The sequence below is a fragment of the Genypterus blacodes genome, unplaced genomic scaffold (assembly GCF_046128005.1).
Source record: "Genypterus blacodes isolate CSIRO-AG114 ecotype Tasmania unplaced genomic scaffold, CSIRO-AGI_Gbla_v1 ptg000064l_1, whole genome shotgun sequence".
NCBI lineage: Eukaryota > Metazoa > Chordata > Actinopteri > Ophidiiformes > Ophidiidae > Genypterus > Genypterus blacodes.
Window position 1 is genome coordinate 1,457,214 of NW_027466876.1, and position 144,179 is coordinate 1,601,392.

Consider the following 144,179-nt stretch of genomic DNA (forward strand, 5'->3'; position numbering starts at 1 on the left):
ATTATAGAAACATCAATGAGGTGTTAATAATTTACCTTTGCTGCAGGTGATCTGCTGGATAGTCCTTTTATTTATTTATGCCCAATCATCTCTAACTGAGAAGCCTCTGATAAAAACAAAATACTGTTTTGTTTTGAGATTTTACGGGGAAATTTACACCTCAAACAAGTCTGGGATTGTATTTGAGACTCTATAATGTGTGTAACAACATATTTCCATAGTTTCTCAGCTTCATCAGCGTTAGTTTAGGTTAGATGAGGTGATTTGTGTACGTCCACATAATTCCACATGAAACTCTCAAACAATCCAACAGATGCAGATTGATAAATGAGACACCGGCTCCATTAAACAAGTCGCTGCTTTCCTTCATGCTGAAGTGTTTATTTGTGTGTTTGTGTGTATTTGTGACTCTGATTGAGGCCTGTAAATATCATTTCCGCGTTGTGTTCCTGAAGCTCTGTTTCTCCACGCGGTTGTCTGCAAAGTTAATCACTTCCTTTTTTCATTTCCTCAGGACAGAGACAAAATAGAGTAGTATTTTTGCAGGACTGCGACAGAATCTAGCGGCTGATAAATCCTCACACTGATACATTGATGCCAACATGTAACAGGTTATTCCTTCGCCTGTGCACATCAAGCTTCTCTTCTCTCGGGAACTTCATACAAACCATTTTCCCTGCAACATTCAGTCCCTCATTTCCACATGTTAACACCTCTCATTAATTTTGTATTAAGAAAACAGTTCTCTGCATTAATCATCGTGACATCACAATTGTACATTTGTGTGAGTGTTATGATGAATTTAATGGAGCGGTCACAGAGGAGTAATAATGCAAATGAAAATTCCACAAACCTTTCTGAGACTAATGGCCTCTAATGGACTTCAAGTGCATTACAAACATGCCCGTGCACACACACACACACACACATACACACACACACACACACACACACACACACACACACACACAGAGTTCATACCATGATCGCATCTGTGTTCATATTAACGTCAACATCTGTTATTGCAACCCTTTCCTCAAGAACCATTCCATTCTCAATGACCTCAAGAACCTTCTCAAGTACCTGAAAAGCTGTCAAGGACCCTAAAACCTCAAGAACCCATAAGGTCTCCACAATGGCTTCTAGGACCCAGAGCAGAACCTTCAAATACCCTCAACACCTCAAACTACCTCAATGACCATGATAGACACTTCAACCTCCACAAGAACCTCACCAAAGACCCCTAAGACCTTCAAAGGCCCCTTAGGTCCTTCTTCTGCTTCTCCCTAAATAATCTAATCAATCAGCCCTAGACCACTAAGAACCTTGGAGTGTTCAAAGTAATACCTAGAACCTCTTCCATGACCTGTATACTGTCTGCATGTAGCCACAGAACCTTGTCAGAGACCCTAGGGACCTTCTAAGTGATGAAATTGAACCTCTCTGTCATTATCTGATTCACACATCATGCCAATCATTTTTGTTTTGATCATTTTTTGGAAACCTTGATTAAAATCCGTGCAATATCTGGTGAGAAGACATCTGCCATGGTGAGCAGTGCAGAAAACTGAACCCTCTGCTGTGTTTTAAATCCAGTTTTGCTGTGATTTGTTCCTTCCCCCTGCAGATATGAGTTTCATCAGATCCTCTGGTGGCTGTAATCTCATTCCACCCGTGCTTTTATCAAAATCTGAAGTCGACCCAACGGTCACTCATCCCCTCCCCGCCGCCGCCCGCACAGCCGTGTTTCATCAGGGAAACCGAGCCTGATTTGATTCTGCAGTTCAATTACTCAACTCGCTGTTATTAGACATCTTGGTAACATTGCCACCCCAGGAGCCATCACGACAACCAAAAGCATTCAAAAGCATCAGCTTAATCAGATCTTCCACCCAGATGTCCCAAATGAGACCTATATTTCTCACCCAATAAGAACAATAAGTGTTCATTTCATTTCACAATAAACCCGATGGTTTTTAATAACAGGGTACGAGGATGCAGGCAGACCTGAGAATGTAAATATGTCTGACAGTCTGTCTGTCTGTCCATTCATTCATCTTTTATTTACCTGGTTGCCATTAATCACCTCATAGGAATCAACTGAAAGGGGAATGTAAGGCTTTGTTTACATGTATTTCATAACACCAGGTTTATGCAAAAAAAGCTTAATCAGGGTTGCACTGAAAAATAAAAATAAAAATAAAAAAATCCTGTTAAAACAAGGGCTTCAAAGCAGGAGATGATTGATAAACTCTGTCAACATAATCCATCATTCCAAATATTAAAACTATTATCATTATATACATACTGATGCAGACACATTTCAATTTGACCTATTATTCACATATGCACCATCACTATTTACACAAATTCTACATCATCTTCTTCTTCATGTAGATGTAAAGTAGCCTGCTATACCACCGGAGCAGCAATGACAAATGCTACTGCTGCTAATTTGGACAGATCGGCCTCTGTTGCCTCCTGCTGGTCAAGTTTGATACGGCTCTCTTGCGTCTGGGGCGTATGAGTGCTGAAGTGCTCAACTGCGCCTCCCTCTGGCAGTTCTGGTGAATCGTTACGCTGCACATGGAACGATTTTTCATTTCTCCGCAATACGCGTTGGTAAAACATGTAAACGTGACGTGGACAAGAAGCGATTTAACGTGAAATTCTGTACTGCCGAGGTGGAAAAACAAGGAAAAACAAGTCACGAAGGAAAAAGGAATCCTCCTTCGAGCCGGATTTGAACCAGCGACCTAAGGATGTCTATTTCACTCTACAGTCCTCCGCTCTACCAACTGAGCTATCGAAGGGGCCGGGAACGTTGGGTGTATTACGCAGGATGATTGACGTGATAGGGCACATGGGTATTTGGCGCAAACACTTGATTACCGAGTGGCTGCCACGGGCTTAATTTAGAACTCTTATTAAAACTTATGACTAAAAGTCACTTTGAGTTAACTGCTCCCACTTTGAATTGTGGCAAGCATCACCTCTTTCGCAGAACAAACACTCTCATTTATGGTGCCACCAGCTATTACAATGTAACTTAATCTGAATGTAAATAACATTAAATACTAATTATAACAATTTAAGAGAACGTACTTGTGAATAACGGTATTAAATAATTTAAAAAACAATCACAGTAACGGTAAAACAGTAAACACACCCCACCAAACACAGCCCCAAGTGATTATGGGAAGACCCCAACCACCCATAATCCCCAAACACCCTACATTATCTACACATTCTACTTTTAAAAATCAAAATAAATGCTCCAGACTTGAAATAGCCATAATTCAGATCTTTGGGAAAAATATTTATGTAAAAAAAACAAAAAACATCAAAATATATATTCGCCTTCTGGAAAATGATGGAGTCTCAGTACCGTTTGAAGTTTGCATAATCATGAAGTAATTAGACTTTACACTTCACTTTAGATTGACTTTACTTAAGCTAATATTAGACCGCTTTAGATTTAAAAGAAAAACACATTTGGATAAATAGAAATTGTTTGTTTCACAGTATTGGATTTTTAAAACTATTTAATCATATTATAGATTGTATTCAAAGGAAATAAATGGAGAGCCTGAGCAAAACACCTTTAGAAACATTTTATTATACATAAACCTGGGCGGCTGTGGCAATAAACCCCAATGAAACACTGATCTGCTGTCTGATGTACTTTTAATATAAAACAACGGCGCTGCAGCTCTGCGTCTCCTCCTCCGGGTCCTCCCTTAATGTAAAGGCCGACCGGCTCGTCTCCATTTTGAACCGGTCCGGATGTAGACGGTGTGTCTGTGCTGAGCTGTCCCTGTCATCGGCTCGTTTGCCTTCTCCGAGCGTCCCGGGAGAGCTGAGTATCCGTCTGTCCTTTGTAATGTCCTCGCACTGATCCAGCGAGCAGGGAAGCAGCAGGGACGCAGCAGGGAAGCAGCAGGGGGAAGAAGCATGGCAGCGACAGGCCCGGAGCGATGGACGAGGATCTCTGTCCGCTTCCTGAGCTCCTCCCCCCTCACACACACACCAGCTCACATGAAGTCGTCCGAGTCGTAGCCTCCCTGACAAACACAGAGATCACGTGAAGAAGAACAGCTGCGGCCAATAACCAATCAACTGCTTAACAAACCAGACTAAAGTGACTAGAAACACTCTGACACATCTTTGTTTCAGCACTGATCCCTAAGTTTACTTGCTGAGAATTCTTATCTACAAACGTTGTCCAACTTGTGGTTCCGGTGTAGATTTAAGGCCGGACTGAACCCTGCATGACATCACCTCACCTCATTAGTGGTCATATTTTCATCCTGCAGCAGTGAAGAATAATTCCTGGAGGGGAAAACAAACCAAGTTTTTCAGAAAACACAAATCACTGACCTTCTGATCTCATTGACCCTTGACCCTCTTACTTGAGCTCATCCATCTCCCTTTTCCTCTTCTGCTCCTCCTTCTCCTGCCTCTTCTGTTCCTGGAGCAGAGCCTTTTTCTCGTTCCTCTCCTCTCGGTCTCTCGACTCTTTCTCCGCCGCCAGGTCAGGGTGACGTTCCTCTTTCGTCTTATCCAGGCGGTTTACGATCTCGTTGATCTTCTTCTCCACCGCCACGATCTTGACCTCTTTCTGCCGAAAGAAGCCGATCTGTCCTATGTCCATGTCTCCGGTCTTCTTCAGGTTGGCCCACGGCGTGTAAACCACATTGAGGTTGTTCATCTTACAGCCTTGATGGTATAAAGAATAGACAGATGGAACAAACAGGAAAGACACCACCGTCACAACGAGAAAAGTGTTACGACATGCAAACAAACGCTTCTAACATCAATACAGCCTCTGCGTCTGGATGAGTGAGGATTTGTTTCCACCCAATCTTTCCAGGTTGCCCTCATCGACTAGAATTCTACCTTGGATGCTGTTGTTTTTCACCAGCTGGACGCAGTCTGTCAGCACCTCCTTGGGAATGTCGTCAATGGTCCTACCCTGAAAATAAACAAAAAACATCCAAAGTCTGATGGTTTGTACGACTGGGAGTTGTCAGATATTATCTAAACCAGGTTTGTGACCAGAAGAGATGGAAAATAAACCCAAATTCATGCTACATTTGAACCCCAGCGTCATGTTTGTCTCCTTCTGTGTTCAGACTGAATGGTGCCGGTTCCTCACCTTTGGCATTCTCAGGTAAACGTGAGCCGACGACAGTTTGTCCACGTGAAACCTGGATTGAAAAAGCCGAAACAAAAGCATCAGAAACACCGACATGTGGATTAATATTGGGTTTTTTCTTTAACTATTGCTGCAAATATAGATTCTAGCCTACTGCAGATCATGACAAAACATCTCATCAGCCTTTGGAAGATCTTATCTGTGCATGGTAGACAGTAAATATGAAATGGTTTGGGTGTTACAGAAGAAGATCCTTCCTCTTTGGACTTTAAATGAAGTGATTGCCACCACCAGAATTCCTTCATTCACTTACGACAAATTAATTACGACTGAGAATCTCTCTGGGCATCCTTACTCACTGACTCTTACTTAATACTAACAAACTGAGATGTCCATTTATCTATCAACCATCTATGAAAAAGTAAGAAAAAAACACAACAATCTCACCAGACGTCTTCAGGCCAGCCAAACTTGATCAAATCTTCATCTGTTGGCAAAAACAATTGGGACCAACAACAATTAAAGTATGACGACATGTATTTATACAAATGATACCCCCGACAGAGCCATAATTGATCATGTTTACATTAAAACAAGACAATAAAGCACTGAACTCACTTTCATACTTGTCCTTTCCCATATAAATAGTGTAGTGAGGGTCCACCACTAAGAGAAAAACAAGAATTAAAGAGTGAAACAATCTAATTAGACACATTAAGATTAGAGATAGACGAAGACAACAAACGTCTCTCTCTGGTTTAAGCTACATCTAGCTAACGCTGCTACAACTCTGCGGCTTTACTCACCGGCACTCGTGAAATAAAACACCATGTTGGTTATGTTAAACTCCCGTTTTTAAAAGAAGAACTGGCTTTTGATTGTATTTGGGGCACGTTTTAATGCTCTAAACTAGATAGAATCTGGCGCAGCCCTGGTGTCCGCGATGCCGCTGTCACTTTTCTCATGTGCACTTGAACCGGAAGTTGTTCGCAGACACAAATGAGAAGAAGGAAATGTATCCTCCAAAATAAAAGCAGGCACCGGAATCCTGTCACATAATAAAGTGTGTACTATTGTTGACGAGGGTAGAAGACTAATTTTTGAGTGACATGATAAGTTAAGTGTTCTGGATAGGTTACGAAGTACATTTTCGTCCGGTATAATTGTAGTTATTTTTTGTTAATTGTTACAACAAAAACGAATGTAGCAATGTTTTGCTACTGCTGAAATCACTGACAAGGACATGTCGAAAACTTTTGAATACACAATATGTAATTTATTCCTTGGTTGCACATTGTTTTATATCTGTGTTTTTATATTGCATATATGTGATGCTAATAACTTAACGGTGCTGCTAAACGTCATCGGATTACTTGTGAATTTATAATAAACATGGTCGTACATAAAGAGAGTGTATTATTTTGAAGTCTCAGACCAGAAGTCCTACCACGTTTTTTGTGACTAGCTATAACTATGGCTCACTGATTTGTTTCCGCTTCCGGTTAAGTTGAGGAACATTTTTTTCCGCCAAGCGCGCGCCATTCAAAACACTGCAGAAGCGCGTACAGAGAAGTGCCGCTTTAAAACAGCTTAAAACATCTATACGAGAATTGAACTCCACACAGACTCATCTGGTAAAGTAACTTACACTTATTTTCACATTTTGGGGGAGTTAAAGTCGGCTGATTTGGTGTCTTTTGGTATTCAATCGCTGTTCTCTATTAACCGATGTCCACATTATCTTATCATTTGTAATATTTCACGTACCAACAATTTAATCTAGTTAAGCTATACTGTGGTGCAAGTCAGATGGCTAAATATTAATTGTTAGTATCACAGAAATAGGCCATATTATATTGAATTTGCCGTATTAAGCGTTCGATGAAAATTGACAATAATTTGCGGGAAAATCTCAAGTTTTCTGTTGTCGACATATGGCTCACTTACTGAGTGATGCGTTCAGGTTATGGTCCCAGTTAACAGAAACACATCAAACTGAAGCATCATCGAAGTCAGCTATACATGTTAACAATGCTGTCGTTATAAAACACGGGGCAACGTCGTGGTTCAGGGTGTTTGGTTTTCTTTAAACATTTAAACGATATGAACAAGCTCGTTAATAAACAAAGACAAACTTTTCTCTTTTGTAACCTTGTTATCCCGCCAATTATCAACGCATCTTGGCGTGTGTTAGCTAACGTGTTGACGTAGCTAAACTAGCCTCTGCGCCGAAACACGATTTGTCTCGAGAGAAATTGTTATTCAAGCAGTATTAAAGTACGAAAGTCCGTATAAAACGAGAAAACAGATACACTGAAAATTAACGTTATAAATCTCCCTACTGCAGTTTCCACTGTGGTTTGGTGTTTGTTTGTTTGTGACATTTTATGACAACTACATTTGTAATTGCATCACATTATAAATCAAGTATTGACTGAATCTCTGTATCTAATTCCTGAATACATTTCTCTCTTTTTGCAGGTGAGTTGTACTTAAGTGATGCCCACACCAAGGAAGAGGATGTTCTCCTCTTTAGACTCTGACAGGTGAGCTCATTGCATTACTATTAACTACAAACTGGCTTATTTACAGTTCTATCAATTTGTCTGTCACTGCACTGGGAATACATTCTAATTGAATATTTCTATTTCAGGAAACCTAGAAATTAGAATAAAATGTGCCTCTTCCAGTATTTGACCCTGATTTTTATTCATCTTTAATATTAGTGATCAGTCCCGAACACAAGTGAGGGAGGAGATGTCCCCCGCCAAGAGGAGATCCCCCAGGAAGCACCTACAGTCTTCAGTCAGGAAGAAGCTCGCTGGATGTCTGGAAAAGGAGAACTGCCCCTCGCCTCAGAAATCCCCTCGTAGGCCAGCAGGTAATGTTTTGAAATGAAGTCTGAAAGATATTCTGGACTGAAGTCAGTTATTCACTGGAGTAAACGGCTGTTCCTGGCAGGTGCGAGTTGTTTCTTTAAGGAATTTGAACAGGAATACATAATTTCTTCTGTCTCACCTCGGCCTGTTTCACTTTTGTCTTCCAGGTTCTCCCTGTAAGTCACCGACCAAACCCGCCATGGTTACAAGCTCCTTCTATGGCAAGCAGAAGACCACCTACCTCACTCCATTAGAGCGGAAGAAGATAAAGGAAGCTTTGCCACATCCTTCCGCTCTACCTTCACCCCCGGCCAAACAAGTGAAGAAACCAACTAGGAAGACTGTAAAGGGCGGTAAAAAGCTGAAGAAGGTGCCAGCAAAACACGCGGCAAAGCTGAGTTTCAAAGGCAGTCTGACGTCTTCAACCACCATCAAACTGCCAAAACTTGGTGCCAGGTTTGTCCATTGTGATTCTCAAGCTTTACTTTATCTGGTGATTTGTCAATATCAGGTTTTCTAATTGAGCGAATGAAACCTTTCACAGTGGCTCCGCTAAACAAACTGTGGCTGCGAGTAGCAAGCCCATGGAGCCAAAGAAGGGAATCCCCATCATTTTCAGCTGCCTCAAACCCAAACCCAAGCTTTTTGTGGGAGCCGCTTTCTTCAGCACGGGAAAGAAGCCGACGTCCATGTACAAGAAGTCCACGCTGAAGTCCACAGCCAGGCCGGCTCAAGGGAAAAGCAAAGCTGCCGTACCTCAGGACAAGAAGGACAAACCACAGCAGCCGTCTGCTCCTGGGACGGAAGAACCTCAGGAGGTGAGGAGTGATGAATGTGTCTATCAGCCTCCCACAGAGGAGAACCAACCCTCCAAGCAGAGAACACGGTTTGACCCTTCAGACTGGATGGACATGGGATCAGAGCCAGAAACTCCACAACCATTAAGGTGCTTTGATAAGACTTTGATCAAATCGTTTCTTTCTTTCAGTCATACTCTGTATACTGAAACTTAAATTTTTTCTCTCAGTTCTCCTGAAGTGTTGGGAAAGAAGTACGGGATTACCAAGGAGCTGAGAGTTGTGTTGACAAGGAGCCCGGCAGCGTCCACAATCTTACCCTTTAATACTCTGGTACAGTATGACATCATCCGTTGTTTTGTCTCGGTATGAAATGTTAATATTGCTTGTTATGATTGTCGTCCAAAGTTCCACTTGTTGAGGTTTTCATAACACAGAAGTGGATCTGTTTTGTCCTCAGGATGACTCTGTGACTGATGGTGTCTCTGACCTGAGTGATTTAAGCCCTAACAGCACAGTGTCCAGCCCACCCAAAGGTACACACACGTACACACACACACAGCGTAAACCTTCTGTGCTAGAAAACATTCCACATCACTGATTCTGATCAAAAACGACGACAAAAAATGTCCCTATTGTTCCATTAAAGCTTTGTCTGTCCGTCCACAGAACTGGCAGCTGTGTATCCCATCTTTGGCTCCGCCTCCAAAAGGTTAGCTCACGTCACCTTTGACTCGTCAGCATATTAAACACATGGAAGTTATCGTCATTCCGCTTCCAATGGCATTTAAATATCATTTGGCACAGCATCCTTAAGTTAATCGGGAGAACTTTGTTTTGTGTCTTGTAGGTTAAAGAAGAATCCAGTGTCCTGCAGCACCCCCTCTGGTTCTACACAGACACTGCAGGCTCCGTTCTCCTCTGCCAAGGAGCGCAGCCTCCGTCGAAGGAAAGAGAAACAGGGCGACGACCAGCTCATCATTGTATGTTCACTAAATTTCAGTACAACTGCTGTCACCAGAATGATTTTGACTTGACTGAATAGTTTGATTGCCAAAACCCATGTATTGATTCATGAATCCTTCATATTCTACTGCAATAAGTGACTGTTTCTCTCTCTGTGTGTTGAATGTCGTCCTCGGTCTCAGGATGCAGGTCAGAAGCAGTTCGGTGCGATAACCTGCGGCTCGTGCGGGATGGTGTACAGTGCAGACAACCCCGAGGACAACTTCCAGCACACACAGTTCCACCAACGCTTCCTTGACAGCATCAAATTTGTGGTGAGTGATTTATGTCTTTATCATTGAATAGATGCAGGAATATTGTTCTCGTAGCTTAAATATAATGGCATTGACCTGTGGTTATAATAACCAGGGCTGGAAGAAGGAGAGGGTGGTGGCAGAATTCTGGGATGGAAAAATTCTCCTGGTTTTGCCCGATGATCCCAAATACGCCATCAAAAAGGTGAGCTCAAGCTTTCTGCCCTTAACTTGTATGTTTATGTTTCAAATGATGACTATTTGAATCAGTAAAACCACAGCAAGGTTTTTTCTGCTCAGGTGTTTTATTTTTGGGTCCTTTTCTTGTGCGCTTGCAGGCGGAGGACGTGCGTGTCGTAGCGGATAACGAGTTGGGCTTCCAGCAGGTGACGCTGAGCAGCCCCAGACAGGCCAAGACCTACCTGTTCATCAACACAGAGCGCATGGTGGTGGGATGTCTGGTGGCTGAACACATACGACAGGTAGGCCTGGGAATGTGTGTATCTGTGTGTACAGTATGTGAGATATCAAATGTCAAGTGTTCAGTGTCTTCCACTGATCCGCTCTGATCTGTCCCCCTTTCCAGGCTTACCGTGTCCTGGAGCAGCCAAATCAGCATAAAGACATGACCAAGGAGGACTTCATGGAGCGCCACAGGGCCTGGTGCTCCTCCACCGTCCCGGAGCAGGCGCTGTGCGGGATCAGCAGGATCTGGGTGTTCAGCATGGCCAGACGAAAGGGAATCGCCACCCGCATGCTCGACACCGTTAGGTAGGAACAGCAGCCTTGTAACGTGTAACTGTTGGAATCTAGAAAACACCAATTTTAGACAATTCTTGCTAGATTTGAGGAATTTTCACAACTGATTCTCAGATATATAGTTCTTCATCTTCGATCTCGGGTTGATCCAAGGTTAGATTTTTAACACAACAGAACTTACTACACGTATGCAAAAGAATCCACACTTTTGCAAAACGGGGCAGAAAACACCGTTTGTCTCTGACATGAAAGTAGATTGTGTGTGAGGTTAAATACAAACCAAAAGTCTTCAGAACGTGACGACCAAACCATCGTCAATCAAATTTGTAGTCGAGTGATTCCACTTAACCTCGACGAGTACAAACCCTGATCAAAACTGAGTTGGTATCAATGTTTCACTAATTAACTACAGTTTTAAATCAGCATATGAAGAAACTTGAAGCATCCCCTCTCACACTTAATGTCTTTTTGTTTCTTTCAGGAGCACTTTCATGTACGGCAGCCCTCTGACGAAGGAGGAGATCGCCTTCTCTGACCCGACGCCTGATGGAAAACTGTTCGCCACAAAGTACTGCGACACGCCGACCTTCCTCGTCTACAATTTCATCGCATGAAGGAAACAGCTGAGGTTTAATAGCTGAGGTTTGGGTTCAGTTTAATGGCTAAATGTGTGGATCAACACGGTGGCACAGGAGGACAAAGGGTTGAGAGAAATGTGTTGGTGTTTCTAATCTTGCTGCATGTTTTCAGATTCTCTTGATTGACCGATTTCCCTCCCTGTGTTTTCACTCCTATGTGTCTCCTCTGTTGGCCACCTTACTTTTTTAAATGCCGCAATGTCTTCAAATTTTGCGTTAAAAGGTTTAGAAAGCCGTCAGCTCATCGTTGAATCGACATGCAAAGCAAACACTTATTAAGATGAAGTTGTTCTTTAGTTGCTGTTGTCATACGGTACCACTGTGAAAGTGTTTTAGCTTAGGTTTAACATTTTAAAGTGTTAAAGCAGAAACACCCAGTATTTATGTTCTCTTGGTGTGTGCGCGTGCGTGTGCGTGTGTGCGTGTGTGTGTGTGTCAGATGTTTATATCTTGTTTAAGCTCGGCAATAACAAATTATTCCCCATGCAGGAGAGCTCAGCCTCATAGGTTGAATCTTGAGTTGGAATATTTTATTGGGATAATTTGTCTTCGTTAACATTTTTTGACAATTGAGAGTACAATGAGTTTAGACTTTGCCCTATAAAGGATGTTGTTACTTTAAAGGGCATTCTGCTTTGTAAATCTTAATAAACATGTTGGATTTGTTTTATGAATCTGGACCAATTACTTCAACACCACAGCAAATATTATAGATTAATGTCAACTGATATTAATGTAATAGCCTTATATCTTCTGTGTCATTGAAACTAATACAAAATAACTCAAGACAGCTCACGTTTGAAGTTGAAGATAAAGTCAATATTTAAACATTTAGAAAAAGACATACAAGGAAAAGATGAAGACAGGTATGAGACAACTGTTCTTGTGCTTATATACTATAAACCGTATTTAAGATTGAGATGATTCTTGTTCTAAATAAGGTCGTTGAAATCCTTCTCATGAATAGTCTTTCAGTGGAGCCCAAAACACACTAGCATCTTTCTTTACCCGCAGGTGTAAGAGCGAAAAAGCAAAAACTGCGACGTGTAACTCAGTCAATAACTATGACCTCATTGGTTGTTTTCTCCAGAGGGGCGTTGCCCTCTAAAGCCTGGACGATCTGGGCTGCAGAGGGTCGTTTCTTGGGGTCCTCCTCTGTGCAGAGACAGAAAAGCTCTACCATCTTCTGGTAGCTGTTCCCCAGAGCCTCGCTGTCCACTGCTGGCCTCGTCCCCAGTCTCTCGTAGTAGGCGTCCTCGTCGAAGCTCAACTCGTAAGATCCTTCTGGGGAAAAAGGGAGGTAGTTAATCAGAAGACAGGAATAGAATCTCAAAGGAATGTTTGTTTGTACCACCTTAAGGAATCCGTGTTACAAAGAACTTGGGCTGTTCTGAGAGTACTGATGTCTTCCTAATAAAGTGGTTGTGAGTGCAGTGTGTTTATTGTTTCTGGGTGAAGACTGACCAGAAGTGAACCGTGTGCTGCTTATTTTCAGCACAACACCACGCCTCTGCTCCAGTATCACTCAACTTTCAGGGTCAATGTACATGCAAAGGTCACCGCCTTCACCGCCCGACTTCCCTGCAGCTACAGCAACTCACCATCGTCCTCTTCCTCCTCCTCCTCCTCTCCATCCAGCATCTCCAGATGAGGCATAGCCAGGGTCATCATCTCCCACAGAGTCAGCCCGTAGGCGAAGACGTCGGCCTTGTCTGTGATCTCTCTCCCCTCCAGAGCTTCCTTCGGCTTCCACGGCTCCGTGCCGATGTAGTCGGCCTTCGGGTCGCACACTGAGGACAACAGAATAAACGGCTTGTCTCAATAAATCTAAAAAATTGGAACGTACAATCATTTCATTCTTCTAATGTGACGACACAAAAATGTGTTTACAAATGATAAAACTAAATTGGAAATGTGAAACAAACAGACTAAACTTGTGTTTCTACGTGGGCACAGAAACAAATTAAATCAAGCGTCATTCCACAAAATCCTGAGGTGTGGAAGAGAATGTAAATGCTGCGTGCTTCAACAGATTTATACAATACTGTCACAGCAGATCTACTTGGCATTTAATCAAAGATGCGCTGATTTGACAGCCGTGTGTTACTGTACCTCTCATATTCTCGTCCAGCTTGAGGGACACGCCCACGTCACAGATCTTGACGGTCTCAAAGTCGCCTCTGATGACCACGTTACACGACTTCATGTCACCGTGCAGCAGCTTCTTCTCATTGTGGAGGTACTGCGGGGGTAAACAAACAAAACATTCCTCTTATTCACCACTTAACAACATCCCGCTGTAATAAATTTCTTTTTGTCAGGCAGCAAAATCGAATTAAATGATGGATGTTGAGCCAAATCCAATTTAATGAAAACCACTGACGTCTGATTGGATTTATGCTAGAATCAGAGTGAAATCTAACTTTTAGAGCTCGGAACATGGCAGGATGAGTCCCTGTAGTCATTAAGTTATTGCAACTGACGTCATTACCAGGAAAAGAGGGTCCAGTGACCTACCTGCAGACCCCGGGCCACATGTAGAGCCACCTTTTCTATAGTGGCAGCAGGAAAAGCTTTCAGGCCTTCCTCTCTCCTCTTCTCTATCAGGTCATTGAGAGACTGCTCCCCTCCGTACTCCATGGCCAAACACTTGGAACCATCTTTGGCAGTGGTGAAGGCACGAAACCCTGCAGTTAAGAGGAAGAAGGACCAAAAAACAAACAAACAATAACAATTAGAAGCTCAGAATTACATCACAATCCTGTTACAACACCAGAGGTCAAATTAATTATTCTAATCCTGAATTAATTTGAAATAATAAAATCTAACTGGAAAACTATATTTGGAGAAAAGAAATATGACGTAATCACATATTTAAAAGGGGAACACCGGTGTTTTTACAAACAGAATTCAGTTTAAGTGAAAGCAGTTGTGAGAAGATCTCTCACGATCACAGGGGGCCGAGAGAAGAATTCACATTCACTAAGTTAGACCTCATGTAAGCAGATATTGACCAAACTGAGTCTGGTGGTTACTTTTTGGCCTTTCTAGAAGCTTAAATCGCAATGTTGTGATGAATATAAACCTGCTATCTTCTCTTACCAACAATGTTTGGATGATTGATTCCCTTCAGGACCTTTGCCTCTGCATTGAGTCTCTTCTGGTAAATTGCCACCTGCTTGGTTGCACATCTGGTGTTGATCTTCTTCACAGCCCAGGGTGACGCATTCAGCTTCCCTATTCTAGGAATATGTGGTTAAAAAAACACTGATAAGATGATTTATTTGTACACTTCAAATGTATTATTCACACTTGAAATAAGGAAATATCTATGCAGAGTGTGTTTGTGTCATAGGAGGCTCAACTTGGCTGTCAGAAAAAATGATGTTCATCCAGGACAACATAAGTTGCTGATAAAGCTTAAAAAGTGAAAGTCTGAGGGGGTTCAATCAGGTGAGAGTAGAGAGTGGATGCTGAATGACATAAGGCCTAGTTTGTCTATCTTGTACCAATCACAGTCTGGTGTTTTAAGGATGCAAAACACATTTTGTACAGTACACTACGCTGTATACTTCGGGCTCAGAATTTGTCAATCAACCCAGCACAAACCTGCTCATCAGGTAAACGTTAACTCCAGTCCCACAGCCGAGCTTTTTCATGAAAGGAGAAGCCGGGATGGTGATGGGGGTCCCTTCGTTGCTTCCAGGACTCCGCACTCTGACAGCTTTAGGGGTCTTGAACACGGCCTCGTTGCTAAGTGTTGCGGACGATTCCATTCCTTTAAAGGGGAAACAAACAGATGACATCTAATAAAGGGAAGCTTATTTTATATTTGACCTGAAAATAAAGGGGAGAGAAGTAGCTTATAATTTAACTTCGGTGAGTAAAGTTACCCACAGTCCTTCACAATAAATAATCATCTTGTCGTTGACCAACTACCAGATATGGTTCAAACCTCTAGAAACCTTTTTCCAAAAACACCCACTTCCTTTGAAGCTAAATCACGACCATAATCATCTAATTCTTTCTCCAAATTAACATATTACTCTTTAATACATTTTGTATCTATGTGTGTCATTTGTGGATCATTTAAAGCATTACATTTAAAAGTTAAAAAGCATTACCAACCACAAACATTAACGTTGCCGTTACTTGTATCAGATATGACGGATTAAAGATTTCACCCCTTAAGGTAACGTAACGTAACACACACGACACTGAATTGGTACTTCTTGATTTCGGTTGGTTTATTATGTATTTGTGTTTTGAGACTTTAAATCAGGCTTGGTATTGCATCATACTATTTGCTAACGCTAACAGGTCAGCTAATCGCTCAATTCATGAGGACTAGAACATCTGTAGCGGTCGACGTGCAAAGATGTCACTTCATACGCTGAAAGTTATCTGTCTTTTACATCATAGCAGTCATCACACCGCCCGTTTAGCATTTTGACTCCATCTTACCTGCGTTTTCTTTGACTGAGCGTTAAAAACACAACAAAACAACTGCACCGAATCCGCGCCGAACTTTCAAAAATGTCACCACTGCGTACGGAAGCCGCAGAGGAACAAACTGAACGCGAGTCGTTAACGTCAGACGGGCAGCTGATAAAACCGTAAATCAACGTTATAACATCCCAAAACACTAGAGGGCAGTAAATGATAACTTCACTAGTGTTTTATTCTATCGCCACTACTACATACAAGAGCTACTACTATAACTATTTACTACTACTCTTAATTACTACTATTACTTTTCTCAATTTGCTTACACACTATAACTAGGCCTACCATCAACCAATAGACAGACCCATTCCCCAAAACTAAATGTTATTCCTCGGTTTTCACACAGAATTCAGATTTGGTTATTGTTGTGATGTCTGAGGGCAAAATTGGGTTTAGATGTAAGATTACATGGTTTTGAGTGGAGAGCTTGGTTTTGACTTGGAAGTTTGCAGTTAGTGTAGATGATTGGGAACTGGAGTATAATTTCAAGAAACAATGTGTCGACAATGTGACAATCGCAAAACAACCTGTGTCCCTACTGAGTACTTTGTTTCCTCCCCCATGCTTTACACACATTCACACATGTAGGATAGCATCTAAATACACACCAACTCTCAGATGTTTGTGTAACCAGAAAAAAACCCCAAAGGCCCTTAAATCATTTTATAGACTTTTTTGAATTGTGATATTTGTATGTTATATTTACTTTTCACATGACTATCTTTTTAAGACTTATCCAGAAGAATTTGCTCACTCGGATAGGGAAGCTGACCTTGACCTTGACCTCTCCTGATCCTACACATAGTTTCATTGACATGGCATGCAGCAGATGGTCCCAGTCTGGTCTTGCTCATTGTTTGGAGGGATAACTGTTTCATTATCAAGAAGAGGAGCGGGAATGTAGATAGATGACAAATGGATCATGATGGGAAGACTGGGACTATTGGTCTCTCTCTTTCTGCACGGTCCCGTTCCCCCTAAGGGAGATGAACTCATGTTTCTGGCTCCGCGGCCACATTGGACCACAATGTAACACTGACGTCCACTCGGGCTGGAACACAATGAAACAGCTACAGAGATAAAAGAGGGGCTACAGAGATAAAAGAGGGACACACACATCCCGTCGTATTTGTCATGACTTTCTTTTTAAACAAAAGAGGACATTTACACAGAAGACTATTGAAGACCAAGCACGGCATTTCCAGCTTTAAATACTCTTTCTGCTTTGTTTAAGCTCATTCCAGAAATATTCCATATGTACAATTTAAGTTTAGTGTAGGAGTAGCCGTGTATATTTTGTTAGATAAAGTACTAGAGAAAGATCAAATTAAACCAAAGCTATGATTACTTGCATTCTCTGTGGAAACTTTACAGTTAAGGGCATTTACAACAACAGTTTTCTTTGCTTTATTTTCTAATTCTGTGCTGAATTCACAACTTTCCACTTATATGAAAGCCTTTATCCTTTATTTAAGAGCCATACAGAATGACTTTGTCAAAGCCTCATAGATGGTTCTCAATGTCTGGGTTGTCTGTGTTCATGGTTACACTGGTAGAGACGTGGCTGCGTGCAAACATGCATAATGCCTTTAAATCCTTAAATCTAACCTATTTAAAGAAGAAGAGCCCGATGTGTCTTCAAAGCCAAAAAGCTTCTTCCAAGCAGCACTCACAGAAGCCAATAAAGGAAGCTGAGCGTGTTTGCAGGCTTCTACATGAGAAAGAATAAGACACCACATAAAGGAGGAGATTACATGCAAAATAATGAGAAACAATGTGTTTAAACCATAAATGCACTTTTGGGAAATGTATACATCTGTTTCTGTCCTCTTCATTGTTTTGTTGTGGAAAAACAATTGAAAGCACATTTTGGTTAATGCTATGCCTCTGATCTCTAGAAGTGTCTCTGATCAGATGCAAAGATGATCAAAAGAACCAAACGAAGCCCCTAGAATCCCACAGAATAGTACATTTTAATACATTGACGTATGACAACAAATGCCTACATCTACAAAAACAAATGTGTCATAGACTAGTTTCATTTATCCCAAATGAATTGAAATTAGTAATCATTCCAAGCTAAACTCATATAACCCAACTAGTAACTAAGTCATTTGAACATAATTGGGACTTAACCACTTATGTTCGGTATTTGGGTTTTGATCAAATGTTTTATGGGTCTAAAGTACAAGTGATTGCTATAAACAGAAAACAACTGGATGTTTTAGGGGACTTCCAGGTACCATGAAATAAAGTCCATAACCCAGACATTCCACTGAGTGGCACTGTCGCATTATGTTATGGAAGGGATATGCGCAGGGGTAATTACTGTCCTCTTCCAAGCGCAGTGACTCAAGCACCCCTTATCTGGAAATATCACCACAGATCTCATCAAAAATCACAGCCACATGGACAGAGCAGAATACTGGTACACGGGTTTAGTTTTCCCAAAATTATGTTAGAGTGAGCTTGAAGCAAACACTGATGTTCAGATGCTGGTGACACCTATGTGTGTTTATGCCCCAGATTAAAGTCAGCTTTACTGGTCACTTAAATACTTATCATCCATCTCCACTGAACCCCAACATAGAGACACAAATTAGCCGTAACACATTGATCCAAACAAGCATCTGCAGAGTGTAATTGGAATTTCAGCTGCGTACTTCAGCATTTTACTGTAAGAATGAAGAATAGCAAAGCTTTACCTTCCTGGAGGATAAGTGAAACCACGTTGACCTGAGTCAAACTGGCTTTACAGACTCTGATCTGACTGCTAGCCATGTGTGCTGGAGATCAGGTGAATTTTCAGCCAATCATTTCTATATCCGCTTCACATGTGGAAACATTCATACTTGTAATTATGCTTCAGAGCTGTCAATCAAGGCGTATACATGTGTAACGCTGTGCAAAAGCAAGCGAGGGTGAGTGATCATCTGTGCAACGGATAAAATGAAAAGAAAAGAAAAAGCTATAAAACCGAGAATGCTGAAAATGATCAGAATTCGAACCTTGAATGAAGGAGTGCAGGTATGTGTGTGCAGTGGTTGCTGCTTTGTGGGCGTCTTTGCATCAAAGACTTGAACTTGAGAGTGGACAAAGATGAGAGGTATTATGTCAAGTGTCCTTTCTGGCTGGTTGAAGCCCAGACGTGCTGTCACAGTCTCGATCATTCGAAGAGGTGCGAGTGTACACGATGGCAGACCTACTTGAATTTGGAGTGTCTAGCCAGATACTGGAGGTGAGCCCTCATCCTCCTGACGCAGAGCAAAGTCACATAACAAAGAGACAGATTTTTCCAGCAGACTTTTCAGAAGAATCATTGAGGAACTGAGCTAGACACACACACACACACACTGACTTCTCTCTGTCTTCACCTGCCCTGTTAACATCTCGGTTAAAGTGCCTGTTTTCAATTCAGCTCTTGAATAACAAAGTCCACCTGTTAAAACAAATCTACATTTTTATTATTCCAACAGTGCATATACAGCCATTTAGTGGTACAAATCAACACAAACGTATCAAGTAAAGAATTCAATGTATTTTTAAGCAAATGTGAAATGCTGTATCAAAGTGTTTTCTTCATGTAATGATGTTTTATGCATTTACATTTCGTGTTACCTCCAGAAAAGCCTTTCTACAATGACCAGCACAACAACAGACACATATGCAAAAGTGCTTAGAGCGTTTATCCCAAAGCAGCATAGCAAGGTTATTCTAATCAAAAATGATGTACAATAAAGTATACTTTAAAAACATTAAAAAAAACACTTCAGAGTTGTATGGGTTAAGTCAGTATTTACGGGGTTAAGTGCACTTTATTTGTTTGCCTTGGAAGGTATTTGACCCGATTGGACCAAAGCATCGATGTGAGGCCAGGGGAACCAAAACAGGAAATCATATCGCAATGGTTTTATCATGATGACATCTGATATGCTGCAACTACAATGAGAGGAAACACTCGTCATGTGTTATGTTTTGGTTTATGTATTTACCAGAGTTCCTCCTTGTCTCCACACTGAGGTATAAATGAACTAATGATGTTTCTTTGGCCTCTAGGACAGCTGTACAGTGCTGAATATTGCATTTAGATTGTCGAAATCCTTCATCCATCTTCAACATTTGTCTTTGTTTCACCCAGGAGAGGAAATGACGGGAAAGTTAATAAACCAGCAAGGATCTATGGTGTATCTTCACAGCTGAATTAATACCTCACATGTCTTTCGTAGCTATCAAAAACCTTATTGTTCCACACTGCATTTTTGCATCCAAATGTAGGCCCACGGGTAACAGCAAGCTTACTGTGGAAGACAACACACAGCAGAAAGGTTGGGTTTTCTAGCAGAATACACATTTATACAAAACCTGTCTAAATATCAAACTATTGTCTGAGAAAATATTTTCAGATAACTTTCTGTCAATATTGTTTATATTGTTACAAAATCTGTGAAAATATACAGATGAAGCACTGGTTGTTATCTTTGGCTGTGGGCTTGGAGTGGGAGATTTTCTGTAATGACTCCAATGCCAAACTCCTGAATGTGACACCTCAACAAGATGAATGAGCAAACCCAAAAGCCTGGCTGCCACTGAGCTGTACTGTCAGCCACAGTCTCCTCATGCGTGGAGAAACAGTCCAGATATTGTATAAAGGCGAGCATATGTGCGCTGTGTGTGTTTTAGAGTATTACACAGTACTGCGGTCATGCACACAAGTGTTGGAGACTATAGTCTTGTAAATTCCTTCTTTATTCTATAATGCGAAACTTATTACTTTTCAGCTGTGCCTCATTAGTATAAAATGCCTCATGGCAAATTGAAGAAATACACGAAAGGTGTAACCAAGTAGTAATTTTGTATATTAAATGTCTATCAATACTAAGAGAAACAGCATGTTATCCATAATCTAATAATTTCCGTTCCTCATATCCTTAAATCACGTGTCCTTGCACATCAGGGATTCTTCTGTACAGATCGTGCACAAATCTGTGTCAGTGTGTCAGAAAGCTCAATGTTATGATGCATCATCCTTTTACCTTACCTGAAAATGTTTTTTTGTTGCCGTTTAGAAAGCACAAAGCAGAAAATAAATACTTATGTATATACAGTATATAGGCCTTTGCCATTATGGGGACGTAATGAAACATAATGGGTAGGCATTGTCAATGGTTCTGCTTTTGTTTCATTGTCATCTGCATAAACTGTTGTGTTGTTGCTATGTTCAGGAGATAATACTGAATCCAACAGGACTTCTATTATCCTAAAAGAAAGGAACCACCATTTTCCAAAGTAATCCCCCCAAAAAATAAACTGGAAGCTTTTCTTCTCAGGGTGTGATGGGATGGAGGTGATAATAAAAGGAGTGCATGCTCACTGGGGCTGACGCAGTGCAGTTTTCAGACACTATATCAATCTCAAATTTTGTTTAATTACACCCTGTACAGTGAGAAGTTTGACTCACCATCGTCATCATACAGTACCTGGCACCTGAAATGAATGAAGGCAAACAGGGTGAATCTGCAGCATCTCAATTATGAAGGATGGAATGTTTTTCCAAAGTAGTATGTTTACAGGTTGATAGAGCAGGTATTTAAAAAACCTTTGTTTTTGCTCAGTACTTTCCTTCTGTACTATGTTGCCTTAAGCATGTAACACACCTTCATAGACACACACATGAAGTAGGAGGATTGACAGCTCATTGACCAGACATTACCTAAAAATGCCGTGTTTCACTCACTGTGCACAGTGGTACTACAGCAAGTAGATGACCGTGTTTTGAGAACAATACACTGCAAATGTTTGCCTACACATCCCCTTCAAAATCATCTTCAATGCAAAAGCCAAAGAACCCAAATGTGAGCACAGTTTTGATGATGAATGAAGAAAAATCATGGCGTCATTCTTCATCAGGTGAAGAATGTTTGGTAAGGGAAATTTAGTAAACTACCATAGTCAGCTTTTACTAATGTCACCAACCATCCCCACTTACATTTGAATCAAACAGACCAATTTTCTACATTCCACTAGCTACATGTGAGATACGTCAGCCCATTTCTTGACTCTCTTGGGCCCCCTTCTCTCTACGATAAGTCTTGTTACTGAATCAGTTACAGAATCATGGTTTCAAACACAAACCATGCTTCAGTTTGAAAACAAATGGGGTGCAATTGAACTTGAGGTAGAAAAAGTAATTTCCATAAAAAGCCTAATTCTTATCCAAAAGTGGGCGGACACAAGGGCATGAACTGTGCACATTCATTTTCATTAAAGGTAAGTGAGCCAGATCCGGTTTTGTTTAAACTAGCAGAATGTACACACAGAGATTTCACGACAGATTATGGTGGCAAAGAGAGTTTTACAACAGCTTTCAGAGAAAAAATAATTGTATTTGAAGTTTCAGAGGCCAGATTTTGAGGTGAACTAAACAATGTTACGCCTGTTGATACTGTATAAATATAGCATGAGTGAGTATAGAGAAAGGTTATTGTCTTATTATATTCAGTCTGGGGATTGAATCCTGCTGGCTCAGGTCTATAAAGGATGCGTGCAAGCACACATGAGAGGTACCAGCTTTTGTAGAAATAATTGCAGCCATAAGGATTAAGGCCCACTGAGAGAGGCATGAAACCCCAAAGAGAGAAGCTCCTGCATTATGTTTGGTTTGGTGTGTGTGTGCATAAATGAATGTGTGTGCGGTATTGTTGAAAAAAAATCTACTTTTGGCTCTCTGGACAGAAACAGTAAATACTGACACAGTCATAAATCATACACGGCAGAGGTCCATGCATCTGCTCTCTCCTCTTCTTTCTGTCAACAAACAGGCCAGCTAGAGTGACTGATAACCTTTTCCGAAATCTTTGCTCCTCACTGAATTTTGTTTCCATTTTCAGTTTTACAACACAAAACAATGGTTGAGCCTGCTATATGATAAGGCAACATTGCAGTATGGGTAGAGTCACTAAAAAGCCTTTTCGTACATAATGCTGTGTGGAAAGCAGCCGTGTGCAAATGACACATCAGTTCATCAAGAAATTGTCTTTAGTTTGCTGTGCACACACACATGGCGTACCACCTCCTCAGCAACCTATATTGGGTAGGGATTACAGGTCACACCAGCATCCTCCACGTGGCCACAGTTAGTTTTGCCCCAGCCTGAAAACTTGCACTGGCCGATGCTTTGTTCATTCCCTGTACACGCTACATCGTCCATCCAGATGAGACCAGTGCCTGCAAGAGAGACAGAGGAAACGTGTGTTAAAGAAAGAGAAACAGCCCTAAAAAAGTCATCATCAATCACTCATGTGAAGTGTGTGTTTTGCATCTGTAAAGGTTTATGACCATATGACTTTAACGTAAAATTTATGATGAGGCAAAATTGTAAGAAAGGGAGTTTTTACTCGTTTGGGGCAAAGCACATGCCAAACCATGCCTTGCCCACAGGCACTTTAGCTGGCGTTCTTCCTGATGTGATATTTGAAACACCAGCGTTAGCAAAAGCAAAATCCCCTCCCCTCCACTCAGTGTTGGCAAAAATGTTTTATTAGCGTTAAATTTCATTTAATTCAACCCTATGTTTGTACTTTTTTGATGAAAGTCAAACGGACAACACAGGTTACGACACAGTGACGTAAGTGAGACCAGAAAAAAATTGAGGAAAGTTTAACCGTACCATACACCGTAGCTGCTTCATTAGTTAGCCTACCTAGTTTTACTCACTGTCTTTTCCACATTCTCTGGCTACACTTAGCAGAGCAAACGACGAACCCAACTCTGCTTCTGTTAACAAAATCCCTTGGATACCCAGGACATTTGCTCAGTGTGCCTCAGGCTGCAATTTTATCTGCCCCTGATGCAGCTTGGTTACTAGCTAATAACTTGCTAGTATGTTAGGAATCTTATTTGGTGGTGAGCTAGTAAGCTCTCATAAATGTAATGTTAATCTGTGTTTCACACTTTATGATGTGTGGGGATCAAGATTTGTTAACGGTCGCCATGAGGACAAGGAGTCAACTTCCTGTTAAGTTGATGGCCAGAGGAAAAAAATCCTTCCCAAAATGGGGCTTCAGTAAGCTTGAAGCTAAAGCTAGGTCACAGGTGATACAAACAAACAAACAAACAAACAAACAAACCCTTTGTTTGTAGCTTGGTTGTGAGCAAAGTGTATGAATGATAATGATGATAATTATGTCATCACTTTTCATTTGCTGCTTCAGTTACTCCTCAAAATGAGTATGACTACAAGCTGTTTTTTACGATTTCAGCGGCCAGTGCTAGAGGAACGTCAGTGAACTGGCATAAATCAGAAGTCAAATAAAACCACAAGAAACATAAATCTCACAGTTCATTGGCTGGGACAGCAGCTGTTCTTAATTTCTCAAAAGAAAATACAAATACGTAATAAATACGCAATTCCAGCTGGTGAGCTTTTGGCAGCATTTTTTCACCATAAACTGTAGTTTCTGTTATTAAAAACTGAATCATCAGCGACTTCAATCTCAAACTTTTCAATTTCCCTAATGATTGCACTCAGTTCTGGGGTCATAAGAAAGTGACAGAGCAACATTTGGCTGTATTCTGATACGCCAATGTATCAAGATTCAGAGGTTTAAGCTCCATAGGTGAGACGAAGAGCCAACTCAGCACTAAAGCACATTTAGCATCATCTGAGGCCAAGTGTAGGGGAGCCAGATGTAATCTCAGCCTCTCTGCTCTAAATAAATAAATAAATAACGATCATTTGGCAGACGCTTTTATCCAAAGCGACTTACATTACATTATATTACCACCCTTCGCAGAGGGGGGAGCAATTGAGGGTTCGGTGCCTTGCTCAGGGGCACCTCGGCACCTCGGGCACCTCGGCAGGGACTTGAACCGGCAACCCTCCGGTTTTTAAGCGGAAGCTCTACCCACTCGACTACTGCCTCCTACATCATAGCTGTGGATTATACAACGGTAATGAGATATTTCTAAAAATGTCATCTGGGCTGTGAAGCGAGAAGGCCGATATGAATCAGCATTTAATAAGGAAAAAGATATTAGTCTAATCAATGCTTGTTTATTGATCAACAGACTCCGCCATTTACAGTTAATCAATGCATTCTGAGGCTTAGGATGCAGTGTAGAAGCCAATGATACACAAACATCCTTCCACTTCATAAAATAAAAATAGAAAGTCTCAACAAACAACATAAAACAACATAAAATCATCTATATAAAACCAAACTGAAGATAACAGAGAACTCTTGGTCGCTACTGCTCACACTGCTCTGTCAGTTCCTCTTCATCGTTTTATTTTCAGCTTCCAACTGGAAGCGATTTCAGTGTCAGAATTGTAAATTACTTATCACTTTAGAGCCATTTGAACAAGTATGCACAGTAAGAAACTGTTACTGATGTGAATGCAGGAATTAGAATGGGAGCATTGCCTGACTTTATTACTGTAGCTAACTCAAAAAATAAGAAGCAGACAAGACGAGTGCAAACAGCACTAGTCTGCACAAACAGCAATGGAAAACTGCAGGTTGTTGGGAAAAGATTATATTTGAAACCCTGAGATCATGTGTGTGTGTCTGTGTAATGAATATAGTAGAAGCAATGTGTTCCCAAACAGCACTGACAAGTGTTTGGATCTGACTTCAAATTCTGCGTGTTTCAATCCGATCACATTTTTCAAAGTTTTTAATTAAGTCTTAGAACTGGGTTTGAGTTTTGGAAGCAATTTAATGCCAAAAATAATTTCAAAGAAGATTTCAGTTATTCACGCTTATCACTCTGACAAAAGCCTAAAATAAATAAAAAAAATAAAATAAATTCAGCAGGTCAATGCAGATTTGGGTCAGACATTCGTGTAGATTTTGTCCAAAAATAACACAACATACTGATGAATCCGATCAAAAAGCCGCGCGTGATGATTTCATCAAAATTATTAAAACTTACTTAATATTATGAACCTATTACATCAGTCTAACTACTTCCAGAATTGCTGGTTGAACTCGTTACTCTGACAACTTGGAAACAGTGTGAACCACTCAGTGTCTGCAGGCAGGTGTGCACGGAAATGAGGTATGCGTTGGAAATATGCACATGGGGCTGCGGCAGTAGCCAGGTCCAGTGTTTTTGTACATGTTGTACAGCTGTTCCTTAGTGGATTCCAAGGGTTAACTCTCATGGCCAAGGACTTTTAAGCCGTTTATTTTGGATCTCAACACACATTAATAACACTGTTTGCAGGCCGAGGTCCATGCTCGCTCAACTGAATTTATTACACTTTTTCACTTTTTAACAAATAGGTTTGGAATCATCAACACACTGAGTGGAGCCAAGGGAGACATGCAGGAGAGTTTAAAGAAATATCAATTAAGTGATTCAGTACATTCAAAAGCCTAGTCGCCGACAAAGTGCACTTATATACAAATTGTTTTCTGATAATGATTAGGAAGTAGTGATGTTCATAAATAGGGAGTGAACATCCATTTTCCATTTCTTAGTAACCTTTCGCTTAATATCCCTTAATATTCCAACAACATAAGGCCTCAGTTTGTGTAAAATAAAGTGCTTTTGGATTGTTTCATAGCCTCTGAAGCCTCCTTTCCAACTTAGTAACTCTTAGCCGCGTCTGACAAAATTTGTAAGCTTCTGAAACCGGCAGTCACTTCATTCTGGGATCACCCAGGTTGAGGTATGAAAGTGGGTAGAGTTTCAATTTTACTCTAGAGCTCGTGTTTTCATTTCTTCACTTAGCTATGTGTGTTACTAGCCAAGCTTGCCACCCTGTGCTGTGCCATAAATACTGGACCTTGAAGGAGAGACTGACAGCATGCACTGTTACGTCCATTTATATACGTCATCACATCAAGAGTTCTTTTGGAGCAAACTGAGACATTTAATCAATCATGCATAACTTGCAATGAGTGGATGTTCTAGGCAAACTGCCTTTAGTCCCATTACCATTTTACTAGAGCTGACCCTGACTGTAAAAGTATTTAATGTGCTCGTTACATTGCCCTACAAATCTAAAATTACTATTTGGAGTACTGTCTTTTGTGTGGAAAAAGCAGCTTCACACACAATGGACCAAGAAGTATGGAGAAGTAGTAACTATCGACTAAAGCATTGAGAAAGCATCAAGAAATCAGCACGTGGCAGCACTTTGCACTGACAGACAATCAGATAATTGCACAATATGGTGAACATACTATAGTTTGGTAAGCAGTTAGTTGAAAATAAATGTTTTTGGTAGGAGACTGAAGCACTGAAAGATGGATTTTGAGGCAGCCAGAAAACGCAAAATGACCCTGTCTAGACGGAAGTCCTAAAAAAATTACCCCATCCAATAATCCCATCCTGTCCTCTAAAGTTCACTATTATTCTCTTACCAGATTCCTCTTAAGGCTTCATGTCTGCATCTCCTCAATTATTATTAAGGAAAGTCATTGTTTCTAGAGATGGGAGATAGAAGTCGTGGTTTACCATTGTAAAAGAAATGAAATGAGCCTGAATGAAATACAGCATTATTCCCTTCACTGGACTTCCCCTCAAACACTGGAGACTAAGTTGAATACAGAGCAGCTTAACATCTGGGAGAGAAGGATGCGGGAACCAATGGCAGGCAGTGAAGAACGAGCAACGATCAAAACAAATGAGGGCCACATTACCAGGAGTAATTACTCATGTTATTTGCAAGATTAGGAAACTGCTGTTGATTAACACCAAATATATATTGCTATCTTGAGTCCTCAAGGCATTGGCATTTTTTTTCTTTTTCAATATTGTCACAATTTCATGACAAATATCATTAGGAGCTATTCTGAAAACGCTACAAAACTCTATCATTCATCTGGGAACCTACTGGGAAAACGCACGAGGTCTTCTAAAGTATGATCTGAAGAAATCAAACCCCAGAGACAACAAAGAAGACAAGAACATTGTGTAAAGGACAAAATCACTCTCAAATTGTATTACACATGTTTGGAAAACTGACCGCAATTATGGATATGGGATTTCCATGAAAGCATTTGCATGAAGTAACAAGAAACTTTACACAAGTAAGTATCTACGGTATTTGCAGCTGTAGGACAAGGCGGAATAAATTTGACAAAATATGAACATCAAACATTGTCTCCGAGTCCAGGGATGATCAGTTCCCTGCTTGTGTCCATGTGGTAGCCTATACTCAGTCACACAGCTGTCTTCCTGATCCACAGCCATCTGGAAGCACATTCAGCTGCTTCCACAGTTGTCTTCCTCGTCAGTGCTACACACAGTTGCACAGGACTGTGTAAACCCTGCGAAGCTACTTGCCAACTTATCCCCAACATTCAATTCCCACTGGCTCACATCTCGTTTTCCAGACCCACTTGTGCCACTGCCGACCAGAAACTTAGCCCTCTTTCTTTCACTAGTTTCCTCCATACTGTCTCCTCAGGTCACAGTTCGCGCCAACACTGACCACCGGCTTAGATGTTTTCCAAAACACAGCCTCATCCAGCCTGAGAGACGTCACTGCTATGCAGCCTGGGAATTCTAACGGTCTCCTCAGGTCAACCATTAATTGCCAATCTGCCTCTGTAGCTGATTTTCTACGCTGGCATGAATACGATGCTTGTTGGGCAGACTCTCCTGCTGTTGTTCACAGCTCTGCAGATGTTCTCAGCATGCTCTCACTTTCAAGCCCTGATTGCAGTAGCACTAGTCACAGCCCTTCGGAACAGGAGCTTTCTTGAATCAAGGACAGGGAATCAATGAGGTTTTGCCATAATCACAGTGAGATGATCTGATGGGAGCGGACCCCGATTCTTGCCATTTGTTTTTTACTAACTGCACCATTTGTATGAGTAGTATAGGTTGAACTATGCTCTCAAATTCTGCAGGGATTAACATTAAGGTTTTATGAGGGAAGTCGTGTGAGCCAGACATCGTCAAATATGAGTCTCTGAGGTCATATCCATCTCTCGCTCTCCCTTTGTCTCTGTTGCTCTTTTTCTCCATTTTCATTCACCAATCACACTGACATCATTCAGAGCACCCTTCCAGGCAGAGTTGTTACCAAAAAGTCTGGGAAATATGTGAAAACATGCTTCGGGTCCAGAGTACAACTTTAAAACAACAGCGGTGACTCACATTATTGCTGCTGGCAGTTAATGGCAGGATCCAGTTTGGTCAAAAACACTCTGGAATTCAAACTAATCTCCTCCAATGACTCACTTCTACTTTTAAAGCGCAAAAAGTTTTCTCTGATTCTGTATCGCATTATTTAAGGCCGGTGTTATCATGTTTTAGTTAATCTATTTTGCGTATAAGATAGTCATTTGGCAACACAGTCTGAGTGTAGCTAATCAGAGATGTTGATCTGCTTGTCACAGCTGTCAGGTTGGACTTGCTGTGGTTGACAGTGCCAGAACAGAGCCAGTGCACTGGGAAGCAAAAGCATTTTACGCTTCACATCAAGGATAAGCCCATGATATCGCATTTCAGCCTGCTGGAGCAGTGTTACGCTGACCGATTAAGATAAAAAGCAGACTTGAGGGAGAATTCCACCATCTTTGCTGTAGATCTGTTGTAAATAAGCTTGCATATTTTAGTTTGAAAGGTTTGCCTTTATTCAAACAGATCCTTTTCATTAATGATGTTGGGTATGGAAAGGTGTATTGATTATCTGAGCCTAAGCCAAATCATGTGAGAGAGAATCAATGAGCTCAAGGGTCGGCAAGGACGTTTAGGGGTCCGCCACCTACAACACAATACAATAACATTCTACAGCGTCTCTCTCTCTCTGTGTGGGTGGGTGTGTGTTTGCGTTTTCCTACCTTGTCCGAAGCGTCCGGTTTTATGAACCGCCACCACTCCTGGGAATCCAAGCATCCGACAGACCACGGCTCCGTCATTCATATCCCAAACGTCATCGCACACGGTCCCCCAACGCCGCTCGTGGAAAATCTCCACCCGACCCTCATTGGCGCCGGAACCATTCACCAACCGCACGAGGACCTCATCCACTGAAACACATACACACAGTTTTCATGCATTTATAGAATACAATAACATTAACCCCCTGTGGCACTAATTCTGCACAAACATTTGTTATTATTAATTAGAGAAAGTCGATTACATTGAGGGAATGCGTGACGCTTGTCTTGCCAGTGTTTACTCGCAGGGTTTTGATCTCATGCTAAGCAGCTTATTTTTCGTTGTGAATGTTTATCAGATTAATATAGCCTTGTAAATTCAATTATATGAAAATAAACGCTGTTGGGTTCAACATGCTGTAGTAGAGTTTCTTTGCAAAACCGCAGACATTGTCTTTGATTGAAGAAGAAAGCTTAAATATAGTTTCACAGAGTAGGGAGGCTTTTTCTTCTCTCATAATAAGTAGACTCGAGATGTTCTGTCTTGCAGACATCAACAGAACATTGTGACATGCAGCCTGGCAGTGGAATACATGAAAGAACCTCACAACTTCAATCAGTAGAACTTTGTTGAATGCATCTGTAAGGTTTTATGTATTCACCTTAAAATAAAAGAGAATGAGAGATAAAAGCTGATAAGGTCTGTAAAAAGGGTCAGGGGGAATGGAGCCCAGCACACCTGACTTTAATTAAGGACTCAACTGCGCAAATTGGTTGACGCTTAATTGATGATTAGCTGCAGCTGTGACCGCCAGCCACTAGACATCCAAAGCTGTCAGTCTCCAAACAACACTCACACACCAACAGGTAGGAATGCAAATAGATGTTTGGGGTGTTTAGGAGGTGATACGGTTAGCAAGCAGTTAGATATGGAGGGAACACTTGAGATTAGCGGTTTGTCATAGTGTGGCACAGCAGGGCCTGCGTCTGGCCTCCCTGCTGATGAGAAGCAGCTGTTTGGACTGGACACACACACACACACACACAGGACGGTGTGTCAGTAGGAGATTACAAAGCTGAGCAAACTTCTGTCTGCTCACTGACAAACCTCAGGCAGTCAGACAACGGCTCTGCTCGCGTCACGTTAGGTTTGAGCTAAAGTTCAGCAACATTTCCCCGAGTCTTGACACTGCTTACATCTGCATCAACAGAAAGATAACGAATAGACTGTGTGTGTGTGTGTGTGTGTGTGTGTGTGTGTGTGTGTGTGTGCGCGTGTGCGTGTGCGTGTGCGTGTGGCGGTACTGCTGCACTAACGTAACAGCAGTACTCGTCATACTTGAATTCAACAGCTGTACTCATTACTGACTTGATTTATCTCATTTCAGAACACAGAAAGGAAATTAGAGAGAGAGGTAAACAGACAAAATAACATACACACTCAGACACACACTTGCGGTGTTTTGAAAGGCTGGCTGGTGTCACTGAGACTCTGTTGACAAAGTGCTGGAGAGCGAGGCCAGACACAATATCTCCACAGGATATTAGTCTCATCAGACCATCATAAATTCTAACTCTGTGCCATTTACCTCGCTAATTATACAGCAAAATTCTCACTGGCCCATCATAAGTTAACGTCTGCCAAAACATTGTATTATCGTATCTGCTACAGGTATTCGTATCGTATTCTTGCAGAATATTTGCAGAGCTTCCTGTGGTATGTTGCTCTTTGTCAGACAGCCCCAGCGCACACATTCTCATGTCTCCTGTAGAGTTCATCTAATATCCACACCAGTCTGGACACTTTTGACAAAGCCGGCCGTCCATAAGACAACGCCTGAAAACACATTATTGGCCTATATCTCATGTGCAAGTGACAGCCAGGCACTAAAATCCAACGCTCCACAATCGCTGCTCTTTCTATGGCTGACAATGCTACAGACTTTGTCATAAAACAACGTAAACATATAGAAGCGATCAAGACGGAGAGTCAAGAGGAAAACAGTCTGACACGGTCATCTGCGACTGTCATGTTCAGATTTATCCATTGTGGATAGCGTTTCCCAAAAGCTCCATTTACGGGGACTGAAAATGCCGTTTTATTACCGACGTAAGGCCTCAGACCGGTGTTTGGTTGGCCTCTAGTGATAAGCCGAACAACATCTCCGCAGCCAAAAAGAATAAAGTTTAATGGATGCTTACAGTGTTTCAATGCCGTGAGTAACCACTGACCAGAGGAGAAACGGTCAAATCCAAAATATCCAGCAGTTCTCTGACAAAGTAATTTTTTGGGGCTAGAACAGAAAGTGCAACCAGTCTGCTCATGATTTCAGATTTCTCAGAAAGCAACACGCCAGCCTCACACATTTGCCCACCTCTAGTCTGCAAGTGTGCGAATCCCATCTGAGACTCCACTCACAACTTTCTCACATCTCTTTCTCTCTCTGTCTTTCTTTAACTCTCAACCCTTCGCCGCCCCCCTCCTCCATCTAAAAGCGCCTGAGGGCTCCCTGCTGTGTAAACGGACCACTCTAGAGAGAAGAAGACGGGAGGAAGGAAGGAAGGGAGGAAAAAAGCTTGGGATGAAGGTGACGTGTGCAGACTTTAATCTTAGGGAAGATAATCAGAACCATACAACCAAACTTCACACACGTTCATATCGCTGTGAGATGGATGGCCAACATGAGCTATGACACACCTGAGTTGTGCTGAATGTCAAGTGGAAGTGCCCCTTGATTTATTTTGCTAGAAAACTGGGGAGACATCATTCAGATGCATGACCGGAAAGTGAAGATCAATCATTCACTTTACAGTAGAAATGTGTAGAGATGATGATGGAGCCTTGCAGCAGTTTATCAGCACATGAAACAAAGCCTTGATTGGTGTTATAAGCCGATCTGTGTCAGGTCTCGCTTATAGTGTTTGGTGAAACTGAATAATTCAAAATGCATCCACTAAAAACATTCACTGGTCAGAAGTTTCCTGGTTGGGAATACTGATAAATATCTTGAGAGAACGGGGAAACATTTCAACTTATATCCCATATATATCCCAAGTGCTGCAAACGTATCACAGCGCCAGCAAACTGTCAAATCCACCAGTTTCATATTCACATCACAATGATATTTGAGATACTTGCTCGGTGAAAAATCAACCTCAAAAAGTGTTGGGGGGGGGGGCTTTCGGTTTACATACTTTTTGACTTATTCAGACTTTTTAAGGAGCCTCAATTACTCTGAAACCCCACTAGTCTAAAGCCGTGTACACAAATACAAATAGATCTTTTGTTAGAAGCACCTGCAGGTTTCAACTTCCCCTTCTTGGGCGTTGTTTTATAGCTACTCTGGAACCTTTTCAGGAAATGCAACCAAACTTCAACTTTCATTTGGGATCAAAGCACTGGGTGGCCTCGGTGCCAGAACTACGGTTCCTGAACCATCGCTTTGTTCCTTCTCTTGGGTAGCTACACTGTTCAGAGTCTGACTGGTCAGATGCGACATCAACACTGACGTTTCAAAACTTCATGAAACTGTGGACTGATAGAAATGTGGCAAAGTATTTCAGAAAGTCCCATTTTGTTCTGTATAACTCGACGCAGTCCAAAGGCTCCAATAGACAAGGAAGTAACTTGAATTGAGCAAGGATCTAACTGAATAACACTTTGTATACTGGATTGTTCTGGGTGAAATAGTTTCTCATATATTTCTCAACTTTAGGTTAAAAAAATAAATCTCTTAAGCACTTTCCCCGAAGCACTCAGATTTTGTTTTTGAAAGCAATTATGCAAAAAAAGCCCCTCAAGGATCTTGGTCTAATTGATCCTGTCTCTCTACAGTCTGCCAGTCTCCACGTTTGCCTCCGACAGCCAAAAAAATTGGTCCACCAGAAACACACACCGAATGCTGACATCTGTTTTTAAAAAGCTCGACATTTCACGAGATTCCCCCAAACCTTTTCTTTCTGTGGAAGTGAAGAAATCGATGTGAACTGCATGTGAAATAATGACTGTTTTTATCCAGAGACACACACACACAAATGGGCTCCAAGTGTTGGGAGAGCGTCCAAGTAGTTCAGAAACGTACTGTCAGTACTTGAAGAAGGCCAGAGCCTCAAGTGATCGTCTATTACTAATGTTTATCTGGCAGGTGGGGAAGCTTTATGGCATCAGGACAACAGCTAATGGCTCCCTGTTCTCCTCTGCAATTGTCTGATCTAAAGTGTTATGCTTTGTCACTTTCTTCCTATTTCATGTCTGTATTTGCTCCCAGTTAGTTTTGTAATCAGTCTACAGGCACATTCAAATTAAGTGACATTTTGAGACATGTACAAAAGTATAAAGTGGGTTGTCTTGACTGGTTTGGAGGAGATAAATCAGGCTTTTCTGCATGTGTGTTTGCTTAGCCGTGTGTGTGTACAAACAAATGGAAATGGATTAAATCTGATTAAACTTTAATGAACACTGGGGGGGATTTTTCAGAATAGAAAAGAACAAGTAGGTATGAACAGAAAGACCGGAGCGTGAGGGGGAATTTCAGCATAACACAAGCAACAATAGCAACACAGGAAGGTCGGAAATTTATTGTCTCTGACAAGATACGAGCTTTAGTCTACATGGAAACTACCCTCAGCATTGATGTGGTTGTGTGCCTGGTCCTGCTCGTGGTAGGTCTCCACTTTAAGACTGGAGACATGTTTTTTGCGTATGGCTGAGTCCCAGGGCAAAAGTAAATTTGTCATTACAATTTGGAGCTGAAATCATTTAAGAAACCCCTGCTGTGCTCCGTTCTGATCACTGTAAAAACAGCCTGTCAAACATGAAGCTCACTTTGCTTTCTGTTCAACCGGTGGGATTAACTATCAACATGTCAGCTTGCCTCTAGTGTGATGGCGAAAGATGTGTGTGTGTGTGTGTGTGTGTGTGTGTGTGTGTGTGTGTGAAATGTAACAAAAATTAAAGGTGATTTAGGTGTTTTATGTGTCACTCTGGTGGGATAAACAAGATGTCAGATAAAATACAACAAAAAACCCTGTGTTTTGATGTGTTTGTTGATTTTAACTTTACAGGTCATGGAATTCTAATCTGTAGCCCTTTTGGGACAGTGGCTGTTTCTCTGGGACACACTGTTCCATAAGATATAATTGAAAGTGTCTGGATCTTGAATTTCTTGAACACTTTTGATGCATGGTGCACATGTTGCATGATACGGATCCAAGCAAAAAGGAATCAACTTGAACTGAACACATTGGGATATTCAAATAGACACATATTCCTATGGAAAGCAGTAGGAAAGTAGATGATGGCTACCAAAAGACTCACAGGCCAAATGACTCCCATGCGGAGTCGCCTGGCCCAAGGCTTGAACAGCCACTGATGTTAAACTCAATAAAGTCATTGGATGAGGGGTTAAACTGGCTATTTTTCAGAGAATTGTATGATATTGGCCCACATGTTGCTTTTCAGTGTACGGCACGCTGAGTTTGTGTTAATGTCCAGCATGTGTGGACAATCCGTGCACGTTCACAGAGACAAAATGTCAGTGGTGTGTGTGTGTCTGTGTGTGTGTTTGTGTGTGTGTGGGGGGGTCTCTCTGTTACTGGTTCCGGGAAGTGATCATACAGGTATGCACTGTATGCTTTGAAGTGTAAAGAGATCCTAGCCATGCATCACGCTTTAAGTCAAACTCATTAGGGTTTGTGACAGAAAAAGGTCCAGGAAACATGGATTCAGTATTCTCAGCACCCAGCAGCATGTGTGTCTCTGCGTCTGAAGCGTCAGACTCCATTGTAAATGACGTGAGGGGAGTACTGATCTGTAATAGGGGAAAATGGCATTCACATGGTTGCAGGACTGTCATTCCTCCATCTGTCACCACATGGAAAGGACCAGATGATGTAACAGAGGAAGAAGAATAGCATGTGTGGCAAAACCTAGAGGAACTCTGTGTCGAGGACCTGGAACATTCGCTTTCCTCCCCCGCCACCTGAACGCAGAGTGTCGGCTTTATGCTGGGGTATCATGTTACCGCTGGGAGATCACACACACACACACACACATGCACAAATGCTCACGATATTGCTATGAAATCCTTTTATGTGCAGTGCGAGCCATGTGGTTCTGTATTGAGCAACGGAAACCAGATGAATTACCCCGGAAAGAAGCGGATCTGGGGTGAAGATGTATCAGACTCATGAAATCATCAGCTTATAAATGTACGTGTCTCGCTCTGATAAACTGTTGGGTCTGGCTCGTATCCACTGTTATCTGTGCCTGAAGATTTACGGCTGTAATGCCCAGATGGGTGCTCTTAACTGGGAGAATATAAGTGCTTTTTCAGGTCGGTGTATATCGAAGATTTAGAGCAGCTACGTCGGCTTCTTCCTCCCACATTCAGACGTCAGCGCTCACCTGTTTTCTCTCCTCCTCCTCGATCACCTCGATCGCCCTTCTCCCCCTTCGTCCCTCTGTCTCCTCGGTCACCTGGAGACAAGACAGGCAGGCAAACGGAGTGAAACCCAGAGAAATGTTACAAGAAAACCCATAAAAAAACATTTTATAGCTGAGCTAGTCTGAACTCAGACTAACCCTTAACTTGACCCCGTTTAACCCCAGTAAACACACTTTTGTAGAACATCCAGTTACACTTCTACACAGTTACACGTCTGTGTGACCTTTAGGAGTCACAAGAAGAATCCTCTGTTGGCTTCCCAACCACAAAACTCTGGAGGTACAGAATTGCATTTTTGATCCAGTCCACCCAAGTCCACCCAAATTCTTCTTTGTGGTCTAGCACCGCACAGGCTTCACTGCAGGTTTGACACTTGAAAATAGATACAAAAGGAGGGACACTAAGAATACCCTGTTTTTAATGGAGGACCAGCATAACAAAACAACATATCCTTATTATTTTAAACCTCAACTCACGGCAAGAATTCAAAGCTAAATATATCCTCAACACCCAACGACCAATGACAGCTGTAAACCTTATTTCTCCACCTCACGCCCATTTCCTTTCTCCTTTGTGCTCCTTTTTTAAATCGTATGCTTTAAAAAATAGTCAGCCCTGTAATCGTCCTGAAATATGGTCGTAAAAAATAAGAATTAGAGGATACCACCCTGCATGCTTGGTGCTCAATTTGCCCCCTAAAAGGAGCGGCCGTGTTTGGTTTCCCTGCAGAAAAGCACTTGTCTTTTAGTTGGATGTGTGCATGATGACAAAATCACCCAAACACTGTGTAGAAGGTGGTTTTCAACAAAATACAGTTTCTTTGAGGACAGCCTCCTCCCTCCAATCAGTAGCTTGGACTAACTAACTCCTAACTCTCTTTTCTCCTATTTTTCATTTCCAAACTCCTGGAACGACACGCCAGGCAGGAAACACCCCGTCTTCGTCGCCGCTTATTGAGAATGCCAATCTTCTGCCCCAAGGATTGAAACCACAAGTCTGTTTTAGCCATCCAGCGTGAAGCTATAAGAGGATCGGCTTCAAGTGGGCATTTATCCCACCTTTAATTTGTTATTTCACATCCAAGACCACAAAGTAGAAGCCAGCCTAGGTGCCACTCCGTCCCGCCCACCATCTGCTGCGTGAGTGTATGTGTGAGTAGAGCGACGTGAGCCAGGAGCCCACCGCACCCTGTCTGTGACGTCTTGTTGTCGGTGCCGCCATCATTTTGGATCAGATCCCCAGTTACTTTGCGTTGCAACTCTTTAGGAAAACCCAAACACGCAGCCGAAGGTAAATATTTGTAATTTGTTAAGCACTTTAACGTCACACAGCTTGCTCAATCCTGTCAGTCTGCGATGATTTATGTCTGAAAAACAACACGTAACACACTCCTCACTTCATCTATAAAAGAAAAACCGCATCGCTTCACAGTTCTGCTTTAACGAGTCCTTTCTGCATCTCTTCTCCCCGTGCGCCGAGGCCCTCGTCACACTGAAAGGTCTCCAAACTCTTCATCCGTCACCGGTGTTTCAAGCCAACAACCAAAAATGCATGAAAGCACTGTTGGACGCTGCCGGAGCGTCGAAAAAGTCCCACAGTCTGTTTAAAAGTGTTGAAGTGGTAAATCGCAAGATCTCTGTTTTTCTTTGTCTAGTGTCCATGTTTGATGCAAAGACTTGAGATTTTCTGTGTGTATGTATGTTATTTTTGTTTTGTAGGCAGAATCACTACGGTCACATATAGTAAATAGCTAAAACATCATTTACATTAATTTATACAAAATCTGTTTCAAATTGAGAGACATCTGGTGCCAAGTGCACTGAGTCAGCCGAGTGACTTCCACACACACACACACACACACACACACACACACACACACACACACACACACACACACACACACACACACACACACACACACACACACACACACACACACACACACACACACACACAGTAGACAACAGATCCCCCAGGTCCAGGGTTTTGAGAGTAACTGGCCAACAAAGAGACTGTGGGACTCCAACGCTTCACGTTTCAGCCAAACCCAACTCTGATCGGCAACAGCTGTTGGCCAAACGTATGTGTGTGTGTGTTAATGTTGGCGCTAAAGAGACGGCGGTGGCACCAAGACGCAAACATTCCCACCCCTTAAGTTTCTGTTGATATGAAGTGGTGTGTATAAATGGACGGATGAGAATAAAGATAGGAGAAGAGGAGAAAGAATGGATGAACGTCAGAGGGCGAGTGTTTGTAAGTAGATGGTTTGTAAGAGGCTTTAAGGCAATGAAACAATTTCTGCCTTTTAATACTCCAAAATCTAATTATTCAGCTTTGCAGGACAGGATTGTACTTAATTTGCTTGCAACCACATGGCTGTTACTCAAACTGAAGATGGCCGTGCGAGTGGGAGCGTTTAAATCAAAAGCTTCAGATTATTGAAATCAGCCAGTCTGGCACAAACATCTTGTTTACAGATTTCTGTGGGTGATGCTTTGCAATACACAGACTCCCTCTTATTACAAACAAGCTGACAGACACACAAACACAGGAGTTAGGGGTTCTTTCTCTCAAAATATTCTGTATAGTCATGGATCACAGTTTCTCACTCTCTGGCACAGATTGAGTCAAAGTGAAGAATTGAATTTTATATCCACTAGGAGAGCCGACTGCACGTTGAGCATTCATTGAATATGCGTGATTTATTAGTGTGCGATATCCAATAAATTCATCATTCACCAATTTCTATTATTCCTTACCTGGTTAATAGTGCAGCTAACAATCAATCAATTCTGTGTCATATGTTAGCAAAAAAGGTCAAGTTTCCTCTGAGTCATTGTGTAGTTTCCTAGCAGACTGCAGCTCGGACTAAACGTAAAAAAATATATACACATCTTCCTGTTCTGATGAAAATGTACAAGATATAGAACAGACTTACCTTTAGGCCCCCGAGGTCCAGTGTCTCCTCTTCCTCCCTGAATGCCGTCGACCCCGACCAACCCCTTTATCCCCCGAGGGCCCTGCATGCCCTTTTCACCTGTCATACCTGCCGCACACACAAACAGACTTAAATTCAGTCCTATCTCATTTAATTTACCGCACCTTGACAACTCTCTCACCTGGGATAGATAGATAGTAAATTGTATCCAACTGAACCTTCACCCATAAATTGACGTTCTTAAAAACATTTTCTCATTCAGATTCATGTCTCATAACACGGGGCCATGTGCTGTTGCGTCACATCCCTCTTCCCTCTCTGAAATCCCTTTATTTAAGAGTTATTGGATGTGTTGTTGCGGAATGTTGGGCTTTCACTCCTTCCTCCATCTGGCATCGGCTGAATCCCAACTCTCGCCTGCATTGGAAAAACAGCGCCCTCTTGTTTTTTTTGTGGCTTAAAGCAATGCAACAGGTTGCCAACAGTGGCATATGCCTACATCCATAACGGCTTCTTGATTGCATGTCTGAGGTAAACAGAACCACATGTGGCTCTACTCTGACACGTTCTGATTACACTGCTTCTGATTGCAAGAACACAGAATCAACACATTCCAATCGAAAACTGATACCTGGTTAGAAATCTCCTATTTTCTTCTTTAAATGGTAAAAAACTGCTTCCTTAATATTCCATAAGGGAACGTCCTATCAATCATATTTTGCACTCATGACAGAAGCTTGTCTTGGTGTTCAGCAGCAGTCGGCAGGCCCAAAGGAGATTTTAAGCCGGTCTTGATGTTTGCATGGATTCCTTCGGCTTACATGAAACAGAGGACTCATTAAGTTTCCTTTGATTCAATTCCCAAAATGTTATGGCCCCTCTTGTGTCATTACAACCAGCTGATGATGATGCACCAACTGTATAAACATCTGTGCAGAGGTCTGAGCTGGCACGCGCACACACACACTCAGTGATAGAGCACCAACGTTGAGCAGGAAGGTCAAAGGTGAGGTCTGATGTTGCAACACGCCAATTGATTTGGGGAGTTTGGGAGGGTGGATGTGTGCGGTACACTCCCTCCAAATAACCCTCTCCAGTGAAAAAATACACACACACACACACACACACACACACACACACACACACACACACACACCCTCACTCCCTCCATCCACATAACAGACAACAGATACAACAGATACATGTTTTGCTCCTGGAGCTTTCAAATTCTGTTTGTTAGGTTTTCATGCAAACTAATAAACAAGCAATTTTCTTCCTTTTCCCTTAGATATTCTTTTTCATTAACTTCTTCCAGGAACTGCGAGAGCGGAGTGGGGTTTGCTTTTTTAAGCAGGATGATGATGCATCTGGGAAATGTTATGAGAGTTGCAGAACATCGGCCAGGGAATGTGGGACGGGCGATGACAGCAGAGGAGCACGTGAGGGGCGATGATTCAAGGAGAGCCAATTCTGGAAGGGGTCCCAAAACGTTTGAACCATACTACACTGTATCTGTGAGAAATGGACGTCTGAGGCCCTTTGAGGCCCCTTTTCTGCCCATATGATGGCTCATGTTGTGGTTTTAGTGGGATTACCTGCTAGACTAAGACAGATGGAGCATCCCAAAGGCCTGTCCACACCCGGACTGTAAATGAATCCCATACCCCAAGCCTGCAGCATTGTTGTTGTTTTAGCATTATATAGTTTACTCTCTCCACTCACTTCATACACTGAATATAATGACAAAAACAGAAGTATGTTGCTTCAAAACAAATCCTGACAAGGATATTGTGAGAAAGGTCACATTTTCACCTCTCATGCCACTGGACATAAACTCTTTAAATTGATATCTATTTTGGGTATTTGAACAACGTATGTGTCCTATAGGAACCAATGAACCTATAAAGTGAAGAAAATGTATTCTGATTACATTTCTTTTAATGGTTAAGAAACTTTAAAGAACATTTTAAAATGAAAGTGAGAATTTGCTGGTGGTTCTCTTTGCTGTCATCCATCACATCAGAATCCTCCACTTATTCCCGATCAGATCCCCAGCTATTCCCAAATACAAAGATTTCCTATGAAGTAATATGAGGTTTCCAAAGAATTTGAGCCATTTTCTCAACATTTTCCAGTCTGTTTTAAGTGTTACATTCTGTTGTCCCTTTCTATTTATTAACAGTAGCATGAAGGATTTTCTATGAGCCATGAGAATTCTGATACAATACATTGCTAATTGGTTGCACTTACCTCTGGGGCCAGCCCCCCCAGGGTCCCCTGTCTTTCCCAGTGGTCCAGTATCGCCCCTTTCTCCTTTTGGCCCTGGAGGACCTGCAGATAAAAGAAGAAAGGATATGATGACAGGTGGTAACGTAAAGCAATGGTGTCATTAAAGCCAGGCAGACGCTGCAGGTTTGAATCAGCTATGGAGTCTGTTCTCACACTCTGTGCCGTGATTGACAAGCCATGAAATTTCTGGACTATTATGTCTTATTGTAAATTTCCATGAAGAAGTATTCCATTCAACGCAACATTGACATATTTACAAAATAGTGACAGTGAACAGAGACAGAAAAGGGCAACGATACTTTGTACTCTGTCTGAACCTGACCGGACCTAACTCTTCATGTCACCCTCAGTTGGATTCATTTGTAAAAATACAATTTGGGCTCAGGTTGGGTTTAAAACTTCCCATTGGGATTTTGTGGCGAGTTGCCTACTGGTCAGGTTCAGGTCTGACCAACCTTGAGTAAGTATAAAGATCCATCACATTGCCTTTTAGGGTTTTGCTCCGAACACTAGTATGTGTTAGGTTGAGTCGTACTCATACAGCACTCTTGGATTGCAGGTTTGGTTTGGCTCCAAAACTTCAGTCCAGACCCAAACTGTACTGACAAACATTCCTCTTCTCGCATGAAAACAGTGACTTCATCAAAACAAGTAGAAAACAAAAACATTCCAATGAAAATAAGTGTCACCTCTGTCTCAAAAGCCTCTATCTTTAATCTTTACACACTGATGCGTTTGCGAGAAAAACATTCTCCTGCACAGGAAGTGATGCATTGCATTTGTGAAAGCTGCAGCAGAGGTTTGTTTGGAACAAATAAAGGTAGAAATGTGAGAATCTTCAGCTTTCACTCAGTTTATTATTCCAAGATGTTGGCTCGCTGTCTACAGTGGCCCCAAAACAATAAAGCAACAACTGCTTATCAGCAAACCTGCCAAAATACAGAATCTTGCAGATAATCTTCTAAGAAAAAGGAGCATATGTGATCAAAATTCATTTTTAACTGAAATGTGAATGCTTTACAAAACCTTTAATCCGTGCAGATAATGAATTTATTGAGGTTATGTTGTTCATATCAAATCTCTCTCACACACAAACACACACAAACACACACACACACAGGCAAGTTGAAGGTCATAATGGGCCTTATAACCAGTCTGAGGTTTCTTTCTGTCCAAAAGCTTGTTGTACTTGGATTTCTCCTGAGAGTGAGTCAGTAAGGGAAAAAAAAAATCCCAAATACTGTGTGAGTGAATGAGCGAGGGAGTGAGTGAGTGAGCGAGAGACCAAGCAAAGAGAGGGAGAGAGGCCTAACCACAATAGGAACCACATGTTTAACAAGGTGGACCACAACACAGCTAGTGGGAATGCTTGACCAGCACATTTCCAGCCGTTCTGACATCCAGAGCTCTAATGTTGTTTTGGAGTTTGTGAAGCTGCTGAATGGCTTGAAGATAGTGATCGGCCTGTTTTCTGCCTCAAGCTGCTTCACCGCCACACACACTTAATTGGTAACAGCAGAGTGGGAATGAGAAGGTCACACTCAGAGGAAACACTTGGCGTTGACAAGTGTGTGTTCACGTTTTTCTATTGTCGTGAGGATATTTTGATTAAATTCTCATGTTAAGCAAAATAAAATCTTACTACGCCTATCAAATATCGGAATTACTCATAACATCACAGCAAGAAGGTCTGAGGTTTGAATCCCGCGTCACCTGGCCCTTTCTGTTTGGAGCTTGTATGTTCTCCCTGTGTCCTTGTGGGTTTCCTCCAAGTACTCTTGTTTTCCCCACCAACATAAACACATCCGTAAGGTTAACACTGCTGCCAACGCTCATGAGCAAGGCACTCTGCTATCTGGAGTTGTTCCCTGTGTGCTGCACTGTGGCTCTAGTTTCCATAAAATCTGTACTTGAGGAACAACATGAATGCAAGCAAGGAAACTCGCTGAAGGAACATTATCCTTCCAACTCCTGATACTTGAATGCAAGCGCCTGCCTGCTTAAGCTTTGGAAGAGACAGTTCACCCTGGTGGTCCTGATGAAATCGCATCCTTGTTGAGAGTTTGTTTTAGCAGAGCTTCACATTATTAATGTCCTGGCCCTCTGAGGCCTATTTGTTCATTCAGCAGAGAGTGTTTTAACAATAATAAGCCCGAGGAACTCAGCTTGAAAACATATGACAGCACAAGACGCTGCAGCCAAGATTGCAGCACTCCTATAATAGAGTACAATAAAGTACAAGCCCCTCCACCTGGCAGTTATTGTGCCTGACAAATCTCCTTAAGGGGGGCGCGACCAGGCATCCAGCTTTTATTGAAACATATATGTTTTAGACGGGCATTAGACGTGTGAGTTAAACATGCATTTTGTTTACACATACATACATTATTAGCTGGGGTAAAGAGTTTGTCAAATGCAATCTGTGTCAAGCAGTTTGTGAGCGCAAATCCACCCACAAATTGAAAACATCACCCCTGCTATAATCTAATAAAGTTATTTTGAATTAGGAGGTGCAAACAAATATTATTAGTTATTCAGCTGTGGCCTACTGAGATCTTATCACCATCCAGATTTGAACCCAATGTGTAAATGCAGTTCATCAGCATGATCGATGACAAAAGCCATTATCAGCCTTTACGCCGTTGGAGGCTACAGTGCTCTCTAACAACGAACAGATGGCCAAGAATGTGCTCCAAAACAGGGTAAAATGTGTACAGTGTGTTCCTAATCAAAAAGGACAGGCTCGCGCTGAAAAGCATTTGGTTCTGATGGAGGATTTCGGTCGAGCCTTTCTAAGGAGAGCTTTGGCTTCTCAGAGTGATACAGTTACAAGACCATAACAGGCGGCCATTTATTAAATCACCCGACGTAAAAAGAGCGGCCAACTTTCCTTCGTTTCCCGAGCAACTAAACATCATGACACTGACAGTGCGGAACACTAATGTTTACTAAAAGCTTCAGTTTGGAGTATATATGTAATATGTAAACATCATAATGTTAGTCAGCGTGTGTGTGTGTGTGTGTCCCCTTGTAAATGCCTGTTTTTGTGTGTGTGTTGGACTAAGCCAGGGGACTCTTCAACAGTAACGCAAACATGCCACTCACGTGTACGTTAACACTCATCAGACAACACTGAGGCTGTAAATGTTTCCATCACACACACACACACACACACACACACACACACACACACACACACACACACACACACACACACACACACACACACACACACACACACACACACACACACACACACACACACACACACACGCACACGCACACGCACACGCACACACACAGACGGACAGACAGAACTTGAGCCTTGGCATTAACGGCTGCAGTGGGCTGCCTGTGCTGAACTGTACATCATGTCAAATGTGGATTACGTTGAATTCACTAATACATATATCACAGAGATCAAACATTTCCTCTGTGCAGCGTGGGAATATGTCTACTTTGTACTTTAAATGTCAACGTGAATAGCTTCGCTGAAAAGAAAGCATGTTTCTTTGCTTATTGCTTCATACGCAGGTTCTCCTCCACTTTTCAACCCCATCACTTAAGTCCAACATAGCAGGTTTACTATTACATGTACATTACAGTCACAATGTTTACATGCGAGTACTCTAAGTCTTCACTCTCTCTTATTCAAAACGTTGCTCCAAAAGTACTTCTACCTCTACTTCCATATTATTGTACATGTGAAATTGTTTAGCAGCCTCAGCAAAGTAAGTATTGTTGATGTTAACATGTGGCTGGAGCAGTGGTTATGGTCTGTACCTCACTCAATCTATTGTGCAAATCATATATCTTAATAAGGTTGTGTCCATTTTCTAAATTGTTAACTTAAAAGTCTAAAAAATGACTGTTCATTTAGAAGATACAAGGGTTTCAACTGACAGCCTGTGCGAGGGAATGAATGCAGGCATGTGAACGTTGCATTTCTCTCTCATGCATGCACACAGACGGACACACACACACATACTGCTGTCAATTTGACATATAGGCATGAAACTCAAGCAGCAGTCATTTGCTTCATGCCGATTAAACGCTTACCAGTGCAATATGGTCAACATGAGAGTGGAGAGGAGGAGGATTGAGAGGCAAAAGAGGAACCAATTATGGCACAGAAGGCAGAGAAGAGAGGGGAAACTCACTTCTATAAATGCTGTATATGGGATAACCACTTGTATGGTGATATCCTCATTATACTGGTCATGTTATGATAATTGTGATATTGTATTGTGTGTGTGTGTGTGTGTGTGTGACTTTAAACCCTGCCTCCAGAAAGTTAAAGCTTAGGCTAGGTTAAAGGAAGAATGCTGATATTTTGCTGATGTCCAATGGTGACACAGAGGAAAGAAGGAAAAGCCTATTGAGCCACTACAAAGAGCAAATCAACACCAATGAGCGATAGAACAACAAAGGAAAAAAGGATAAGACAAGAGAATAGGAATGGCACAACCTCAGACGTGTTTTTACGAGTATGTTTATGAATACATTGCGGTAATCTTGGTTGGTCAGCGTTCCTTTACAGCATCTGACTTGATTACAGCCTCAGAGCGTGTATGCATGTGGAGTCTAATGTAGAGCTGGAGATGCATCACTTCAGATTTGTGCATCGTCCGTGATCAGCGATGAGTTCAGGGGATGTTCTAATCAGCTTCTCATCTCTCTTTTATGTTTTTGTTTTCAGACAAAGGCGAAGAGAAGAGAAACGAAGAAGATAAACATGGATAAAGACGTAAAAGGGTTCTTGGCTAAGGTGACTGTGTGCTAACAGCAAACAAATGGGCTGGGGCCTAAAACTAATGACAGAGCTGAGTGGTTTGGTTTTCATTTTGGATAGAGCGTCTAAATTTAACCCACAATTGTTTCCAGGCTCAAGAGAAAAGGCATCCCACCCACATGTGAAGCAGACACAAGATCAGGGGTCCCATTCGGTTTAGATTGCCATCAATCAACTCGGGCCACGTCCCTTGCCAGCATTACATCACGGCATTCCTATTCTGATTTTAACGAGCCAGGGAAGTCATTTGGTACCCGGGCGGCAAGAGTCAAAGCACTAATCAGGTCTGAACGGGTTGGAGGAAGAACATTCGGAGCTGCTTGGTACCCTGGGGTATTAATCCAAGGGTGTAAAATCACGTTTGCATGCTTGGGTCACTTGCGTTAAATCACAGTTCAAACATGTATTGGCTGAGACAAGCTGCCGTAGACGAGCTCTTTACAGCAACTTCCTCTCACAGGAATACATTAGAGTATGAGTAACGTATACTTCAATGTGTTTGCAGATGTACTCTCCAAATGTTATATAATTATTGTCTCATCAAATGTTGTTTCACTGCGGTTCAGGTTAGGGGGTACAGCTATATTCTTATACATTTTGGTGTCAAATGCAGGTGAGAAAAGTCCTCTGAGTAGAACAACCAGGAGAAGCTGATCAGAAGGTATTCATTAGTTCACACTGATGACCAAAGTTGTAGTTTTAAGGTGGTATTGTTACGTAACAGAGACAACACTTATCTTCACCTTCGTTTCATTCTTAACACTAATCGCGTCAATGTTGCAGTTACTTCAACCGTGTATCTATTTTCAAACGCTCCACCCAATAACCTGAACCCCCCCTGGGCTGACCTTCAAAAATGGTGAGGTTCTTCAGGGCCATGGAGTGCTCCCAGTCCCTCAGGCGCAGGTCCTCTGTGATGGTGTTCAGGATCTCCATCTCGTTCCTCAGCCGAGCCTCTGTGTGGACGTGGGTCACCCATAAACTGGTGGTGTCCTCTGTGATGTTCGTGATCTGGATCTGAGGGATTTTGAGAAGCGGGGAGAGGTTAGTAGCATAGTAGTCATAGTAACAGTAACATTCTTTTGAAAGCTCTGAATGGTCTCACTCTTACAACAGCCTCTTTTTAATTATATTTACCAATTTGTTATGGCTCATTAGATGTGGAAATGAGTTGAAAAAATACAGAAAAAACACTTAAAAACCACAAAATGCCTTAATCATCCCACCCATCCCTGTACACACCCCTCTGAATACTCAGGGTGTAAATCTCTATCTTTAAAGACTTACAGACTAAATTCATAAATTACTAAATAAATAATGTTTTTTTAGACATATGTATGAAAAGCACGTGTTTTAAATTAAGGGGTTGTGATTTGTAAGTGAACGTTAGTTATAATTCAAACTGTATGTGATTCAGAGCAGCTACAGTGCGACCTCAGGAGTCCCCCTCACCTGCAAGTCCTGAATCTTCAAGTTGTGAATACTGATGTCATTGGTGAAAGTGTGATTGACAGCTCCCACCGTCCAATTGACATCATCCAGCTTGTCTCTCAGCCCGCTCACCTGGCCGGAGGTCTCCCTGGAATACAACGCAATAATAAGACAATCTTTTCACGTTGCAGTCAGATGTCTGTGCTTTGAAGCCTTCGGTTCTTACCTGAGCAGGTGGTCCTGGTCTCGGAGCCAGATGGAAGCTCGGGACACCTCTGCAATCAGGCCTGACAGGTTCCTGCCGGTGGAGCTGCTCAAGGAGGCCAGCCTGTCGTCCAGCTGTACCAGGTAACCCTCTGACTGAAGGGAATGAGCCTGGACGCTCCTCAGCTCCGCCTCCAGGCTCTGCACACAACAACATCTTCACTCTGATCATCATATCTCACCATCATAATGTAACCGATCTTTTAAAACCACAGAAAACCTTTGTGACTTGAAGAAATCACCTGCATTCACATTCACTCTGATTCATTACCAAACTCGGTTCCTACTTTCTTTGTGTTTGATACCTTAAGGAGGATCTCCAGCCTCTGCAGCCAGTCGCTGTGGTTCTGGAAGAGGTTCTCTAGCTTCCAGATGTTCTCCAGCAGGTCGGCCTGCGTGGACGCTTCATCCAGGGTCGCAAGCCGCGAACGCTCAGACATCCGGGTCACGTTCTCCATCAGCACATCCTGTCGCTCGGAAGACACCCGGGTTTGAGAGACTGGAGGGGAAGAGAGAGAGAGAGAGAGAGAGAGAGCGAGAGAGAGAGAGAGAGAGAGAGAAATATGCGGTTATAACAGGTTATTGTGATAGATGAAAGTACACAAAGTCTCAGCTTTGACTCAGACAAACATTTTGATGTGGACCAGATGTTAATTTAACCTGACTTTTTTTTTAATATATTTTCTGTCATGTTGATTTGTTTTATCTGTGCATAAACAAAATTGATGTTTGATATCAGTTAAGAACCCGTTTCCAAAGCTGGAGAACATTAAGTTGTCTCTGCTGTCCGCTAATAAAGCAGAAATTCCTCCTTTCCTTTGCTTGATGTTGACATTGGCCTTCGCACGATGCTGCTCGTCCAATATTTGGGGGAGAGAACATCGCCAAACAACTGCAGGATCAAAGTCAAATCAAATCACCAATGGCTCCGTCTCTGAACATGAGCTTTAATACATCTACTCAACCTTAGAAATAAGCTAAAAATAAACGAAACATAAGGAGGATGAAGGACTTACATGAAAGAAAGAAGAAAAAATGAAATTTTTCTTTGCAGTTGCACATTATGCAGAGCACCTGGAGATTATCAGGATAAGTATGTATATTTATCTATCACATGGCCATGAACCCATATTGTCTACTTAAGGCCACTTGTTTTGTCCCTTTCCTCTTTTCTCGACCGTGTCTAATGAGAAAAAGCTCTTCAGTTTCATGTTCTGTTGAGAGGCCGTTGCATGGTAACGGCTCCATAGCCCGGGAGATATTTTGAAACCGAATCTTCAGCGTTACGCCATGACGACATCCTCTCTGCAGAGCAGCAGGGACCCATGTGTTCACAACTAACAGCCTGTTAGCCCGAAAAAGGAAAGAAAGAATTGCTTGGGAACTGGAAGGAAGCAGATAATTCCCTTCACACATGCTTTTCGACACACTGATGCCCCTAACAGCCCAATATTAAACACTCCTAAAGTGGTTCTCAGTATATCAGAGAGATAAATCTGTGTGTGTGTGTGCATGCAGGAGTGTATCTGAGTGACCTCAGTGCAGGAACAGCGCTGCAAAGCCACATGGCCGCACACAAACCATCTAAATTCCACGCTCATTATGTGTGTTAGGTTTATCCTTAATGATCTGAAAAACTAAATAAGCCAAAATCTTTCCACTACACAGAAACCCTTAATTGCTCAATGATGGTCTGTCAACAGCACAGAACACACACACACACACAACCACACACACGTAAACACACAACATTACTACGGAGGTTCGTGGCTGAATTACTGCCTGAGGTGGTGGAGGAAGGAGAAGGAAGAGGAGGAGGAGGAGAGAGAATGGAGACACATGAGCAAGAAAAGACGCAATACATTTGTTGCAAAAGTTAAAGATTCATGATGAGAGATTTCATGATGCTGGCAACTATATGCCCCTTTTTTTTATGAATTATAAACTATATAACAATTATAATAGTTACCGTAATTTCCGGACTATTGAGCGCACCTGAATATAAGCCGCACCAACTAAATACATTTTAAAAGACAAAAACTTTGTACATAAATAGGCATAAATAACTGTCTATAAGCCACAGGTGTCCTGGTGTTGTAACATGAGATATTTACACAGAAAGATTTTCAACTTTTTTAATTACCTCTTCTTTTCGGTGGCGATTGTTCTGGCTTTCAGTCGGATCTGCACGGTGGAAACACCACGGCCGTCTGCTCTCTGTGTGTTTACCCAGTCTTTAAGAACGTTTTCAAGTTCAGCTCTATTTCCTACTTCGACAGCTAGATCGATTGCCTTTAACTTAAAAGCTGCATCATATGCATTTCTTCGTGTGTTTTCCATAATGGGGGTGTGTGCATGATTTGCAAAATGTCTGTTCAAAACAATCAAACTACGGTAGCGTCTTCCTCGGCGTTTTATCTCTTGCACCTGTGTTTCTCGCTCTTGCGCATCCTGCTAGAGCGCCCCCTGGTGGCCGTTAGCCCGTAAAAATCTATAGATTAGCCGCATCATTGTTTAAGCCGCAGGGTTCAAAGCGTGTGAAAAAAGTCCGGAAATTACGATACATTAGCTGATTCAATTAGTGAAGAAACTCATTAGTTAAATAAAGGAACCTTTTAACATAAAACTAAAAACAATAATAATAAAAAAAGTCAAGCCTCTGTTTGTATGATTTTGAAAGTAATAACAGCTTTTGTTGACATTGAGATCCAAAATTGTAACTTGAAGTCAGAGAAACATGCAGCAGAGGCACAGAGCAGCGTGTTCACATAATCCAAGAACGCTTTGCAAATGTTCTGAAATTTGTCAGACGAGCCACAGTGTGGTTTTTCTCATTTGAGGTGCTGCGTTACATTTATATTTGGGAACCGCAGGCCGTGTGGGAGCTGTGGCTTCTCACTATTTCACTACGACCCAGTGTTATTAGGGTTAAGCCATAAAAACGTATAATCATATCTTGTTGCCAGGACAGATTTAACTCATTTTTCCAGCTCCAGTCTCACTTTGTTGATTCTGGTTACACCACAAAAAAAGGAATGATAAAGTTCTGTAATAAGGTAATGAGGTCTGTTAACATGCCGGCCTGTTCGTTTACTGAATTTAAGGTATACAAAGACGCTCAATCAGACTAACCACAAGAGGTCACGTCCGGGTAAACCGAAAGGAGATATGAGAAACATTTCCACTCATGCTAAAACCCCTAACAGAAAATGTTCCCTCTGTACACAAGATGGTTTTAAGAGTGCAAACCTCCACAAGTTGTATGAATCCATTGGCACTGTTCAGCAACTCCACTGATGTGCACCTAATCCAGATCTTTATCGAGAGCTCTGATGGGCTATTCCCCTTCAGATTGGTGTCGTTAAATTGATTATTAAAAGAAATTGAAAAAGGCCCCTTCTGGCAATATAACTATAATAATAATCAAAATGTAACTTCTTCTACTGAGTCAAACCCCCCCGACACAGCCAAGCAACCAAGTTTAATAAATAAATCAGATGAAACAGAAGTAGGAAATTGCCAAAACGAACTAGCCACGATGATTCTCTTTCAGTCAGCAGTCGTCATAGTGTTGAGTTATAGCTGGAAAGAGGAGGGGAACGTTTTGAAGGTGAGTGTTTTGTGGCTTTGGGAGGAGCGGATGAAAGAACGATTTAAGGTTGAGACGTACACCTGTCAAATTATTTCCTAAGCTCTTGTAGCTCTGTGCTGCCACGTGGGAATTTCTTCTCTTGTCTTCTTCCTTTCCCTTCTGCTCTTTCGTAGACACAGAAACACCAATGAACAGCCAGAGTGATGTCGGTGTGAGACTCACAGATTCGCCGTGCCTTCACCTTCTCGGTTCCCTGGTATTTCATTCTCCACTGGAGGTCTGTTTAGTGGAATACTTTATCCATCCATGTACTAAATCCTCCGATTTAAGACTTGGCCCATTTAACAAGCCAGCACACCAGCTGGGCCTCAGCGTGTAATCTGAATAGATCCTCCATCACTGGTTCACTATCAAGACCTCAACAAGAATACCGCTTTGCCTCTCTTGACGTTCAGCTGTTACTATGACTGCTAGTACGGTTGAAAATTCATTGAAATGTGCGTTTACTTTACTCAGACTTGCCTAATTGTTGAACAGAAAATGCAGTGTGTAGGTGTTTTGAGGGTCTTGAGCATTTTTTTGTGTAAATTGAGTCTTTCTTCCTAAAGCTACAGCGAGTGTTTGCCCCATCCTCTTTTGTGAAATGACCATTGCTTGCCATAACATGGAAAAGTGTGTGTAATATCTGCTAAAAGACACTGTGAACACTGTCTCTCTTGTACCAGTTCACAATTTATTTCGTTTTTCACAGCATGTCTTCAGGAGTTGTGCTGCCATCATGCGTGTCATCAAGCTTGGACCAAAAATAGAGCTAAAGCCTAAAAAAAAGCACTAACGCACATAAAACACAAGCGTCTCACATCTGTCAGACAGACGCGAGACAGACGGATGAAAAAAGTGGATACAAATTGTCAGACGTGACCGTGGCAGCGTCGTGGTTTGGAATTTGACACGCTGGGGACAGACAGGCTGGCTGGACAGTGTCATGGTCAACTCAGTGAGAGGAGACAGAAGGAGGTCTATCACAGCCACATTCCTGTGTGGTCCCGGCCAAAAACACCACGGTGCCTTCATCTATCTCTCTATCTGCCGCTGTGAGTGAGTGTGTGTGTGTGTGTGTGTGAGAGCTGTACCCATTACAGAGTCAATAAATTTAGCTTTAGGCAGCAGTGTCCTGAGACAACCTCTCCACATTCAAAGACACAGCACCTTTTATAATTATAGATTCATTTTTCTGTCGTATATAAGGTATCTTTTCATGTTTTATAACTGCCATAAGCTTCAGACTTCTCCTGTTTTCTTTGCTGTATCCTATTATTTGCCACCGCTATAACTCAATATCCTGATGTGGACATTAAAGCGTCATCTCGTCCAGTCTAATCAAATTAAATTGTTCCATCATCACTCTGCTCTATACTGACATGTTTCGTTAATACGCAGTCTTGCTTGTTCTTCCTCCAGAGGGAGACGACTGCTGTGTGAATTGCTGGTTTAGGCAAAATGTTCTTACTTTCAATCTTCGGCCCGGTAAATTAAAAGCGCTCCATCATTCCTCCCTGTGTCCTGCTAGAGTCAAATGTCCTGCAGTGCTTTGCCTTCTGGCCCTGCACCCATGGTTACTAATCTGCCTGTTTAGCTCTCTCACTGCCGTTTTAATAAAGTTACTTAAAAGGAAGTAGGTGTGTGTGTGTCTGTGTGTGTGTAATGTTCCCAGCTATGGCAAACGCTTCCAGGGTAAACGTTGGTTGTTGCTGTCCATCTATATGTCCATCTACTCATTCATCATCAAGTCCTGTGCTGGACGATAAAACATGTGCTTCTGGTTCATTTTAGCTATTTACATGCTCAGGAAAAAAGAATAATGAACGTCCAATTCCACCTGAGCAGAATGAGCTCAGTACAACAGGATGGCAGAATGGAAAGGACTAATATCTACTCTGCAGACCTTGAAATAATCGTTTTCATATGTGAAATGATAAATGCAGAAGGTCCCATGTTTGAATCCTGCTTAGCATCAAGGGTCTCCACTGGCTGCAATGTGTGTGTCCACCCATAATCCAAAAACAAGCAGGTTAGGTGATTTAGAAACACTCAATGACCCGTAGGAGTGCATGCGAGTGTGAATGAGTTTCTGTCTCTGTGTCCTGTAACCGCCTGGTGATCCGTCCAAGGTGCCAAAGGACACTTGGACGAGCTCCAGCCCCCCTGTGACCCTACATGGACCCACAGGGTAAGTGGGGAGAGACAACCCTTTCATCCTCGGGACCATGAAGGGGACAGACAAGGCAGATACATTTGCAACTACAAAGCCTCTCTCTATCAGCCTTCTCCTCTGAAGTCGACCTTCCCACCTCCACACACACAGTCATTCATCTGAAGGGAACGCGCCTGCTAGTGACATTAAGATTGGTGTCGGCATGATGTTATCCAGAACATCTTGTTGGCTCAAGCGTCCACTAAAGCTGAACGTGTTTCTGATTAGACCTTTACTTCACTTACATATTCATTCATGTATCCACTCACCTACATGCAAGACACACCCATGACCTAAGAGGCTCCTAAGTGAGTGTTTGGTCAGCATCTATGTTTGACAGTCAGTAGAAGTTTCCAGCTCAGGACTGATGCAGCTGGCCAATCAAAACAGAGCTGACTTTTCCAAAAGAGACGGCACTTATAACAGCTCGTGTTTTCACTCTGTGTGCACTATGGAGCTGGGTCAAGGCATAGTAGAAGCAGATGTTTTTAGTTAATATTCCAAAATAGACCCCTCAAATTGGAACATGGAAGCCTGTACAACATGTCCCCTTTAAATATGATTCATCTGGCTTTATGAGCAGGGTGAACAGGGCAGCATCTGACAGGATTATGCTGCTCTCACTGAGGCTTAAAGCACATGTTTCTATGAGAGTAGCAGTCAAGTGCTGCCTGAGAACCAAAGAAAACAACGAGACTCCTGTGAGTAAAGTGACTGAGAACAATTGGAACAGTGACCTGAATTAGGAGGCAGATGAGAGCAATAACAAAAACAACTGGTGTTCTGTTAACACAAGCCAATTTGCCATATGTGTCTGTAACACATGTGTGTGTTTGTAATGGACACCTGCCAGGTCTCACGTTGTGATGGCGACCATTTCTTTAGCCTCCTTCTAACAACACAAAGTCAGATATCCAGAACACATCTGCCCAGCCAGTGTTTTGCATTTGTGTGTGAGGAATTGAAAGAGAGAGACAAGAGTTGAGACACATTCACACAAATACCGACCAGCATCCTACTCGACCTTTGAGGGACTGCCAGGGCCGGGAAGGAGGGAAGGAACAACAGAAGAAAGAGTCTTTTTTTGTGAATTGCAGACCTGGGAGTCTTCCAGGGAGAATAAGAATGAAATTACAGGATCTTTGAATCGGAGAAGGAACAACCTGCTTTCTTTGACATGGCATCAAAAGGCTGCGATTAGCTAATTTCCAGTCTTTGATTTGCAACAGGCTACCTTCATATCTGGGATAAAGCTCTACTAGCACAAACTGGATTAAAGAGGAAATGTTCAGGATCCCTGCTCTTGATTCAAGTAATTCAAAATGTGCTTCAGCCAAAAACTACAGGAGAAAATAACTCAGAAATGTCACAAATGTAAATTACAGGTACTTCCCCATGTCAGATGAGTGCATTCTGGTACTCACACTTGTACATTCTAGGACAAATATTTGCAGTAATAACTAGATTTAGACTCATTTGATCTTGTGGATGCAAACCACATCAATAGCGTTTCATCTAATTAATTCTGGAAGGAAACATCACAGCGGCAGCAATGATTCTTCATCTATCGCGAACACAATCTGAAACTGCTTTGAGGAAACAGCTTTGCAATGAACCACAGCCAATTACCACAATAAAACAATCTAACCCAGATATCAGATAGTACAATACACAAACCACAGCACTCAACAGGCAACACAAATAGCTCCAACTGTCCAGCTGCAGTGAAGGAATGTACTCTGTGTAGCAGCGATTGTTTATTTTCCTTGCAGGCCTGGACTGGGAACCTTTGAGCCATAGGGAGGATAAATTCATTAAACAGGGGATGACTTAAGAGACAACATACTTTGTCCATTTTGTCTGTACGGCCCAACTGGGTCCGTCCAAGCAGCAGAATTGTGCTGGTTGGGTTGATTTTTCTCAGCATGCATGAAACCAAAGCCAAAAAATACGACAGAAGGCCCCAGCGAAGGAGTTTAAGTCCAAGCTAAGATTCCTTGCTGTCATTTTTGAAACACAAAAGCAACAGAGGTCACTGAGCATTCAATTATCGTCACACCTCACCTGGACATGTTACCTCATTCTACACCTACTACAAACTGCTCTGTAGTGGCATGTAGCAGCAGTACTTCTTCCCTGACATACTCACATTTTACACTGGGCTGAGCATGTCCAGCCAAAGTTACAAAGTTTTATGACATAACAGCAACCGGTTTATAGCAGCCATAAAAGCACATTTAACTTAAACGAGTAGATAACAAAGCAGCAACACGTGTGTAATTTCATAAACCATTTCAGCCCTGAAATGGCATCCTCTCACCTAACGGGGGAAGGTTAATTGCGCAAGATGGCGACAGGAAATTGGCCGGGCAGAGTTTGACGAGACTCTGGTGTTTTCAGCCAAAAGCCGGGGTTAGAGTGGAACCTGGCAAGAATTTTCCTGTGACATGATGCAGAATTTCAGTTTCAGTCCTCCAGTAAAAGCACGAGTGACTTGTGAGTGCCAGAGGGGTGTAATATTTACTCTTTATTGTTGTATTTTGTTGCTTTTGTTGCAGGGCGGCATTCGTTTGAGTTGTACAAAGTTAGATTATCAACTTGCTGTCCGCTCATCACGCTTGCAGCTTTAGGTCAGCACCCACCACACTCACCTGATGTGACCCTCACAGTCCTTCCCCTCATCTCTAAAGCGTACAAAAAAAAAAAAAAAAGTCAGATGGAAACTGTTTGACCTCAGATGATGGAGTTATATCAGATGTGGAAAAACGTCTCCGCAGCCAAAAATAGGAGTTGAAACGATGAAACTTGCGAGCATGCAGCGTTGATATCAATCCCTACTACTCCTTGCACGCTGGACACGTGCGCAAGACCTCCCTTAAGTCTTTGGAATCTGTTGTTGCTTAATTAGTCTGCTTGTAAAAACAGAAAGGAGACGTTTAGAGGACTAATTTGGATGCCTGTTATCGAGCTCTTGCAACCCCTGGAGCTTTAACTCCTCCTCTCTCCTGCAGATTTACACTCACAACCACTGTAGCTGTTTGCAGAGAGCTGCAACAGTGAAACCTGCAGTTTTTATTTGTTTTGAACGGAGACACACACACACGCAAGTCTCCCACTTTATTTGACCCAATTAAATTATGTTTTTTGTCAAAAAAGCACGAACGAAGGAGGGAAATTCTTTTAGGGCCTCGTTTTTTAAAGCACGGGTGTCATCTAAGGACATAAAGGTGCAATATTCACGTGTAAAAGGAAGTTTTGATCGACCTGAGACTTGTTCGATCATCTAACTACAGCCAACCTACATCTTAAATGGAAATACAGTTATGGTTGTAGTTTCATCAGCTTCATTGAAGCAAAGTGAACAAACAGTATACACACATATGTACATGCTAAATCACTAAATAAGGCCAACGCAAACTTCTGCCACTGTTTATTTCTTTCACAGCAAAACCACACACACACACACACACACACACACACACACACGCACGCACACACACACACACACACACACACACACACACACACTGAGAGGGGTCTGTACTAATTAGGCTTGGCATGTTAATGACCTTTGACTGCCTGAATGAATTTGCCTTTTGACTGTTGAAACTCTCTCTCTTGCTCTCTCTCCCTCTCTTTCTCTCTCTCTACATGTGTGTGTGCCCCTTTATTTTAGACTCCTACTTAGAAGCACTGGACCTTCTCCAAAGTCTTTTCATCAGAAACAATCCTGACCGATGCACAGAAACTCATTAGAGTCTCTTTATGTTCTCAGAGTCAATTTAGGGGCTCTGGGACTTTGTATACATGTGACATGCATGTCTGAGTGTTTATTACCACGTGCATGTGCGTGTGTGTGTGTGTGTGTGTTTGTGTGTGTGTGTGTGTGTGTGTGGTCGGTGTGCGTGTGTGTGTGTGTGTGTGTGTGTGTGTGTGTGATGTTAGGCTTCTTGTTTGTTGCCGTGTTTCGTTGTAGGTTTGCATGTCCCTCAAAGTTTGTGATGTTTAAATGTATTGGGGATGTTCTCTGCCGTCTGTGCGACTGTGTGTGACCGTTCTTGTGTAGGCATATATGTTTGTGTACATATATGTGTACTTCTAGGAATGTGACTGATTGCAATCATAAAATATTTGCAAATGCATCCACATAACTGTCTGTGGGCTTGTGTGTGTGTACATGTGTGTCGAATGTGTTTGCCTACATCTGTGTAACTCTTTGCATATGTGTGAAGCGCATGTGTGTCACGCTGTGGGCGGTGGGTTATTTCTTCCTGTGTCACCAGGCAATATGTTTTGAAGAATTTCTTATCCGTGTCAAACTCAAACACGCCAGGTTTAGAAACCGCTTCATCCCGGGCGTCCAGAATGCTTATTGTTTTCATAAGGGTGTGGTGGAAAACCTTTAAAGTTCCTCTTTAAAGCAGTCCATGGTGGCCCGCCTCCGTGTCAGATTTACCCTCTCACGGTTTCTCTATGGACGAACATGGCCGGATACATATGGTGTAGATTGGTGTCTGGTTTTATCTCGTATCACGGTGTGAGAGAGCGCGTGCTTACCTAAATAACCCCACAGGAGGTCAAGAAAGCTTAAATCCTGCAGGGGACTCATTATTTTTCTAAAGGTCTGGTATGTCAGGGTCCTGTGTCGATAAGAGACGGCATTCAGCAAAAACACAACTTTTGATTTTGGTTAAGAAAAAAGCATTAACTCCATAGGAGATACAGGTTTAAAAAAAAAAGAGAAGGGTAGAGAACAGAGTACTTCGTCTTACACACACACACACCTGATTACTTCTTATATAAAAAAGGAAATACTTAATGTTTAATGCAGTTTAATGTAAAGCTTAACAAGAATGTAACTGATCCACTTCTACTCTCACGTGTTGCAGCGCCACAGTGCACGCTGAGTGAGAACGGGCATATCTTTTTTGTCTCATCAGAGCTCACTAGCAGCTGAATCGGGCCTGACAATACCCACCGACCTGTAATTTCAAAAGTGTTACGTAAATAACATTTCAAACTTCATATACACACAGAACTCCTTCTTTTCCACAACTCGGTCTGCTGGCTCAGCTGTGTTCAGAAAACTATCATTTCTGGCTCCACTTACTTACATTTTAAACGGAGCGGCGACGTGCAACTAAAACATCTTTCCTCAGAGGGAGACTTGAATGTTTCTATAGCATGTGGCAGATGACATGCTGCACAACCTAAAATACCAAAACAAGAACACTAAACAGCCAAATTAAAAGCGAGTCTGCTTTTCCAAATGCTTACAAGCATCGAACAAACCAAAACACGGAAAAGGTCACCCAAATAAATCAAGCTGTTTTATGGTCCAGGGACCGCGTCAATTAAAACATGTTTGTTGCCTATTTCTGCTTCCCAGTACATGGCTGTTACCTATCAGCCAGGGACAGAAACTCTCTTCGGAAGATTTCACGGCTTTTAAAGCAGAATTACAAACCCGCCATCATGTTTTCCAGTAATTTACTGTCTGAGGAAAAACTCCCCATGCCAAACGTGTGGGCTGCATGCTTGCTCCCCCTGGAAAACATGACTCAGATGCACCTATACGCTACACCGAGGCGTGTTAACCAAAGTGGCAGGTAAACAAGCCAGTAAAGGGGCTGTAAACGGATCTATGTGATGTACACCATCGTAAGTGTAGACTACCACAGGTGCTGTCTTAACTTAATGAACTGAGTGTGGTGGGTCTATAAATGGCAGGTGGATGGAAAGGTCTATGAAATGAGGAAGTACGGAGCTTTTAATGAACATAAGGTTTTATAAGTACGTCCTCGGGATTCAAAAAGGACGTCTGTCATTATTCAATTAATCAACTGTTGCATGGTTACGAGCGTCTCTCCCTGGGATTATGGTCATGCATGCTGCGTGCACTTCAAAGTTCAATAAATAGTTGGTAACAGAACACTAAACCTGAATCTAACATATAAATGTGGATTTACTGGACAGTTATGACCCCGGGCTCTCTGTGAAGGGTCACTCAGTGTATGACTGTAATAGGTTTGTTTACGAGACGTTTTACTCGAATCTGCTATCCCGACTATGGTCTCCAGATGTAATACAAGGAAAGTCTGTCGCTGTTCCTTGTCGAAATGCAAAAAAGCCCGAAACAGAGACAGGACGATCATCCAGAGGATCTGCGGTGAGGGACGCGGTTCAGATCTGTTAAAATAACAATGCTGGCAAGTAAGAATAAAGAACCCACACTTGTGACTTCCAATGCTCTTTTCTTAGTCCTGATTTGGATCACTTCATGGGTGAATTTGGAGCGCACATGCAGGCCAAGCATGAGTTAAATCTGCAATCAGAAGTCCCACATCAGGTCTGAGTATTGTCTTTCCAAGGGCACCAAAGGAGTTACAGTGACTTGGACAATGCCACATTATGTGTTGCAGACTCAAGCAAGCGAGAAAATCAAAACATGAAGACGTTAGCTTAAGCCAGCAAAACTGAACAACTGCAGGACTGGCACATGTTCCTGATTGTAGTCATTATTTGGACACACACCCAAACAAAACTGAAAGAACTTCAAAACAACGTCTGGAAAACCACTCCATATTACATTCAGATGGCTGAACAGGAGAGCTAACACTCAACGAATGACTTCAAAACAAACCTGGAACCAGTGTTCATGTGTGATTTTCCAAAAAGAGGAATCCAGCCCAAACGGCTCCTTTGGGCCAACTAAGACTGCCAAGACGGCTCTCACCCAAGTCCAATTCTACCAGACTAAACCTAGTAACTGGTGAAATCACTTCTTCACGTCTTCAGTCTACAGCTAAGGTAGAAACTTTTAAAGAATAAACAATGACGAAAGAAAGATTTCATGCTCTGATTGTTTGCGCACACAATCTGCTGTCCCTCCACTTAAATCCTATCCAAAGAAATCTGGACTCAACCATGGCGACTGAACGTCTCCATCAAATCCTCCTACACACACAGGGGAAAAAAAAAGTGATCTCACACCACGTGTTTTCTAGGTAAGTCTTCAAAATCTGAACAACCTCTTTATATCATTAAAGGAGCATAATGAGTAAAGTTGGCTTGTGGAGGTTTGATCCTAAAACAACACATGTTTTTGCTGTCACAGGCCTCCTGACTGAAAATCTCCACAGCAGCAGGAGTTTCTGAAGACGATAAGAGTCCAGTTTCTGGCTCAAGGGCTTCACGGAAAGGATATAAATGAACTTGTGACCTTAATGGTGAACCGTGGATCACTGTAATGGTGACCTGCCTCCAGAGCCTCTCAGAGCTGAACGAGAACTCAACGTCTGCTCCCAGATAAGCCACAGAAAAGATGGGCAGATAAGGCAGCTCTTAGCCACATCACAAATGGAGTCAGGAGGCTCTCCTCTGTTCATCCTCTGGAGTTTGATCTCTCTCTTATCTATCTCTGTCTCCAAATGTGTCTCTGTTTCACTTCGCACCTCCTCTCTTCTCTCCAAAAAAGGAGATTCATGATCAAACGCTGGATGCAGATGTGTGCTGGCAAAGCTGCGCCTCTGCGATCCTGCTGCCGATGGAATATGAGTGTGTGTGTGTGTGTGTGAGTGTAGAGGAGAGCCCTGGCTGGGCCGCTACGCTGGCAGCGAGCCAAGTCAGTGCGAGAGCTGAAAAAAGGGAAAACGCAAATGTGGATTACACTGAAGCGGGTCAGTGTGCTTACACTGGAAAACTGGCAGGCCAGCGTGAGCGCGTGCGTAGTCCTGTCACATGAATGTGTGTGTCTCTGTGTGTGTGTGTGTGTTTGTGTGTGTGTGTGTATGTGTGTAGCAAAGGGGGCCTCCTGTGCAGTTACATTGGAGCAACTTAGCTTTTTGCCAGCATTTAAGTTAAGAGGGGCGACCTGAAAAGCTTGGTTTGATTGCTTTCTTAAACAGCCTCATCTAAAAGCCCTGAATAATCAAATACCTCTGCGATGACAAGATGCTGCTCCAAAGTCTTAAATCCCTATATCTCTACATCTGTGTGCATCTGTGGGAATAAACACACACACACACACACACACACACACACACACACACACACACACACACACACACACACACAACGTCCATTTAATGGCATCAGCCGTGTCGTTATGGTACAAGTAGGTGGTTTAGGGAGAGGAGGTCTTGAAATGTAATTAGCATTAGAAGAAGCAGTTGATTCCTTCAGGATCTCGTTGGTCTGAAGCCAGTCAGCTCTTAAAGTTGAGTCCAAGTATTCTTCAGTTGCACTCTCAACTTGTTCTCCCAACTTCTTTCATCTCTGACTGTCTCTATCAGTCTCTCGCCCCCTTTTGTCTCTCTCCCTTAATACCGAGTTGACATTTACAAGGAGGTCACAGCAGGGTTCAGGTTCCAGCTTGGACCTGAACCCGTCTTTGGCACGGCTCATGATATCAAAGACAAAAAAAACAGCGAAAAAAGTTCAACATCAATAGACCTGCTGTTAGTAGAGGGTAATAACTGTAAAATATGACACGCCCCCTCTCACACACTGGGCCACATACAGCACATATGCAAACACTGGCAATGAGGCTGCTGCTGCTGCTGCTGTGGCGTCCGGCCAGGGGTTTTTCCCCAAATCAATCCGGGGGAGGGGAGGAACTGCAGCGGTGTCGCCCTGAAGAGGCTGGAATTTATTACGGCACTGTCACAGCCTGAGCGATATGAAATAGCAACATTTAACCCTCACACACACGTCCAAATTTCCATATTACTCATTCACGTTATTGAGCCAATACTGGAGAACTGTGGTGTTCCAAAGGACTGCTGTTCTGCACCTTTGTATTGGGATTAAAGTGAGCAAATGTCTACTCTCTTTCTGTTATTACATACAATACTCTCTTTGCTTCTTAACCACAACAAAGGAAGAGGACCGCTTGTTCAGCAGGTAATCATGTCTTCATGTCTTCATTTGCACTACTGGCTTTGGCAAAATGGTGTTTGGAGGAATCTTAATGCTGCGTTCAGGCACAAACACTGTCGGAGGATTGGTTGTTGATGTAGTCGTGGCTTTGTGTTCATTTGTTGAAGGCATCTGGAAGTCAAACGTCACTCTTTCTCTTATGATACCGACATACTTTCGTGATTTCGCACTGATGAGAGGAGGCCTGAGAATTTGTAGCTACGCCCTTGACAATCTGTGTGTATTTGTTCACCGGTCCCATAAAGGTCAAACATAAGGAAAACAGGAACCACTCATTTCAGAAATTGCCTCAGAAATTGCTATTAGTGTGCATTTTAAAGTTTAGCACTGAACTGAACTAATAATGGTTCAAAGTAGAGTGTGTATAATGTAATACCCATGCAGCACACACTTAAACTGCTCTCTGTCTTTTATGTGACCCCATCCCGCCGCACAAAAACATCCAAAAAGGTCACGCTCGTTCCCCGAAACCACTGCGACATAATCAACTTTATTGCGTGTGAATGAGGTTCAAACGCGGTGCACATGTACAGAGCAGTGTGTTATACAGCCAGGAAGCTCAGAGGTCAATCCCGCACCTGAACTGAACTGAAGTTTCAAAAAGCAGACAAGACCTTTAAACAGAATTGTGTAACAAAACCTTCAAATACGATGCCAAATTCCTGTTTTAGCTCAGGAAAATCAAGAATTCCTGTGGATTTGACTTCATCGGTTGGGCCATGACAGGAGGTTTGATTGAAATTATTCAGTCTGAGTGTGTGTGTGTGTGTGTGTTTGAGTGTGTGAGAGAGAGAGTGAGAGTGTGTGTGTGTGTGCTCTGCTAAATCAGAAGTGACAGATGCACAGAGTGAGAGGGGAGTAAAGTTTCAAGCCACATCCTAGAGTGTTACCTGAAACTACCTAAGTGGTTTTTGTTATGGTAAGTGTGTGTGTGTCTGTGTGTGTGTGTGCGTGTGTGTGTGTGTGTGTGTGTTTGTGTGTCTGTGCGTGCCTCAGATTACTTCGTTAATTTTCAACATTAATGGATAAATGATGCATAGACCTCTGGGAATGAATGATTGATTAGTTTCCCAAAGCAGCTCTTCATGGATGTTCTGGACATTTCGACATTGATGCACCACTAATTTCTACTTCCTACTTTCCTACTTTCCTAATCTTGTGTACTTTCCATACGGAGATGGGTAAAGTTTCATATTCAAAACAAGGCCAAGACACACAGCCATCTGGAACATTCTTACACACGCCCACACCCAGCTCACACAGCCCGTACCTGCCAGACAGAGTCCGAATATGGTGAGAAGAACCAGGATGTAGAGGGAGACGATGGCGTATTTGATGGCCGAGAGGGAGTTCAGGTGACCGCAGCACTGATCCTGCTTCCTGCGACGCTTGACAGATCCTGACCGAGACAGGAAAACAGCATCGGTCAGACGGGAATAAGAAGAAATACAGCTGATTCACTTTGCAAAAGAAATGACATGATTAGCAGTGAAGAGAAGGCAAAGTTGCATTATCATTACTTAACATTCATCGATATCCAAATAAAGGGAGAAGCGAAGTAAGTATGCTGAATAAAGAGGAGAAATACATTATCTACAGCACAGTTACTTCTGTGATATAGATCTCCCACACACAGACACACACACACACACACACATACACACACACACACACACACACACTAAGTAGTGATTACTACAGCTCATGTCAGCACTTCACACTCCACTCAGGGTCAAACAGCTGTTTGAGTATTAGTCTTGATAAAACTGTCACAGCACTGTTTATGCATGCAAGAGCATCATATCTGTGTGTTTGTGTGTGTGTGTGTGTGTGTGTGTGTGTGTGTGTATGTGTTTGTGTTTGTGTTTGTGTGTGTGTGTGTGTGTGTGTGTGTGTGTGTGTGTGTGTGTGTTTGGGAGAGGAGGGGGTGTGGGGGATTAGGCTGTTGATGCTGGGGAACATTAATTTCAGGTCGAGAGGATGTTGAGAGATTCTCTGGAGTCACGTTCTTCATCAATCAGCCAGTGGAGGAATGGAAGTCATCGTCCAATAGGAGCGTGTGATTGCTACGACAACGTTCAAGTGCAGTTATTATTCCTGACTCTGTCTAAGAAATGAATGTCTCTTTTTTTATTTTAATACAGGCTTTAGTGGAAAACCGGAATCACGTTTAACGTGACACTGCCTCCTGGTGGACACGTAAAGACTTGCACTGATAAAAGAGAACGCCCACGTGAGGTTCTCTCTGAGTATATCCGCTTGGCAGTGCAGATGGAGACGCATAAACATCGCCTCCACGCGTGGGATGTTCCTGCTCTCGCTCCCCATCCTCCATGCCTGAGCAAATCATTTTAGCATATACAAACGAAACACACACACAGAACAACAACCAACTTACTGAAATAAAAATTACAGAGTGCAGCTTTTATGTAACAAAAGCGAAAACAAAGTCAGATATGAACACGAACAACGTTTTCTGGCAAATCATTTTCGTTTCCTTCTACGTACATATAATGTGTGTGTGTGTGTGTGTGTGTGTGTGTGTGTGTGTGTGTGTGTATATGTACATCAATTTAATGAGCATCATTCCTCCAAACTTGGCAGAAACATTGTTCAGGTGTCCGGTATGTGTTAAGGGTGCGTTCAATTTGATTTATGTTTTTATTCTTATCTGCATTACCAAATTATGGTAATAGTAGTGGGAGACATGAGTGGAACGGCCCATGAATGATGTCACAGTTGTTAATGACATAATTCATGATGAGGAAATATTATATCATATTGAGGATTTTGGGAGATTATTAAGTATAAATACAGCACAGACCTCCAAAAGCACAGATTCAATTGGAACTAAACACTGTACCTCAGGTGGATTGTTGCACAAGCACACACACACACACCTCCCCCTTCTTCCCCTCTCCATGATGAAGAACACACGGCACAAGACAAACACAGCTGGCTCAGATGTGTGTGTCACATGGATGGAATGTATAGAAAGTCGCTCTCCAAGCCAGTCTGCTTCTTAAATTAAGCACAAGCCGGAGTTCAAAACACACCAGAGCCTAAACAACTGTGCACGGTACACACACATACACACACATGAAAACTGACTGGAAAATAAAACCAGTAGTCAGACTATGGGGAGAAATTATCACATATGAAATCTGAAAGTAGAGGGTTTCAAACCACAATACATGACAAATCAGAGTATAGTAATGCCTGAAAGATGCAATATAAACACTTTTTCTCTGCTTTGTTGATGCTTTGCTTGAAGTTTTGGCTTTATACGCCTTTTCCTTTAGGTATCTGTAATGCTGGAGGTATGGAAAACCCAATTACCAGCCGCAAGAGAGGCAGGGAAGCCAGTATTCATGGACGAGACCGTGTGAAGCAGAATAAAACGCCTGCAGTGTTCAGGCATCAAGGTACTATAAACAGTCTGGACAAAATAAACAGACTTATGAATATGGCTATTTACATTGTTCCGACTGAGTCACTGTCTGGGGGAAAATCGAATCAACACGCCCTGAGATGTTTGGACGCAGAGATGGTGAATTTAAGTGGCTGATAAGTTAGGAATTAGCAAACTTGGATGTCATTTTTATATAGAACAAGAAAAAAACACTCATGTTTAAAATCGGACCCACTTGGACACATCCTGTTTACTTCGAGCGGAGCTAAGGCGAGTCAATTATGGGCGGAGTCTGTTTACTTGGCCGTCTTTAGTGGGATTAGCGTATTTACACGGATAAGGCATCGTTCCTTTTACTTCAACTCTCAAAGTCAAAACACACACATCGCTTGGCATAGGTCGGAATGAGCTAAACTCAAAAACGCCATCTCTCCATTTGGCAGATAAAAGTGCAGCGCAGTCCGTTTCCCGGATCAGATATTACGTGCTTTAAAGCTGCTGTATGGATTATAATGATGTCGTGTCAGCAAAGTGACAGTAAACAAGTGAGAGCACAGCACAGCGGGTTGGTAACCTCTCACACCGCGTTAAATTAAGACCACATTCCCCATAAACTCTGTCTCTTTCCTGTTTCTACCAAAGTTGTGTTTCTTTTTATTCCCATTTGGTCTTTAAGAAATGCCTGAGCCAGATATTGGATCTACAGGGAGAATGATCTGGATGGGTTAAAAAGTCTTTGACATGACAATCCCAGCGAGACAAGGTGCAGGTGAGTTCTCTGGCCGTTCTTGAAAGGCATTCTGGGAAACGTTTGGAAATTGATACTACTCAACTCGGTTGAGGGGGAAAGTGGATGCACCAAAATAGACTGAAAACAGTTGTGTGATGTTCTGAACGTCACACACTGACGACACAATAACAATTTTTCAGTCGGTGACAGCCAAAGTGATGTTGTCATTGGCAACCATGAGGGACAAGTCATTCCAATGCAAATTTATTGTCATCTCCAATCAAAATAATGCTTCTCTATAACAAATATAGCACAGAGCCTCACATGAGTCATGGTTGGATCACATTGTCACAGTCTTATTGCTTTGGATTGCTCTAATACACCAAAACAAATGGGAGAAAACCCATCCAAGGTCAGAGACATCTCTTCTAATTAAACGAGGAGTGAAAATGTCTTGGCTTTGTAAACTTGGACGAGGACGGTCCTAACCGCTGTCCACGAATATGTCAACAAATCCTTCATGTAATATCACGCTAAGTCTTTCCCACCGAGCTCATACTGTCGTGAGACGAAACCCGAGAATGCAACAGGGTCAACTGTGGATTCGTTCGGCTGCACCTGTACACACACAAGCACACACACACACACACACACACACACACACACACACACACACACACACACACACACAATGCTGTCATCACTTACACAGTGTTCACGCTGTGTTCGCCTAGGAAGGTCCGGGAATGTATAGGACCAAACATCTGTGTGTGTGTGTGTGTGTTTCTGTGTGTATGTGTGTGTGTGTGTCATGCAGCTAATTCATGGCAGACACACACACATTATCACCGACATGTACACACTCAGTACAGCTCTGTGTCTTCAGGCTTGGGACCTGCTTGTTACCTTCATCACACAGGTTGAGTTTGGACAGGTTGCTTCCACCGTAAATCTCCTCACACATGGAGCTGCTCTCTCTCTCCTCGTATGTGCTCATATACATGGCCTTGTTCTCCATCTCCCCCTGGAAAGAAGAGGAAAGACGCAGATGAAGACACACGCTGCCATCTTTCACGGAGGAACGACGTGACCTCCAGCCACAACACAAACCAAATCGACCATGAAGATGAACCATCTTTGAAACCTTATTTTGATTGTTATACAGATACTCTGAACATTATAAACAATGTTTTATGAGCCAGCCATAGCTACGATTATAGAATTCTGCATGAGTGAAACGCATACAAAGTAGGACGTGAATGTGTGTGTGAGTGTGTGTGTGTGTGTGTAAGTGTGTGTGTGTGTGTGAGTGTGGGTGTGTATCTGTTTGCACTGCTGCCCTCTAGCGCTGTGAACCAGTTTATCCAGCTGTGAGAGCGGTTACAGTTTTAAAATCTGCAGCACTGTACGTACACACACACACACACACACACACACACACACACACTGCCTTGCTCACCGGCCATTATCACACAGTGAATTTACTCTGCTACTCAGCTGCCCAACACATGCACACACACACACACACACACACACACAGATGTGAAGTCCAAGGTAAACAAAAGGAAAGGAAACCCGTACGCTGTGAGGTTTGAGGCTCCCTCTGTAGAGTTGTTACATGATTATACTTTAACCTCAGCCAAAAGAGCCGGAGCAGGGGGATTGTGTCGCTGCTTCCATTCCGCCTGTTTGCCTTTGAGCAGGACTCCTCACAGAGCTGTTACCGGGCATGAATTAAGCTTTGTGGAGAGATAAATCATATGGCAAAGGAAGAAAGTGTGCCTCCACGCAGAAATATGCTTTCAAATAGGTTCATATAACGCCATCAAAGTTTGTATCTGTTGGCTATAAGCAGACAACAGAGGAGGATGGAGCAGTGCGGTGCCATGAGAGCGCTCATATGTTGGCTGCGTCCTGATTTCTAGCTAAAAGGGGAAAGGCGTAAAAAGCTAAATCCAGGTTCTTTTTGGATTTATATATTTCACACCGTAAGATCTGATGCACAGCGACCTTGCAGTTGAGAATAATACTTTACGTTATGTAAGCTAATTTTGACAGCATAATGGTATCTTAAGCACCTGTGATGAATGAATCTCAGATGATTGTAAATTTAAGCACACGTGGAGTTCGGGGAGTGGAGAGCGATTTGACAGCTACAGGTTTTGGCCAGATTCCACCGCATCCAGGAGCCAAATCGGCACATAAATCTAACGCAACATGTATTTGGGAGACAAATGTGTCTAAAAAGGAAAAGCCACTCATCATTTTAAGCACAAAATGAATTCTCTGCTAAATGCACTGTTGTGTTGACAATGTCTCCAAAGAATGCAGGGGCAGCCATTGTTGAGTTTCTGTTTGCATAGAATCTGGCACACAAGCTGAAACTTAAACTCACCCACATTTTAACTAATCACAGTTTGGATCTTGGACGATGCAAATTTGATTCCTCAAGACATTACAACTGTTTTTAGGGGGTTTGGTTTGTCAATTGACTTTGATTATGTACTTTGACTCAAGCACGTTTACGCCTTGAGTTCGGTTTGGGGTTTCCCACGCTTTGCATGATGTCAACTAAACAAAGCACTTGAGTGAGTAGAGTTAAAGTGAGCACAGAACAAACAGATAAGAGTCAAGATAACCGAAAAAAAAGAAGGTGCTGTCAGATAATGATGTTGCAGGGGGATGAAAATCAAATTTGCTGCAGTCAGGAGTCAGCGGGTGTGAAACTCCCAGAAGCCCCAGTGGCGGTGTTTGAGAAAGTCGTTAAAAAGTGCTCAGTCTGGACTTTCTCATTACGACAGGGATGAAGGGGTCACGTTGACATTTAGACTGAAACTAGGCAGGAAACATCAGGGCTGCTAGGAGATCCACCAAACCCTCCACACACGCCACATTACAAGTGTGTGTGTGTGACTGCGTCTGTGTGGGTCTATACACACACACACACAGCTGGTCTCTGGATGGAAGGATGGTGGGAAAGAGATGGAGACTCAATGCAAACCAAAGATGACTACTGTCTGCTCTCCTTATCTTAATCTCATCATATCTCAGACAGAAAAAAAGGACCAGGACTTAAAGGTGATGGGTGAAATAAAAGACACACCAACTAAATCAGTGGTTCCCAAAGTGGGGGGCTACTGCAGGGGGGGGGGCGCGGCACGGGATCTGAAGAGGATGTATAAATCTTGTATTAACTGGTTGCTCTGTCTCTGGTTCTTCATCGTCTCCTACTGATGGCATCTGATTTGAGCAGAGCAAAAATACCATCACCACAAGGGGCCATCACAACCTCTATGTCAATCATGCCTCTCATAGTGGGAGGAGTTGTGGTGGCAGGAGTGGGACGCAGCAGGGAGGAAGGAGGGAGGAGGAGGAGGGAGTCGATCAAATTTTCAGAGATTCCGCCCTCACCACAATCTTACAGACTGCTGCTTTAAGTGGGCAGCACCACAAAGCTCAGATGACTTATGACCAGCTGAATGCTATCAAACACTGCGTGCCAGCTCCAAAACAACTCTCATAACCATCAGTGTCAAACCAACATGAGATAACTCAACCCCATCCACTGGAGGTTTGATTTCGTTGTAATATCCTCAGTCACTGATTTGTTTCTTCAGCTCGCTTGCTCTATGCACCGGGAGGGAATCGCTGAACGAATCTGAATAATCTCTTTACCTCTTCCAACATCGGTTTATCATCGGATAATGTGTGGTCTGACTCCTGTGATAATGCTGGAATGAGAACTTCTCCCTCCTAATCGTAGATTCATACCCAGAAACACAACCAAGAAAAAGTGCACACAGCAGAAGATCTCACCTACACACCGAAACATCCTTTAACCATCAAAAAAACCCTCCATATGTGATTGAATCTTTGAAGATAATGATCAAAGAAAGTCCTGCTGCTCAATCAAATCTCTCAAACTGTTGAGCGCTCTCAGATCTCTCCTGCACGCTCTCAAACCTTGGCATGCAGACTGATTAGCGCTGGAGAGTTTAGGTTTACTGAACTTGCGTAATCGTAATCACTGCATCTGAAAAGCCACCAGCATGTTGAAGGACCACTTCTGCCAGAAGGTGCAACGGCCTTCCTCTTATCCTCATCACCCTGCAACCTCCCGACCTGACCCGCCTAAACTGAACGCCACCAGCAACCAGTCCTTCCGAAATGGAGAGCTGCAAATTCATTCAGAAAAAGAGGAAACAACCCTCTTGTCATCGTCCAGTCACGAGATTTGCTGCCAGCTGAGCTCCCGATTGTCTGTGAGGTCAAGGGGTCGTTTTAGTGCGTGTGGTCTCCCGCCTTCTCTGCATCCAGAGCGTTTGTGTCTTATCTATCAGTGTAATTGTCAAAAGTTTGCTCCACTTAATTGCTTCAATCTTTACAGAGTCAAACTGTCAATATTACTATTCAGCTTTTCACGGCAGGGGGGTAACTTGTAGAACTTGAAGGCATCCTCTTTAGTCTCTAACTATACTATGTATAGGCAGGCATCCCACTCCATTGCTTACTCATCCGTATGCCACATTAACCCATTTCTCAGTTAATTAAATGCGGAAGTACTTCACCCATGGCTGCTGAAACATAAAGCAACTGTTTTTTCTCAGCCAAATTACGTTGACAGGGCATTTCCTCACCTTTGTGGCATGGTAGTTAGTCTGCGTTACGAGAGCTGAGATGTTTAATGGCTTGCCTAATTGCAATAAAGTAGCACCATAAACCACAGGTCAAATTGGTATTAAGAAGGCTTGCAGACGCAGAACAAATGATAATTGTTAACACACATCACTCACTTTAAACACTTGTGTAATTTAAAGTCAGACTGCATAAAAGTCTATTATGTATCACCAAAATTTACAAACTTTTTTCAAATCAGGACTGGAGTCACATGACAGGTGAGCCACACTTTGGAGGCCTAAATACAATGCTTGACAACATGCACATTCGCTTCATTACAACAAGATGCAACGAGCAGTAAAAGAGCTTCTCATCCCTCACCTTGTCAGCTGTCAAATACAAATTAAATCACAGCTCCAAGTTTCTCATAGTTTCTCCCAAAAACCTGCGTCCAAATTCCTTTTGTTCAGTCCATCAGCTGTCTGATTGTTCAGAGTCTGCAGGGTAAAATGCACCATGCACAGGCTTTCAGTGCTGCACAGGCAGAGGCACTCAGCTCTGTAGTGGAGAACAAGCTCAGACATTTGGACTATTATACCCAAAACACCATGTGACCATAACTAAACTCCAGCTGAAGTTTCTCTGCCTGTCGTCCTGTTACGTTGTGAAGTAAAGAACCATTCCCCCAACCTGTTGCAAAGTACACCTGCGCCCTCTGTTGGCTGTAAACGGTACTTACTAATGGTTTGATAAGGTAATGTACAAGATTGGTGCCTTCAGGAACTCATCCCCAAATCAATACTCATAAAATACCAGTGCGTAATCTAACTTGTGTACAAATTAAACTTTGAAGCAATTTCAAGTGTCTTGCGTTATCAATCAGGTTTTGAAAAGCTAGGCAGTTGATTCATCATGAAACAAAGATAACATGTATTTTAAGATTGTTAGGGTTTCCCTTCATTTAATTCATTGTCGAAATGTTGTTACATCACTTTTCCAGGAATTGCTGATAAACACAATTTCAGGAATCCCATCCATGTCGTTGATGTGCAATTCCAATTCCAAATTTCTGATAGTACCTGAAGGCGTCGTGAGTCGCTGTGCGGCGGGAGCGCTGAAGGAGGGTGTGTCGGGCGCGCGCCTGCCTGTCGATCGGTGTCGGGAAGAGGGACGTACCAAAAAACCGTACAGGTAAAAACAAGAGAGGAGTCGCCGTTTGTTCTTTTAATACTTAACTTACTACAACCCGAAGTTAATGCAACTTTTCACGAAACTACGGACTCTTATGTCAGCCAGGGAGAGTGTGATGTTCTGTTTATTTATAAATTAATAATTTCAGGCTGTTTTCATCGTTGTTCGCCTCGGGGCGGACTGTTGAGATGTAGAGAAAAATACGCGTAATTACTTTTAGATTCAGTTAAACAGTTAAACTTCACTTAACATATTTTCGCAGGTACACACACGCTGTAACATACCAAAGATCATTTCAAAGTCACAGCCTGAGGTCAGTAACAGCCTATCTGTATATATTACTGGTCTTCGCACAGAATGTCAACATTTACATTTAAGCCCGGAACACAACATTGCGCAATGTGACTGGCTTGGAAAGAAAGTTAAGGTCATATCAAAATGAAATTGTTTTTGGTATCGAATCTAGCATATGCTCACAGTTACGGTTGATAATGTCCATTTTGTCTGACATAAACAAATCACCAGGTATTATAAAGAGAGACCCATTTAACTGGATTCACATTTTCAGAACCGCTGTCTACAGGTACAGATGGTATGACCCAGAAACAGGAGTCTACTGGTTAAGGGAAGAAAAAGACCTCATCAGGTTAATAAACACTATCTTAAGGCATTCACCCCAAATCTAAAGGGAACTTTCCTCATCTCTTTGCCTGGGGTGTAAAGGTCCCTGCTTTGTGTGTGTCAATTACTCTGCTGGGACCTCCTTACCGCCTCAGCCAATCACATGCCCGTCTTAATTAACACAGGAAATTACATTCCTATATTTATAACCCAATATCTAGACTGTCCTGCGGAAAAGGTCACATCAACAGATTAGCAGTTTTCTCCCTGTGGCAGCGCAACCCAAGAGGATACGGCTCTGAGGAAAGCAGACAAACGGGAGGAATCTAATCAAGTTTTTGTTTTAAAAGAACAAAACTTTTTTGTTGAAATAACAACGAGAATGAGGGACAAATAAAGTTGTATTGCCTCGCTTTCGATAGTCAAGTCAGTCATTACTCTGACCCAATATGTCAGAATGCAGCATGTTAGTTTGTCAAATTTTTCCTTATTTCTTTAGTTCTTATCTTACAGTGTGTTGCGGGGTGATGGGCCTGTCCAAGCGCGTGTCATCGTGGTCGGTTGAAGAAGTGTTAAACTGGATCCAGGAGCAGTACCCGGCTCAGATGGACACAATCCATATAGCCTTCATCAAACACGCTATATCAGGTACAACTGATCTGTTAGTTGATGATATTAACACAGAATTAAAGCAGCAACTTTTAACTTGGTTTTGGTCGAACACTCTCACACATGCACACCTCTCCTTAGGTCGAGCCTTGCTCAGGATGAAGGACTATCATCTGGAGCGTCTCGGGCTGGAGGCTGAGGAGCAGCAGGAAATCTTGCAGGACATCCTCCTCCTCAGAGTTCAAGAGGAACTGGAGGACCTCAACAACATTTACTCTGGTGAGACGAGCAGGGGCGTCTTTGCTGCATACGTCCATTTTCTGAAAATGTCAAATCCACCTTAAATGATACAATAATACAGACATGCTGCTATCGTGATATGTTTCTGTTTTCTTCCTCTCTAGAATGTTTTTCTTCAGAATGAGGTGGGAGTGGTGGAAATGATGAAAGAAGCGATGAGGTGCAAAGAGAAAAAGAAATCTGACCTGTGCAGATGGATGAGATGGTTTTTCTTTTTCTGATGGCCGCTTGTGTGCTTTACCCAAACTGAGCTCAAAACACCCACATAGAACAAAAGTACATCTTGAACACATGGGAGGCTGCTTAATTGAAACAGAATAACAAACTTAAATGCAACATTTCCTACTGAAACCTATTTTATATGTGAATAATTTGCCATCATAACACCGGGGAATTCTTACAGTACCACTAAGAACAACTGTTCCAGAGAATCACACCTTCAGAGTGTTACTTAGGTCGAGAAATTCAAGACAAATGGTCCTGACACTTTCAGAAACATTCTTGTACTTAAGCGTTGTATAATGGCACTACTGTGATGGCCAATACTCTACAGGTTGTGGTTGTCTCTAAATATTTCAATGTCACTGCTCTGCTGCTTTCAGATGAATTTAAAGTGCTTCTTTGGCAAAACAGCCCTGCTTAGTGGTCTGTGTGTGTGTGTGTGTGTGTCAGTTGTCGGCCAGAGAAATCAGGTTCGGTTTTGGTATAACTATCAGCTATGATTTGAAGCATTAAAATGACAGCTACACATCCACTGTTTTCCTCCACAGCTGTAATCTTCAGAGTAGGAAAATCCCGAAAACGGCTCAGGTCAAGCTAAATAAAAATTAAAACAGCATTAAAAAAGCACGGCCGCACAGTGAATCAATACGTCGTAACGTGTGAGAGCTGCCTCCAAAAATGACAAGTGCGGCCTTTGATGAATTGCGCAATAAAAAAGTAATCACACTGGATCCGTGTCATATATCAGTCTGCTCAGACTCCGTGAGTCAACGACAGATTCATGGAAAGTCTCCCTGTTTATCCAAAGCTGTAAACCGGAATTTTGGGGGTCAAATCTTAACAACACAAAGGTGAAAGAGTGAGAGCGGTGTCTTTGTGATGTCCCAGGTTTTCCTTTTTCAATCCCACTTGTCATTTTCCTGCCTCTCTGCTGTTAACGGTGTAATAAAGACAAAATGCAAATAATAATAATAATTGAAAAAATGCATAAAGAATATTTTTTTTCTTTGCTTTCCTATCTGTCTCTGAGCCTGGAAGTGTGTGTGTGTTTTTTTTCTGTGTGTGTGTGTGTGTGTGTGTGTGTGAGAGAGATTAATACCCGCCCCAGGAGATGGTGTGACATTTGATTTGGCTTAGCTGGGCAGGGCAGGGCGGGACTGGGGAAGTGCTGACAGTGACTAAATGTAAATTCACCTTTGATGGAGGGAAGAGGACCATGAAAAACACAGCTGACCATGAAACTACAACCAAAAAATATAGAACACACACACACACGTAGACACACATAGACACAATTTGGATTAGGTGCACTTGCAGAAAAACACATTTAAAGAGGTCATATTGACCCTCAGAGTTGGATATGGATACAACTATTGGAAGAAGTACCAACATCATTAAAGGAGCAACAGCATAGACGTCAATGTTAATAGATAGATAACTATTTCATAATTGTAATAGGACAATTATGTACCAATAAGGATCTAAAAAGGAAAATCAATCCTGTTTAGATCCATGTTGGGCCACATTCACTAGTGGATATAAATCTGATATGTGTAGGATGTCTGCCAGTGCGGCTGTCGTCAAACAATACAGATTGGGATTGCCCTCGCTATTCAGACTGGTCATAAACTGTGACATTTCAAGATAAAAAAGCATCGTTCTTCAGGTGGGAGCAGCTCTGGCAGCCCAGACGTTTCCTCCTCGTGTGCTGGGAAACAGGACCGGCTGAGAGTCGTCTTCCTTAGGCCACAGCAGCCTCTTTGTCACTTTGGTTGTGATTTATTCATAGCTGGACGAGTGAGAAAGAGATCAATAGTTTGTGAGAGAAAAATGAGTTGGTGGCAGAGCGGGAGGAGAAAGAGAGAGCGGTTCAGTGGAAGTTCGGCAAGGAAGAGGCCAAGCATGAAACCTGGGTTAATATTCAGATCAATGCTGTGCTGCTTCCTCCGAACAGAACAAATTTAATATTCGCACTTTATGTGGGATTTCATCAGACAAGGCATTTATTACTATATGTGTGTGTGTGTGTGTGTGTGTGTGTTTCACCAGGAAACCAGTTATAACTTCCTGTTCTTTTCTTATCCTCTCCTTCAGCTAAACCTGCAGCAATACTTTCAAACAGACAAAGTCAATTTTTCTAAACTTCTTTAGATTTTGAGAAAGAATACACTGACATGTTCGAAAGGCTCCCAGCTAGAATGGAACATATACAAAAACATCTGGATGGCATCATGTTGGGTGCACTTGGTACACAGTATTTTATTTTATTACTTTCATAAAATCAAAAGTTTGACAGATTGTTCCTCCATCATTTGGCCCCCAGGCTTAATTCTTTGAACCCTTCAGCAAATTTACACTAAGAATCTTTAATTTTTCTCCTCCACGGTTGAAAAACATTTAATGCTCCGCCTCTGCATTCACATTGGATTTCTGCCACCGAGCCTTTTAGCAATCAAAATCACAGCAGAAAGAGAGATATCTCCAACTGCCTGGCACATTTCCCTCCTGGGCCTCTTTCCTTCCAGCCATAATCAATGTGGCGTAACCGGCAAAGCGTCCGCACATTCAGTCAAACCATCCGTCCAGGTGAGAGAACACAGGAGCGGATAGGAATGGATCAAAAAAGTGGAGGGGAGCCTGTGAATATTCACCCAATAATGTTATATCCATATTTGTTTCATATACGCTTCCCATATATATCCTACACTATCAGGATTTGGTCTTGGCGCTTCTTTATCTTATTCGTAAAAGGTCGAGCTGACTGACGGGTGTTCACGGGTGCAGCTACTGCAGCCTGAGTGTATACGTGGTTACGTGCGTGCCGTTTGTGCTCTGTTTCCGTCACGGTGACACATGATTTGTCACAATAAATGGAGAGGAAGATGGACAAACATTTAGCTTCTGGTAGAGAATGAAAAAGGAAACAACAGCACCCTGTGTACTTTATTAACTGAAAGAGGGAAAATTAGTTTGGTCAACAAACTGTCAGTCTATCCCCCGCCCCCCCCCCCCCCCCCCAAATCAATACACTCATGACAGTTGATTTATCTTCTCTGTATTGGAAGCAACGGAGTGAAAATGGGGACAGCACAATGACATTGACTCAGAAAAGGAAGGGACAACAACAAAAGCTCCGTCGCATCACTACTGTGCTCACTTGGAACAAACTCCAGATTTTGTTTAATCTCAATTCATTCTCATCGTGACAGTTCATTATCTAAATGCCATCATGTCATGTATTGAAGGAATTTTCACATTTGCCGCAGACATTTGGAATAGCTTTTATGTTTGGCGCAGACTTCCCAGGAATGCCGTTTGGAGCTTAAGCCAGAAGCAAGGATGAAAAGAAGACAGAAGAAAGAAAATGATGGTTAAGTTAATAAGTCGGGTTAAAAGCGCTGAGCATGAAGATGTATTGCTTCATATTGGGAATCTCTACCTTTTGCAGATGATGCAATTATCTTCTTGGAATGGTAAGGAGCCGCTCCTAAATGAAAGAGTTCAAGTGTCTTTGGATCATGTTCAAAAGTGCGAGTCAGTTGGAGTGATGTGGATACGTTCCAACTCTTCCAACTCCCTGGCTTTCCTCCACGCCGACTCAGTCTAAGGGACACAACGAGAAATTTATACATCAAGAGAAAGCTCAGAGTAAAACCGCTATCCTGGGAATGATGTTGAATCTTCCAGGAGAAGCTTGAGGATGGGCCTTATGGAATGGGATGACTGTGCTGCTGCCTCTGTGACCTGGATAAGCAGTGGATGTATGATGGAATCCCCTCCACTTTTGTTGGGAGAAGAGTGTTGGAAAGTAGAAGCCAAGCAGCAGATATCAGAAAAAAAGTTGATAACTACAAAAAATTGCAATGTGACAAATAATAGGATGATAAATGTAGACAGTGTGAAAACTGTACAGGTGTCATGTAAATAAAGATGATTATGTATTACAGCCAACATAAACATGATGATGCATGCTCTCTTGAATGCCTGCCTGCTCCTCAAATGGATAACACACTAAATAACCTGCTCTTCGCACTCACTTGAAAATGTATGAAAACGTCATTCATTTACTCTGCTTAGTCACTGGAGCGTAGACTCAGACTATAAATCAAATATGTGTGGATGTGGATGGATTTGCTGCAAATGTTTACGCAGGAACCGGATGTCTGTGTTTGTGTGTGTGTGTGTGTGTGTGTGTGTGTGTGTGTGTGTGTGTGTGTGTATGTGTGTGTGTGCAGGCTTTTAAAGCAGAATATTAAAACATTAAATATGACAGGGTGACAGAGTGTACGGCGGTGGGTGCTGCGGATAATTGAAATGCCAAAAAACTCGAGACGGCCTCGCCGTTTTTACATGAATTTACAGCTTCCATCACAAGCCATTAATGCTGAGAGTCTTTTATGGGGACGGCTGTGAGGGGAATTCATTCATCCCCATCAAATATTCACCAAAGCAGGGTGCGGATTGGAGCAGTGGACATCTTGAAGCTGACAGCAGCCTGCATGACAGAGGCAGCAGTGGACAGGGGACATGAAACTGATTCTATTTATCCAAAATGTTCCTAGTGGACAGAAAATGATGATCAAATGTTCATTCTCAGCATTGTAACAATGTAGGAAATTGACATTTATATACAAATAGCAAAGGATAGGTAACAATTAAAAGTTTAAAATGATTCTGAAGCCAATCGTAACCTAATTCTTAACTAAAATTAACCTTTAAACCATAAACCATTAAAAAAACATTTTAACTAAATTAATACAGAAAAAATAATTTTCTATCAGGTGGATAATTGTGTTCATAATCCAAAATGTCATTAAATGTCTTTTTATAGCACAAGAAATTATGGAAGCACACACACACACACACACACACACACACACACACACACACACACACACACACACACACATACACTCAGGAAGTGAGGGGATGAGTAATGCTGCCATATCTCACTGAGCCGAGCTGAGAATGAAAAACAACCTTAAAAGTCTCACCGTACACAGGACACCAGGCGGTCTCCATGACAACGGGCATGTCCTTCGCCCCTGTTAACCTCTTCCAACTTTACAACCATCCCTCTTGACATTTCATCACTTTGGGCAAAAGGTCACTGACTCTTGGAGAGGGGAGGAAGAGAGAGGGATGCAAGGAAAAGGAAGGGAGGAGAGGAGAGAGGTGTGTGTGTGTGTGTATTCTTGGCTGCTCTCCCTATCATCGATTGACCCTAATATGTTCGTGGGGAGGTGCCTCTCCATGACTCCATGACTCCATGACTCACTCCCCCCCCCCTCCATAAACCCTCCCACACAAGCTTGCAGTAAGGTGGTGGTGACACAACAAAAAATCAATTTGCACTGCAGTGGAGCGCCGCAGAGCGATGTGTTCGCCCCGCGGCTCCCTGTGACTCTGAAACTGATGCCGGGGATAAGATATTATCAGTCAAGGCCCACGTGGAAGCAAAATACGCTCCAACCAGCAAAACACTAAGTGGAGCATCTATCCTGCTTTACCTCAACAGTGAAGGAGGTGGAGATACAAAGCTTCCCCCCTGTCCTTTATCTGCTTTATAAAGACATATAAAACATTGAAGTAAATCAGTGGACATGACAGGAAGCTGTTCGTGCGCAAACAGGATTTACAGAAGCCAAGATGGGATTCATAAAAACCCATTTAACACCGTAACTGAAGCTCATTCATGAAGCTTGTGTCACACTTGTCTCCCATTACAGCTGCTTGTTGTAAAGGGTGGCACAAAAAAACAATTTAATTCATAACAATGAATATAGTCACAAGCTCACACAATTAATTTACGTGTTTACAACTACAATTTGAGATGGTTTGACCAGAATGAAGTCATTGGTCAATGAGCCGGCCATTTGTCACTTGATGCTCATGTACAGTAGATGGAGTTATCCTGCTGGTTTGTTATAAGCTTCACACACATCGTAATTAGCACAAAGCACTCCGATTTGGAGTTTTGCACGGCACCAGATGGTCTGAAAATGTGGATTGTTTGAAAATTGCATTGCTGCCTCAAATCCTTCAGCTGGAGCGTCTGAACAGAACAGCACTGGATTATAGGAGCTGCTGATCCAGCTGGCTCCCCCTCTGTGTGTTTGTGTGTGTGTGTGTGTGTGTGTGTGTGGGGGGGGGGGGGGTTACATTATGAGTGGCATCATTTGATAAAACAGTCACAAGTCAGAAGAGAATCATTGCTTTTCTTTGAGTGTGTGTGTGTGTGTGTGTGTGTGTAGCAACACCCTCAGACACATTGTTGGGGTTCTGATCATCTTGTTTGTGACTTAAATGACTTAAAACAACAGCTTTCTGTAGTTTTCTCCGGAGGAAATCAGTTGGTTGAACAACAATCTTGCTACCGGCCTGTTTCCATATGCTCTGTTTTTTATTCTGAATAATTCTTTATAATGAGTCAATGCATTAGTGTTTATTCCAACAAACAACTCACAATAAAGAAACTGAAAGTGAAGCAGGATTGTGGGTTGTCTTGCCCAGATATCATTTAGAATAAGTGTTGGTATGTGGAGTGTATCGGTTCATTTTCATTCATTGACTCATTTATTCATGCAGGAGTGTGCATGCTGTGTTGCTACAGACAACAAAAATATTTCCACTTTGCACTGCATGATTCCAGCTGCTTTAGACAAACACTGACATTATTCTTCTACACATTTTTCCAATTAGCAGATCAGATTGTTTGTTTCCTGAGAGGTGTCGTTTCACCTCCCTGAGTCATTACTCCATTACCGTCTGATAGCTGGGAGGCTGTTATGACGCAGAAGCAGTAATCACCTGTTTCATGGTTGATTGCGCCGCATTATTTCTATTCTATATCACTATCATTAACAAAATCATCCTCATTATTATTATTATCTATATTTTTTTCAGGAATCTAAAATGTGGAAAATCAGATCAACAATGTGACAATCCAAGTGAAAATGGATGATACACAAAACAAATGCAGCACTGAAGTGTTGTTATTTATTCATTCTCTCTATATTAATAGCAGCTTATTTGCATTTTCTGCATTTTTTCTGCTTTATTACTGGAGGAATATGTCTTCCCTGCTGGATGACCTAATTTAGTGTAAACATTGGTGTTTCTCAGAACAGCAATACAACAACTTTTGAATGTGTGAGGGAATACAATCCACTTTGAAAATCTATTTAAATCAAACTGTTCTTATAAAAAATATATAGTATTTAATCCGGTGCATCAACTGTAACAAATAGCAGTACAGAATTGTCCAGAACATTCTTCATATTTGGTCAAAATGTTAAGCTCACATGGGGAACATATGGTGTAGCTGAACTGGAGGATTAAAAGCTGCATAACAGACACAAAATGAAGCATTTGGTGTTGTTAAGGCCTCTCTGATGGCCAGCATGGGGCATCAGGGCTCAGGGGGTTGATGGATCAGACAGGACAACACACAAAACCTGTGTCAGAGGACAGAGAGAAAAGAAGATTCAGGTCTTGAAGGGTGAACAAGGTTCAAGCGACCAGAATGTTTCCCACTGAGATCAGTTCTATGCTGCTGCTGAGCCTGAAATTGACTCTCAAGCAAGGCATTATTGAGAATAAAGCACAGAGTAAGAATAGAGAAGTGGTAATACCACAAAACTCCACGGCGGAGCTCAGAATGAAAGAATGCCAGGGGGGATCAAGGTCCGCGGACAGGGAAAGAACTGAAAATCTGTACAAATGAAATCAGCGGATCAAATTCTACTACTCTTACAGGCCATCAAGGGAGAACAATCTTTTCATATATTAAATATGATGTTACAGTATTTATCTACATATATTTGGATAAAAGACGATACAAGAGCTTCAGTGCAGTCATCTGAAGTCACACATCTAGATTAGTGGCAGAAACAGGGAAGTGGAGGAGCTGAAGCAATGGAGTGAGACTGGAGAAAGAGCAAAGTTTGGCCCCCATTGCTGCTCTTGGGGCAGCGACAGGACGTTTCTTTTTAGATTTATCATGCCGTAATCGAGCATGAAGCCATTACCGGAACTGGCCAGGCCTGCAGTCTGTCGCACTTAACACAGTATTGGCACAGTACAACTTCAGATTCACTCTCTGGTGTGCACAGAGAGAATTGTATCAACCCTCGGGGGACATTATGGATTGTATTGCTCCGATCCAAAGTCACGCTTAAGGATTTATGCTTCTAATGGAGATGAGAGACCAGGTTTACATGAAAACATCCTTTCCTGGTTTGCCATTTCTCTTCCTTTAACCATCCATACTACCCCTGAGTGTCTCATGGATCTCTAAAGATGTTTCTGAAACCAGTGAAGACAAGGCTAGGTTATTTGCTCTTTTGCCTTTTTAAACATGCCACAGATAAAAACCTTTTAAACTCATAATATATAGTTGTGTTCATTTAAGACCGATTTTATTAACCACATCGCTGGAGGTTGCCACATTCCTTTCCAAATACAGAATAGAGGACTCATAAATGCATTTACATTAATTATTTATATAATAACAAACTAGTGTATACTTGCACATAACAGTAGTAAATCCAAAAGCCTAATGTCAATGATCAAATAAATTACCAGTATCCTGATATGACAAATTAAATTCTCAAAAGTTACTAATGCGAGTGTTCAAACAGAATGTTGGGTGTTGTAACATAAATTTAACCACAAGATGGCAATATTTCATACATGATATGTATGTTGTGCGGCACAAAGACTGACTCTGAAGTAATGAACCCCCCTGCGTTTGAGACACCAATTCTATATATTTTTATATAAATACATACTAATCACATCTGCTCATACCAACACATATGTATTTATCTATTTTTATTTAAGTATACGTCATCAGAAGACGAAAAGCTGTGGCCATGCATGCAATCAGTTCCCCTCAGACGTCACATGACAGCTGTGTGTCAATCACGGAAGAACCGACAGGATGAGCTTTGACTCACTGAGTCAACAGATGTATAATTAATAAAATAAATGAATTAAACTATAACACCAACAAATATAATTGGATAGCAGGAAAGCGGGTGAGGGGTTGGAAAATATTGTTTGGCAAATATAAGAAGTAAAACTAATGACAAATAATGTTTGGAGTTCTACTTGGTCGATGTACTTATGATGACAGTCACATATGTTTTACTGTTACATACTCTAACACAACTTCAGATGCCTTAAGGGCAATTTCAATCCATCCAACTTCTCTGATTCTGACTATGATTCCATGAATGAACTAAATTTTAGACTTAAACTAAAGATGGTATAATAGTAACAAAGACTGTTTTTTAGTTTGAGTTCGGTTTTGCAATACAAAACAGCGCAGCAGGCACAGGAGCTCAAATACATGCCAGCTCCTGAATCCTCCTCTGGGACTTCCCGGTGATTTACTTTCCATAAAAATCGCCATGCTGTCTCATTTATCTTTGCTACCCGCGGCGATGAGAACAAATTAGCCAACAAAGCGAGGGTTGATGACGGCGCGTATCCCCTCGCGTTCCATCTGATCAGACCCCCCAAAACCTGCCGCCCTGCGCTCGGATCCCCCCGCCGGCGCTGCCAACACTCTGCTGCTGTCTGTTGACGATGCTGCGCGGCGGTGGCGCAGCCTTGATCCAGCGGAGGGATTGAGGAGTAGGAGTAGGAGGAAGAGGAGAAGGGATACGAGGGCGACCGACGGCACCGTGGACGGGATGGAAGAGCCCCAAACGCCCCCCGGTCTCCTTACGCGGTTCACCTGAACCTCCACAGTGACCCTTCAGAGCCCAGCCACCCAGCTGACCGCGCAGTTGCTCCTCATAGGATTTTAATGACGCGTCTCCGTTTCAGGTGCGCCGACGTCCCCTGAACTCACCTGGGATGAAGACTTGAACCTGTACGCCACCGCAAACCGCCTCGTGCCGGTGGGAATGTGGATTATAATTCCAGAGTGGGGGAGTTTGGCTCTTTGCTCGCAGGGGTTTTTGGGAAGGTGGCGGTGATGATGGGAGACGCGTGGCGACGCGCTTTTGTTTAACACGTTGGTTATTAATTCTGGATGGAGGCTGTCGGATGTTATCACGGCTGCTTGGGAAGACATGAGACATTCATACCACGGATACCTGCCGAGCTGCGCGTTGGTTCGTCCGGCCGGTAGCGCCGAGCGTGTCCGGTTTCTCCGGGAAAAGTTTGCGAGCGGGACGCGGCGTAGGATGACATCCCGGTACACTCGGCTTCTCCCCGGACGCAGACCCCAGTAAATGCGCTCTATACTTCGCGGGGAGTGTGTGGACGGTGTGTGTGTGTGCAATTTGGGTCTTTCGTGGAGAGAAGAAGTGGAGGATGTGTTTCCAAACTGTGGAGCCCCGCTCAGGCTGGAGGGGAGAGCAGCGGAGTTCCCAGACCTTTCCATGGGACCACAGGTGTTCCCGGTAAACAGGTAGGCGACAGTGATTGACACAGCCGTTCCTCCATTACACCCATGGACTCAATATAGTTTGCAATTTGGAATGATTCAGTAAAACGTTACTAAACTCAAATGTGTTGCAGTTTAGAGCTTTTCATGGCCATGATTGGAATATTGGCATGTACCCCAGGTGTTTTTCTCAAATTACTAAGCAAGTTAATTGTCAATCAATGGTAAAAGTGCTCGACAGTAGTTTAAATCCGCTGCCCAATTTCCCAAAAATAACACAGGAACTTAAATCAAAGCAATAACCTAGATTTTATGAACGCGTGTGGCGTTAAACTGGCTGTTGTTCCTGCGCAGTTTAACTTTTGGAGGCTTGTCTTTTCAAACGTTGTCACCAAACGTCTCAAGATAATAACTTATATTTAGATTTCTGACATATTTTCTTTCTTTCTTTCTTTCTTTCTTTCTTTCTTTCTTTCAGTTACCTTGTATTTCTATTTGACCTTTTTAATAAGTCACTATATTTGGTTGTTGTTTGTGAGGTTATTGCTGATCCCTGGCTGTACACTTTGTATTCTTTCAGTGACTCCAGATCCAAAGATGTCGAGCTGTGGATAGAGAGTTCGCCCTCTGGGTCGAGTTGACCTGTGCCCACCTCCCTGCACCCCCTCTCCTCATCCATTTCTGCCTCCCGCTTTACCCCCCCTGCTCTCCGTTTGCGCTCCTCCCGTACGTCGGTCTTCCTCCTCGAGTCCGTTCCCGTCCACCCCCTCCTTAATTCTTCATCTTTCCGAACATCATCCCCTGCCCTTCTCTCACCTTCCTTCTTCCTTGTTATAGCATTCCTCCCCTCCCCCTCCCTGTTCTTCTGACCTCCCCTCCCACCCTCCCCACCTCCTAAACCCACCACGTCCTCCTCCTCCTCCCCCCGCAGCACACATGCAGGCCAGGAAGCGGTACCTGCTCGTGTCTGTGGGGGCCGGTCTTCTCTTCCTCATCTACTTGTGGGGACTGCAAATCGGGGAGTTCCAGCAGCAGCCGTATCAGTATCACCAGCACCACCAGTACCACCAGTACCACCAGCAGGACTACCAGTACTACCGCCACAGCCAGGAGGTCTACCAGCCCGGGCCCCAGCCTGAGCCGCAGAGGAGCCCGTCCAGACCACCCAGACGCTGGCCTGAGCCGACCCATCTGCTGGAGCCTTACCTGGAGGGTGGAGAGCAGGAGGTAGACAGAGAATAACGCTGTGTTTGTACAGGAGGGTGGATGATGGCTGTGAGGGATGCATACGCTGCTGTTTAGTAATGACCTGAATCATCACTGGTGGACATACTTTGATCACGTCTAATTAAAAGAACACCCCAGCTTTTTTCCGACTTGATCCTTGTCTCTTTTGATGGTGCCGGTACAGAAATGGGCACATCGGAAAAATATATCCACAATCTGTTATTTCAGGCTGTTTATATTGAAGCAAAACAAATTGGGACCTCAGAGGATCACTTAGCCAGAAGTGCCTACTACAGAAAACACATCTCAGGTTTGAAAGCATCCTGGGACCCTTGGCCATATGGTGCGGTTTATAGCCTTACATTGCTCGTTTACTGTGAATTAATCAAAGAGAAAGAGGGGTAATGCGTCTACAATCTGTAGTTCAAGGAAATGGAGTTAAAAAAGGCATGAATTGAAAGGTGGTTTTATAAAAACAAGCACCTTTTCTCACAACGCATCGTACCTGAATCTGAATCTCAGAGTTGAGATTTATTTATTTGTGATGGAGTTTGCATGTTCTCCCCTTGTCTGCGCTGGTTTCCTCCGGGTTCTCCGGTTTCCCCCCACCGCCAAACACATGCAGCTTAAGTGAAGGGGGATCTCTAAATTGCCTGTAGGTGTTAATGGGACTGTGGCTGAGTTGTCTCTCTGTTAGTACGCTGCCTCTCGCTCAATGATCGGCTCCAGCGACCATGAATGGGACAAGCGACAATACAGAATGGACAGATGGACAGACAAACCATAGACATTACAATTTAATATGTGGCACTCCTGTATGTTGGACTGTCATAACTGTGTGTGTGTGTATGTCTGTGTATGAATAGGAGGACAGCCCCCAGCTTCATCACCAGCACACCTCTCCCCGAGAACGTCGAGCCATCCGCGATAACATCTACAAAAACAAGCGCTGTCGCATGGAAACCTGCTTCGACTTTGCTCGCTGCCAGTGGGGTTTCCGGGTCTACATCTACCCGCCCCAGAAAGGGGATGAGATATCAGAGACCTACCAGAAGATCCTGTCATCCATTGAGGAGTCGCGGTTCCACACCACAGACCCCTCGCGGGCCTGTCTCTTCATTCTGGCAGTAGACACCTTAGACAGGGACCAGCTGTCGGCTCAGTACATCCAGAACGTGAGGTCTCGCATCCAGAGTCTGCCCACATGGAACGATGGCAAGAACCACCTCATCTTCAACCTGTACTCTGGCACCTGGCCGGACTACACCGAAGATCTGGGCTTCGAGGTGGGCCAGGCCATGCTGGCCAAGGCAAGTGCAGACGTGGTCAACTTCCGGCCCAACTTTGACGTCTCCATCCCCTTGTTTTCCAAGGATCACCCCCTGAAAGGAGGGGGGATGGGTTACCTGACACTGAACGACGTGCCGCCCTCCAGGAAGTACCTGCTGGTTTTTAAGGGGAAGCGGTACCTGACTGGCATCGGCTCAGAGACGAGGAATGCTCTGTACCACATTAACAACGGGGAAGACGTTATCCTGCTGACAACGTGCAAGCACGGCAAGGACTGGGAGAAACACAAGGACTCTCGCTGCAACAGGGATAATGAAGAATACTCAAAGTAAGACCTACTTTTTGATCTTTTTACACGCTCCCCTCTTTCTTGGTGTTCACTCGTATCCACGCAAAAAGTCAATTGATTGTCTTGACGATCTTGAGGTGATACGTACTTAACCTGACACGTACATTGGCAGGAAGATATTATCAACTGAGATTGACTTATCACTGATATGATTGATTTTCAATGAATTTGTTAAGTTGAGGAAGTTTCTTAGTAAAGAAATTTACTCAAGGGTTTTTTGCTACTGGTTAGGCTTTGCAATTGAACCTAGATTATTAGTGTCTCATCTGGTGACATAGGATGTTTTCTACTTGCTGGAGTTGTGTTTTGTCTTTCCCGTTTCTCATTGCACGGTTGGTTGTTGTTGGCGTGTCGTCCTCAAGACAGGACAGTCCCTGTGTTCTGATGCAGCTCTGCAGATGCTGGGACTGTGGTAGTTATCTCATTATCTGCTTTTGTTCACTGTTGGGTTGTTCAAATGCAACATGTTTGTGTATTCCTTGCAGTGGCGCATACGCGTGTGTGTGTGTCTGTGTGTGTGTGTGTGCGTTGGTATTATGGATGGGAATCATTGTGCTTGAGAGAGTTGGTGACTGTACTCGCTTCTATGTGTGGAGCAGGTTGAACACTTTAATGTGAGTATTTCAGAATTGTCAAGGGAGTTGAGTTTCCCGACTGCTGTGCTCCTGAGACAAAATGCTCCAATAATGTGTGTGCGCGCTGTTCCGTGTGTGTGTGTGCACGTGCGTGTGTGTGCATACTATGTACTGTATGTGTGTGAGTGAAAGAGAAGACAGAGTGAGGGAGGAGCAGAGAGGTGTCAACTGTTGAGAGAGGGAAAGTTCTGTCAGCTCGGCAGTCGGTCGGGGGGAAAAAAACGATCTGAGGTGAGGAGCGACGCTTTTTGAGGAGATTTTGAGAAATTTTAGCGAGAGTTGACAGCTAAAAGAGGAGAAACCACTGCATGCAGAGTGGAGTGGAAACGACATGATAACTTCTCTTGCTTTTCCAGGATGTGTTAGCCATCTGTTGCATAGTTTAGGCTCGCATATTGCAGAGGCCCAAAGGACTACTATGGTCTAATGCTGCTGAAATGATTCAGCTCCACTTTGCAGTAGGATGAAGCGGCCAATTTGAAAGGAAACGTTGAAGTTAACTGAAAAATACGTTCAGTTTATTTCTGCTCAGATGTTTAGTATCCTCATCATTGTTTGGAAGTGGTTTTACAGATATATGTTATTGCCCTATGGTGGATATAAGATTTAATACCTTAGATTGACTTAAAATACACACTACAAACACTTGCGTTGTTGTTGTTTACATGGCCACATAAACAAGCAATATTAAATGATATTTACACCTCAAAACGAGTTGAAATAGATGTATGTATCACTTGCAAATCTCACAGCCATCTTGTGATCACTTCACCTTACTGCTCTTCTACCAGACTGCCAGATTGAGGGCCGAGCATGTCAGATGCCGGCAAAACTGCCGGTGTACTTCATTTTTGTTTTGTCTTAGTTTAATTTTGTCTTGGACACCCGTGGAGAAAAATGCATTACAAAAAGTAAATGCGTTTTTTCTTTTTTGTTCGGCTCTGTTTTTTATTTACTGAAGGAAATCAGTTGAAACCCAGCTCAGACAAGCCAAACCAGACTCTGAGTGAAACCAATGGGATATTTGATTTGAGCAAACATTACAACTCAGCAATGTGCAAGTGAAGATTGATTTGGTGCAATTGGTTCATTAACTGGTGCACAGTGCAGCGCGCAACTCATACATGCATTGTTAAATGTCACTTTTTAGAAATGGGTAACTGTTTTTTTTACATCACAAAAAACGGAGACTTAATATATGTTTTCATACATTTGCTAAAACAAAACAACCTCTCATTAAATGTGACAAATGTTTGATGTGGTGAATGGCTCAAAGAAACCAGTCATTTAATAAATAAATATATACATGTTGTACAATATTTTTTAAATGCAAGCAAAGAGGTAAATGCGTAGATGAATGTTGAAAACATTTATTGAAATATGCAAAATGTCATGAAAACAATCTAATTTTATAATGTGACTAAATGTTATTTAACTTACTGTGTTAAAATCATACCAAGAAACCCCAACTTTACCTGTCAGATGTGGCTTAAAGAGTTTTTTGGGACATTGAGCGCAAGAACAATTGAGAAATGGCAGCTGGAAAACAACACATTCTACAATCGTTCTTTCCAGTTTGTCAACTTTTAATACCACAGTGCCACATGACCAAAGGAACAAAATGTAAATCCACCTTAAGATATTCAGTGTAATTTGAAAAATGCCAAACGCGTCAAAATCCAGTTAGCAGTGTGCCAGAGACAGTGTTTGATGAGCGAACCAGCAAACGAGAACAAGCAAAAGCAACAAACAAACAAACAAACAGAAGGGGATTAATCAATTCCCAATTTCGTTTTTGTCAGGAAAGAACAGTCGAACCTCATCTGTTTTGTATTACCGTCATTATAGGAAACAAACTGAGCGTTCATACTGTACCCGGCAACGACCAAAGTCTGTCCGCGAGAGTCTAGTGCTGTTAAATGCCAAGTCAACCTCAGCACTTTGTAAATGAACGCAGCGTTGCAATGTGTGGCTGTGACGGACAAAGACTTCTCACCTGTGTGCTGCTTCAGTGTTTTACACAGAGAGTATCGATAGAGACATCACCGAGCGCAGTCGCCGGGGATCTGGCGCAGCGAGGCTCCCCCCCCTGATGGCAACGTGAACCCAACGAGGATCTTGAAGCCTCAGGGCAGTCGATAATTGCCCTCCGATTGAATTAAGCCGTGAATGAAGGGGGCTGGATAGAGATCTCGCCTCCCGCTGAGCCACGCTGGATTGAGACTCAAGCTGTTCTACTATACATAGATAACAGTCAGCTCGAGCAATTAAAGCCTTGCAGTGCAGAAGTGTCTCCCCAAAGAATGTCTGATATCTGAGGCTGAGGACCAGATAAAATGCTTAATTCAGATTGCCGTCAAGTGTTTGATGATAGCTTTCATGGAGACGTCAGGAAGGCACGAGAGGGGCCAGAAAGGGATGATGAGAGGTGTCCTGCTGACAGCGCAGTCAACCATAATTCGACATCTTTGTTTCTGTCCCACTGTGAAGTTGTTTTCACTCAATCTTTCCACATTCTTTCCTCTTCTGCTTCGTATTCCCTTAGCTCCTTACGGCTGCTAACTGCTAAGTTTAGGCCCACAACCTCAACGTGCGCTCTATTTCACTGCTGTCAAAGTATTCAATATATATATATATATATATATATATATATATATATATATATACATACATACATACAGCAAGCGGGATACATTGTTGTGACTGGAAGCTAACAGCAACCACCGACCAAACTATGTTCACTTCCTGCCCCAAGTGACACCATTATTGTAGACATTATGATAGAGAGAATGCATTACAAGGAGATATTATTTTTAAAAAGCGTAGCTTGACTTGAAAGTCTTTGATACAAGTACACTGCGTTGTTAATTTGGAGATTAAATCATAGCAAACCTTAGCTACCTAGCTAGTGTCATGGCTAGCTAACTTGCTGCATACGTGGATGTATGTGATGAATGTTTGTACAATATTATTTTTACTTTTTGCTCCACGGATTCCTGAGAAAAATAACTGCCTCTTTATTTTGATACATTATTGACTTCCTTCACCGTCGTCGTTTTTTTGTTGCTGGTCAATAATGTTTCAGCATCCGGAGGAGTTAAATGTTGAACTAAAGCGCCTGAAATCTAAAATAATTCTCTTTGTTCTCGTCACTATGAGGGACTTGCATTCAGTTCAGTGTTAATAATACCAAATGTATCATTGACTTCAGGGTCACGGCTTACAGCGACTCCAAATGTGTTTGTTATTTGAAGAAATCTTTCATCAAAAGCAGTTTGATGGACTGCTCGTCTGTTGCGTGCTGGGATAAAATCCAACCCTTATGACTTCTGATTGAGCACATAATGGTGAAAATAATGAATCAAGTTCTTGTAACGTAGCCCACTGTTTCCATTTAGCTTCATCTAATTTGGTACATTTCAATATGCATAAAATTAGCTGGATGGAGACCCAGCTGCTGTCACATCTGTGACTAAGCAGCTGCAGGATCCAGTGTGTACGATGGCAGAAAGGCTCCGACTGTGTTTATTCAAATGTCAGCTGTGGGTGGCCGGCACTTTAGATGTGTTGTATATTCGTTTTTTGATGTTGTAGCTTGCAGATTTGTGCGTGTGTGTGTGTGCGCGCTTAAGTGTGTGTGTTGGGAGAGAGACTGTGTTTGTTGTCGGTGTGCTCTCTGAGGCATTTTTGGTGTTGCTGTTTCTTTCCCGCCTTGTTGTGAGATCTTCTATTAACGCACATCAATAGTCCTCCTTCCCTGTCCATCCTTATCTCTGTCGCTCCTCATCCTTCTCCTCTCCTTTCTTTGATTCTACCCTTCATCCCCCCCCCCCCCCCCCCCCCCCCCCCCACCCATACTCTCTCACTTTCACCTCTGCCTCTTTCCCCCCCACCTTCCTCCCTTGCGTGCCAAGTTTAACTGAACTGAGCAAAAGAACAATTTGACTGCTGTCTCAGTGCATCTTTGATGCGAGCTATGATGAAGAGCACCATGGGGAATAATAACAGGTTGTCTGCCAGTTTCACAAAGGCAAATTTAAAACTTTAAAAAACTTTTTTAATGCAACCAGACATTGAGGTTTTCACAGAGAAGCAAAGAGGACGCTGAACCAGCATGACTAAGGCTCACTGTTTGCAGTTTTCTACCATTTTTTTAAACATTGATTCACTCTCCAAACACTGAAAGGTTTCTTTTTTCCACTATAGCCATTTGTACTGTGGATATACAGCGATATAGAGGGGATGGGGAACAGCTTGGGATCAGATTGAGCCGGGAAACTCTGGGTTCACAGCTGGTGGACAGATTGAGAATTGCAGGCTCTGGGACTAGACCGTGATGAATCCTCACCATTGGGGGGAGAAAAAAAAAAACATTAGGACAATATTAATTTGTTGCTGCTGCATAGTCTAGGTATATTGGGCTGCAGGAGGATGTGACAGTTTCTCAGCTGGCAGGAGAAGAAGCATCTGAAATCATCAATACACCGGAGGGTTTGTGCCAAGAGTGGCTGGCGTGTAAAAAGAAGCGCTATTGATTAGGTTTGATTTGACACTGTGGCCAGTCAGCAGATGAATGGGGGTTAATGGTCTTTCTTGGTCTGTGAAAGCAAAACATGGATTGGCATTTAGTGTGACGAAGCCTTGGCATTTACTTTAGCTGAACCTCTGTCAGTCGTTACAGGAAAAAGAGTTTCGGAGCTCCAGCAGTCACTGTGAAGAGCAATTATCAGATGTTGGGACTGGAGCTTGACGTGAATGTCAGAATCCAAATTGTTGATCCGATAATTTCTAAGATACAGGTTGGGCTCGGGTTGGGCAGTGAGCCTGGTTAAGGCGTAAGATGTAATGCTATACCTGTGAATCACCTCGGTTACTCAGCAAGCCAGTGAGAGAGTGTGTTTTTGGCGCCTCACAGGTGTGAGTCGAACGTCTTAACATTGCGTGAGTCGTCGTTGATAAATCAGTGTGCCTTTGCAGTATCACTGTCTTCATCCTCGAAGCAAGAAGAGTGCCGAGCGGGTTCCAGTGCTGCTGCAAAAAGTAGTTATGATGGCGGAAGTAATGATTTTGTGGCCAGTGTGACAAATTATACGCTGCAGTTTGCTAAACTCTCATCTTGGAGGAGGCATTTATTTTGAACGCTCCACTCATGCCACCAGTAATCCCCGTAATTTTGCCCGATCCTTGCTCTCCACTACCAAAAGGCGAAACTGCGAGCTCAAATGTGACGTCGCTTAGGCTAAGAAATGATAAGTGGCCACAGTACACAATGCACATCTGACAGCCATAACAATGCATGTTTCACCGCCGTCTGGCCAAACAATGCAGGCGCTGTCAGTCAGCCGAGGGATGTCATTTTCCTGGGTTGTATGAAGTGTTGCTGGCCTTCTCGCTCGGCCGTACATCACTTGTCTTCCCTCTGCACGTTGAAAATGAGCCAGGAACACAATTCAGCTCAATCACAGGCCTTTTTTCTTTTCTTCTCCTCCTCTCCTGCCATCTCATTTCCGCTTCTCTCCCTCGCTCTAATTTCTCAGTTGCCATTTGCCGCTGTTCTCCTTTCTTCTCCACCTCTTTCTCGCTCTTTCTCTCTCTCTCTATTTGTTAGTTAGCCAAGAGCCGACGATCAGTAGAGCTGAAGCAAAGGTGTGGGAAGGTTTCCAGGATGTTTGCCACATCCGTCCTTGCCGAGGCAGAGAGAGACAGAGGGGCAGGAATTAGAAAGGCAGTAAAACAGTGGGAAACACTACCTGACAGGATGGATTGCGGTCCGAATCCATCATGTTTCACACACACTTCTGTAGCTCCTGCGAGGAGGAGCGAGAGGTTTATCAGAAAGAAACAAGCACAGAGTTGTTCCTGTATGACTTTTCATTTCCTATTTGTCAAGGCACAACATTTCCCACATTCGAGTGGAGGCAAAAAATGGTTCACAAAGCCAAAAGACTGCAGGTCCTTTGTGTATTTTCACGATGGCGGTTTCCTCACACAGACGTGGATTATGTCTCATTCACGTTGGACAGCTTTAGATGTTGTTGATTTGGGATTTAATGATAGAGTAGCCAAGTGGGCGGCACCGTAGCAATGCTATGATCCTCTGTCAAAACAAGACTAATCTTGGTGTCTTTAAATTGCATTTGATTTCTCTACCCTAACATTTTGATGTCTTAAATGGACCAGAAAGGAACCTGAATGTTTAATATACTGTATTTGCTTCACCATTCATTGTTTGTACTGATGATTCAAGCCAGTACATTTAAAGAAACTTTGCCATCAGGGGTGCCAGACTTTGGGTTGACCTGCCTGCAAAGCTCCGGCTGCTGATTCCGTCTCGTCTCTCATTCCTTTTATTCTAAACATTTTATTGACTCTCGCTGTTATGCCATCATCTTTGTTAATTATCCCTGACCTTCCTTTTACAGTCCACTTTTATGCCCCTGGTGTACTTTTGTAACGCCTCCCTTGCTTTCATCGCTGTTATGGTCAGTCAGATGATTATAACACTCTGATTTGAACAGTGGTGGAGCTGAAAAGTGTGTCTTCATTCGCCCGTCCTTGATAGCAGTGTGGATGACCGGCTTAATTGTGATTACATATTGGATCAGTTGGGAGCAGCACCCAAATATGCACCGGTTCTTCAGACCAAACCCTGGTCCGGGAAATCCACACAGCCTCCTCTCCTTGATCAGTGGTAATCAAAGCTGAGAAATTGGTCAAATGAATTGGCTTCTGTGTTTAAGAGGGAAGCTGTTATTTATGCACCGCGATAAAGTGGAGTGAAGCGATGCAGCTTATTGTTGTTAAGCTTATCGTGTGTTGGTGTGTAGGAATATCCGTTACATTTTGAGTACAATGAGTTGAGTTATGTGTCAACCAACACTATCAAACATGATTAAAGCAATGTCCTCATTACGACTCATAATAATAATCCTCATTAGCATAGATGATCATATTTTTTAGGTGTTGTGTTCGACATTGTCAAGGCTGTTCACACCTAAAGAAATACCGCTGTACTTGAAAAAAGGTGTAATATTGAATATGTCTCATTCAATATGTGTCATCACACTATGTATACTTTAAAAAACCCTTTTTTGAAGAATTTGCTGAAATCCTCTGTGAAAAATATGTTGCCTCTGTAGCACCTCCTACTGACAGGATTTTATTTGGGATTAACCTTTGACCCCCCAAAAAATTCCACTGTTTACCACAAGGGTCACTGCTACCTCAGTTTTCACTCCTGTCTCCTGTTCTCGGGTGGGACGAGCTGTGGAGGCTGGACAGGGTTGCAGCCATTTAGTTTTATCTTTTCTCTGAGTCACTCCATCCAGTCCACATTCCTACAGACTGCAGCTTTAAGAAATTGAGTCCGTTTAATGCCACTTCATGCTGGATGGTCACAGAGAGAGAGCCCACAAAGTCAAACTTTTCCTGCTGGATCCTCACAAGTGACACAATCCTCCATGTGATATTTGGTTCAGTTACAGCCAGGGGGAAGCTATCAAAGGTGTATTTGTAGAAGTTCACCTAGGCCTGCACAAGTTTGAAAAAAATGTCACATTGCCATATTTGAATGTATGTATACAGCAAAAAGAGTAAATTAAATAAAACAACACATTTCACAGAACATTTCTCTAAAGAGGGTCTGTTCTCACTCAGTGTGAACACTGGTGCAGCAGCAAGATGAGAGGTGGATCATTGTTTTGTGTGACGCTTCATGCTCAGACCAGTGGATTCTCAAGACAAGCAGCAGCTATTTTATTAATTGTGTAAACCTTCTCTGTTGTGTTGCTGTTGACGTCACTTAGCACATCTGCATGAATTCCTGCTGCGGTAGGTAGAACTCTACATCACTCCATCCCCCATACACACTTTATGCAGGGGGAATTTTGTGAAGGCTGTTGGAGCAGAAGATTCAAACAATATGATGGGCTGCTCATCAGAGTGTTGCCCGACAGCGCTTTAGCCTATTTTCACTGAGCGCGTTTTACAGCGAGGCGTTCCCCAAATGGATCAGGTCAAGTAGTTAATTGTCTCGTTGTTTGAATGGAAGTGTGCGAGTCTGTGAGGGCAAGACACATCCTGCACAAGGTGTTGTTGTCTACCCTGTCAATTCTAATTAGCTTAAGGCAAACACACACACATACACACATTCACACTCCATCCGATCAAAACAGACGAGATGATGAGCTCCCATAACTGCATAGTGGCTGACTGTGACCTCTGACCTCTGTGTGGAGGCAGATGGAGCGGTGGCAAGAATTTACTTTACATTGCGTCACCATCACTATCAGTAAAAAGCCTATATTTGTTTCCCGCTGCACTATCAGCACAAATGCAGCGATGCAAAATACCCACCAATGCATATTTTCTTTATTACGCGTTCCTGTTAATATCAATCTAATAATCCATAGAACAATAAATGTCCCATAAACAAATCTGCCATGTTGCCCATAAAAGCCCACTGCTATAAACACACACACACACACACACACATACACACACACACACACACACACACACACACACACACACACACACACACACACACACACACACACACACACACACACACACACACACACACACACACACACACACACACACACACACACACACACACACACACACACACACACACACACAGCTCAAGCATCAAAATGGGAGTTTAGTGATGAACCACCACATGCAGCTGTTAATTGTTAATGCTGACACATGAACACACACACACACACACACGTTTTATTACCGCCATCACTCCATAACTTGTGTCAGCAGGGATTTACAGCTTATTGGCTCACATTATGAAAATGTAATATTCCAGTGGAAACCCTCAGGCTTCTGTTGGCCTGTGGACGTTTGCTGTGTCATGGTTTAGATTCAGAGCACAGTGCTGTCTGTATGTCCAGTGGAGAGAAATCACACCTTAAACAATTTTATTGGCTTTTTAAATTCATGAAACCTTTTTGATTCCTCTTCATAATGCACACTTTACTTACCAAACCTGGCCCGGGTCAATTTAAATGTATCATAAAGCATAATGAGCCATTCATATGGAATCAGCTCTTACAGGGGAAGGTCATTTCATCCGGTTAAAGCAACAATTATTAAGAAGATGAAAACCATTAACTTAACTCCCCTGCTTCAAAACACCTTTCAAATCACAGAGCTGAGATATATCTGAGGAATGATTGAAAACCAAGAGCAATAATGCCTATTGATACCAATTCAATATCCCCTTATTCTCAAGGCAATCTCTTTATCTAGATGTGTTCTTTGGATAACAGCATCTACTTGCATTCACATCTTGCAATAAATGTTGTTCTCGCTATCTGCACGTTGGCAGCATTGTGAGTGGAGGCGAGTGTGAGGGTCAGAGGGTCTATGTGTATTGCTAAATCAAAATATCACTTTTTTGTCTGCCAACGTCCTTGTCCCTAACTAACTACAATCTGCCGTGATAATACACCTGGCAGAGAGTTTAGTTTCTGCCGAACAGAAAGGTGCTCTGTTCTATTGAGCAATCCAAGAGCTTCCAAGTCTTATATGAGCCGTAAATGCTTTTCACACCTGGATTTATATACTGTAATGAGATTGGTTGAGGGTGCCATTTTAATGTGCAGCCCTGTAAGAATACAGTGATGTTATAAAATTACACTTTGATCAGAATACCACAAAGCCTGCTGCGTTATGAAAGCTCCTCAAATGATAGATGTGCTTCATTAGCTGCGGCTTTATGAAACGCTCAGCGCAGGCACGACTTCATTGCCCTTTGGGTGTTAGAAGGACCAAAGTAACAGCAGCACAGGGGATCTATGCTGCTTTTTCCTTTTCCTCCAATTTCTCTTGTGTAATTTGTGATGAACATTGTCAGAGTTGCAAAGCTGAACCGTCCTGAAAGCTTTGGTTTCAAATCGTCCCTGACCGACCTGACGTGACGTTCGCCAGGATGTAAAACATGCGGTCAGACGCGCCTTTGAAGTGTTTGGCCAGTCTGTGTGTTTGGCCAGCATCTGTGTTGCGCACACTGTAGGTGTTGCCAGTTGACAACCAATCAGAGCAGAATAGAAATATAAATCAATTATGTGGAATTCGTAAGCTTACTCTACTGTGTAAGTCATCAACTACAGCAGTCCCACACACACACACACACACACACACACACACACACACACACACACACACACACACACACACACACACACACACACACACACACACACACACACACACACACACACACACACACACACACACACACACAGGCCAAGTCTTCATCATTTGTCTTTAATGTGACATGTTAAGCTTGTGTGAAAACTGATTTAAGTTGTACAGTTTGTCACACCGAGGAATTTATGAAATCTTAATACTTTGCTTTTTAATGGCTCATCTTCCTCTCCCTGTTTCATTTCCTCCTCATCTTTGTTCTTATGTATCCCAATTTACTTCTCTTCTCTTCTCTTCTCTTCTCTTCTCTTCTCTTCTCTTCTCTTCGCTCTGTGTGAGTTCTGGGGCCAGTCTTGTTGTATGACAGGGTTGTGAGCAGGTCGCTTCAAGGTTGGGATCTGACCAAAATAGGGCTGTGTGTGACAATAATGTGTGTAAGTGTGTTTTTAGTATGTGTGTGTGTGTCCGTTTGGTGCCTGTTAGTTCATCCTTACATGCTGAGAGTTTGATGTGCCTGAGGCGGGGAGCTGGATTTACACACAAACACTGACACACAGGACACACAAAATGGGAATTGTCATGTTTAATATGAATGGAGATAGAACAGGGGTGACACAGCTTTGATCACCCTCGCTCTCACTCACTCACTCACTCACTCACACACACACACACACACACACACACACACACACACACACACACACACACACACACACACACACACACACACACACACACACACACACACACACACACACACACACACACACACACACACACACACACACACACACACACACACACACACACACACACACACGCGAGGTGTCATAAAGCAGGGAATCACCGTGGGGTTGGTTAGGTCCAGTTTGGGGACTTAACCAACCCTATGGTCCAGTTTGTCTTAATATGTTTTATATACAAAAACTCTTATTACCTCCACTCCAGTGATTGTGTTTTTGTCTGCGTCATTCCATTGGTTTGTTTGTCTGTTGGCTGGATTACTTAAAAGTTCAGAAACTATTTTTTTACTAAACTTGGTGGTGTAAAGGGAAAGGCCCATTAAATGTTAAACCATCCCTTAACATTGGGAGATATGGATTTTTCTCCCTTTTCTTTAAAGCATAATGCACTGTCATGCTCAGAAATCAGTGCTATAACCCACGATGGATTATCAATATTTGCAATTTAGTTCAGATCCAGACCGTTTTTTAAAGCTTTTGTTTCTTATGTCAAATAAAGTAGCTGGTGCAGCGGCTGACTTTGAAATGCTCGCACAGTCGATTCCTTTCTAGGGACAAGACGAGTTCTGTCTCCAGGCTTGTTCTGCCTTAGTGGAGGTATGAACTTTAATCAGGTTCCTTTGGTTACAGTTCAAAGTTCACGTTGTTCTCAGACGCTTGTTCCTTGAAGATGCATCCTGCCTCTCTGCATGTTAAATGACACAAAATGACATTGTTACATCATGTGTCCATCCTTTAACTCTTTTAGGTAACTTCTCCGTTTGGAATTGTGGCTTTATGTGTGTGGAAGATTTCCCATCAAAGCTCCAGCTCAACATTGTCGTTTCAAATTGGGACAAAATGGGACAAAACTATAGGGTTTCAGTTGCTAAGAATTAAGACGGTCTTCTCCGTTGCGGCTGCATTTTCCGATTTGTATCGATTTAGACGGTTTTATTTTTCTTGCTCGAGTGCATCTTTGAATAACTTCCAGCATCTCGGTGGAAAATACAAGCATCTACTGTAATTAGTGTATCGTGTTTTGGAGGACTTTAACCCTCTGTGCCTTTTTTGTTGTTGCAGATAGTCGTACTGTTTGTAATTCTAAATGAGATGAAAATGCGATTATTCATTTAAAAAAGCTAGACTATTTTATATGCAAATATACGAGCAGTTATAAGGGATGTTAATGAGAAAATTTTAAAGATAATTGTGTTTTATATTTAGACAAAATCACATGTGGCCATACTGAGCGCCCACTAAAACACAATACCTCTGCACAACTTTTCATTCTCTCTCTCTCTCTCTCTCTCTCTCCACTAACCATTTTGTGGTTGAAAAGCGATGCGTTTCTCCTTGGACTCTATCTCTCTCTCTCCCCTTCTCTCCCCCTCTCTCTCTCTCTCTGCTGGGCATTTAGCTGTAATTTAATTCAGCAGGAAAGGCACTTAGTTTGAGATGATTTAAATTCTAATTGTTAATCGCCCGCTAAGTTAAAACTCCTCTATTCGACCATTAAACAATTAAGCAAAACAAACAATAATATAACCCTGCAGAAGAAAGATACCAACTACCATTGAGTAACATTTACTGTAGTTCCAAAGGGAATATTTCCAATAATTCATCATATATCCTTCAGTAATGATTCCATTTGAACAAAGAATGAAAAAAAAAAAAAAAAAATCATTTACCCCCCATCTTGTCCGTGTAATTTCAACTGAGCTCTTAAACTGTTGTGCATTTGTAATGTGATGTATTCTTTGTCATGTGCTGTCTTTGTGTGTTTTCCCGTCATGTTTTATATCTTGTAATCTAGTTTGTGTGTCGCTCCAAATGCCTCATTTTTGACACTAGGAGAGCGGCAAATGGACAAAGAGACAAAGCAAGACACCGCTAATCGACACATGTTTTGTTGTTTTCAAACAGTTCCAAGAATACCAGGGCCAGTTTCATGCCCATATACATGTAATTGGTCTGGATCAGGTTTAATGTGATCCTGTTTGATGGCGCTCACACGTGCAGCACGGCGTCTAATAAAAATCAAGCATTTCTGTCGGTGTCGGGGCTTTTGTTGCTGTGCTGGCAAACGTAACCTGTTATAGTAATTGACTTATGTTATTTTTAATGGAGCCATATGTTTCTCCTGCTGACTCTGTGGCACGCAACACACAATCTGTCAGTGCTCACGCTATGTGTGTGTGTGTGTGTGTGTGTGTGACTGTCAAGATTCTTGGGATATTTTTGTGTCGTGTTTCATTTTGGATTTTGCAGTAACTCAACGTTTCTTTTTTTTTATCACGGAGCAGAGAATTCCACATTGGGGCGTTCAGGGGCGCAGGTTAGAGTTGCCGGGGTCTTTATCTACCTCAATGGAGGAAAGAAGCAGGCTTGTATTTGAGAGGAGATGAATGAATGAATGAATGAGATGAATATGAATTTCTGATTCCCCCATTTTTTGTATTGCAACACAGAATCGGCTTTAATTAAGGAGCCTCCACATTTCTATTTTGCTGTTGCTGCTGTTAATACAAACTCAACACGTGTTTCTGCACTGTAACAAGTAATTCCTGTCCTGCAAATTTAGTTTTGGCTACTAGACAATACCAGAGCATCAATCCCACAATAACCACATGTTAAGGGAACTCAAATTTCACAGTAAAAGCTTACAGCAAATCTTTTATTTTGAAAAATGTGCCGGAAGCGTTGGGTTTCAGCAACAAGTAACTCATTTCCACCAGGATAGTCTGCTGAAGAATTTGCTCAAACAAAGTGAACCAGCGGCTTGCCTTGTATACGTTCAGGAACCTGTCAGTGGAAACGTTCACATTTCTGACTGATTTGGTTAGAAATAAACGTGTGTGAATCTGGAGCTTCTTCACTTCTTCACACCACATGTCGTTCATGTGTCGACGGCACGCGAGCATAAAACATCCACACTCTCTCCTGTGACCCTGTCTGCCACCAGTCAGCTATCTTCTTTGTTTATTTGACGTTGCCATGTATTTTGTCTTGTATGCATAGATGGATTCACACACACACACACACACACACACACACACACACACACACACACACACACACACACACACACACACACACACACACACACACACACACACACACACACACACACACACACACACACACACACACACACACACACACACACACACACACACAGATGCAATTTTCCATCTCCAGCAGAGGGAGTGACACGTTCCACTCCAGCTGATTTAAAACTCTCAGAAGTGAACGTTCAAAGTGCTGAGTGCGAATTGGCCACGACTGCTCCTCAGACGTTCTTTGTCAAAGCTGTTCGAGGAGCTGGGGAGCAAGAAAAGCAGTTTAATTCAAAGTCTAATCGCCATTCTTGTTACCTCCCACTTCTCTTTCTACGCGTTTGTTTTATGTGTGTGTTTGAAAGTGTTGCAGATGGACACTGGCAGCGTTCATCCCAAATCCTGACACATCTGCACTGTCGCACACTTTGCAACACTTTTTGAACCCGATCAAAGGAACGTTTTGGTTTTTGGCTGTCCTGTCAACTTGGCTTGGCGGTGCATTGTAAAGACACAGTTACGGCAAAATCTAGCATGTGGTAGATGTTAGGTGCCGCTAAAAGTTGAGCTCAAACTTCAAGGCAGACCTGGCAGTGACAGTGTGACCCAGAAATCAAGAGTGGATATCTGCATGCGGCTCAGATTGATGGGTTCGCCACTGGTGCCTTTTTTTGTGCAAACATGAAATCAACTCATTTGTTTTAAATTGAATGTGGACGTGCTTGTTTTACAGCCTGTGTTACGTGAAAAGCACTTACATTTTGTGAAAAGGTTTCTGCAACTCACCTCATACGTGCAGTGTTGAGAATTAATGGATTAATGGATAGACCTTTTAGAAATGAACAATCATGTTTGAAGACGCTGTTATAAACTGTAATTACCCTGATTGATGATTCCCATTAAAGTGAGTACATGAGTGAAAGGATCAAATAAGGCGTCTGTTTAATATGTGCACTCCATCTTAAGCAAGTTTGGAGAATAACAGCCCCACAGTATGTTGTGTGTTTTGTGCTTGTTCACTGTTTTGCTTTTGTGCAGCACATTAGAAGCAGACTCGCTGAATGAAAGGTAGGCGTTGTGTTTACAGCCTCTGGAACTAATAACATCAGCTGTTCAAAGATGGTTCCCCTGAGGAAGATGCACTCCTCGGAAGTAGTTTGCAAAAAAAAAAAACACTGCAGAAAGTAAAACGACTGCACAAAGGCTTCCGCGGCTGCGCAAAGCCAGAGAGGCTGACCTCTGTGACATCACAAGGGTTACTTCAAGTTTGCAAACTCTTGTGCTCTGAGAAGTTTGCAAACTTGTAGTCTTGTCAAATCACCCACGGGCAGCACAGACCCGAGCTGCAAAGAGCACATGAACGCCTCGCAACAGAGTCAAAGATGCTTGAGACGGGAAGAAGGCTTGTATCATGTGTTCTTGTCTGATTTGCATCTAAATCCAAACCAAGCCTTGTTTCAGTGAATGCGAGGTGTTTCAGGTCAAAACACAGGCATCAGAAGTGTTTAAGAGCAAAAAAATGTAAACAGCGTTCCACAGCTTAGGTGGAGAAACGAAAGAATTTGAATTATTTAAAAAGAAAAAAGTGTTTTCCCGCAGAACACTATTCCGATTAGAATTGTATTTTATTCATACTTAGCTGGGACAGGTGGAAGGGGTTGGGGTTTCCGCTGGGTCCTAAACAGAGTTGAGTTTCGTAGATGTATTTTCTGTTTATTTCCTGTTTCACCTCAGGAATGAGTCCACATCATTAATGTCTTCTCTGAGTAGGTTGTACATGGATTTATTGCCTTTGTAGGTTAATACAGTGTGTTTGTTTGTTTATTAGAAGTAATTAATTTGGTCCAAATGAATCCCTGGCTAAATTATGATGTAAGTAAGTGATACACCTGAAGTTATTTTAAGAACATCTGACCGTTTTTTTGTTTGCTTTAATGCAATATCGTAAAATTCCTTTTTTTTATCACATAGTGTAATGGATTCTTTAAGAGTGAGTTTAAAATGCTGTAAATGTTTGATGAGTTATCCCTGCACAGTCTGACCCTCCCGCCGTCGTAGATATCAAAGTTTGGGAGCTCACCGTGCAACTGTCGGCATAAAATTGGCAAGAAATGCTGCAGTAAAATATGAAGGAAGAAACTATTGCAAAGTGTGAGGGTCAGCATTGTGTGTCTCTCTGTGTGTGTCTGTGTGTATGTGGGTGTTTATGTCTGTCTGTATCATGATTGTATTTACATTCACATACCTCGAGCACAAACAGCCTAAAGGTGGTTTGGCTTATCCAGACCTTCAGACACTTTAGGAGCTGCTTGGCAACGTGCAATGAGTACACACACACACACACACACACACACACACACACACACACACACACACACACACACACACACACACACACACACACACACACACACACACACACACACACACACACACACACACACACACACACACACACACACACACACACACACCCTGTGCTTGTCACCTATACATATCATATTTGTCTCTTAAATTTCGACCATTTTCCAAGAAATATATACAGTGATGAATATGTCTGTGTTTGTGTTTGGATACAAACCTCATAAACACACACAAACTTGCACGCAAAGTACTCTGTAATGATGCTGCCCAATTACAGGGCAGGATCAATGGCCTTGTCGTTCTGCTGCAAAAGGTTGCTTATGTGAGCGCGCACACACACACACACACACACACACACACACACACACACACACACACACACACACACAGAGGATTGCGAGGTCGGGACCATCCATCAGGTTTCGTGTAGAGTTTCGTTCAGTGTCAGACTAAAGATCAGCCATTTCACCATTCACCAGGCTGACTTATTAAATGCCTTTAAAAGCAAGAAGTGTTTACTTATCCCTAAGGAGGGACAGAGAGGAAACCTCTCACACACACAGATAAAAGGGAGAGTAGCAGAGCACAACAAGAGGAAAAAAGAGGGAAATAAATCAAGTCAAGGTTGTAGCCCGCATGTGTGAAAATGACGGCCGTCTGCAGCGCGAGGGGGAAAGAGGCGGAAAGTTTTAATGCATGTGAATTGGTCGTCGTGACTGTCCGACATGCCGCACACACTCGTGGCGCGCGCGTTTGTTTGAGATCAGCGGAGAGGAGGTGAGTGGAGGTGAAGAGTGATGCTTTAAAATGCCTCTCCAGCTGTGCGATGGGGAAAATGGAGCTAGCTGTCATTTGCATTTGTAGCTCAAGGACGAGAGTAACATTAACCGAGCGTAAGGGATCACTCTGACAGCACAACACAATGGAACGCACACACTCACCCAAACACACATGCGCACACAGAGACTTGTGGGGAACCTTCCGCCGGCCCCCTAACATTACCTTTCATTTCTCCTGAAAACAAAGTCATAACTCTAAACTTAACCTTAAGTCTAACATGAACATAAGAGGAATCAAAGGAAAATAAAAGTGCGAGAATACGATCATAATTTGCTCTGATATCTTCGCAAACTGTGAAATGTGTGAGGAAACGCACGCGTTAACCTTTGTATGATCAAATGAAGCTTTATATGTGCGTGTTGGGACAGAATAAACAGGAAACAAACACAACCTATTAAAGATAGCGGAGCTCGTCGCTGCTCATATGAACGCGGCGCCATCTGAGAAGGTCGAAGCAGATGTGTCATTTTGATCCGCGGGCCGCGTATGGAGCCTTTAACTGGCTGTAATTGTACAAGGCTTCCTCCTGTTTACACGCAAATTACACAGATAACTTCAGACACTTAGCTATTGATTTGAACATCCCTGAGTAAAACTGAGAAATGCCATTAATTTCATTCAAACGAGCGCTGATAAACCCACGCAAAAGGACAGCAGTGTGTGTGTGTGTGTGTGGAGTGGAAAGAGGAGAGGAAAAGAGCAATTGAAACAAAATGATGGAAAGAATGATCTAGTCTAGTTTTTATTTATCTATTTCTTTATGTGTATATTTTTGAAGGAGTGACAAAACTTTAAAGCTTAGTATCTCAAAACTGTGTATTTGTGTGTGTGTGTGTGTGTGTGTGTATATAGTTGATTTAGTAAACTATAGTTATTGTTACATTATAAGTACAGGTATGTTTAAAATAATGATTAATAAGTATTTGGTAAGAGAAACGGGGAGGTAGTGAATATTAAAGAGGCGAGATATTTTATGAGACAATAAATCAGAGTTCTGCAGGAAGCAACACACACGCACACATACAGGGAGAGAGAGCTAAAAATACAAAAACACAAATCTTAATAAAGACCAGCGAGCTTAAATCCTGCATCACTCCAGTCTCTGTTCCCGCCTGAAACTTTGCCTTGCACCAGATATAATTTAACAGGGATTTTGAACGTTGCAGTGATTAATAACTAAGACCAGTGATGTGAGACTGCATGCGCATGTGTTTGTGTGTGTGTGTGTGTGTTCTGTTTATGGGTTCTGTATGAAAATAGAACGGCTTGGACGAGGCTTTTTGCTGGTGAGGAATGATAACATCTTCCCTCCCTGGCTTTTGTTGACTAACACGGGTTGGCGGACCTAAAAAATGAGCCGCTCTCCGCTCTCCGCTCTCCACCACCTCGGTGATGAATGCAGACGAGCGCGTTTCTCTAATCCCAAGCTCGTCCCCCGGAGGACACCTGGGCCAGCATTTGATACAGTATGTCAGGAACATTTTACAGTATATCGGGCCTGGGAAATGATCCAGTCACTGTGGTCTTGTTGGGTTAGATGAGTGGTTAAGCTTTTCAGTGTGTTAGTGGAAGTTGCCTCACCCTGCTTTATAAACGGTTTCAGTGTCATATGATGACATCTGATTTTTGTCTGTATTGAGACAAAATGACAAAAATCTGCAACACACCGGGTAAAGATATGCATCGGCACAGGATGCTTATTATGAAACCACAGATTACATCCACATAATATCAGCTGCTTTAACTCTGATCAACTGACACAATAATATTTGTTAACCTCATCAACTCATGAACAAACCCCCTCCTTCTTTCCAAATTAAAGCACAGTGTGTATAGAAACTGCTGAGTGAAATGTTTTACCCTCTAAAATATAACCACATAAATCAGTTAGATGTAGTGAGGTTGCAAAGTTTTGTTTCTAATCTGCCACGAGATCGCTGGAAAACATCGAACGTGCAGGTAAAAATGTAGGACATCCATAACTCCCTGCTAAGTACAGGCTGTGATTCCACAGGGGAGGACGGAGGCCGTAGTAAATAAACTTAACAGTCACCGCGGCTGGAATTATTAACTATGCTTTAAAGAAACCTGCTCTGCAAGTATACAACTGTTTAAAATTGATGATTTCAGCAAGTGCAAACTGCAGCAAAGGTGAAGAAATGTGTGTGCGCGCGCGTGTGTGTGTGCGTGTGTGTGTGTGTGTGCACGCGTGTGTGTACATGTGTGTTTCTGCGTCAGTCTGACAGCAGCATTTTTTGCCTGATGTCAATGTTTTTTTACACCTCACCATCTGAGCTGTTTGCCTATGAAGGCAACATTAGTTTATGATCCAGTGGTTCTTAATGTGCCACTCAGGTGGGCCGCTCACATCCCCAATACTGTAACGACACATCTGGCTGCTTTGATTGGATTAAAACTTTTTTTTATCTACTCAACCGCTAAAATTTCAGAGCCATTGATCAACTGCAAAGCAGGAGCGTCACGGCCGACGCCCAGACTGTGGTTTATGAATCAAAACAGCTTTTATTCATTACTACAGAAAATCTTTCAGATGCACAAATGGACTTTATGAGAGAGTCGATGTCTCCGCTCGGCTCTGGAAGCCTTCGCACAGACAGACCACAGGCGGCACAGATGTACCGTGGCACAGTTAAGGCTGGTTGAAACTTCTCTTCTGGACATTTCTCTGCCTTTAATAACCCCATCTCCATCCAGACTCGCTTGGTCACCATTGCTACTTTGAAAATGCAAACGCTGAAGTACACTAACGTCCCCCCCTCTTTGCTCACCCACCTTGACCTCGACTGCTTCACAGGCGATACGTCTCCCAAATGATGGAGGTGAGAGATGTGGGCGGGGATGGGTGACTAATGGCACAACCTGGAGGATTATAGAAAGTCTGAGCAAGTAAGTGAATATGTCCGAAACTGAACAGGGGCACAATGTAGGAATCACCGTGACAAAACACTGCTGCTGTGAAGAAGTCGTTTGAACAGAAACCTTGTAATTTAGCGGTTTATATTCACTGACAGCAGACTAACGGATTTGTTGAGCGATTAAGTGGCTAAGTACTAAACTCACTACATTGCGGGGAAGAGAATCGAAGAGGTCAGGGTAAAAGTTGAGGATTGGACAATGAGACAGCTCTGTGTGGCTGTCTGTCTTTCTCTCCTGTCTCACCCTGGCCTCCTGTCTTATTCGAACCACTTTGTATCCTGCAGGCTGGCCGCGTCTCCTCGCTCTCCCCCACCTTTCCCCCACGCACGATAGCGAGGTTCTTGAAGTTTATTTATTCGGATCCTTCCCTTCTCATCTGTCTCTCTGTTTGACTCGCCGCGTCTCCAGACTGATACCTAACAGGCTTTCCAAGACTTGCCAGAAAGCAAAAGTACCACTTTTAAATCCTGTGTGCGTGTGTGAGAGAGAGAGAGACACAGGAAGAGAGACAAAAGGAGAAGCCAATGCCCTGCAGGAGTTTGCGAACATTACTCAGCAGCATTGTTAAGAATATCTCCCAGGAGTCATCATCAGTTGTCTTGCAAATCCGGGCTTAGATAGAGAAGTGTGAGTACATACATAATGGAGGACGTGTGTAATGTTGGTGTGGCTGCACTCTAAGAACCACATTTGATAAATAACACTAAAGAGACAGTATTTTGTAATATTTTTGCTACGCTCATTTTGCTCAGGGCGTCTGTGTTGGAACATTGTCGAATTTGCAAAACATGACTTTCGATACCAAAAGAAATGCATCCAGTAAGGCAAAGCCAATACAGCCTGGACTTAGGTTTGGTTTGTTAATTCTCTAAGATGTTGCTGTCAGAAGGGTTGCACACCTGGTTAAACACACACAATGCACAGGGGTGTTAGCGTTAGGTCAGCATTCCTGTTTCCATATGTTTCCTCAGAAGGCAAATCAGCGTTATTATTTCCCCCAGGCAGTCCAGAAGCCTGTAGCCAGTATGGAAAAACATGGAAGAAACACATTCTGACATTTTACACTTACAAATAAATGTAACTTCGACTTAAAATCGTTCAATACCCAAGAGAGAGAGAGAAAGACATTACATTGTCACGTGAACGTAACCAGTCGCATCTGATGGGAAAAATAGCTGTTTTCCCTCCGGGTGCACAGTTGTGCTGCAGCCGAGAGTCGGAGTGGATCGATGTGTCTTGTGGACATTGAGGCACTGCAAAGGTTTCAAAATAGACAAACAAACAGAAATAAGAACACGTAAATCTGTATAATATTCCCTGCGTCTGCGTAACCTTGAGTTCCTCTCTCCGTCTCCGCTTACCTGTGGACGTCTTCTCTCGCGTTTCCACTTCCCTAATCCAGGGCCGGCATGTGAGCGATGGTTTAAAAGCCCGAGCAGCTAGTTGTTTTGCATATCTTCATTTCATTCATCAGTGATGGAGCACGGAGGGTTTGTATTTCCTGCTTGATTTGTATGTAGGGCCTTAATGGATTCAGCTCTGTGTGCGTGTGTGTGCGTGTATATATGTGTGCGTGTGTGTGCGTGTATATGTGTGTGTGTGTGTGTGTGTGTGTGTTTGTAAATCTATATGTAGCTGAATTAGAAATGCCTCCGGTAGCTAATGCACTAGCTAATGGCTAAAATAATGATCGCCGCAAATGGAACTGTCGAATGCTGTTCTTGTATTTAGAGAGGATAAAGCTGATATTATTAGTGGCTGTAGTAGTACACGGGGACCTTCATTACAAATTAATGTTTAATTAAATGCTTCATGTATGGACAACCCCGTGTTTATTAGAGCTTCAGTCGTGGTTTATGGTGTCATATATCAGTTAGTTGTCTCATTGGCCCAGCTTGGGAACTGTGGTTAGAAAATATGAATTAAATGCTTAGAACTGTAATAAAAGAGTCAATAAATAGGATACATTCTATATAACATGTATTTTATTCACGTAAACCCCTTGTTTTTAAAGGTGGGCTTTAGCGACGTGGAGTAGCAGCAGGTTCTGCATTATTAGTCGTTGCCCAGACCAAGTGGCCTTCAGGAACATTAAAGCAGCTGCAGGATATTTCTTCCCAAAATTGCATTCTGCACGTGTCTGTCATGTCGCAAGATGGGAGCCGTTTCGAAAATCTGATAATCCAAGGCCATTGCACACTTCATTTTTCAAAGGAGCCATCTTGTGGTCCGAGGGGAACATAGTTAAACTTTCCGGCCCGATGCTCAGAGACGTGGTTGGTGCAAAGATAACGGATCATCGCCAAGAGAACACCTTGCTTACCGTGAAGCCTGGAGTTCCCAGCTTAACAGTTTGGGGCTGCTTCTCCTCACCCGGGGACAGGAGAATCCCGTCAGTGAAGAACGCGCCAAATATCAACACGTTTCGGACCAAACCTACAAATCTATGAGATGGATTGCATTGTCCAATATAACAATCCAAAACGCACATCTCCATTGCAGTCAATAACATCTGCAAGTCTGCATAATGGCCCAAAGAGGGCGCCATACGGCGGCTCCGCTCACAGTTTGATCGCACCGAAACACTTTAATGGCGTTTTTTTTGTTGATCCATTGTAAATATGCAGTTTAATGATGAGTCTCACACGGCTATGATGCAGATTCTGGTCTCTGTTGTTACTGAGGATTGCAGGAAAATGTCTCCCGGCACACCAGCTTCAATATTGTTTCAAATCACGTGAGGTTTTTCTTCACTGTACTGTGTGAAAAGATTTATTCAGCTGTGGTATTGTATTTCTATTCTGCCATGACAAACACACTGCCCTCATTCTTTCAATATTCCAATACCCATCTTCGCCCTCCCCATTTGTCGGCCACAAAGAGGGGGGGGGGGGGTACAAATACGGAACAGAGGAAAGAAAAGTACGAGAAAGGAAGGGAAAGAAGAGAAAGGGAGGGCGAAATTGAGAGAAGGAGAAGTGAGACTTTGCCTCGTACGGGTTGATTAACTGTCCTGCTTTAGCATATCTGAGCCCAGAGATGGCCGACGTCCATGGACCTGCATCGACCCACCACATGCAATCGACCTCAGGCTTCTCAGCCACAGTAATGGAAATGGCTATAAGTGTGTGTGTGTGTGTGTGTGTTTATGTGTGTGTGTGGCTTGGCAGAGGCAGAAATTAGTCACCTTTGCTGCTGAAAGCATAAAACACCAGCTGTCAGGCTAATGGCACTCCAATTAATGCACTGTTTCTGCTCACACCCTGTTTAGAGAAGGTGTATCAAATGTTCTCTCCCTCTCTCTCTCCCTCCCTCTGCTGAGGTCAGTAGTATTGTTTGTTACAGAGGGGGTTCTTATTATGAGCAAGGGAACAGGACGGCAAAGGAGTGAATGTAGAAAATGAGAAATGAGAAGCAAGGGAATAGACTAAACGGCTTTTTGGCCTCTATTTTAAACTCCACTTCAGTCAGTCACAGAAATGCCAGCTGAAGCTTGAGAGTAAAGCGGCTCGGTCTTCAGCGTAGAGATAGCAAACTGATTAAAATAACAGTCCGCCCGTACCTGTTGTCCAACGAAAACACAACTTTTCCACTTTTCTTAAAGGTCAGAAAAAGTTCAAAACTACTTATTTGAATTGAAGAGACTTTAATTTCTTTATATGCTCATTTTCTGCACATTTTCTGTCCTTGCTCGCCTCTCTCGTCAAGATGAAAGCTCTTCGGATATAAAAATGGCCTCTAGTCTTGTACCTTGTCATTTCAACTGCGGTAAATGAGATAGAACATGACACAGATAGTCGGCGCTGCTAAGGTGGAGAGGCACACCATGAATATTACACCATTACACACTTAAATCACTTCCCAGCTCACGCTGGAACAGGAGGAGGAGTCTGGCTCCCGCGCCCGCAGTAGAATTTATCGACGGCGGCGCAGGCAGGAGTCTCCACAGAGCCGTGGCAGTAAACGAGGATCGAACGGCCCAAAGTAAAGGCTCTGCCCTCAGGCCCTGTATCCTCCGCAGACGTCTTTACCAGCCCTTGAAGACCATTATGTTCAATCAGAGGAATGGCAACGCTGAGCGAACGAGTGGCCAGATAGATCGCCAGACAGGCCTCATTTAGCCTAATGAATATCTACACCATATCCGTGCCCTGTAGACTGATCCCACCCCCGGCCCCTAACTAATTGCCGGGTGTTGATTTTTGTTGTCAGGAGTTAACGGCAAATCAAATAGACGAGGGGACAGTTCGTTAAGAGATATCAATAATGATCTCGTTAGCATGGTAACTAACGAGGCTCCACTTCAGGCGCTTTCTTGCCGGATAAGTGGAGGCTGACGGGAAGACGGATCAAGCATCAGCTACACGCACTCGGCACCAGAAAGACGGCCGGGGTAAGCAGTAGAATGGAATTGATAAGGTCCTAATTGGTAACAGCCGACAAAAACAGAAGAATTGGAATTGAAACCGTGACCGCCAATACATCCAGCTGGAGCAATAGGAGAGTTTTGGCATAGACAGACAACGTGATTGGTTCTGACAGGGCCGATGGATCTGCAGGGAAAATAACCAATTTTTCAATCCTCGCTCGCCTTGAAGAGAGCCTGATAAACATCCTCGCTTCCACCTAAGTGCACGTTTACCTCTGAAAGATCAAGTCGTGAGCTCAGCAGAGCAAACCACTCTAATGCACCATGGGGTCAGCTAAGGACTGGCTGTGATACTGGAGGATTTATCTTTGCACGAGGGGGAGAGCATTGCTCCGAGCGTCATCTAAGTTGTTATGCTTGTTAATGCAGTCACTTTGAACGCTGATGTCGGAGTGATTCACCCGGATGCCACTGAGTAATGTTCTCGTCGGGATTTTGACCTAAAAAAAGGTGTTATCTAAAGTAAGCATGCCAAATCGGTTAAGACGTTTAATTAATTATGTGGTTAAAGGAAAAAATGTTTTACTCACATTTTATTAAATCGCACAATAATTCACATTTAAATTATATCATAAATCATAAGGATACATTTTCAGCGCTTTTTATGAACTCATATTGAATTTCTTCTGACTTATGAAGATTTCGATATATTTTCTCATTACGTTCCGGCTTTATGTGGAACAGACATTGCCAAAATGCAATCGCACTTCTCCCAAATTCCAACAGAGGGCAGTGATAACTCCAGCCAGAGGCAAAACCTTGACATCAACTACAGATGGATAATACTGTAAACAACAAATACTTTTTGAAATACTTCAGTTATTGCCAACAACTACACTGCAACAAAACGCTACAGAAAAGTAAAAGCTTCTCCTTCAGAGTCAATCAGTCAGAGGAAAACAGGAAATAGCTATTAATAATACCATCATTTGACACTAAGTGAGGAAAATCATGATATCAAGATTGGAGGAACATTCAACTCAAATATAGCAATAGTAATCAGACAGGTTTAAATGATGTCATCCTTGCAGCCGGTCCCCGCGTTTGTCCTCCTATGCCTCACATCGATATGGGATTGGACAGGCGTGCGTGGGGAACACTCGGCGACGTTACGGAGATGTAACTGACAGCGGGACAGAGTTGCTGTACCTCGCAATCCCCCCGGACACAGCCAGGAGCACTCAGCCCCTGTTTTATTTACATGGCTCACCCTCATGGCATAATATTAGGCATCCTTCAGGTTGAATTAGACTGACACAGAATCTGGGCTGTAGCGGCTGAACTCCCCGCACATCCAGGCTGCAGGAAGCGTCTCATCCTACAAAATCGATGTCATCTGAGGTTAAAAGCCACAGGTGTTGTCAGTTCCTCCGCTGCCTTGTTTTTCCCCGCGAGCGTTGTACGGTGCAGTGAAATTCCTCCTTAAATCCGGCATCAGAGGATAGAGGGAAAGCTTAGATGATTTTGTTATTGACCTGTCGAGTTGTCTGTCCTCCTCATTTCTAAGGAAGAGGGAGAGCTTCAATTGAAGACAAAGTGCTTTGCCAACATCTTTAGTGCTGCCGATTAAACTGTCGTGCCCCAATCCTTCGCCGGCATCATTGGAGGGGATCTGGGAGCTGGCCTTGCTGGGCTCCACTGTCTGTCACAGGCATAAATCTCTCTGTTAAAAAGCTGACAGATGGTGACAGTAACTGAGGCATTTTGGTTTGGAGTATATCCGAAGGGCACAACATCCAGATAAAGTTGTTAGTGCCAAAAGCAATTTTATCGAAACTGTGGTTGTCAGCAGTGTCTTTACAGCCAAGCTGTCTGAATGACTGAAAGCCCACAGCAAGCTCTGGGGAAAGAGCTGTTCTGGATACATGCTTCACGATGTAAAGATGTCCTCCATACAATATACTACATAAATTAGAACATGAACTATTTCCCCTACGGGTGTTAATCATGGCCCCGTACCCACACAGAAAATGACAGCGCAGCAGTCGATACATTTTATTCACCTCAAATTGCTCGTGAACTTTTCACGTCAGGTTCTTGCTCGCGTCGCACCTTGAATTTAGAATCGCTACCTCCGGGTGACATGATGTGAATTTGTTGTGATTTTATGGAACTAGCGACCTGCGCGGGCTTTGCAAAGGGAACCGCCACGGTAACGACTCGCTCACCCTCAGGGATGAGAACACACGGGAGAATGTGTTTTATGTGTGTTGCTCTGAAATGGAATAATACGAATAAAATAAGGTATCAAGCCAAATTAATGTTGCTACAAAAGTCGTTATGGAAGTGAAGTTTGGGGAATCTGGCTCTGAAATAGTTGTGTGAGGCGATGTTGGGTGTTTGCTGGCGTATATACGGGATTGTCCGTATGAGACAGCGGCCGGGACGCGTTCCTGCTTTCTTCATGGCTCCCTGCTGAGGAGCTTTATCGATCTCCTCCTCCTCGCTTTCCCCCTCAACACTCTTTCTTTTGCCTCAGCAGCAACGATACAACAAAAAGTGTCTCATTTCAGTTTACCTCACATAGATGAAGTTGCTACGCTGTCCGTCACCCATCAGTTATCGGGTTTTCTCATACTGGTGAAATAGTTCTGCGCCTTTGCACTTGATTTAGAGTTCCTTTATGTGGCCTCTCAGCTCGCACATTATGGCAATTTGAAGCAAGTATTAACCTCAACTTTTTTTTGTTTAGTGAGTTGAAATGGTGGGATGACATTTTAAATCTTTTGGATGCCAGTGATGATGGTTTATCATATATAAATATCACACATTTCACTTGAAAAAATACTTAGAAATGTGCATTTGAGTCACAATAATATGAGATTTAGATGTTTTTGAAGAGCCGACTTCACCAAAATGTCAAACAATCTCCAACATCTCTCCATCAAACCTTTTTGTTTCCTATGAAGTGGAATATTTCACTGCGGCAAACTTTATACTTTACATTAACACCTCTTGAACCATCTCAACACGCCCCATGTTCCAGAGTGTCATCCTGCATTGGCGTAGACTTTTCATTATTTTTCCGTTAGCAGAAAGCAGCCGGGCCTCTGTCTCTTTCCCCACTCCGTGTTGCCTCCTCTCCCTCTCTGATGAGAAGCGACAGGCACGAAGAGGCCGCGGATAGACGGGAGAAGATGCGGTGAAGATGGCAGAAGTGTGATGTGAGCCTATTACAGCGGCAGCACTACAGGCAGCGCTGCCAAGCCCCCCCGCACAATCCCTCAGCCCTCTCTTCATCCACCCCTCGCGCTTGATGTCCACCTCTCATTTCTCTCTTTTGCCTCAGATTGTTCTCGGCCTCGTTTCCCCCGTGTGTCCTGCATGGAGCTGCATGTGGCACGGATAAACAAGAGAGGTTAAGAAAAAACTGCCGGATTTGTGGAAACAGCCAATAAGTATACATGCTGATTCTCTTTACTTTCGTACAAACGAAGCAGAGGTGTAAAATGCATCAAGTAGCTGTTTGTCAGAGGAATTCTGTCTCCAAAGACACCAAAACCTCCAACTTATTACCGAGGTTACAGGTCCTGCTTGGCTTTCCACCACGACTTTATCATACAGAGAGGTTTTGCTCACTTTCATGAGGGAAATTGATACATTTAATGGATTAATCCGTTTATAAAACTTGACTTGTGGAACTTTCTTCCAAGACTGATTTACTATTTTGGTAGAAATGGTTAAGTATAGTGCAAGGTATACTTGCACAAAATGAGTTGCACTAATGCATGCAGGAATGAGGAATAAGCTCTATAGATTCTGGGCAAAATGTGCTCCTGTTGTCAACACCACTGCAGATCTCTGAGGTAGTTTTTTTTGTATCCGAGGAAGTTTACGAAGGAAGGTGGAACACTTATTGCAGTAATAGAGCAGATAACATCAGGGATTCTTCAGGAGAGAGCAGCCAAAGGGAAAATCAAGTCAGGGCAGGTTGGAGGGGATTCACAACAGAGAGACTGGGTGTTAAGAACATCAAATGCAAAAAAAAGGTGGAGAAGCGGACATAGACGCGGTCATTTCTACAGTTACTAAGCTCATTAGAGTCTCCAGTGATGAACAAGCGGAGAGAGATTTTTCTTCCTCTAATGATACGCTGGCCTAATTTATGTGCAGCCCATTGCTAAGGGTTCATTAACAAATTCCAATACCCAACCCTGGAATGCGGAGATAATCACTTCTCCCCTTCCCCCTTTAATCAAAATTGGTTCCCGAAGTTTGGAGCGCTGTAAGTAACCAACCAGCCAAGCAGGCAGCCATTTAACCATATGATGTTAATATTGAGGCGGGACGCACGGACGCTGACCCTACAATTTTTGGGGGCTGCAGCTGCAGTCAATCAATAGGTGAAAGTAGACAACATTGTAGAAAATGCAACAAGCAACACACTCGCCCCGATTCATTAACTGAAAGTGTTGGACTTATTATTTTCACGATTATGATAGTGCTTCAAAGCCATACCATTTCGTCAATTACTGTTCATCTCATTTTTTATTTCACCGTCTGCAGATCATAAACAGTTTAGCACGCTTTTCAAAGTTAATATTCTCCCCGATCACAATTCAGTTCCCTCATTATCGAGACAACACAAATTGCTTTTCTCATGATCGCCAAAGACGTAAAAAAAAAAAAAAAAAAAAAAAAGTCTGTGCCTCCGCCTGTGTCATCGGCGTGCTTAAAATAAACGTGTTGATCAGCTGTGATTCCTCCTTCTGACACTGTCAATCACACTTCCCCCCCTTTCAGCACGCTGGAAGTTTGACTGAGCGAAACAAACAGAAGCGGAGGCTGCAGCAAAATGATATACAACTGGATTCCACGCATGTAATCATAATCAGACAATAGAGACGGATGCGAACAATGCAACACTTGTGATTCCGACACTTCATTGTATACGCAGAATCTGTCCTCATAAAATTGATGAACAACAACAGAAAATATATCTTTTCGACCACAAATGTATAATTTAAATCATTCATGTGATAAATAATATATGTTGTCCTTACACAGAGTACCTCTCTTGACCTGTGTGTCATTTGTAATGCTGCAGAAAAACACGCGACTGACCACTGATTAATTATGACGAATTCATCTGAAATCCAATCCCCCCGTTTGTTTGTTTGTTTCTGTACAGATGTGTGTGAGTGCCTACCTGTGTGTATGCGTTGAGTTAAATAATATAAAGAGTACATTTCTCCCTCTGCACCGCAAACACACTGATTAATGAGCACGCACAGTCGTCCTACAGGGCCATAATTCATAGAACTTCATAATTCATACTTCAGTGAGAGGATTGGTGTTGGGGGCTTTGTTTGTGCATAAGGCTTGTTGCTAATGTTTATCGTTCAAGGCTGTACATAGTGTGTTTCTCTCTCTCTCTCTGTCCCTGTCCCTCTCTGTGCACCCGTACTGGTCCATTGTCAACCAGAAACTTCAATTAGCGATCCACCAGTGGCGTCATTACCATGCACTGTGTTTGTCCTCATTGAGCGTCAACATTTTCATTACCTACCTTTTTTTTTGCTCTCTCAAAGCTCTATTTAATGGGCCCAGCAGCTGAGGGAAGGATTGCAGAGGGGTAGAAATCAGAGGAGGCACACAGGAGAGTTCCAGTTGGGACCAAACCCAGGCAAAGAAAGAGTACATGCTCTTCCAGAATGAGATTGCTGTTTTACAGCCATGTGTGACTTCTTCTCTGTCTTCTACTCTCATAAATCCTTCCCAAATTAGTGCTTCGACATGATTGTAATTATTGTTAATGAACAAGACCATCTCCACGCAGATTGGCAGCCTATACTGGCCTCCATGCTGCATTTCACATGGGGTGATTAACAACTCCCAGCATGCCAAGATGACACTTATGACTTTGAGGAGGAACTTCTTCACAAGTTGTCTCAGAGAAAATATTGGCTGGACCCCACTGACAAACCAACAAACAGAACTATCAATCTAGTTGGCCTCAGCAGCTGCCTGATCATGATAACTGACCACTAAAAAGCTAAAACCACATCTCATCAGTAGTTTATGAGCTGCTGCAGAAAAACTGTTTTTCCGTATTGGCAGATATTCTGGATTCACTGCAGTCTGACTGATTGATTGATACAATTTGTTGTGGTTCTGAATATGTACCTTAGTGTTAGCCGGGTATTATAGAGTCTACCTGGCCAATTGGGTACAGATCAATCAGGTATTCCCGACATAATCTTCTTCTTCATAGAGATCCATCATTTATAACAAATGGGTGTAGTTGTTTGCTTCTGTATTTATTTGGTCCCTCACAGTGATTCTGGTGGACTAGTCAGAGATCATGTTTGGTTATGTTCTACATGCCTGAATTGTTTTTTTCCAGATCTCGCAAACCCTGTCTCCAGACCCAGATCACCCAGATCTTCCCAGGATCATGTCCAACCTGCCCACTAGTAATCCTGCTAACAAAACAAAAGGCGGAAGCCATGACCTCCTCGGTAGAGATGATAATTGAACAAACCCACGGCAAGGTCACACTCTGATCTTTAATCAAGTCTGCACGCTGAGTGGAAACACAGAGCTATTATATCTGCAATCCTCTCCTGTTTCCGATATAAATCATCCTCGGGAACTCAGAAATGATCTGAAAACAAGCCAGAATAAGCTCACACAATCAGGGAAATAAAGAGAGCGAAGCTTGAAACGCTAGAAGATTCTCTGACAGATGCTCGCTCGCCTCATACTTAACGTTTCTCTCCAGGTGTGTAAGCCTAAAAACTACGATATCAACGAGGTTCAGCACCAACACATGATATGCCCTCTTATTTAATATAAAATAACACACACACTTCCTCATACAATTGAAATATTTTGACACGTTCCTCCCTCATTTACTCAGTTGCTCCTTCTTCTTTGCGATTACATCATGTTGGCGACAGCGCTCATCATTAGACCAATGTGTGATCAGTGCCAAAGGCAAGAATGTAGGGCCAGCGTGAGTCATTGTGTCATTCTTAAAGGACCCACATATTTTCCGATTGCATTTTGTCACTCCTCAACCCCTCTGCCTGCTTCTGTTTGGACGTCATTGCCTCCTGCCTGTCTGCCTGCCCGCCTGTCTGTCTGCTCGCTCATCTGCAGCCTCTCTCCTCTCCTCGTCTCTCCTCTCTCACTTTCTCTCCCTCTCTCCCTCTCTCTGCCTTTCCTAAAAGGGACTTTGATCATTTTAACAGCCTAATAAAGCTGACAGGTTCACGGGAGAAAATGTCCTCTTGCGCCAGAGTAGATGTTGGAGAAGTGACGTTGAAATGACCTGACATTTATGAGGTCACCACGGACCTGGATGACATGCTAGCGGGCTGGGGAGAAATGCCTGTTCACAAAAAAGCAGTGAAATAAGGCAGTAAATTGGACAGAGGTTATAGTAATCTGGTGAGACAGGCAGTTAGTCTCTGAGCATTCACTTTAAGACAAACGTCGACTGGAGTAATGCAACTAAACCATATTTATGAAATATCTATCACACAAATACGGTCCCACGTTAAGGCTTAGGAGTAAACGCATTAATCAATCCGCTCTCACTTGAGCCGTATTACCTTGCGAGGACTCCTCTGTAAGGAGTTCCCAGCAGGTGGTAAATAAATCAAATATGTGTGGAAACACAGGACGTTGGAATGTCTGATTTAACACAACAATACATTTCATTGAAAGTATTGATTGCATTCAAAGCTCTTGTGTCGGATTAAGACAGAAATAATCACACCGGCCCCAAATCTGTGCCCACTTGATAGAAAATGAGCACTTTTCCACACAATTAAAAACAAGGAAATGCAACTGCAGCAATCATCGCTTGGAACAATAGCTGTGATTGCTTTTATCCACATCAACCCTCTCACTTCAATATTTTCCCCGCCACAACAACGATTTAAGTAAAAATGTATTGGTAATACATGCTGTGGCCAAAACGTTGTATTAAGTTATAGAATAATACATTGTTTTGTTTCTTTGAATTCATTTTATGGTTCTGAGTGATGGAAAGAAATAATTTCAGGATGATTCCAAGGAATATTTTTGGTAATGCTTGATAAATGTTCCAAAGTGATCTGTGTTCATCGTTCCCTCGTCCAAATACATCAACATTTTTGGTGTCCACCACAAAGCTCAAGCTCTTTGCTTCGTTGGTTGCATTATTCTAAATCCTTGCTTGCCATTTGTTTACATGGCACTCATTCATTTCTGCAGACGATAACCTATTCGTTTTTCAGTTTAATTACAGAAATTCACCGTCAACAGTTACAATAATGCGGTAATGTGTAACTCAAACTGAAACAATCTGCTATGCTATGGTGGCGTTTCATCCCTTTTATTTATCCCTACTGGCACCATCAGTCAGTCAGCTTCTAACTCCCATCGCTCCATCTTGGCCCGACTGATTGACGGTGTAACTGGGTGTGAAATTCTGGGCGTGCAAAAGACCCTTTCAATGTGGCCAAGAGGTATGCATGGCCAGCCAAGCAGTGGGTGACTGTTTGTGGGTGCACGCGTGTCTTGTCAAGCGCATGCATAATATTGGTGTTTACATGTGTGTTTGTGAGTGTTAGAGCGTAGTGCCGTGAAGTGGGAAGGCTAAGCCAAGTCAGGACGCCGTTAAGAAAACAGCCGACAGACTCTAGAACAGATTTTGTTGTTATAAGCTGTGGCAAAGTTTGTGTGTTTGAATATGGGTTGGTCTTGCCTTTAGGTACTTTTGCCTTCAAACAGTGTTTCAGGCCTTGGCCTCTCATTTCTAGCTAGCCAGGAGTGTTAATAAAGTCTTTACCTTGTGGAACTGACCCGGCTGGGTCTCGGTTCCAAGGAACAGAGCGGACCAGTGGACCAATGTTTTTGATTCAAACATGTTGGTTGTCAATACACATAGACTCTGAATACACTACATGACATGGTGGTGGAGAGAAGATGGAGTTTCTACCCACCCTTAACCAAGGCACTGGGTTTTACTTGGCGTCTTTGCCCAGGTGCTGCACTGTGGCTGCCAACTGCTCCTAATGATGGTCATGTCCAGGTGCAGAGGACAAGTATAGAGTTATCTTAATTCAGATTTAGATTAGTCTAGCGGACTGTGATGTGTCCTCCTTTGTGAAGCATCACATACCCACCTGCTGCAAATTGGATTCTGTCTTGGAACCATCTTCAGTTGTGTCGCTGTAAGTGCCAAGTACAGTAATGCTCATTACATCTTTGAGAGGTTTTGTAGCGTCAAGACGCAAGGAGACATTCCTCTAACTGGGACAGTTAAGAGACTTCAGCGTGTTCACTATGTGAGGAAACAAGAGGAGAGGTTCTGTTTGTGATATACAGACTCCAGCTTAACGCAGACTCGCCTAAAAGTGTAAGTTAAGTGATTTAAGAGTAAAATAGGAAACGAGGCGGGAAAAGTTGTGACAGTTTGAGGTCGCTGTGTGGTGACACAGCTACAATCTAAACAGCTGAGCATGCACATAAACATTTGCAGCCTTGTTACATCTCTGTGTGCATATTTCTCTGTAAAGCACCTCATGGGAGCCTTGATGTGCTAATTAAACTTCTAATAAGCCACAGCCAAAAGTTTTTTAAAACTGCTTCGGATTGTATTGTCTGTGTTCATCACCATATCATCCTGGACGATTAATCATGATGGTGCGTTTCTGAAGGGCTGAGAAAGTAGCGATACCTTTAGCTTTGGGTGATAATCGAAGCAAGCCCAGCAAGAACTACTGATACGTCCTCAATTTGATGGACCTCTGAGCGACCATTGACAAACATCTCTCTGAAATGGACATTTAAGGAACTGTTCTCTACTTGCTTGAGTCACAACTGTTAGGGGAGGGTAACGATGGTGCACTGCAAGTCCACTGGGGTACCACAAGGGTCGGTGCTGGGGCCCCTTCTGTTTACACAGTGAAGCTGATCGTACGCTATCCTGCAGATTCTAAAGTCTCAGCACTGATCTTAAACTTCATACACTTCATACTGTTGTCACTTGTCTTATTCCTCACCTTATACCGCTTCAGATAAAATAATCTACCAAACCAATCAATTTAAAATATACTTTTTTACGCTGCAAGTTTGCAACAGCTAACCACATCACACAAAACAACATTCTAAGCACCGTACTTTGGTACATGTGTTTCAGCTCATTATTATGCTTTTGATTTATTTTTGTCAATATCTTTTCACCCTATAATAACATATCTCAAACTGAATATTTTTACTTTGTATCTTCATACTAAATTTTAATTAATTAGCACTATTTTTTGTATTCTCTTTCTGTAATCTTTGCAGCATTGTGCACAGCAATGACCCAGTTTTCACACTGGGATCATTAAAGCTTCACTTATCTTAAGTAATCTGGCATGCAGGATTTACCCACGCCTTTTTTGTTACAAGTGAGACAATAAACTTAATGTCTGATACCAGGTGAGGCTATTCTACATGGCTTCTTTGAATATTATGTATATTTAATAGGGGATGCTTTCCAGCTAAATTGACCCATTAGGATGCGTTTCAGTTACAGCTCATTTCAACCCGATGTTTCTTCCTCTATATGTGTGTGTGTGTGTGTGTGTGCGTGTGTGCGTGTGTGTGTGTGTGTCAGAGCCACCCGTCCTCTGCCTATCTGCCTATAATCAATCTTTCCTAGTCTCAGTGTCGTTTGTCTAATGTTCTTCATGGTGCTTTACCGGAAAGGCCTTGTGTAAATCACACTGCGTCACTGACAGTTCAACTTTCCTACTCCCCACACACACACACACACACACACACACACACACACACACACAAATATACAAATGCAATGCAGTGCATCACTGACTGCAAAGCTATCTATTCCCACATCATTCCAGAATAATTTCTATCACTGGTCTGATTGTGTTATAGTTAAATTTCTCTATTTTCTGTATTCCGTCCTTCTTTCTTTTATATTGTTGCTATTCACGTTAGAAAATTGAAAGCTGTAAACATTGCACACGTATCCGAGGCCTTTTTAAAAAAAATCTTTTTTTATTTCTCTTCCCTAGTGGCTATTATGAGGCATTGCAGTGTCTACAGAGGGTTCACTGAGGGAGGAGGGGTCTCTCACCTCCTCTGTCACTATAAAGTATGTAGTCTGTTCCCTCTACACGGAATAAAATGAATGTCAAAGATGCATTTACAGTCAAGATCTAGGGCAGCTAGACACGTGGTTGCCAGCTTAGTTTTGGGAAAATTCTTCACTAACTGAACTCGCTTTGGAGTGTTAACAATATTGGATTTGCTCTCTGCTTTTCTTTTTTTTAAAACAATAAATCAGAGCACCATTGCTCAGGTACAGAAATGTTGCATTCCTGAAGGTCATTTAAAGATTGTCGTTGGAGCCTACGTTTATCAAGTCTATGCTGTAGAAACTACTAACTAGAACTAACTAGAAGCTACTTTCAAAAACTCAAACATTTCAGCTTCCAATAAAATAAAAAGGCAATACAAAGCAACACTGTGTCATTTTATAGACATAACAATAAAATACAAACCTTATTAGCTTTATTACGGTTATTGTTTCACCTTACATTGTGTGTGTGTGTATATATGTTCATGTTTTGGGTCCATTCTCTGTGCCCTTGAATGGTTTAATAATCAGTTTCTTAGGCCGAGGCCATTAGACGACTGTTTTATATAAATATATTTATGTTTTTTGGTCATTTTTACCGGCCAAAAGCCGGTAATTGCTGGATAATGGGACTGTGACACACACATTGGTTCTCCTTCTCATACACACACACTCTCACTCACACACACACTTTGTTCAGGCTGGTGTCTGACATCATTAAGCTTCAAGTTAAAGTGTGTCCCAATTAGCTCAGGGCTGCAGAGGAACCACAATGTTAAGATGTGGTGACTCCCCACTCATTAACCTTTAGATAACAGCCAGACAGGCAGACACACACACTCACACACACACACATGCACATATAATCAGAGAAGAATAGTCACCATAGAAATCTATGCAGATATGCGTGCACACGCATTAACACAGGCAGAAGCCGGTGAATTACGCAGAGCAGCAGAGCAGCCATTAAAGCAAATCATTTGGAATTAATGACAGCAGTAATGTCTCACCCTCATCACCGTGACGGCTTGGCCTCCACGTAATCCTGCAGATGATCATAACCTCAAGTGAAAAGATGCTGCCCCACTCTGAACGATCAGTAAATTACCGTTTACTTATAGATCCATAAAATTAAATGATATTTTGATTCTGTTCAGTGTTTTAATCATTTTTCGGAATAAATGTAAGTATTTTACAAAGTTTTCTTCAATTGATTTACTTAACTTTTGCAAATTGTTGATATATTATTTTCCACTTCCAATTCATTTCAGTTATTGAAAAAAACATTTTTTAATCATTCCCTCGGTCTCATCAGCTTGCAGTTTTTCCAGGTGTAATTTGCTCTGGTTGCATTTGTGTGTGCTGATTATCAGTATTTAAAGTATTCAGGTGAAGCCCGGCAGCAGTGAAATCACCTTGTAGGAATAGCATCAATAACGCACTTTCATTAACACCCTTTTTTGTACAAAAAGATGTTTCATTGTTGTGTGTGGAGAACTGATCAGGGGTGTTGCGTGTGTGTGTGTGTGTGGGGGCGGGGGTTGGAGACTGTGGCTGTGAAGTTGGGACAAATCTATCTCGAACAGATTGGGATCCACTCTTATTTATCAACCAAATCCTCCCCTAACTGCAGATTATCCCCTTTGCTCTGCTGTCGAGTATGACAAGAATTGGAAAAAGGTCAAGCAGGTTTGATTTTCACAGATGGGCAAAGAATTGTATCGGAGGCGCTCGGCGTAGCTATAAATAGGCTTGCCGGCGAGAGCCAAACTGAGATCCCTGGGACTTTGCTAAGCCAAACTTCTGGCAACATGTCAGCTCAATATCCCTGACCTTCTGCCAGTTTACCTCGGAGGAGACATGAAAAGTGTCACACGATAGCCATCACCAAGAGCTCACGTGGTGTAGTGCTGCAAGATGGGTTTGTCTTTCTGGTAAACATCTCCTACTGTCTCTTCTAATCCCTATGACAATGAAGAAACAGAGGTGTAAACAAAGAGATTCATGTCTCATCCCTTAAACCAGATTTACCACATTATTTTATTCACCGTTTTGAGAGTTTGAGATTTGAAGGGGACATATACTGATTTCCACATTCTTTCCATCTAGAGTCAATTTTCAAACATTTCCCATGCTTTTTTTGTGCAAAAACTGTGTATATACTGACAGACAAACGCACACCTTTATCACTATCATGCTGGACTGTTGTAACTTCTAAATAAAGCCATCACTCAACTGCAATGAATTAAAAAGTGCAGACATTACGTCTATTTTAAAGTCCAATCATTGGCTGCTTGCTAAGTCTCTTATTGATTTTAAAAGTCTTTTATTGGTGTATAAAGTTTTACGTGGTCCTGCTCCTGTATGAGACAAGTACTCATTCGCTGATGTACCAAAACTTTTGGAGAGCAACAATGGACCCGGGCGACTGAAAACCTTTGTTAAATTCGTTTTTAATCCCATTTTGTGCTATTATGGGAAGAATTTTGAGTTGCATCTGTGTATGTAGAGCACCATGCAAATAAAATGAAGTTTGTAGGATGGATGCTGACTCAGCGTCCCTGAGCTTCACAGGTTTAACCAGGTGTGCACATGTTGACATTGTCATGTTTACAGAAGGAGAGGAAGTAAGAACAAAGCACAACATGTCCCCCTTAAGTGGATAACAGCTGTGGCAAGGGTCCTTTGTGGAACTCTATGTAGTCATTGAGGGTCCCCCTAAGTCTGTGTGTGTGTGAGTGTTTGGTTTGTCTGTGTGTGTGTGCCATGCTTTGATATGACAGACAGACAAATCCAGTCAGTCTCCTGTTAAATTTCCCCTCTTTTCTGCTCTGTTACGCCGAGCTCATCCCACTAAATGCTACTGTAGAACAGACAATAAAAGCCCTTTATAGCTCTCAGCCTCTCTCTCCTCTCTCACACTCTTCTAAAATGCTATTGTATGACACACAATAAGATTCACTTGCTTTCCTTTTGTGTCTCTCACCCTCCTAATCACTATTGTGTAGCAGACAATGCAGCAGCTGCCTCTGCTGCACAGTGATGGGATGGCGGGCTGTCAAGCCATTCACCAACACACACACAGGCCGACAATGACATTTCATTTAAGATGAGAGTGTGTGTGCGTGTGTCTGTGTGTGTGTGTACGCATTTGTTTGGGGTTGTTACAGCATACCTCTCTTTGACCCTGTGGTTTGAGCTCATGTCCCTTATCGCTCACCTCTTTCCACACCGAGCACAGGTGTGTGTGTGTGTGTGTGTGTGTGTGTGTGTGTGTGTGTGTGTGTGTGTGTGTGTGTGTGTGTGTGTGTGTGTGTGTGTGTGTGTGTGTGTGTGTGTGTGTGTGTGTGTGTGTGTGTGTGTGTGTGTGTGTGTGCGCTCATCTGTTGCCTCCTGCTGTTTGTGCTCCCATCTGCTCCCGGATTCTTCCACTTCTGCACACAAGCACAGCGCACTTTGCTGAGAGCTAGAGACTGCAGGAAGTCTCATTAAAGCAGGGAAATGTTTTCCCCCACATAATGAACACAGTTACGAGGCGATAGCGCACTATTTCAGGTACACACACACGCGCTTCATGAGAGCACCATGTCAGGGAACATAATGAAGAGTTGGCCAAACAGTTTTGTGTGTGTCTCAACATATGCTTTTAATAGCTACTCAGCCAAAAGGCCAGGAGAGGGAATAACACACAGGTTCTAGGTCATGACAGTCTTTGCCAAAGAACTAAATCCAGTTACATACAAACTCCAGAGCCTGTTTCTAGTCTCATATTCCTCTCCCTACATCAGACAGGAAAGTCAGTTTTTAATGGGGATCTCCCACAACACAAATACAAATGTGTGTCACGTTGATGTTTGACAGTAAACGGATCTTCAGCGATTCAGAACTTAAAAAAAATATGTTTTTGTATTCATTTTGAAAGATTATTTCAATCTCGACCACTTTGTAAGTGACAGGACAGACCACATGCTTCCCCTGCAGTCAAAAGCTTGTGTGTTTGGTTAATTACCCTTGCCAGTGCCCTTGACCAAGGCACTAGACCGCAGTGCCTTGCTTGGTCCCTGCGGCACTGCGCTGTGGCTGCCCATTGCGCCTCATTGTTAGCACGGGGTTAAATGACAAGAACACATCTCATTGTTTTTGTGAGGTGAAGTGAGACTTCTTCTTTTTCTTCTTTAACGTTTAAATCAGGAGAAAAATCCATCGGCGGGCTTAATTTGTCTCCATTTTTGGCGGAGAGCCAGTTGTACGGCTCTGATATCAGAGAACTGGAAGCAAGCGAGAGAGAGAGAGGAGAAAAGCTGTAAAGGAAGGTGCGTGTGTGTGTGTGTGTGTTTGTGCGTGTGCAGTGTGGTAAATGAGGATGAAAAGACAGAGGGAGAGAGCATCCAGATGAAGGGATTATATCTCATCCCCATCCAAACAATTGTTCTCATTGCTCTGCCTGCATTTGGCCTGAGAGTCAACTTCCTATGGAGGACAGTGTGTGTGTGTGTGTGTGTGTGTGTGTGTGTGTGTGTGTGTGTGTGTGTGTGTGTGTGTGTGTGTGTGTGTGTGTGTGTGTGTGTGTGTGTGTGTGTGTGTGTGTGTGTGTGTGTGTGTGTGTGTGTGTGTGTGTGTGTGTGTGTGTGTGTGTGTGTGTGTGTGTGTGTGTGTGTCTTCATATTATACACAAACATACAGTATACATACAGAGTGATTCCCTTTGTGGGGCAAGAGCACTCACATTTGGTTCGTTAAAGGAAAATCAACCAAAGTTAACGGTGGATCTGAAATGACCTTAATAGCAAATCAATGGTCATTTATAGAGCTTACATTAAGAACTGAATCCTATTTGACCGTACGTTTCTTCTCTTATAGGAACAGTAGAAGCACTTTACAGCTGATGTTTCTGTCTGCCGCTGACTGAGTAATGGACTTCTCACACTCCCTCTTTCTTTTCTGCCTCAGTGAGCTCCATTTCCATCAAGATGGACACTTTGTCTTTTTATAAGATGAAGAATTCCTTCCATGAATTCATTCCTTCATTCCATCCATTCATGTGTTTAGAACATATCGTTTGTAATAATGATACAAACAGTGTCTCTGATCCCATTCTCTGTTTTTAGGAAGATGAAATCTGATGTTATCTGCCAGGACCTTCCATCAGTGTTTAACTAAAGAGAACTTTAGAACTTTTTGCTATATGTGAACTTAAGTAAGGATTTATCCAAAATCCTTTAAATGACCCGGAGCTGTTTGCCTTTAAGTGCACTCAAATTCATTTTTAAAGGTATTCAATTTATTTAGCTCATTTAAAATATTCAATTACTGGATTATGCTTAAATCAGCTTGTGCCGGTATCTGCGGCCTGCAGCAGTGGGATCAGAGTGCAGGGGAATCCACATGGACATCACTCATTTCTGCAGGAGAAAAGCCAAGTATCTGCCATCTCTTTTAATTATATTATCTTTGTAAGATGGGTAATAACTCGTACGTAACAGTGGATGAGTTGCGTAGCAATATATATTTCTTCCAGCGCTCCGACTCCCCTGCTGGCTCAGGGTGCCGCTGTTCTTGACCTAAAATCAGGCCTGTTTATGTAAATTACACCGGACTGCCATGAAGTACAACATCTTCATGCTGGTGTAATTGTCAGACCGATCTAGTAAAATGGCTGGACAGCTGGTTACTTTGATTTCAGCCTTTTTTCCCTTCCCATATCAGACAGTGTGACTGCTGTAGCGCTCAGTCTGATCAGCCACGGCACCTGTATTGTCACGCATCAGAGGACAGATGTTTCAAAAGGACGTCGCGTCTATTCCCCGGGGTTTGGGTGTTTGGAATTGTCAGGCTGCATGCGAGTTTAAGATTTTATTCAGAATGACTGTGGGCTACACAGGACTCTGGCACGCAACAGTTTTCACTGCTTATTAGTGTCAAAGAGGAAGAGGAGGAGGTGGAGAACAGAAAAGGAGGGAGTTAAGGTAGACAGAAATGGCTGCCGAGGGAATAAAGTGCAGGAGGTTGAGTTATTGTAAAGAGTAAGGGGAGTGTGTGTGTGTGTGTGTATGTTTTCGTATTGACTGTAATGCCATAACTGCTTCGGGATGTGAACCGCTACCAACAGCTTTTATCGATACTGAAGGAGGAAGGAAAATCAAAGTTATAGAAACAATCTGCTTACCCTCATAAAAAGCAGTTTGACACTATTTGATTATTGCTCAATATGTTTTAATTTGGGGTCTACTTATGTTCAATGTTATCAGGAATGTACACAAAGTCAATCAGTCCACATCCTCCGTATTTTAAAAGCCTACAAGGTCATTATGGCTGCAGGTGATTGATGACAGAGTAAAGTTCATTAGGCGAGGTAGCTGATATTTAAGCAGATTTGGGCTGCAGGCTAAGAAATATGTGTCATTTCACATCTCATTAACCTATCGTCGGCTCTCTCTCTGGCCGCCGCCTCAGCTGATGATATCATTTCCTCCTCATTTCCCAAAGGCGAACCTGACCTGCAGTGCAAAGCAGCTTGGTAAACTCACCTTTTTTGTATCCCAATCTGTCAGGGGGGGGGGGGGGATTGACCAAGCACCCAAAACTGGCGGAACAAGTTTGGACAAATCTGCCGTTAACTCTAAGCTAAGATACTGTATTTTGTTGGAAGACCAAATGGTTAAAATCTCAATAATGAATATCCAATGGGTCCCAACGACTTTGAATAATGTTACTATATTGTATTGTGCATTACTTTAAGATTAACACTCATCCATTTGGAATATGCTTTTATCTAAAATGATACACACACACAAAGTACAGCACAAATACAGAGCCAAAAGCAAAGTTCCACTTCCAGGTTTGACCCATTATAGTTTAGTTGAAGGGCCGCAGGTGTGAATAGAAGCAAACGGGTCTAAAGCCCATTTTCAACCAACCAAGAGCAATCCGGTATAGTGGAGCTTGGCTGAGATACCATAGAAGAAGACAAGTCAAGGCACAGAGCTGTCCTGTGGTGGAAACACGAGGCATATTGTTTGTGAGCAGAGCGTAGTCACCAGAGCAACAAGCACGTTTCGCCTGCCACTTTTGTCAAATCAGTTCACGTTTGGCTGCCTCTTCTTTTCCCCCCAATTCGTTCCTTGCACCATTTCAAACTTCATTACAGCTGTAATATCTGAGCAGATTGGATCTGAAGACAGTGAGGCTCCCATCTGTTAGATGAAGGTGCGAACAGAGACCAAAAAAAGCTCCACATGACGGCGTCTCCTTCAAGTTTCAGGTGTCTGCGGGTAGCTTTGTTCTAAAACACAGGATTATAAACAAATAGAGCATATAAGCGGTAATGAACCGTCCTCTGTTGTGTTGTTGATGTTCTTCTGTAACATTAACCGGAGCTTAAGTGTAGTGACTGACTGACTGGCACTTCACGGTACATCTACAATCTCTTTATGCAAAACACGCAGCATTTTGCAGGCCCTTGGACTCCAACACGCCGCCGGCACGGCACGGCACCTCTACCGTCACCTTGTTATATTCTTAAGTAAATCACAGCTTCTTATTAATTGCTAATCGCCTGTGGCCAAATTGCGATTTCGATTCAATGTGCCGCCCTGCTTGTGGCGTTTGAGGGTAGAGTAGCTCAGGGTTAGCCTGTAATCCATGATCGCTACATTGTGTTACATGTTGAAAACTAGTGTGTAACAATGGAGTGATTGATGATTGAAACACTAAAATTCAGCATAAGCGAGTGTTTCGTTGGTCAGCAGGAGGTGCAGAGGAACGGATGACAGTTGAGCAGTGAGTTTCATGTTTTATGAGTTCAACAACAGTTTCCTGCAGGTAGGAGACGGTAAATGATCGTTCCAATTTTACATGTAAACTCTACCTGACTCTCTCATCACCCCACTGTTGCCCTGAAGAAATATTCCACATTTCTCCAGTCATCATGAAACGGTGGTCTAGAGAGGAGTTCCTTATCTGTGTGAGGGGAGAAGGTATTAGGGGAACATTAGCTGCTCGCCAACCTAAGGTGTGTGCACGCATGTGAGAAGTGCTGACTGCAAGTCTAGCAAAGGTGAGCTCCCCAGATCACATTCAAATGTTAAGCGATACACACTCTACATAGACACACACACACACAGTCGCAGGTGATTTTTCCATACAAATGTTGCTAATAAGTAGCACCAGTGGGCCAGATCCTATTTGTCAAACCCTTGGGCGCCGGGCTCCAGACGGAGAGTAACCTGCTGAGCACACACTTCTGAAGTGCAGCCAAACACACACACACACCCAGACAGACACACACACCCAGATGGCTTCCTAGCCATCTGCCGGCAGTATGGTAGTAGTTTAAATAGACTTAAAATTTACAGTTACATACCTTTACTTACATTTACTCCATTTTGCTACAAGTCTTGTCAATACTGTGTAGTGGAATCGCTGTAATCTACCTCCTCTGCTTTCATTCTTCATCAGTCACTGATTCAGATCCGCTCATGCAGAATACAATCAATCATACTCAACCAAGTCATAATCTTGATAGGCATAACAACTAGACACACAGACAGACACAAACAGTGTGACATAGAGAGATTTAGGACTCGTCTGGGTGAGAAATAGGAGCCAGGTTCATTGCGGGACACACAGCGTTACACACACAACCACACCAGCTAGCTAATTGGGGGCATATCGATTCCTCTGCAGACTGACAGGATGTAGTTCTTCCTCTACACCTCTACATGTGTTTGGAAAGGGGGCCGCAAGTGCGCACACACACACACACACACACACACACACACACCATTGATTCCAAACACGTGCAGGAATAGAGAAGTCATTAGATTGCATAGGACCACCAAGGGCCAGCAGTGGTCCAGTTGAGGCTCTGTCTGGCAATGACTCGATGATTTAACAGGTACTGGCTGCACAACGACAAAACAAAGAATAAACCTTTGTCTTGCTCGGTAGAAACATTCATGTAAATAACAAAAACAAATAGTTGGAGGAAATACTACAGAAAGGATTCTAGATGATGGATGTGGAAAGAAATCCGGAGGGGGGGCGGGGGCATATTTCATTTCATGACTTGTGGTTCAACATCTACAAGATCAGTACAAAAATATATCTTGCTCTTCTCTGGATGGTGTCCAACCTGTCAACCATGTTTCCTGAAAAGTTTCGAACAGTCCAGCACATGAACTGACCAACAAACATGGGCCAAAGCCTAACGTCCTCAGAGGATGTTAGCTAATGTATTCACATTTTGAACCGGACAACAATTTAGCACAATGAGATTCAGACCTGCATGATGCAACAGGACGCGGTAGCTTTGGCTCAAACCGATACATTTATGCGTGAAAAATCTCACCTTGTTGCAGTCAAAAGAATAACATTTCAAACATGCCCTCCTGTATTATTCATGTGTTGCTGATGGGTTTAGCAATGAAATACTTTCAGGAATGGACTCTGCCCCACGGAGAGATGTTGGCAAGCGAAGCGCGCTGGAATATCTGTGATACATTTCTGTTGCCGGTGTTACCGCTGGCTGCAGCTGCAGAGGAGAAGCAGGGCTCCTCTCCCACAGAGAGTCCACGCTGGCTGTCAGAGTGGGCTGCCAGATTAGTGCCGTACCCAGAATGTTTCACTGTGCCTCGGCAAGATAGACGCAGTGGCCCGTTGCCACATTTCAACCATGTTTCCTAACTTTATCCGCATGAGTTTTGTGTCATTCGTTGTATATTTACTTCATGTCTGGCCTCTACATTGTGCTTTATTGGATACAGAGAAGCCGGGATTGATTCAGCTGTCATTCCCAACCAGCTTTGATCCCATTCAAGCTGTTTGAATTGACGCAGCCGCATCCCAAGCATTAGGCCCGGTGTATCGATTCCAATAGGTAAATTGATACAGCCTTATTTGCAGATTAGCGTCTGTCTGAAATTACAAGGGCATTGCTATCCCTTTAGCTCAATGTAACATCTGCCTCCTGCACCAAACTACCACAGAAAACAAGGACAAAGACACTGACTTTGATGATTTTGACACCCACTGCTCATTAAAGGGTCCACATCTAGTCTGATGGGTGATGTTTCTCCCTTCACTCCCTCCCCAAAAGCAATAATACTTACAAACATACAAGCCAAGCCTTTGAGGTTTTTTTCACCCTGCGTCATTTTGATGTAAAACTCGAGCGTTGCACTGCAGCACATAACCAAAACAGACCATAAACACAGGCGACACCAAAAATAGCTCTGAATCATCGCTTCGAGGAAACTTCATACGTCAGGCAGAGTTTGCATAGAACTCTCCCGGCGTGCTGCTGCTGCTGTTTGGCGACGCTGTGTGTATGCCCGCTGCAGGCACCTACCGTGAGATCACAGCATGGGGCGGGGGGGGCGGTGGAAGGGGGGGCGGGGGACTAACAGGGTTAGGAAATGCTAGACAGCTTTCTATTCTGGGACGGAGGCAATTTAGGATTTCCCAAAGTAACGAAAACTTCAGCCCTGATCTGACATTTTAACTTTGGCAAAGATAAGATTTCAATCCGAAACCGCGCCCGCGTCCTGTTCCGTAATGACAAAATGCTAAATTGCATTCTTAAATAAGATAAGATGTACAGGGATAAGCAGGTGGGAATACTCTGCAAGGTTCCAGGTGTTTGATACAAGGTGGTGTGGTTTCAGATTTGTAAGCAATATGCTCGTTTAACAAGGGATTTCATGTCCGGGTGATATTTGTGGTTGCTGTTGAAATCCAAAAAATACGAATTCCGGTGATGAAATCTGCTGGCCGTGTCTGTCATGTCAGCTGGAGTGGCTGGACCATAGTAATAGTAAATGTAGTGTTTTGCATGTTCTATCACTGTGATCTTAACATGGCTTTGTGAGTTTTGACTACACACTGGAAACTCCAGACCCCCAAATAAGAGAAGAAACGCTTGATTACTAAATTTAGATGGGGGTTCGGATCAGGCCTCTTCTGAACACCATCAGGATATCAAAACCGTCATTCTGACATTTCAATTACTAAATTGCATTGTGCTTGTGTGTATTTGTGCGGATTGTGTTGCCCTACATTGGACAGGTTTCCTTTCTGGTTTGTCTCAGGGACGTGCGACAAACCGGTTGATGATTTTGCGCTGCATGGGTGTCAAACGACAGCATTGGTTTACTGAAACACTGATGTATCCGTGTCTTGGAATTGATGTTGGTATCACAATGTAATAGCCTCGGGAATAATCCTGGAGAATTTCCAGTAAATCAACGTCGAAAGAGCGACGCGATACCTTCGCTGATAATCTAATCAACACCCATTGTTAATAATGCCGCTAAAGCTTCAATCACGGATCAATTCTGCGTACTGACAGTGGGACAGTCAACATGTTTGTGCTTTGCTCTCTATTTTCTAATAGATTATATGAATACATTCAGGTATGTCCACATGCTGAGTTTGCATAAGGGAGGCCTTTTGGTTGGGAACATTGGTCATTAGTTTGTAGTTTTCAACTGTGAAATGGACAAACCCAGTCTGGTCCCAGAGCCAGGCCAGGGTCCAGCATTTTGGAGCTTTCACCTTGGATACCATGGGCTCCAAGTGACCATCTGGCCTCTCCAGTTGGCTTTGCTCACAAGAGGAATCTGGACCACTAAAGCAGACCTGTCTCTCTCTCTCTCTCTCTCTCTCACTCTCACTCTCACTCTCTCTCTCTCTCACCCTCTCTTTCTGTCTCTCACACAAACAAACACGCACACATTGCCAAGTCCCCTTTTGGTATATGATCCACAGAGAAAAAAAAAGCAATATCATTGACATCACCGCGTAGCCGCACTGCGCCATGTAATGAGAGTGTGAACAGAGGAGACACATTTATTAATTAAGATAAATGGCCTCTTATGAGGGAAGTAGCAGTGAAAAAGTTGTGATTTAGCAGCACCAGGACTTCCTGGAGCTCTTAATTATTCAATATAATTGTCTGCAATAACTTGTGATCCAAACACACATTCATCTGCATTATATTTGTACAGACTTTGGGAGAAATTCACGTAAAAGCCTCTTGTTTTTCAATGGAATTTTGTTTTTCTAAACAGTTGTGGACAGGCTGGTATTTGGTAAATCGATCCTCATGTTCAGACAGCAGAGATGAACAGCATTTGAATGCAACACACCGCGACAAGCATCCAGCCAAAGCGTCACGCTGACAGCCACTGGTGCTTGGCTTTCTGGATAAAGAGACACAGCTCGACCCTGATTGTGATGTGGAGGGCTGCCGCCTAATGATTGGTGCCCGGTCGTTTCCCTGATGGAGAGCTGGAAAACCTAGGAGTATGTGTGGCAACCAGACAAATCCTTCAACGTGACTGACGTTTACAAATACCCTTTAACGATCGATGCATTTTGGGACAAGATGCAGATTTGTGAAGGCAGGAGAAAACATTTAGATTTCATATTCTTTCGCAAAGCAAGAGGAAGAGCTACTCGGCTGTCTGCTTATATGTTCTCCATTGTGTGTGTGTGTGTGTGTGAGTGTGTGTGTGTGTGTGTGTGTGTGTGCGCGCGCTAACACAATCTTGCAAAACAAGGTTGAACAAGGTGAAAACCTCAGACTCAGTTGTGAGAAGCAGCAAAGTTAGTGTGCGACTGGAGCCATTTGGTAATTGGGCCTAATTGATGAAAACATTTGCCCCAGCGATCCGTCATCTCTGACTGCATAATGTGATATAATGTGCATCTCAAAAGGGTAGGCCTCTATTGAATTACATTCTCCATACGCTTACGGTGGACGCACACATACTGTCTTGACATTTAAATATCAGTTTAAGGTTAATGTGTCGTCCTCCCAGATGGATAAAATGCCTTCAACAACACTCTGGTTGTGTGCAAAAACATTCTTACCTCATCTACAAAAATAGCTCGATAACGAATGAAGCAGTGGAGGAAATGTTGCTGCAGAATGAGAACATGAGAACACATTTGAATAAAATAGAATAGAATCTGGGACTAGCAGTTTTTGGAAACCCTTGTATTTCTTGAGCTGTTGCTGTTTTGATTATCACAACAACCTTCTTGTCCCACTTGAGGTCCTGTTGGATAGTGAAGCCGAGGTATTTCCGCACATTCCTGAGGAGCGCCAGTGTTGAGGGACAGTTGGTCAGGAAAGATGGTCACCTACCCAGACAGGGAGGAAGTCCTGTAAGCACTGGTGGATAGCAGCGTGCACACAGAGCAGCTGGAGTTTTCCTCCTGTTAGTTTTGCAATGCAAACTGCAGAGGGCAAACTGGAGGGCGTCCGTCTTTGTCTTGAGATGATTCAGAATGAGTCAGTTCAGGACAACACACCCACTTTGACATTGATTTTGACTACATTCACAATATAAGGTCCCCCGGAGTTACTAACCATGCTTCCCCCGGAGATGTGTGAGTTTCCATGGAGACACACAAAAACAGAGGGAGACAAGTTGAATCAGGCACAAAAGGTTACATTCCATCGGAAAGAAAAATACAAATTAAAGAAAAGGAAAAAAAAGGATTATAAATTGAAACACACATCAAATTTTTCTCCTGAAAAATTAAAAAAATTCCTAAATAATGCTGGGATAAGCATTATATTTCTGGCCTGAAATTAGTTTAAAAATTAGACATAAATATGACAAAAAACCTTCTAAGTTATTACTTGCAGCCATATGAATAAAACATCTTGTAACAAAAAGTAAGGTTCATAGGCCGTGTATTTACTGCATTCTTTCATAATAATGGCAAATAGCTCGGGAACTAATATGCCTAACTCTAAGTATATTTTTTCATATATTCAGATATTTAATGCCAAAGACTAATTGTGTGTTAATGGAAATGTTAAAAAGACAATAAACCGGTTCTACAGTTTAGGCAAGATGGTTTCTAACAAATGCTCATCAGCTCTCAGTATTATTATCTGAGTTTAGATATGATTAAAAAATTCCACATGATGGCCACGTAAGCAAAGTTTAGAGGAGAAGTTTCAGAAATGGTGCATTTTTTTATATGCCGAGTGTTTTAGTGGAGTTTCACAAGTGGAGAGAGAAAATCAATGTCAGTTTTATAGTTTTATCAATTTTTGCAGCATGTTGTGCAGGTTTATCCATTCTGGCTGAGCTGTCTTGTCTAGATAGCGTGTGATAAAGATGCTAGATACAAGAAAATATTGTAGAGCCGAGCCTTTGTCAGCAGTGCTCCTTTAATCAATAGAAACAGTTAATTAGTTAGTTATGTTGTGGTTTTACAAAGTTTTATGAGGCGTAGCGCAGTAAAATATGCAGTTTCTCATGTAAGTGGCTACATTGATCATCCTGGGGTTAGATAATGATCACTGACCTAGACAGAGAGTTTGCAGTTGTTTCTGTACAGAGAGAAGCTTATCGGAGGGATTTCCCTGATCTCAGCAATCAGGTTGACTTGGACAGGATTAAATACTGATTAACATAAATGGCAGAGAGCGATTCTTTTGGCAGCGACTCACCTTAAGGGAACAGGAGGCATAGCAACACTTTTCTATAATCTAAATCAGTGCAAATATCGTACATCGGTCAAAGATGTCTCATTAAATCAGCAGGTCACGGAGGAATCCCATGAAAATACGAGGCGATGTGACAATGGAAGTTTGCTACTGGTTGACTCTCTGTTGTCATGCTGCTGTTGTCGTTCACATTTTCTTGATGGGAATCCATAAATCCTCTGTGACAAATATTACATTTCTGTGACAACTCCTACTGATAGAACAGGATTCGGGAGCAAAAACCCCAAATAACCACTTGATCACAGGGCCAATCGCTTTTTTGTTTCATTTTAAAAAGGCGTTCAAAATAAATGTTTGTCAATGATGAATGCATCTAAATCTGTATGCAAATATACTACATGTAGTGTTACGTGAAATAAACTTTTCCCAACAGTATCTATAACATCCCGAGCTGAAGGAATGGGCACATGAAGGACAAGGTCAAACAAGGTGAAGACCCGCGTGGCATTGTGGCACAAACCAGTCGTTAAAATGAAAACTAAGAAAGTGTCTAAACGGTCCAAGAGCGCAGGTCATCTCTTGTTTATCCTTTTTAATTGGGGCTCTTATGTTTATTTCATTATCAGTTCATTGGCACACTTGCCTCAAACACCAATTTGTCAGCGACATCTGTGGAAAAAAAGCAAACCTCGTCTGCTACATCCACACACACACACACACAAACAGACATCCTGCTGTGCACGCGGTAAAGTTCGCACTGACACCTGACAGAACTCCCACAGTGCACCACTCCTGTGTGACGAGGCAAACCTCCATGCTAAATATTGCTGGAAATTTCAGAGAAAATAGCACGTATAGCCCTGCAGTGCCTCCATGTTGAGTTCAATAACCTAAATATGAAAGATGGAGGCAACTAAATACCTGACTTTCATGATCATCCTCTAGACTCCGTTCTGTTTAATCACCAGAAAAATCACGTGTAGACAAAAATATGCACTTGTATTAGAAATAACAATAGAGATAGACGATACTCGACATCCCAAAGGTATCAACAAACTGGTGTCATGTGCAGATGGATCAATACTGGTGACCAAGAACCAATATCTGCCATCTGATCACATATAGCGCGCTGCCCAGTATTCACACACATGGCCGTAACTAGACACGCCCACCACAAGTTCCACCAGACTAAAAAAAGCGCCTTTAAGCTGTTCGATGATCAATTAGTTTGCTTAATTCAACTACATTCCGCTTCATTTTCACGGCACTCCGACCCTCTTGCTTCCCCTGGTCCCAGTGAGGGATGAGAGTCTGCCGTAGATCTCTCCTCCAATTTTAATAATCATCTTTTAGCGAGAGTGTGCAAAAACGTATTTGATTACCGTTTAATGACGAAGCCAATTCCCATCATGCTGCTCTTAAAGCTGGGTGGCGGCGCTGGGGGAGAGGTTATTTGGGCACGGTGCTCTTTCAGGACACCGCCTGCATAATGTTTTGACAAATACAAACTAACGCTCCGGGGTCTTGGCTTAGCAGATCGAGGAGCAAAATGTGAGCAACAAAACAAAGCTCATCTTATCATCCCTCATATTAACAAACTCAGTCGGAAATGGCAACAGCTTTACACCCACGCCCCTTCACTGTGATATTCACTTAAAAACGCTCAGCCCTGTGATTGTTTACAGTTAGTGTTGTGAGTATTTGAACGCTTGGAGGTGGCAAGCCGGGAATTTTCATTTGGAAAATTCCAACATTCATTGCAGCAGACACTGTAGTGGTTGTGTAGCGATTATACATTACTTTTGTCCTTGTCTTGGGTACCTTGATGTTGTGAAACTACCTGAAATTGCAGATGAGTCTCTCTGGGCTTCCAACGATGTTTAGTCTGGAAAAGATTTGACCCGTTACACTGGAACGTTGTGGAGAGTTACACTGGAGAATTGCATCTGGACTCCCCAACAGGTCTTAATGATATACCCTGCTAGAGATCCCTCAGCATCTGTGACACATGGAAGGATCTAATATTGCTAAGTGATGAAATGCTATAGTCTGAACTTTTTTGCATCCCGTCTGCACGCCCACACCGTCCTGAGAAATGGTCTAATCAACCACGACATTTGAAAACACCTGTATGGTTGTTAGATGGGTCTTAGGTTTATGCGTGGCTAAGCCTAAGAACATGATTACTCATTTAAAATGTCAGCAGCGTGGTCACTGGCAAACGCTCAGAGCTTAAAGATAACTGCCCTCTGGTCTGACATCATTACATTCTTTTGTACTCATTCCATGCTTCAGAGCATCTGAAAGTCAACAGCCACTCTTGCCAGTTCAGTTAGAAATAGAGGTGGAGAAAGCAGCGGAACGTCGGAAGCTCCAGTGATTATTAAATCAGATGGCCGCCGTCTTTATGTACCTGATCAACCTGAGGCCAGCCTGCCCCCCCAACACCTGTTTGAGACCGATCGATTGCAGACAGATAATGAGAAGCAGCGGTAATCTGAAGTCCAGACATGTGATCGTAGGACCGGAAAGTCACCGGTTCGTATTCTTTCCATTTGGGAAAAGCTGAGTGGGGAAATTGGTTAAGAAGTACTTTCTGTTCAACTTCTGCAATATCAGTGTGCATTCATGCAAGACATTTAATCCCCACCTCAACAGAGCTGCTCAGTGACTGGTTGCACTGGGCCGCTCCAGAGTTGGGGACTGTTATGCAGAACTCTCTCTCTCTCCATTCTAACACTAGAAATAAAAGTTTCACTCAGGTCAGGTTAGTACAGGTAAGTGCAATTCTATGATGTCTAGAAATAAGTGCGAATGGCAGACCTAACGTTATCTCATTGAACTTTATTTTACTTTTTATTTTTATTTTCAACATTGAATATTGGAATATTCAGTCAATGTCGTCGCATATTTACCAGCATGTATTTATATTTTTGTTGTCGTTTCTATTTCATTTCTATTTCTTATTTTTAGATATTGCCATCTAAAAAAAGATGCCATTTTCAATCTGTCTAAAATGAATGAAAATCATGAGTGAAAACATCTCAGACAAGTATTGTGTTTTTTTAAATTTTGATATTTGCCACAATGAGAATAGTTGAAAAGTTTTTAGGAATTCGTTTTTGATTAATTTACTATTTCAAACTATTTTCTTCAATCAATTTCTGGATTTAAATAAAAATAAAGATTCCACAATTTAGCTTACAGATAGGTTTATAATTCTATATGCATTTAATCGTCGGGTAATACAAAATCGCAAGAATCTCCAAGAATCAGCTGCTCTTTCCTTGATTATCTGCAAAATCAAATTTTTAAGCTGCCTTAATCAAGCGTTAGATATTTTTTAAACATACTTACACAATATAATCACATAATTGGCATCTGCGGCACACAACATGCTTTAGTTTGTGCTTACGTGAAATGTGCATTTTGTGACTGAAGTGCCACATGCTGAGAGCCGTCACTGGTTGTGTGAGATAACAGGCTCGTTCTCGCTATCACAGTAATGACTAAAGAGCCCCAGCTGCTGTCTGTTTTAAATAGAATTGTTGAAGGTTGCATGTCGCCTTCGGTTAGTTTAGCTTCATTTTTTCATTTTCTTTGTCCTTGTGACCTCTCCGGCTCTATTTCCGTCTCCAACTTGTCTATAAGGTCGCAATTACCTGGTCACTAACTGCCTTACACACTGACAGCGTCCACCTTATGTATGATTTGTAGTGTGGCAGGTGAAAATCCAGCTGACCAAATTCATCACGCAGCCCTGCTGTTTTTCCAGTTATTGGGTCATATTTGCTGTATTATCTTGGTTGTCTTGTTTATTTCTACTTTGTCATTGACAGTGTGCCTTGTCAGATTATGTTCTGATTGATGGCACTGGCACTTACACCATGTCCTCTCTCCCTCCCCTGGACCGTTGGAACCATTGTGTCCCTGCATCGCCAGAGGACATTACGGTCCAAACACATGCAACGGCTGTGAGGCAAAACAGATCAAAGCTATACTTCCTTATTCTTCATGAGGTTAAGATAACATCTCTGACTCACTGCTGCAAGATTACATGAGCTCTACTTTACACATCCGGGTATTACTGTCAGAATAATCTATTTTACAGGATATTAATTTCCAAAGTAAAATAAATGCAGCGCGGGCAAGCATGTTGATGGCTCATGCGCCCAGGTGTGGGGCCACATCTACCTTTCTCATTTTCTTTGTATTATTATTATTATAGTGTTACAATGAGGAATAGGGTGAGATGTATTCTTTATTTCTATGAGCAGTTGTTTCAGTTCTTTCCCTTTCAATGTTCACCGGTGGCATATCTCATCTCGATTTTGAGCAAACTCACCTTGCCCTCAGAATGCAAACATTTGTACTGTGAGTGTGTCACAGTACAAATGTTTGTATAAAGAAGTTTGAAGTTGAATTTTATGTGCATATGAAAAGTGTTTCCAAGTGCGTTTGTGTCACTGCAGGACAGGAAATCGTCAATACATTGATAATTTGCTTTTTGATCAGATCTTAAACAGAGCCATAAAAGCAAAGACGCAAACGGCACCAAACCACTTTGCAAACTGTGATGGGCGAATGTGAGCAGAAATAAAAATGGAAAATAGAAGAAAAACAGCATACAGGAGAAACCTTTACTACAAATGTTCTTTAAATGCCACATAAGACTACGATAATATCTAGCAGCAGCAGACATGCACGCACACAATCTAATTTTTAGTACTTTTGGGGAACTCAGAGGACAGAAAGGAAAGCAGAGGAGTTGCTGGTTAAACTTTGGTAATTAATACATCATGGTGCTGGACTATAGAGCTGAGTTGTGCAGATCTGTTACGAATGAGCGTACACACTCAGAGTTGAGGAATGACAACACAGCCACACTAATTCATACAGCTGTTGTTCCCTGGCTGTGCTGAGGAGAATTAGGCCGCCGATATGCATGTTTCTGTAAAGGGTAACGGCAGTCCAGAGGTTTATTCTAGACAACATAGGTTCTAACTTCAAAGATGTGTTTGAGAGGTTTTTCACACCCGCATGTTTTCATCCGGTGAAATCAAACCCCCGACTCGTTTCCTCATCCTTAGTACAATTAATCTGGACAGGCACTTTGACCATATGACATAGTTTGGTCGCTATATGGTCCAATTAATGACGACATAACCATTGTACATTTTCCTCTGACATTTCTGCGTGTCATATTTCAACTTACAGAGTGAATGTACTCACGTCTGATTGTGTGTGTGTTATTCTGTGTGAAGGCAACCCAAAGCAAAAGTGGCATTGTCAAAATGTGTGTGTGTGTGTGTGTGTGTGTGTGTAAGTGTGTGTGTGTGTGTGTGTGTGTGTAAGTGTGTGTGTGTGTGTGTGTGTGTGTGTGTAAGTGTGTGTGTGTGTGTGTGTGTGTGTGTGTGTGTGTGTGTATTAGTGCTTTGTGCAAATGCCCTTTGAGCTGCTCTCTTCTTTGCTGGCATCATTAATGGGAACTTATTTGTGTACATGGTGTGATGGACGCGCTTAGTTAAGGACATAAGGTCATACAGTGTGTACAAACACATCTAGCCTGTTCAGACTGCAGTGTGCTGATTGTGTTGTTTTTTTTTTACACGATACATCAAATGCACCAGATGCTGTTCTTATTAATGAGGGTATTAGTAAAATAAAGTCTAAGTAGTGGCGAGTACCTTTGACCTCAGTAAGGAAGTGTCGTCTGCTAAGGG

The 144,179-nt window shown here is 42.6% G+C and overlaps 6 protein-coding genes and 1 non-coding gene across 9 annotated transcripts in view; 3 read left to right on the plus strand and 4 right to left on the minus strand.

Moving 5' to 3' along the window:
- Positions 1 to 2,728: 2,728 nt before the first annotated feature.
- trnay-gua (transfer RNA tyrosine (anticodon GUA)) lies at positions 2,729 to 2,813 on the minus strand. The gene is given in 2 exon segments: positions 2,729 to 2,764; positions 2,777 to 2,813. It is a non-coding gene; the product is annotated as a tRNA-Tyr (tRNA).
- A 774-nt stretch (positions 2,814 to 3,587) lies between these two features.
- Positions 3,588 to 6,138, minus strand: ccdc25 (coiled-coil domain containing 25). Its single transcript, XM_076154864.1, has 8 exons — positions 5,965 to 6,138; positions 5,777 to 5,824; positions 5,606 to 5,645; positions 5,159 to 5,210; positions 4,900 to 4,975; positions 4,413 to 4,719; positions 4,287 to 4,332; positions 3,588 to 4,064 (listed from the first exon to the last, which is right to left on the minus strand). Exons 1-8 carry the CDS (start codon positions 5,987 to 5,989, stop codon positions 4,035 to 4,037), a joined length of 624 nt encoding a protein of 207 aa, XP_076010979.1. The 5' UTR covers positions 5,990 to 6,138; the 3' UTR covers positions 3,588 to 4,034.
- Positions 6,139 to 6,680: 542 nt separating this feature from the next.
- Positions 6,681 to 11,554, plus strand: LOC143004229 (N-acetyltransferase ESCO2-like). The gene is made up of 14 exons (XM_076155149.1): positions 6,681 to 6,792; positions 7,640 to 7,704; positions 7,885 to 8,039; positions 8,205 to 8,493; positions 8,582 to 8,983; positions 9,065 to 9,167; positions 9,295 to 9,370; positions 9,504 to 9,546; positions 9,685 to 9,817; positions 9,983 to 10,114; positions 10,209 to 10,298; positions 10,432 to 10,575; positions 10,680 to 10,864; positions 11,334 to 11,554. Exons 2-14 carry the CDS (start codon positions 7,658 to 7,660, stop codon positions 11,464 to 11,466), a joined length of 1,932 nt encoding a protein of 643 aa, XP_076011264.1. The 5' UTR covers positions 6,681 to 6,792; positions 7,640 to 7,657; the 3' UTR covers positions 11,467 to 11,554.
- A 973-nt stretch (positions 11,555 to 12,527) lies between these two features.
- On the minus strand, positions 12,528 to 16,056 carry pbk (PDZ binding kinase). 2 transcript variants are annotated; one of them, XM_076155152.1, is made up of 7 exons: positions 15,955 to 16,056; positions 15,100 to 15,268; positions 14,593 to 14,732; positions 14,008 to 14,177; positions 13,603 to 13,732; positions 13,092 to 13,280; positions 12,528 to 12,771 (listed from the first exon to the last, which is right to left on the minus strand). In XM_076155152.1, the coding sequence occupies exons 2-7, from the start codon at positions 15,264 to 15,266 to the stop codon at positions 12,542 to 12,544; spliced, it is 1,026 nt and encodes a 341-aa protein (XP_076011267.1). In that variant the 5' UTR covers positions 15,267 to 15,268; positions 15,955 to 16,056; the 3' UTR covers positions 12,528 to 12,541. The 2 variants fall into 2 exon arrangements, with proteins under 2 accessions (XP_076011267.1, XP_076011265.1); XM_076155150.1 differs by having other exon boundaries at positions 12,528 to 12,774.
- Positions 16,057 to 19,468: 3,412 nt separating this feature from the next.
- scara5 (scavenger receptor class A, member 5 (putative)) lies at positions 19,469 to 72,086 on the minus strand. The gene is made up of 12 exons (XM_076154871.1): positions 71,924 to 72,086; positions 67,832 to 67,949; positions 64,054 to 64,182; positions 48,303 to 48,496; positions 47,960 to 48,138; positions 47,755 to 47,881; positions 47,151 to 47,319; positions 41,472 to 41,552; positions 39,222 to 39,329; positions 36,244 to 36,315; positions 29,799 to 29,987; positions 19,469 to 23,220 (listed from the first exon to the last, which is right to left on the minus strand). Exons 2-12 carry the CDS (start codon positions 67,941 to 67,943, stop codon positions 23,078 to 23,080), a joined length of 1,503 nt encoding a protein of 500 aa, XP_076010986.1. The 5' UTR covers positions 67,944 to 67,949; positions 71,924 to 72,086; the 3' UTR covers positions 19,469 to 23,077.
- A 606-nt stretch (positions 72,087 to 72,692) lies between these two features.
- Positions 72,693 to 74,986, plus strand: LOC143004042 (sterile alpha motif domain-containing protein 12-like). The gene is made up of 5 exons (XM_076154878.1): positions 72,693 to 72,733; positions 72,996 to 73,046; positions 73,854 to 74,002; positions 74,105 to 74,242; positions 74,368 to 74,986. Exons 3-5 carry the CDS (start codon positions 73,882 to 73,884, stop codon positions 74,385 to 74,387), a joined length of 279 nt encoding a protein of 92 aa, XP_076010993.1. The 5' UTR covers positions 72,693 to 72,733; positions 72,996 to 73,046; positions 73,854 to 73,881; the 3' UTR covers positions 74,388 to 74,986.
- Positions 74,987 to 85,823: 10,837 nt separating this feature from the next.
- Positions 85,824 to 144,179, plus strand: part of LOC143004113 (exostosin-1-like) — a 216,886-nt gene continuing 158,530 nt past the window's right edge. Inside the window, exons 1-3 of one of the 2 annotated variants that reach the window (XM_076155005.1) lie at positions 85,824 to 85,939; positions 86,036 to 86,114; positions 86,981 to 87,732. In XM_076155005.1, coding sequence (XP_076011120.1) covers positions 85,824 to 85,939; positions 86,036 to 86,114; positions 86,981 to 87,732 — 947 coding nt within the window. Of the gene's footprint in view, positions 86,115 to 86,980; positions 87,733 to 144,179 lie in introns of both variants that reach the window. The other variant, XM_076155004.1, reaches the window with a different exon arrangement.

Bases quoted from the DNA above. Each gene is read 5' to 3' on its own strand.
- ccdc25 (XM_076154864.1), bottom strand. From the start codon at position 5,989: ATGGTGTTTTATTTCACGAGTGCCG. The intron at 4,976-5,158 runs GTGAGGAACCGG...GTTTATTTTCAG, and splicing joins TTTACCTGAGAATGCCAAAG to GGTAGGACCATTGACGACAT. The intron at 4,333-4,412 runs GTAAGAGGGTCA...TTTCCCCTCCAG, and splicing joins AGGGAGATGGATGAGCTCAA to GAATTATTCTTCACTGCTGC.
- LOC143004229 (XM_076155149.1), top strand. From the start codon at position 7,658: ATGCCCACACCAAGGAAGAGGATGTTCTCCTCTTTAGACTCTGACAG. The intron at 7,705-7,884 runs GTGAGCTCATTG...CTTTAATATTAG, and splicing joins TCCTCTTTAGACTCTGACAG to TGATCAGTCCCGAACACAAG. The intron at 10,115-10,208 runs GTGAGTGATTTA...TATAATAACCAG, and splicing joins TTGACAGCATCAAATTTGTG to GGCTGGAAGAAGGAGAGGGT.
- pbk (XM_076155150.1), bottom strand. From the start codon at position 15,266: ATGGAATCGTCCGCAACACTTAGCAACGAGGCCGTGTTCAAGACCCCT. The intron at 13,281-13,602 runs GTACAGTAACAC...TGTTGTCCTCAG, and splicing joins GCTGGACGAGAATATGAGAG to TGTGCGACCCGAAGGCCGAC. The intron at 12,775-13,091 runs GTGAGTTGCTGT...CTTTTTCCCCAG, and splicing joins GGAGGAGGAAGAGGACGATG to AAGGATCTTACGAGTTGAGC.
- scara5 (XM_076154871.1), bottom strand. From the start codon at position 67,943: ATGGAGAACAAGGCCATGTATATGAGCACATACGAGGAGAGAGAGAGC. The intron at 64,183-67,831 runs GTAACAAGCAGG...TGTCTCGGTCAG, and splicing joins ACTCAACCTGTGTGATGAAG to GATCTGTCAAGCGTCGCAGG. The intron at 23,221-29,798 runs GTAGGAAAACGC...TCTCTCTTGCAG, and splicing joins AACCGGACGCTTCGGACAAG to GCACTGGTCTCATCTGGATG.
- LOC143004042 (XM_076154878.1), top strand. From the start codon at position 73,882: ATGGGCCTGTCCAAGCGCGTGTCATCGTGGTCGGTTGAAGAAGTGTTA. The intron at 74,003-74,104 runs GTACAACTGATC...ACCTCTCCTTAG, and splicing joins CATCAAACACGCTATATCAG to GTCGAGCCTTGCTCAGGATG. The intron at 74,243-74,367 runs GTGAGACGAGCA...CTTCCTCTCTAG, and splicing joins CCTCAACAACATTTACTCTG to AATGTTTTTCTTCAGAATGA.